Raw genomic sequence first — 144,179 nt, 5'->3', positions numbered from 1 at the left:
TAGAAAGGGGGCCTATGCCCACGAAAGTCATAGATGCGTCGTGGATCCTTTTATCTGTTGTCATGAGTAATATGCGACCCACGTACGCCTGGTGTGAAGAAGATGACGATGCCGGTCGGCAAAAAGAAGTAATGTGTGAATGTGAAAAGATGACAAAAAGTAGGTCACCTGCAGAGAAAGCACGTGAAGCGCGAGGAAAGGGGTAAAGAAGAAAAAGGAGAAGACAGATCAGCAGGCACTGCTGACGCGGGTACTGACCGGTGGAGACACATCGCGAGCTGTGCTCTGTTAACATGATTGGGATTCGTTGGGGACCTGTACTGGGGTGGGGACGTCTGAGAGCTGGCCGGCAACAGCTCCAGCTCATGAGACCCGGCTGTGGTGCAGTGGCATTGGTCCACGGCTTCGGTCCAGCCCTGTGAGGCCGTCAACTGCCACCGTCCAGTGCTACGTGGTCGATCGCCTGGCCACGTCATCGACCAGGCATATTACCGAATACAACGTCGTCCTGTGCCACGCTTGTCACGGAGGTCTTACTGCCACTGCGGGAACAAGCCCCGTCAAGCAACAGCAACGAAAGCGGACGCCTGCGTTTCGGCGGAGTTGCAACAGCCGCGTCTTGTGACAGGTCCGACCACATATCGCCTTGTCGTGACGGTTAGACTGTTTGTTTGTTGCTTTATTAGGAACTCAGAAACTACAGCTTAAGCGTTGGTTTGTTGCGCATAAGTAGCGAGGGTATGGATTGAGCGTAGGTTTGTACAGTTTTTCCCTGTTGTATTCTTTTGTCATTTTCTGTTACTCGTTTTAGTGTTGTAAATGTTTTTCTACCATTACTGAGTTGTGTCCTCTCTGGTTCTCGATCGCCTAAATTCATTACATCGGTATCCATAGATAAAATTACTCAGTATTGCGCATCGGTAGCTGCTCGTAGGGCGGCCTCCCGCGCTGCGCGTAATTCGTTTCGCTATCGTGGTTGCCATATCACCTGAAGATAATGGCGCCAAGATGGCGGACAGACCCTTTTAAACCCTGCTGGGGTGCATCCCGAGACAAACTTGGCTAATTCTCATGTGGTTGGCAGTGAGACACACACATACAAAGACGCGCGCTCGCACCGAGAAAGTAATGGTTATAGGTTATAGTAATGGTTAATGGTTATAAGTAACGAACATATCAGTTAAGGGAAATGAAGAGTAAAAGTTGTCTGCTGTGAGCATTTTGGTAACATATACCTATGCCTTCATGATTACGAATAATATTTTTAGTTTTAATTTTTCGCAGGAAGAGACATGAAAAGAAAGCAAGGGCTGTGTATAAACAATGAGGATGTAGCGAATGGTTCGATGTAGTTTGCTACATCTGCATTCAAAGAGCCGCTCGCCAGGTTCCTTCTGAAGTCTCCGTTCTATACTAGACCTGGCAAAGTCCCGTTTATAGGGAGCGTTTTATCGCAGGAATATTTGTAATTTCTTCACAATTAGAAGAAACACGCAGTACAACACACGACAAATGTCCCGTCCTCATGCTGACAAAGGGCGAGCTTCACTGCCAACAAATGCATAATATCCCTTTACGTGGACCCCCGTCTTCGAGCGACATTTCGTCTATGCCTTCTCTCGTTCAAGCTGTGAGGGACCGTTTTACGTTTGCGCACCGGCATCACTAAATATTCTTTTTATCGCGAGATGTTGTTAAAGGGAGTTTCGCAGACTGTTTCTTTTTTTGCGGTGGTGAAGGCCGGGGTGCGGCGCTACGTAGTGTCAAGCTATGAACGGAACCTGGCTTGGAGTCCGATAACTTGATGTCATTAGCATAATTTGCCAAGTTCAGGCGTTTGTGCCTATCTATCTATCTATCTATCTATCTATCTATCTATCTATCTATCTATCTATCTATCTATCTATCTATCTATCTATCTATCTATCTATCTATCTATCTATCTATCTATCTATCTATCTATCTATCTATCTATCTATCTATCTATCTATCTATCTATCTATCTATCTATCTATCTATCTATCTATCTATCTATCTATCTATCTATCTATCTATCTATCTATCTATCTATCTATCTATCTATCTATCTATCTATCTATCTATCTATCTATCTATCTATCTATCCTCTTACGCGCAACCAGTCGGTCAAGTTGTCTACTAGCATCAACCACTAAGCATGTACTCGTCGTCGAGGCGAAGTGGTCAATCCATAACCGTGATTCCATCTTTTCCATTTTGTTTACGTTATTCGGTAATCATCATGACTTCTTCGCCAGCCCAGCGACCAAAGTTGTCTAATAACGTGAACTACTAGGTATGCGATCGTGGTCAGGATGCCTTGGTGGGTACTGAATCTTCGTGATTGCAAATTTGCCGTGCGAATCTCCTCATTGTATCTTCCTGACACCATCGTCGTCATAGTCATCGCGCATTCATTCTCATGTAGTAATCGTGAGGCCATCGTGGTCGTTAGATCATCACTCCAGCTTCGTCATTCGGCTGTCGTCATGCTGTAGTCATCACGCTTTAATTGTCACAGTTTTCACCATATGTCGTCCTCACGCCATCGTTGTTTTAGGCTCGTTGTGGTCCCATCGTTCACATACCATTGTTGTGTAATCGTCATTGCTGCCTCATCATCACACGGTCATTGTCGAGCATCCGTTGTCACGCCGCCTGGTGATGTATTGTGGTCGTTTCATCGTGGTCATTGTAATTTCGTCATCTGACACCCGTTATGCCATCGTCATCACGCACTCGTCGTTATCCCATTGTCTTCATGACGTCTTCCTCATTCTGTGTCGTCGCTTTACCGTCGTTATCAATACAATATCGTCATCTTATTTTTGTCATACCGCTTTTATGATTTCATCAAGGTCATTCCGCCGTCGTCGCTGCGTTGTCTTCATACAGTCGCCATCATGCTCATAGGGGACCTTGGCAAGGGAGTGTCAGCAAACTGAACCGATACAGGAGAATGCGTAAGTCGCATGTAGCTTAAGCAATGGAAGACCCAAAGTAGCCAGTACACAATTTAAATAAACGGATCTTAGCAATACAATGTGTCGCTGGATTGCTTGAATGTTTATCATGTTACCATCCACAGTAATCTTGAGGTGGGTTCTGCCATGATTTTCTGCTTTGAAACGTAATTATGCTTGACAATTAAATAGAATTCACCGAGTATACCTCACTCGAATCCAGAACAAAATGTTTGCTTGTTTTTAGACCGAAACTTTCTTTACCTCTTCGGTCGGCCTTCCTGCTGCTTCAGCTGCTTCTTGCCGAATATTACTTCGGTAATACTGAAAACAGTGTTATCAGAATGCCATCGTCATCATGCCGCCGTGGTAGTTGCACCACCGTCAATTTTTGTAGTGACTGTAATGACGTCATCACACTGTCGTCATTCGTCATTCTTTTGTCGTCACACCGTCGTCATCATATCACTTATGCAATTTATCTTTGACATCGTGCTGTCGTGATGCTGTCGCGGTCATTAGTTGCCTTATTCGATTTGTCATACCATCGACTTCGTGCCGTCGTCGTCATACAATCGGCATTATTTCAGTGTAACATCACGCTGTGGTAACGCTGTCGTCGCGTTGTTATCCAACGTCGGCATGCCAACGTAATCGATTCTCGTCACGCTAGGCCTTCGTAATGTCATTGCCATCATTGCATGATGGCAATGACATCCACATAAAAGTGTCATAAGAATCCACATAATAGTGTCATAACACCGTTGTGGTCCTTCCACTGTCGTAATTTTGTCGTAGGGAGCGCTATTATCGCGATGCAATCATCTTTCCAGCATTGTCGTAGCAATTTCCGCCTTGTCGTCGTCATCATATTGTCCTAATTTTATTTTCGCGATCATTTATGTCGCCATGTCGCCGTCTTCATACCTACCGTATCATTCCAGCAACCGCAACAATTTGTCGTCGTCGTCATAAAATCGTCGTCCCTTCAACGTCGTCATCCCGTGTTTGTCATACCATTGTCGTCACATTGTCATCGTGCCATTATCAATGCACTGTTTTCATGCATTTTCAGTCAAGCAGTCATTGTCATGACGTTGTGGTATTCCGTATTGTAGTAATTTTGTCGCAGTGATTCACACTGTCATAACGCCGTAGTCGTCATACAAAGTTATCACTCTAGCAACATCATGCAATTGTCGTCGTGTCCTTTTCATTCGGTCACTGCTTCTCGGTTATATTGCGTGGCATGCATTAGCCAATGTTAGATCTCAAGATTGTTTGTAGTGTGTCATTACAATTGCTTGCCGCACTGTTGGAAAGGTAGATTATGATTAGTCTTGAATGCAGGCCCAGAGATAAGATGCACCACACAGTCCGTCACATTCGATTTCAGTTTAGTTTTTGTCTTAAGAAATTGAGCCAGCTGCTTACGACACGTTCACATTCTCAGGTAGCCCGGTCACAGGTACGTTACTTGCAGTGTGGATATCATAAACTGCCCTTAGCGCGTTAATAATTTCTGCCCGCGAAATACATAGTACCTAGTTGGCAAGGAGATGAAGATATCGGACGGCCGCCGCGAACAGCTCAGATTGGGCATTTCTATACAGCCGGCGTCACCGCACATCCCATCATCCTGCCGAAGCGATCGCTTCTATTCCCGCTCATGGCGGCATCAAAATCCGCTACAGCTTGGTTTTTCACATGAAAAAAAAAAATCACCGACGATTACCATACTGCGTTATGCGATATTTGATCGCAGCTCTACACGTGTTTTCATCTCGCAATATATTGGCTGGTGCAGACAATCTCTCTCGTGCGGCACGTTGCGAAGGGAGCGAAGTGTGGGGCGACTGCCTCGCTAATCGGGAGATCGCGAGAGGCAGCGCGTGGGTGGATCGTGGATGCGATTCACAGCAGCCGTCGCAGAAAGACCTCCCGATGGCGTCACCGGTGAACAGACGACGCGGGCTACTCTGCCGCAATCTCGTAGCGAGCTTCGCCGCTTTTGTTCACACGCTACAGCCATACCTTCCTCCTCCGCTTTCCGCCCCCAGCTCTCTTCTCTATTGGCCTCGAGCTCCACCACTGGAAAAGTTGGCGCCAGCGTCGGCCTGACGTGCTATGAGGGATCACGTGGAAATAGCGGCCGCGTGGGCTGCTTCGGGAGCGCTGAAGGGAGCTCAAAACGAGAGTTTAAATTCTCTCGTACGTTGCGGTCCCCATTTAGTGGCGAGATTTTCCCGTTTCGAGTGTTTCCTTTACAATGCTTGAAAGCACTACAATAGGTAGTGGCTGCCTTTGAAGGCGCACAACATGGTAGGCTACTGTTCGGTGCCGCAGTGCCGGACGTACGCAACGGAGCTCGGTGTCAGCCTTATTCACACGTAGCCGCAGGACAAGAAGCTACGTGAAGCTTGCCTCGCGAAACATAAAACCGGCAAACAGTCATCGGCTACAACTCGGGTATGCAGCAAGCACCGACGTGAGGAAGATTTCTGCTACGGCGCCGGGTCTGAAATGTTCGGAAAACGCGCACTGAGACGCTCGCCCGAGTCAGCTGCCCGACTAATGTCCTCACGATTTGGTCTATGAACTTGTCGATGCTATAGATACTGGCAAGTTCACTTGAGTGGAAGGGGAGCAGTAAGAAGCACATTAAAAGAAAGCATGTCATATAGTCATGTTCGTGTTATGAATTAATGCACTGGATTACAAAAAAGAAGCAGTAGGAAATCGCACGCTGAGAACACCGATAAACATACACTGCGACGCCACTTGAGAAATAATATTGAAACGTCCAAGAATTTTGAAGAAAAAAAAAAAGATTGAATCGTCGCGACGGCACATCACAGTCCCCGTAGTCGTCGAAGTCTCCACGATGAAATTATTTTTGAACACCTCTGATAGCGCACACGCAACAATCGTTGCTTGTATACTGTCAAATGCTCATATTCTGCGGCCTAAAGCTCATGGCACGGTGCGAAAACGCGCACACGGTGAAAGCGAAACAGTGCGCGGACAAGCATGCAGACGCGCAGTCGGTCGCTGCGAACCTGTGCGATCGCTGCATTGAGTCTTCATTCTATTACGCTCCATTCAGTTATACAAACACTATAAGAACACATTTCACATAGTTTGCTCTCAGCATTTGCCTACCTTTCACGCAAGAAGCCGGTTCGGGAGACCCCATCGCGGTGACCGCGCGCAGTGGCGTTCACTGTACGCATTCGGTAAAGAGATAGCGTCCGTAAACGATTCCGTGCTTTCAGTTTGCCCAAGATGATTATTTAGACAGTAAAAAAAACTTCCCTCGTTTTGAAAGTACTTACAGAAATGTCCGGGAGAGCTCCCGCGTGGTGTTTTCAGTGAGCGCTGACATCAAAACATATGAGGAGCGCGCCACGTGATCCCTCATACTACGCCAGCGAGGCGCTTCCGATAGATGGCGACTCCGTAACTCCTCGCCGCCAATAGCTGTCTTTCATCGCCCGCTGCGCTCCGCGTTGGTTCTTTGATCCTTCGCTGTGCTGGTTTGCTAGGCTACGCCAAGGCATGCCGAGTGACTCTGACGCTCAACGCAGCAACACGCTCCTGAGAGCTGTGCTCTAATAAATTTGTTACAGTGAATGTGCACATGTTTCACAAAGCAGTGCCAGCACTAAACCCCTGGTGGGGGTTTAGTGCTGGCACTGCTTAACTAAACTGTAAACTAAAGTGCCAGCACTAAACCCCTGTAACCAACAATCCCACGGCACTTCGTCTCTAATGTGAAAATCAAACTTCCACCATCTCAGCGACGCGGCTCAGGCGGCTTGCAAATACTACGTTTCGTTTGCTATTCGCACGGAGGACACCGAGAAAACAAATTAATTTATTCCGACGTTAATTATCTTGCCAGAAAATAAGCGCACTATAGCGAGCTGCGGCCACAACGCAAACGCCGTCGGCTGCCCAGATGGAAAAAATTTCCAGTTTCAGCTGTATTATTGAACCGGAAATCCTTCCCAGCTGGAAAATGTTCCAGTTGGAAATGACTCTTTCCATCCGGCATTGGAACTTCTGATCCAGCTGGAACTTGCTCCTCTTCCAGCTGGAAATTGCTCCTCTTCCAGCAGGAAATTTCTCCTCTTTCCAGCTGGAAAGTGCTCCTATTCCAGCTGGAAAGTGTCCCTGTTCCAGTTAAAGAATGCTCTCAATCTAGCTTCAAAGGGTTCCTGTAATAACTGGAATCGACGCCGTTTCCAGCTGAAAATGAACCAATTTCCACTTGGGAGTCTTAGCCACCGAGCTGGAAATGTCCATCTGGTAGACAGAATTGAATCAAGCCGAGTTCTGCACTGGAAAGAAAGTTTAACAGGATCCACTACGTTTCACACTTCCATACAGTGCTTTTCTTCCAAGGAGAAGGGCGTATAGCTGGTTATTTTGAGCAACCTCTTAGCCATATGCATAGAAGACAAACTCCAGCAGTCAAAAACACAATGTACGTATATTTAAAAATATTTACAGTGGTACTCTAGTACTTGACAGCACTTTCTCAGTGTGGAAGGCGAAGTTTTCTTTTTACATCTTGAATTTTTTCACTGAGGGTTCTTGGCAGAGCACGCTCCGCAGCGCCAATGTCTTGGTTGTGTATCTGACCCCAGTGCCGCAGACAGTCTATAATCAAAATAATGTATCTCAAAAGATGACCACAGTGATCTGCTGGAAAAATGCATACTCTTTAACAAACCTTAAGCAATAAGTACCTACCATAAACAACCTCCACCTTTGCAGGCGTCAGCTGCTTGGATGGCTGCTCGCTGCTGCCACTTTTTGTTGGTGCGAGTCTGCCGCTGACACTTCTTTTTGCCAATAGTTCATTGCCCCAGATAAACTGGGCCGTGTCTCTCACAAGGATGCTTGGCTTTTTACTTCTGAACAGTTTTTCCGCTTGCTCAGGCGTGACGAAAATTCCGCCAGACAAGTGGAACTGGACGAAAGCGAAAAAAAGGTGTTTATTGCTATATATAGCGCCAACTAGTATTACAGCACGAGAGGCAACTGCTGCTTATAGCACATCCACGTGAAGAGCTTGAAGAACAAGTTTTATTTGAATTTGGGTGCTAACGATAAATTTGTGGTATAGGTGAGCAAGGTGCAGCGGTGGCGTAGAGGTAGAACACCCGCCTCGCGTACTAGAGATCCGTGGTTCGAATCCCGGTGCCAGCAATTTTCCACCGGATTAAAAAAAAGTCCGCGTGTTGATAAAATTGCATATACAGGCCTGGAGTGTGGCCTGATCCCGGTGACCAGAACCGGTAACGCACTCCCTCACCAGAGCAGGATAGGCCACCCTGGTGCAGTACTTGGCCACAACCTCCTATATGAACAACACAATCAAACCCCGGCCCTCAGTCCCCAGCAGCTGCGAAGAAACTGACCACGGCGGTGGTCAGACCTGCGACGCTGTAGAGGGTGCTAAGAATCACTGGCTCCGGACAGGCCGCCATTGGAATATGAAGCTGGCAACGTTTAACGCTAGAACGTTATCTAGTGAGGCGAGTCTAGCAGTACTATTGGAGGAATTAGAGGGCAGTAAATGGGATATAATAGGGCTCAGTGAAGTTAGGAGGCCAAAAGAAGCATATTGTCACGTGGTGGTGACGTTGAAGGACACCGTAGCAACACTGTGAACGACAAAACTAAATTTTATTGGGCGAACCTGTGCCCACGAAACAGGCTACACTTATAGCACAACGACAGCGGCGAACACAGTCGGCGATCGTCGAAAATCTGATCAGCGGTTCAAGCGCGTCGGCTTTTATACACAATCGTCGAATGTTCCAGGCTAATCGTTGGGACCCGCGTGCCTTCCATAAAGTTCTACATCATTCGCGTCAGGCGAATAAATCAGATAACACAAGGTTCGGCAACAACAGACTGCGGATAGAAGCATCTATAACTTTCCAGAAACTTCGGATACATGCAAGCGCCTCCCGCGCTGTGCGATAAGATTTGTTAGGCGGTGAAACCTGGTCGCCCGATAAATATAAATACACGTGTCAATATACAGTGCTAAAAAGCGGGCACGTCCTGTGCTACCGGGGCTTAGCAGAGAGAAGGGAACTAGGCGTCGGATTCCTGATTAATAAGAATATAGCTGGTAACATACAGGAATTCTATAGCATTAACGAGAGGGTGGCAGGTCTTGTTGTGAAACTTAATAAGAGGTACAAAGTGAAGATTGTACAGGTCTACGCCCCTACATCCAGTCATGACGACCAGGAAGTCGAAAGCTTCTATGAAGACGTGGAAGCGGCGATGGGTAGAGTGAAAACTAAATACACTATACTAATGGGTGACTTTAATGCCAAGGTAGGCAAAAAGCAGGCTGGAGACAAGGCAGTGGGAGAATATGGCATTGGCACTAGGCATATCAGGGGGGAATTATTAGTAGAGTTTCCGGAACAGGATAATATGAGGATAATGAATACCTTCTTCCGCAAGCGAGATAGCCGAACGTGGACGTGGAAGGGCCCGAACGGCGAGACTAGAAATGAAATAGACTTCATACTCTGCGCTAACCCTGGCATCATACAAGATGTGGACGTGCTCGGCAAGGTGCGCTGCAGTGACCATAGGATGCTAAGAACTCGAATTAGCGTAGACCTGAGAAGGGAACGGAAGAAACTGGTACATAAGAAGCCGATCAATGAGTTAGCGGTAAGAGGGAAAATAGAGGAATTCCAGATCAAGCTTCAGAACAGGTATTCGGCTTTTACTCAAGAAGAGGACCTTAGTGTTGAAGCAATGAACGACAATCTTGTGGACATCATTAAGGAGTGTGCAATGGAAGTCAGTGGTAACTCCGTTAGGCAGGATACCAGTAAACTATCGCAGGAGACGAAAGATCTGATCAAGAAACGCCAATGTATGAAAGCATCTAACCCTACATCTAGAATAGAACTGGCAGAACTTTCGAAGTTAATCAACAAGCGTAAGACAGCTGACATAAGGAAGTATAATATGGATAGAATTGAACATGCTCTCAGGAACGGAGGAAGCCTAAAAACAGTGAAGAAGAAACTACGACTTGGCAAGAATCAGATGTATGCGTTAAGAGACAAAGCCGGCAATATCATTACTAATATGGATGAGATAGTACAAGTGGCTGAGGAGTTCTATAGAGATTTATACAGTACCAGTGCCACGCACGACGATAATGAAAGAGAAAATAGCCTAGAGAAATTCGAAATCCCACAGGTAACGCCAGATGAAGTAAAGAAAGCCTTGGGAGATATGCAAAGGGGGAAGGCAGCTGGGGAGAATCAGGTAACAGCAGATTTATTAAAGCATGGTGGGCAGATGGTTCTAGAGAAACTGGCCGCCCTGTATACGCAATGCCTCATAACTTCGAGCGTACCGGAATCTTGGAAAAACGCTAACATAATCCTAATACATAAGAAAGGGGACGCCAAGAACTTGAAAAATTATAGACCGATCAGCTTACTGTCCGTTGCCTACAAACTATTTACTAAGGTAATCGCAAATAGAATCAGGAACACCTTAGACTTTTGTCAAGCAAAGGACCAGGCAGGATTCTGTAAAGGCTACTCAACAATAGATCATATTCAAACTATCAATCAGGTGATAGAGAAATGTGCGGAATATAACCAACCCTTATATATAGCTTTCATTGATTACGAGAAAGCATTTGATTCTGTCGAAACCTCAGCAGTCATGGAGACATCACGGAATCAGAGTGTAGACGAGCCGTATGTAAAAATACTGAAAAATATCAATAGGGGCTCCACAGCCACCGTAGTCCTCCATAAAGAAAGCAACAAAATCCCAATAAAGAAAGGCGTCAGGCAGGGAGATACGATCTCTCCAATGCTATTCACAGCGTGTTTACAAGAGGTATTCAGAGACCTGGATTGGGAAGAAATGGGGATAAGAGTTAATGGAGAATACCTTAGTAACTTGCGATTCGCTGATGATATTGCCTTGCTTAGTAACTCAAGGGACCAACTGCAATGCATGCTCACTGACCTGGAGAGGCAAAGCAGAAGAGTGGGTTTAAAAATTAATCTGCAGAAAACTAAAGTAATGTTTAACAGTCTCGGAAGAGAACAGCAGTTTACAATAGGCAGCGAGGCACTGGAAGTCGTAAGGGAATACATCTACTTAGGGCAGGTAGTGACTGCGGATTCGGATCATGAGACAGAAATAATCAGAAGAATAAGAATGGGCTGGGATGCGTTTGGCAGGCATTCTCAGATCATGAACAGCAGGTTGCCATTATCCCTCAAGAGAAAAGTGAATAATAGCTCTGTCTTACCAGTACTCACCTACGGGGCAGAAACCTGGAGGCTTACGAAAAGGGTTCTACTCAAATTGAGGACGACGCAACGAGCTATGGAAAGAATAATGATAGGTGTAACATTAAAGGATAAGAAAAGCGCAGATTGGGTGAGGGAACAAACGCGAGTTAATGACATCTTAGTTGAAATCAAGAAAAAGAAATGGGCATGGGCAGGACATGTAATGAGGAGGGAAGAGAACCGATGGTCATTAAGTGTTATGGACTGGATTCCAAGGGAAGGGAAGCGTAGCAGGGGACGGCAGAAAGTTAGGTGGGCGGATGAGATAAGAAATTTGCAGGGACAGCATGGCCACAATTACTACATGACCGGGGTTGTTGGAGAAATATGGGAGAGGCCTTTGCCTTGCAGTGGGCGTAACCAGGCTGATGATGATGATGATGATGATGATAGGTGAGCAACAATCATACTCACACGTCCATCAGATGTGGCCGTATGTCTATAGATGTCGTATCGTCTAAGGCGTCTGGTACAGGCAAATCTGATGCTAAAGCAGCAAATGTGAGACAGACAACAATATGTACAATTAAAATAGGTTCACATGAAAATTTCGTTCAATTAACAATGTTGCAAGTACATTCACCGTCTTCGATAAAAGCAGCCACTCGTTGAGGCTGCTCTGTAGCAGGTGCCACTAGTGGTGCTTCCAGATTTTGTCGTCTCTCACCTGTACAATAAAAAGTTTGAGATACATATGCATTTGGTCACCATAAATGTGCAATGAGTGATATTGCTGGTACACTTAGTACTCTTACGGCCAGTGGCCATTTGAGACTAGCTGTTGGACCAGCGGCAATACAACTGCTGTTGCAGTCTGTGCTGGCTCACCCTTGTGGAATGAAAACTTTGAGTTGTGCGTGCAAATATACACTTCAGTTACTTTGACCTGCGCTGATGTGCCTGTTTGGAAAAAAACTATGTATTCATGGTCTTTAGCTAAACTGTTGTTATCCCATACAAATGTCCATGCTATAATTCCCCATGCAAAGCTTTCTCTTCTCTCTTATCAGAATACCTAACAAAAATAGTTGGCTACACAAACACAGTGTATACAGTAGAGAATGCTTGTTAAATACACCTGCAAACTTGCCACAAGAGTGCAAATAAGTTGTTTTAATAAATGTTGCAGGAATATGGCTTCAGAAGTGACACTTTGATGAGCACTTGATAATACAGGATATTAGGTACCTTACAGCTGACAGTGCTGCATTTATGATTGCTTACCTTCACATCTCTCGCTTCTCTGCATGTGAAGTATTTGTGCAACTAGGAAAACATGAAAAGTGGTCATTGTTAGACAGCATATAATACACTCAACTACAATAAAAATGGAGTAATGCTTACAGTTGTTCAGCTGTGTTCTAATGTTATTTTCCAAAAACTCTATGTGTTTTTTCAATGATGCATTGTGCTCCCGCTCAATGCGGCATTGCATTTTCCAGTATTTTGCATCTTTTCGTGCAGTTATTAGCTCTCTTGAAGAAACCAGTGATTCATCGTCTGTTGAATCGCTGGTTTAATGATACAGTTTTCTTTTGACCTGTGCAAAGAAAAAAAATTATGAGGTGCATACACTTTTTCCATTGAACACTCCCACAACGAAATTGGGGTATGCACCAAGATTGTGGTAGTAGCAGCGTTGCTGGTGCTCCCTATATTGTATTTCGGTTAGCACCAAATTTTCTCAAACTGCAGTAACTTTACACGCATATTGTTTGATCAAAGTGACTAATAATAAAGATATTTGGCAGAGACGTGGGTGCTAAGCTGGGTAGCAGGGGAACCTTCCACGTAGTTCATTGCGATGCCTTTATCATCCACGAAAAGCATTAGCAACACCATTGTATTTTTTCTGTAGGCCATGGTTTTGTGTCTTCACTCTCAAGCTGATCCTAAAATGCACATCAAGTTTCATACATCACGTTTAGTATGCCAAGACGTTTTTGCTATTTGTTGGTGTATTGTTCAACAAAAATGCACTTAAGTGTGCACACTTTAGTGCTGAAATATCCTATTTTAGAAGAACAACTCAAACAGCATGTGCTATGTGAAAAAAAGAAAGTGTGGCTTTCGTGGCCCTCCAGAACTCAAAGATGATGTGGTGCAGTGTACAGCATCAGACTACTGCTTATCATAAATTCTTTTGATCTCTGGTACTGACATATAGCTGGTACTGACATATAGCTTTAAGAATCCCATGGATTGCCAAATGATTTATCGGTGATACGGGAGATAAATTTCAAATCTTCTATCAAAGCAAGAGTACTGAAACAAGTCTTATTATTTGGTCATGCCATGTGGGTTTGTCTCAAGGGGCACAAAGTATTGCTGGCCAAAACGGGAGGTAAGAGAGAACAAGGTTGCCCATATATGAGATCGTTAGATGACATTCTTCAGGCCACAGGGAAACAGCGGTAAGCTTAAAGAAGCCAATAAATATAGTTCTTAATGGCGAAGGTTTGTGCAATGTGCAAATCATTTTCTAGAATAAAAAAGCAGAGAAAGTCTCTTTTTTCTCACCTGTACTTCTTTTTTTCCGTAAAACCATTTTCATGCTGCATAAAATATTACTACGTGCTGCTACCAAGTTGTCCAACGATTTACCCTTTTGGCTTTGACAAATTCATGATATCGCAAGTTGACAGCGACTCGATCGTACCTTACAATTATGGTCACATACCAGGTACCCATTACAAATGTGAAGACACAAGACTGTGGGCACTTAAATAATTAAGTGGGCAAGAGCGTCCAGATACTAGTCATTCCATTTGTTTCCCAAATTTTGCTACAGCAGAGAGAAATAGGCTGCCAAAAGGATATGCAACATTGTGCCACATACTGACTACCGTACTGGTTTATATGCTAGCTTTTATGCATTAGTAATTGCTCCTCAAAGTGTACCTAAAGTCCCCCACCTGTATTTTATACCTTTTTGCATAAGTCAGTACGTAACGAAGTCACTTTCTGCTGATGCCTTAACCTACATTTGCAGCATGTATGCAAAAGCATAAATTTGTGCATCTCAGTCAATACGGGGTTTTAACAATGCAGTGAAAACACAACATAAGCAAAATAAGGTGTGAATCAATTCCCTTGCTCATTGCTATCAGTTTAAAAAAAGACTGCATCCATGACCACTTCTTCCAGCACACCGTGACAAGGTGTTTTCAAGTTAGCATGCCATCAATACAGTAATACCTCGCAGCACAAGAAAGGCACGTCAGAAGTTAACATTGCACAGCTGTGTTGGTCTTTCAGACACTGCACGATACTTGTTTCTCTTCTACATACTTGTGACCCTCGTGACTGTTAGGTGGAGGTGCGAGGTGTGGGAATGGTGCAGCAGCCTCCTTAGCAACGTCAACATTCTTTAGGGCATGTGCCATGTGCTGTCGGAGAACAGCCTCGTACTGCTGCTTTCTTGTTGCAGCCTGATTTGCCTGCTTGGCCTTTTCCTGCTATACTGGATGACAATACTGGAAATTAGTGACACTGTTGAAAACTTAGTAGTCTGGTGTTTACTGTGTATAGACAAAGCAAAATATGCATGTACCTGTCTTATGTTCTTCTTTTTAGCATTCACATCCCCTTCAGACAGGGGCAAGTCCTCCACATCTGACAGCCTGATCGGTGGAATGGGCACTCTCTTGTTTTTTGTTTCTCTTGCATTCTCTTCCCTTGTGGCTGCAAAGAGTATTAAACAACAGATATGTTTCATTGACTGCATCATATTTAGAAAACTATATATCAAGAAACGCTAGTAACCCTTAATATATTTAGCATAGATACATTTCCGCGGACACGTGGCTTTATTGTCAAAAGTAATTATCCGAGTCCCGATCAAGCGAAGGCATATTGAGTGGGCAACAGCCATTTCACCGCCGTCAGACTGTGCCGGTATCGTGCAAAGAAGGATCATATTCAAGCGGTAGTAAGTAGCAAGTATAAGTGCACCATTATTTAACATGCTAGGCAGTTGGTCCGTGCCACTGCAAAGTCAGTGGCACAGGCTTGCCGTTCCGCGATGTGCCCTTGGCATGCTCGCTTTTTTCCCAGGCTTTAGCGGCGCGCGCTCGACCGCCCACTGCTGTCACCAACTTGTATTTTCTGACGGCTTCTTCGAAGCCATAATGTTAATGGTGAAATAATGCCAATTAATGAGGTCAAAGCGCTGGAAAACGTCCCCTTGCACTGCCTGCCAGATGGCAGCTGAACCCGAAACATTGCATTTCAAAGCGTAAAGTGCAGGGGAGTGGACATGTCCACTCCCCTACACTTTACACTTTGAAATGCAATGTTTCGAGCAGCATATTAATTTGCCAAGCCCTTAAATACGTATCTTTAAAACAATATACAAGTATTATAAGTGCGCGCTCAAGTTGTTACAAGTTTATGCGCAGCCAGTATCCTTATTCTAATGCACTCAACCGACAGGCAGTAATTTCCAGAAAAGTCGGTGCAGCTAACTTTTAGCTCCGGTGCTTCTATCTAAATACATGTAAAAGGAGAATTTGTTTTTCTCTACAACCATTGCATCAAATTTGACGAGGTTTGTTGCACTTAAAAGCAAAGCTTAATATCTAGTGAATGTTGGTTTCTAATTTCTTACTGCGGTTGTCAACTATTTAGGATTGTCGAAAATTGAAAAGTTTGAGAAAACGAAACTATGAAGTTTACAACTCTAACTCGGCAATGAAAAACGATATCACAATTCGGTGAACTGCGCTTTTTTTTATTCAGCAGGGCACTCTAACAAAGTATTTACCTGCGAACTTGAGAATCTGTACGACGTATACGCCACTGTTCTCCTCGTTGTCTTCGTCCCGCCAGTATGCGTCGTAAGGCATCGTATTGTCAAAATCCAATTCATTTTCGGGATGGAAGTTCTTGACATCGGTTAACGGTATAACATATTGTTTGTCTGTCTTGTCTTCAACAAATCGCACAAGAGCAAACATCGCGTTTACTGATACGCGCGTGCGAAACGATCCACAACACAAACGCGGCACCACGAAGCCAAACGACACTCGCACCACGCGCTCAGATGCGCGGACTGCGGAGGAACACTAATTGGCCTTCTCACGCTCTGGAGCTCTGCGGAGGGTTTGGAACGCCAACATGTAGATCGCGCATGTGCGTAAATTAAATGGTAGTACATTTTAATAAAGGGTATTTGTTCATACTTCTTAACATGTATTATTCTACATTATTCATTTATAAACAATATATCACTCTTTACCAAAAGAGTTTGTAAATTGCACGATTGCGGAGCATTTGCGGTGCGGGGTATAGTGCTGCAGCACAAAAGGTTGTGGTAGATTTTACTCCATGCGCATGTGGTCCGCGCTCTCGACGCTCTGTTTGTCCGTGGATCAAGAGCCTTATCTCGTTCGCGATTACATAGCTGTACTTCTCTTGGATACCAAATGGCGCCGCGAAAAAGGCGTAAAGTCTATCTCGACCCTGAATCAAGCAGCAGCATGCCGAAGTCAACAAAGTGGCTCCTTCACCATCCACTTGGCGCCGCTCCGCGAACACCAAAAGGTCACAAGTCGCCTATGACATCGACGAGATCGCCAACATCGCCAGCAAACTCTCTCGAGGACCAAATCTGTGATGAGTCTACATACACAGACTCAACCCGAGAGAAGGACAGTGATGAAGACTGCAGTGACTTTAGTGATGGTGAACACCCAACTTCCGATGCATCTTTCTCCCAACCGGTGTCCGTGGACGAAGACTGTTTGCCGGGCGAAAATAGTGCGTGTCCGAGCGGTGATCCGAAAGATATAGATGGTGATGAACTCTGTGAACCATTCATTGAAGGTGGAACAGTCACCCGAGGAGATGCCTATACGCTGCTGTTGGACTTGGCAATTCAATTTGGCCTATCCTGGACTGCAACTGAAGAGATTCAGAAGCTTTTCAACAACCTCTTGGAGAAGAAATGTTTTCCGGAAAGCAAATACCTCTTTAAGAATTTTTGTGGAATTGACATGAAGGATGTGATTTTCAATTTTTACTGCGCAGATTGCAAGCATCTGCTTGCTAAAACAACGGGATGCCTGGAGCAGCGTCAAAAACTAGAAGTCAAATGTACAGTCTGCAACACAAAATATGTAGGCCGTGATCTTGTGCGCACAGGCAGCTTTTTTGTAACTTTGCCAATTGAGAAGCAGCTGATGGCAATTCTTTCTAGCAAGACAGCCAACACTGCGCTAGCAGCAAACCTCAGCCGGCCACAGAGCAGTTGTGGCTTAATGACTGACATCTTGGATGGCCATCAATACCGCACTGCACGTGAAAAGGTTGGGATGGCTACTCATGGTTTAACATTGACTGTGAATAGCGATGGCAGTCCTGTGTTCAAGTCGTCAAAGTACAGCATATGGCCTGTGCAAATAATTTTAAATGAATTACCACCCCGGCTGCGTTGGAGCAATGTAATGGCACCACTCCTGTGGTATGGGCATCAGCATCCAAATATGCCAATGCTGCTGCAGGGATTTGTGCATCAACTGGAGCAGCTAAATGCAGCTGGTATCACGTGGACACTTGCTGGCACACAAGTACGCTCTAAGGTAAATGATCCCAAAAAGAAAATTTTAACACATTTACGACACAACTCTTGAGTATATATTCACATGATATTCCATTGTCCTGCAGGTTTTCTGCATATGTTGCTGTGCAGATGCACCTGCCAGAGCTGCAATGCAACAAATGGTCCAGTTCAACGGTTACTTTGGTTGTAGTTGGTGCTACCATCCAGGAACCAATGTACAAGGCAAGTCCTATGCCACTCTTGGCTCTCTTGCTGTGGTCAGAAAGCTGGACCAGGTGAAATACATGCTACCACTGCAAAAAATGTGCCAGTCTATGTGGCTGAGTATTCGGCACATTTTATCTCTAGTATGGATCAGTGTAGAGGGAAGTGTGATTCAGTTACCGTAAATTAAACTTGCTGTGTGTATACTTTTGCTTGTTTAACAGGTACCATCAAATACTGCTTGGATCAGCTCTACCCTGATCGCACTGACGAAGAAACTTTGGTGGACATGAAGGCGGCTTGTCGTACTGGCACTACTGTACATGGAATCAAAGGCCCATCTCCACTTATTAACTTACCAGGTTTTAGCCCTGCTTGGTCATGGTGCCCAGATTACATGCATTGTGTTCTACTTGGTGTCGCAAGACAGTTGACATAATTGTGGCTCACTGATACAGGAGCAGATAATTACTTTGGCATGCCTTCTACTGTGAGGGTTATAACTGAACGGCTTGGTGAAATAAGAATGCCTGTATGTGTTAGCCGTCAGCCACGACCGCTGCAGGTTAGAAAATATTGGAAGGCCTCAGAATGGCAGTACTGGTTGCTTTATGACAGTGTACCTTGTCTCACTGGTGTGCTTGAGGACAAGTATATGACTCACTGGAGCCTTCTTGTATCAGGTGTATTCATCCTGCTAAAGGATTCTATTTCACGTGCAGATGTAGACCTCAGCACACAACTACTTACAGAGTTTGTTGTTGGTGTTGAATTTTTGTACGGCCGGAGCAACATGACGTACAATGTGCACCAGCTTTTACATTTGTCAAAGTCGGTTGTTTTGTTTGGACCTCTGTGGGCACATTATTGTTTCTCATTTGAAACAAATATGGGCAGGCTCTTGAAGCTAATAACATCTGCCAATGGAGTGGCTTTGCAGATTGCTAGCAGGCTTCCCTTGCGCAGCAGTCTGCTAGCCCTGAAAGCACGTGCAAGCAACTATGCACTTTCGCTGATCAAAGAAAGTGCTGCAAAAGAATGCTTGGAAAACATTACTTCTCTAGGCAAACCTGAGACGGTTCATGATGATTTTTGTGCCCATACAGAACTACAGGGAAAGCAAATAGTTGAATTTCGTAGGATGAAGGTTGGGTGCACTGTAATTGTATCAGAGCGGTACAGCAAACATGTCAGAACAAATACCACTGCTATTTATTTTCCAGATGGCACTTATGCCAGGGTAAAAAGAATATTCTGCTCCAGAGAACCATCGGGAGAACACTTCTTTATTATTTCTGAAGTATACACTGTTGACTCTGTCCTGCCAAGTGAGCACATTAGGAACGCAAAAAAACGAGGTGATGAATGTCTGCTAAAGATGGGTGCACAGATAGGACCATGCATATATTTTTGTTTTAATAACCACGAGTACTTTTGCGATTTAGTTAACTCTTATGAATGGTTTTGATGACCTAATAGCTCACAATAAGAAAATTCCGGCACCAAAGGTTTTAATGTGAAGCATTAGGATTGGCCCCTGGTTTATTCTTGTCCAGCCAGATAGCGTCAAAAATAAAGTGTACAGTGGTAGACTTCGAACTCTGGTTCATCAGTGCTCCAGTAGGTATAAGGCTCTCTTCATCCTTAGAAAGATGTTGCCATATGCAGAATATTGGTCAGGACAGGGTAAAAAATTAAGAAATCCAATTTGATGATCTGCTAGTTAGGCTATAGTAGCATGTGCTGCCAGCATAGTACATAACCTCATGAGTTTATTTTTCGCGATCACTAGCTCTTTGAGATGCCATATGATGTTGAACTAATTTCAGTACCGACCAAGGTGCAACACCCAGCAGCTGCTGTCTAGTGAAACTAGAAAGATTTATGAAAACTTTAGCTAGGAAGCTGTCATGAATCAAATAAAAATTAGTCATCTTCAGTAATGCCTTTTGCTTGCAAGTACTCTTGCTTTCTTTGTGTTTTGTTTTGTACTCCTGATGGTGCTTGGCATCTATTAATTGCAGTCTCCATGATGCATCAACGAAACCACTTGTAAGCAAGTGTTTGAGAGATGAAAAGTTTTCCTTCCTCTGTTTGCCGCGTGCATGTGATGCACTTCCTTATTGTGCTAGTGTATTGTACTTGAGATAGTAATATATCTCTTACTACACGTAGCAGGACATTTTGCATCCAAATCGTGCTGCATAAGACCAGATGCTTACAGGTATCCGTCAGTCTGCTTCTGACAGCCACTTAGCAAGTCAGATGCTTTGCTTTAGCATAGATGCCCACAGAACTTGCGAGACTTACTTAACTGCCTTTTCTGTATGTTGTGGTTGTATGATGTTGCAAGAACTTCAATGTTACTCTTCTGTTATGAAAATATTGAATATCATTCAGGCTTTGTAAAAGCAGGTATGAGCAAATTACCTATGCTGGCTATATGTATACCAGTGTTATACCTTGGTCTTTTAGCTTGATTACAAAGAACAGATGCACTCATTGGTACTACATTGTGATTCAATACGCCACTATGTGTAATAATTTAGGATTGTTTTAATATAAAAGTAATGCTATCCAAGCATTCTCCTGCATTGTCAGCAGTTTAAGCAATTTTTCTGCATTGATGTGTTCGACTCTGAGTCATGTAGTTTTAAAGTGTACGAACTATACACTTAATATTCTTGCATGTCTCATAAGCTCATGATTCAAGACATTTAGCCACATGTTCACTTCATCTGTGCATGCAGCCTGGTATTACGTGACAAATTTTTTTCTGCAGTAACCTTACTTTGAAGCATAACAAAGACAACTACACAATTAAGTAAACAAGACTAAATGAGTGCAACATGCAGGACGAACGCTCATCCTGTCTGGTTTACCTTTGATGTGTAGTTGTCTTCTTCTTACGATTCGAAGTACATTCACGGAACCTTACAACTCACTTAAGTTTTTGTTGTGCTAAACCTTCAATTTACAAACTGCTGACATTATAAAGCTGGATTTTAATCAATGTGTCATTAAATGTACCTAATTTTGCAAGCACTTTCAGGTTGCCTTCAGCACATTACATGACCACGAGATACTTGCGAAAACTAAGCAGCGAATTTGCTTCTAGTCCTTTTGTAGCAGGCAGTGGACATATTTGTTTGAAGCTGTATTTACCTGTTTATATATATATAAACGAACAACGATTGTCTGCACTGTGTCTGCTTAATCGAGAAGGTTGCATGTTTAAAAGTTAGTGACTTTACAGAACCTATGTAAAACATAGTAATGGTCACCGCTATGATACTTGCACTGTCATCAATACTATGCAGCAAAGGGACAGCAGTTTTTCTTATAGTTTATGGCTTCGTAGATTGCTGCACAAAGAAAACTTTGCAAGGGCATGGCATTGTGTTGTTGTGTCGACTTGTGCTCCTACGTGTATACACATTCTCGAGCTATGGCACAGGTTCTAATCTACAAGTAATCAGCGAGTCATTCATGCAGCTGGAAGTGATCCCCTAATGTAAATGTTGAAACTGAAAAATGTTGAATATGGTGCAACCAGTGAAACTAGGACAAAGCGAATGCACTAGCTGTCATTTTTATTATTGGATCATGCACACCTTGGAAATGAACATTGTACAATATACCGAATGGTTGAAATTAAGCATGTTGGCAAATCTTCAAACTTATAAGATGGAGCGCTGATAGACGAGTTCAGAAAAAGAACAACGCATGGTTCCATCCGTATGTTGTCCTTTTTTGTCCTGCCATTTACTGATCCCCATAATTAGTTGCAAAATATGTGTCGCAGCCATTCTGTATGCTTTGAACAGACATACTTCAAGCTGTTCGCTAGTTCCATTTATAAGGTGTCATTTCCCACACATAGTTTTTTCCTGTCAAGTGCAATAAAGATTGTTCATACGACCAATTTTATTATTTTTTTTCAAGAGATTATATTTTAGGTAGTGTTGCACACTAAAAGCATATAATCTAATTTTGTACCTTAATCATTTCTGTTGCCTATAAGCAAACAGAAAAGCAGGACAGTAAATTATGAGCCTGGAACCAAAAACTTGGTCTAAACTGTTTCACTCTCGCAACTCTCGAATTTCCTGTGCAAGGCACAACAAGCCCATCAGAACAAAATAATTGTGTATTAGAAGCAAAAAGAAAACTTTCAGGATTTCAGAAAAAGTGCTAAGCCTTGCCTAGCTTACAAGTTAGTTAATGTGTACTAGGGAATGCAAACAAACTCACTTTTTCAGAATTCACTGTAAACTAAAACCAGGCAGTTGTTTGACTCTTTAATGAAACCAACATCCTTTGAGCTTTTGATGCTGCATGCCTTCTGCTGAATATTGTGCAGCTCTTTGCCATAGTCATTTTAAAAGTAAGAATTCTATTCAGTACAGGACTTTCAAGGGCTTCATTTACCCGTTTGCTCTGTAGTACAGTCATACTCCTGAAAATTATTTTCCACCCACATTCTGTGATTGAGCATTTCCAGCTGGAGACTGAACTATCGTCCAACTGGAAACATTTCTAGCTGTTTCCAGCTTCAGCTGGCAGCCCATCCAGTCTAACGATCATTTTCCAGCTGGACCATGTCCGGCTGGAAACTGGCCCAGCTGGATAATGTGATTACCAGCCGCATTTCCAGCTGAAAAACTTTCATTCCAGCTGGTATTGAAAAAGACAGCTGGAAATGAAGCTGAAAAACCCTTTTCCAGCTGGAAATTGATCTCCCATTTTCGTCTGGGTGTCTTCCGGCTCGTTCTGCAGTATTTGGTTGGAGCGCAAATATAGGAACGTGCACAGGGTGAATTTTAAGGACGCCTAGGTCGTCAAAATTATTATGCAGTCCTCCATTACCGCGTGTCTCATAATTAAATCATGGTTTTAGCGTCCCTCCCCCCAAAGAAATACGCCACACTACGCGTGCAAGCGTGGGCGCCGAACGTGGGTGGAGTCTACGCGAGAGCACTATAGCACCGAAGATATATCTACAGTGCCTACCGTTGTTTCCAAACATGGTGCAGGTCCATATAAAGGATGTGACGAGATTCAATTTAGAGGCGTGCTAACTTGAAATTCTCCATGTTGCCGAAGCAACGGAAAAACACTGATTCGGAAATACCGAATAGTTAAAATTGAATGAATTGGTATTGTGTAAGTTTATTTGGTGGCAGGTGACAAGAACAAATATCACCCTAAGATGATATATATATCTCTAAATGAAAGCGTAATAAAGGGTAAATACGGCTAACAATCAGAAGTAATTTCGTGCTACAAGTAGTGGTCTATTCTTATAAGCTGTTTCTTATTTTGGGTGTGAAATATGCTTTGTGTAATGCAGGATAGCATCAAGAATGAGCCATAGCATCAAGAATAACCGCCGAAATACATTGGTTGTCAAATGATACTTGGTTTGTAATGTGCATTCTTGCGGCTGGAAGCAATTCATGTTGCTATTACGAATAACCACAACTTTTGTGAGCCTATAGCTAACATCGTTTAATATGGAATTTCATTGTGTTACCGAGCTGTACGAAGTGAGTGCATTCTGTAAATTTGTATAGAAAACTGCTCCCCTATGTAATGCCAGTTAGCCTTTATGGCAAGATATTAAAAAAAATCACTCTGGAAGAATTAACCTTTCAATGACTGTCGACATTCATGCTATTAGTGTTCATGCAATGCAGTGACAGCGTATTGCCACCTCCAAATGTACTGCCATGTACTGCAACCAAGCTCATCTGTCCTGCTTCCCTCTTGACACGCTGTGACATCTAGCGGCCCAAATGCGAAGTCCGCGAAAGTTCCTCTTATTTTTGCGTGGCTTTCGAGATGTGCGACAAGCAGTGCGCGCTAACGCTGAGAATAAATCTCGTTCTGCATGCTGTGACTCGTTGCACAGTGCTAAGGAGTTAGTGCATTGTGCTTGAGGAAGCTGCGAAACATGGGTTTGATTCCGCTTAGCACGGGCTTAATTTTATGCCCTTTAGCGGTGGCAAGAGCTTATACAAATAGATTCAATGTTACCGAAGACGACTAAGAATGGTATTCGCACTGTAAACAATATCATCGCAAGTAACTGGTTTATGACTACTGCACAAGAATGAGGCTGAATCACGGAGCAAGGTAACTCAGGAGGAGAAACTTGCCCCTCCTCCGCAGTCAGATAATACACAGCTTTAGCTTAGTGCAATAGCCTGCATGGCGACATAGCAGGATCGAATTGCGCATGCGCAGAACGCCAGACGAGCAATACCGCTTAGAGGGAGGACGCTACTTCCATGATTAAAATGTTACGTGTTTGCGTGGTTTACGTAGTTTGCGTAAAACATGACGGCGGTCCCGGTCGCCCACATACAACGGAATTTGGCGTTGTTTATGTAGAATTCACTCCGTTAGTAGCAAATGACGGTGTAAACGGCTTTCGTTTATCCTCAGGCCGCTTCGACGACAGTGTACTGTGGATAACGTTGAGGAGATTTCAAGATCGCTTCTCGTTTTGAATGCATCCAACATAACGAGAGAAATTATAACTTATCGGCATACCCTTCGAAATGCGGTGTTGACAGATAACTACCTCGTCGGCTTGAGTTACTCAGGTGTGCCATACATGCTTTTAGCTTTAGAATATTTATATGCTATTCTGTAATGCTATTCTATATGCTATTGTATGCTATTCTATATGCTATATTTTTCCCTTCGTCAATACTTCTCTATCTAACTTGTACCGCTATCTATGCCTGTAACAGGTGCGGTCGTATAATCTTCCCTTCTTTTTCTTCACCAATCATCATCATCATCATCATCATCATCATCATCATCACTAGCAGCCTGGTTACGCCCCCTGCAGGGCAAAGGCCTCTCCCATACTTCTCCAACTACCCCGGTAATGTACTAATTGTGGCCATGTCGTCCCTGGAAACTTCTTAATCTAATCCGCCCACCTGACTTTCTGCCGCTCCCTGCTACGCTTCCCTTCCCTTGGAATCCAGTCCGTAACCCTTAATGACCATTGGTTACCTTCTCTCCTCATTACATGTCCTGCCCATGCCCATTCTTTTTCTTGATTTAAACTAAGATGTTATTAAGTCGCGTTTGTTCCCTCCTCTTCACCAATACTCGTTGCCAATACTCCAAGCGTGTCTTACTTGTTTCTACTGCTGACTGCTTGATGCTTTCCTCCACTTTAAATCCGTGCGCCTCTGGAAGATCTACGCTACGTACGAGCCTCACTGAGTAAATAGATACACGTGCCTCACCTAGTCGCGAATATTTGTTCCCGTATGTTTTTGACCACAGGCAACCAGTTCGAGCTTCAAATAACAAGGCACTTCCCTTGGTGTTATCGTACAGATTTCGCTTTCGAATTTTCTAATACATGGTTTACGGTATACTTTCCAGAAAATCAAATGAGAGACAAATCACGCGCATCCAATAAAATTAACTTTTTATGGCAGTAGCCAGTGTACTCAGCCTCACCCAGTCATTCCCCAAGTTTACTTTAAAGCTATTGCACCGCATGTTCTCCTGAGCAGAAATATTTTAGCATCGTGCTGGCAGTTCTCATCGGCTTTAACTTAGCTGCGAAGCGGACGTTCAGCTATGCTTCGCATCAAGAATTAACCCTCACCTGTATTGGGCTTTCAATTAACGTACCAGAGATACGAGAAAAAAAGATCATGATATGTTTGTTTCGTTATTGAAGTTTCAAGCTGACTGAAAAGTTTCATCGAACCTTTATCAAACACATCTCTAACCTGACAACATGGGGCAACAGTAAATTATCTCATGAACTTGAGCTCTGCGATCACTCGCTCCGACATCTTCAGCATAGACAGCTATAAGTTACGCTAATTAAAGGTCAGCACGGACTGAAGGTCAGCCTCTTCTGTGGAGAGCTAAGAAAAAAAAATTAGGCATTTACCATGTTCAATTGCCCTGTTTACATTTTGCGACCGCATTTCCATGGGGGTGAAATGCGAAAACGTTCGTGTACTTGGATTTAGGTGCACGTTAAAGAACCCCAGGTGGCCAAAATTTTCGTAGTCAAACACTACGGCGTACCAATAACCAGAAAGTGGTTTGGGCACGTAAAATCCCATGATTTAGTTCAGTAACATTGCGTGCATATTTTATTCAGGGAACCACGTGCTACCGAAATTACAATTGCAAGCCGTCAAATAAGATCAGAACGAAAAACCGCGCGGGTTGATGAACCTTTCTAGTGGCGGGTAACACTACGCGTACATGAAATAAAGCACATGTTATGGTTATTTTTCTCGTATGCCTTCATCTGTTTAGTGCAGACATACCCCAACGAACGTTACTGTCTCTACGGTTCAATCATCAGCGGACCGCTTGCTTCCCATTTGTCTTTTAGGTCGCGATCACTACTGAAGCAGGCCACGGTGGCCTGTACTTCGCTATTTTCCGAGAATGCGCGTTTGCGCTAGTTTCATTAGGCGAAACACAGATGGCGCTATGCGTCCATCTAGAAGTTAGAGCAAGCGGGCACGCGTAAACCGCGCGAATTGAATGTGGGGGACGCGGTTTTTTTGAGGCGGGTTTTCCGTCGTGGACGATAGGCGGGAGGTAATTTTCCAGATTACTTGGTGCGTATTATAATCGAATGAAGCACGGCCAAAGTCGATTGGTTCGCAGGTACAGCTCAATGAAAGCAGCTGGACATTAGGCTTTGTGCGCAAATGTGCCGTTTCTTCTTGTTTTGTTGGCTACTTACATTTTGATTACTTGAAAACTTGGAAATCAAAGCGCAAAAACTGGCAGCAGAAGCACGTCCGGATAAGCTAACACGAACTTTAGACAAACGCATATGCTACCCATCGTAGTCATAGTAGCTGAGTGATCGCAGTGCGAGAGTTCCCTATCGTTATATTTGAATGGAATTTCGTGGTCCTTGCACTGACATGTCGTCTTTGAAAAAGCACAGCTGATGATGATGATCTATAGCCATCCCCTTTGAAACGGAGCGGCTAGAAAGTAGTCACCTGGGCTACTTGAGTTAATCAGGTATGATATACATGTTTCTCCTTCTAGCATTTCTGCCTACGTCTGTTTAATGTGTCCCTTAGTGAAAACTACTCTAACTTGGACCGCTGCCCATGCCTCTACCGGATACGGTCGCATCAATATCTTCCCTGTTTTTCTTCCAAGAAATGTTCTAAACGTATCTTGCTCATCTCTACTGCTGACCGGTTAGTGCTTCCGTCCACTTTAAATCCAAGGGATTCTGGAATCCCAAGGCTTCTGGTCTAAGTCTTTTCGCGAACATCATGATTCGACTTTATTGCGTTGTGGGCTGCAAACGTAGTGACTGGCAATATGTCAAGCTGTGACATCGTGTCCCTCTGCAAGGTAGCAGATGAGCGGACTTGCTGTAGCGCATCGTACTGCCGCTATCCGATCGGCGCCAGCATTTGTGCGTTTGCGGCTGTCACTTTACACCTGAAGATTACTACCGCAATATCATTTCTCGAGTCCGGTATTCGGGTAAACGCAAGAGCAAGGGGACAGGGCCTGGCCGTTTCACCGTGCCGTTCAATGGGATGAGCAGAAGCGCAAATGCGTGTGGTCTGCACGGTGCAGCCACCTGGTAGCACAGAGCTCAACCCCACACAGTAGCAGTAAGGAAATGTATTCTTTGCTGCTGGTGTAAATTTTTCGCAGGAGTGTAATCATCAACACGTTGTTTTGTAAATGTGTAAAATGTTTTACACTTGGTTACAGCAATATAAGCGCTTTGTTTCGTTTGTTAAGCTCTTCCCCAACAGGTGGCTGGACTGTGCAGACCGATCAGGCCACTCACTTACATCTACGCTAAAGTTCCTTCATAAGCATGAGTTTATGCCTCCAGCCATCCGTCGAAACGCCCAGCTCGCCTGTGGTATACCAGAATACCGGACACGTTCGGCGCTGCGACAGAATGCTCTCAAGGCACGCTGCTTCGATAGCTCTCGATTGGGGTCGACTGCCAAGCAGCTGGCGGAGAGTTTGAAGAGGCTTCGCGCGCTCGCTTCTAGAGAAACGTAAGTCGACGACACGCGGTGCCATCATGACGCACAGCCAGTGAAGGCGGAGCTTAGCCCGATCACTCGGCGAACGAGTTGAGAAGAAAATGCATGACTATGGAGGAAGGTAACTTGTAATCGTCCGTGGCTCTCTTAATATGAGACACTTCACAAAGATTCTGGTGCAAATGATGAACTTTAGCTGTACCCTACACGTCTATAAAATTTGTTCGAGCCGTTTCAGGGGCCCTTTAATGTATATATACTTTTGTACTTTAGCCACCCTTTTATTTTGATCCATGTTTCTCAGGCTTTTTTAAAAACTATTTTTGATCTCCGCTCCTCTTACTTCCAAGACACCCAACCCATGTCACGGGACGCTGCCTTATTTGTGGCTTTAGCGTCGCATCTGCAAGCCAACCGGCGTCCCGTTCTTTCGTTGAACCATTAGGGCCCATTGTACTACAACTAGTACACTTGGCTTTACAACGCTACATCTTGAACAGCTGAATATTTTGTTTTGGCTATTTCCGTTTCTTCTACTCATAGGACGCGCACACACACCATAGCACAGGGCAGAAATTACGGTTTTGTTCTTTTCTAAAATTTCGCGCCAATTTCAGCAATACTGCGGACTCCTGACGAATGTGGACGTGTACTCACTTTTCATTTATTTTCACTCGCCTGCTTTGTATATTTGTGTTGTTATTATTGCGGTGTTTAGTACGTGTGTTTAGTGTGTGTGAAAGCAAACTGTCGAATGTGCGACTTCATTTTTAAGATTGGAACACATATTGAAGGTTAGGTTTACTTGATGAGGTACACAGGATATTTGCAATGACAATTTGGTGCTTTGCTTTCTTTTTCTTTAGTTGTGTTCCAGCATGGATACCGAGTTTTTCTTCGGAAGAGAGACGTTTTGTCGCTTGTGCGCTGCTCTACGTGCAGTTGATAGGGCAGAAAACATAGAACAATGACATCGTGGTGGTGCCGCCGCAATGGACTGAAGATACGGGTGAAGAGGAAGATGAAGGCGACACCACTGGTGCTCTAGCCGTGAATGTCGTCTGCGGCTAGTGTAGGTTAGCAAAGCTTGTAACAATATCCCGCCAAAAAGATTTCTTTGCAATAGCATTATTAAGGAGAGCTTATCCACACTTGCGATGTCAGCCTTGCCGAGTTTTCATCGAGAACGAGGAATGTGGGATTTATTTACAGTAAGTACTTGAAAAAGTTACCGTTAATCAGTCTAGCATGACTGAAAGAGAATGCACCCTGAAAAGCCGACGACGGCTGCTTAAATAAATGCACTCTGTCCTCCGTAGATCCCTAGGTGAGGAAAAGCGGCCCTTCAACCATCGACAAATGGGAGCGTCCAAAGTCGTCGCCGACCCACCTTTGAGGGCAAGGGTTTACACACTCACTTCCGCACAGGTTTAACTGACCACACCGAGGTGAGAGAGTTCTCGCAGACAAGGGTCCTACCCCGAGCAGTCGAATCTTGATCCCAGTGTTGACTCCGCGGACAGTGGCCGCCGCGTCTGTCCATTGACTGACAACTTCTAAGACCCGTGAGATGGTGCCACAAAACTTCTTCCAGGAGTTCCTCCGCTCCAATTAAACCATGAAGGCGATAGCGACTCCACTACTTGGTCCGCCGACTGCGTCTAGACATGCCGGAACCGTTTGGTTGGGGACGCGGCGCATTGTAGGCCTTGCAAAGCGAGTCGTCACAGCATACATGGTGGCGCCGATGGGCTGTTGACTCGACGCATTGTTGTTTTCTCAAAGCAAGTCATCGCAGTGGGCCGGGCAGGTTTGGACGGTCGCTTCCCCTCTAGTTCGCGAGCCCCGCAGGCCGTTCGTAGCAGCTCCTCCATGGCCCGGAAAATCTCCACTGGCCTGAGCTGATAACCGCTCGGCAGGAAGAGAATGGCTGGTGGCAAGGGAGGGATGCGTTGACTTGCAGTGACCAGCTAAACATCTAACAAAGACACAGCAACTTCAAAGCGAACCCCACAACGTGGCGTTGCGCGGAGATGACGTACCTTGGATCTCACTTTAGACCTGCTAGGCTTCTAAGGAGACATAAGTGCCGAAACAAAACATTCTGCATTTCGCTACGCCAATTTGGAAGGAATTTCGCGCTGAAAAATTGGGCTATCATGCAGGGAGCCTTGCTGTACGAGAGAGCATTTTCTTGGCTTAACAAAATTGACAATCACAACCAAAAAATTTAAGGAGGGTTCCTAAACGCTGAATTCAGATCAGCCTGCTCAAATCATCCGTATTATTAAGCAACTTTCCCTTCTTACATCTAACGGAGAAGTTGTACTCTTGTATAGTGAGGTTCTATCGGAGCAAGCGGCCATTTTTGTGTGACATTTGATTGAACCACGTCAGAGGACAGTCATTGGACTCGAAGATGAACCTCGCTCCGTACAAGTAACACAACCTCTGGGCTGCGCAAACAAAACACGTACATTCCTTCTCTGAAGCGCTGTAAGCTTCCTTTCTTACAGCCAGTTCACGGCTGGCATAGAGGATAGGATGTTCCTCCTTATCGTCGCCGACCTGACTAAGTACCACGCCCATATCCGTGTCGCTTGCGTCGCACTGAACTATGAATTCCTTTGTTTAGTCTGTCGCGCGAAGCACAGGACGAGAAACCAATAGCGTTTTCAAACTTTGGAAATCATTCTCTTTGTCCTTATCCTAGTGCACGTTACTCGGCGCTCCCTTTCGGATGGCGTCTGTTAAAAGATTTGCTATATGCGAGTAATTCAGGATGTACCGTTGATAGTACCCCACATGTACCAAAAATGGACGAATGTCTGTTTTCGTCCGCGGCTGAGAAAAATCTCCAATCGTAGCTATTTTCAGCGCGGCTGGCCGTCTCGTGCCCTGACCGACAACATGGCCCAGATAAATAACCTGTGAGCAGACAAACCTACACTTCTCCGTCTTCATCGTTAACCCGGCTTCCCTCAACCGTGAGAAAACCTGTTTGAGGTGCGATACGTGCTGTTCCCAGCTGTCCGAAAAAATTGCTACATCATCAAGATATGGCAAGGCGAAGAACTCCTGCAAGTCCTTTAGGACAACATTTATTAACTTACAGAAGCTAAACGGCCTGTTCTTCAGCCCGAAGCTCATGGCGAGAGGCCGAAAAGTGCTGGTAGGTGAGATAGATGCGGCATAGTGGGGCTGGCACTTTCTGAAAGGGGAACTTGCCAGTATCCCCACACGAGATCTATAGTTGAAATGTATTTAGCGGCGCTAACTCTTTCGATCCGTTTCGCAATATTGGGTATCGGGTACAACTGATCCCTAGTGATTGCATTTAACTTCCTGTAATCAAGACGTGGACCACGGTCCTTATTAGGGGTTTCTACAAGTATTAGCGGTGACGTGTAGTCACTCTCAGCGGGCTCAATAACTCCCAACTCTAGCATGCGCTGTATCTCTGCCCCCATAATTGATCTCTGTCGTGGAGACACCCTATAAAGCTTTGATCTTAGGGGTTCGGTTGATGGCAGCTCTATTTCATGCGTTAGTAGTTCGGTTCTACCCGGCCGATCACCGACTCTGTCGAGATATTCCGCGAACAGCCCTCATAGCTCATCTGGCTGCTCGGGTCTAAGAGCGTGCGAGCTTACCGAGTGTTTTACCACTTCTTCCAGGCTGCTTTACGTACGAAGCCTCGCATTCTTGCCGTAATAGAACTTGGCGTTCTTTTGAGCTACTCCCATACTGTTTTCGACTAGTTCTTGGGCGGCGCTTAGGTGTTCCAGCAGATTTAGCACGTGTTCTACCACTGTTGGACTGTCTCCTCTTTCTTGCCACATCTCTCTTAACATTCTGAGTGGAGAACGGAGAGTCCTCCCATAGACTAGTTCTGCTGGCGAGAACCCTGTAGCCTCATGAGGAACCGTTCGCAAAGCAAGCAAAGTAACGGGAAGGCAATTCTCCCAGTCCTCCTTGTGCTCCTAACCGAGCGCCCCCAAAACTCGCGTAAGCACTGAATGCCACCTCTCTACACTATTTGACGGAGGGTGACAGACGGAACTGCGCATAAACTTTATCAGGCACTGTTGTAAGAATGTGGAAGTCAGTGCGCTGGTGAATACTCACCCTTGATCCACCTGAATTTCGGCTAAAAACCCAACTCGTGAGAGTACGGTCAAAAGCGCGTCTATTACTTCGGTGGAGCTGAGCTCTTTCAGGGGGATTGCTTCTGGAAACATTGTAGGCGGACGCAGCAGGGTAAACAAATACCTGTAACCAGATTTTGTCTTTGGTAGAGGCCCTACCGTGTGTATCACAAGTCGTCTCAAAGGTTCTGGTATTAAGGGCACCATCTTTAGTGGAGCTTTCCATGTTTCTCCTGGTTTACCCGAGCCCTGGCAGGTATCGCATGACCTTACAAAGTTTTCTACGTCTTTGAAACAGCCAGGCCAGTAGTATTCCATAAGCAATTTTTCATTTGATTTCTTTGGGCCTAGGTGGCCAGACCACCCATTTCCGTGACAGAGACTCAAAAAGTCCTCCCTGTACTTAGTAGGTATGACCAACTGGTCTAGAATCCTGCCCTTTCGTTCTCTGTAGTGCCGATTCAACTATCCTCCTCTCTCTTGTATTGTCGCGTTGCGCCTCGCAATGCGTTCTTTACCTGTGTGAAGCAATTCAGCTAAGCTGTCATCACTCTTTTGCTCGGCGGCCAGTGTCTCTCTGTGCACACGTAAGAGCTGATCAAACTTCTGTGAGGCCGGTGATAGTAACGATCCTGCCTCGCTTGCGAGTGCGTCAGCGCGCTCTACCTGCATGCGTGAACTTTGACACCATAGTGATCCGCTGTCATTGAGCTGGTCAGCTGGCATGCCTTCTTCAACCGTTTTATTTGTCCCTCTTGCCTAGCTCGGATTCGGTTATTGAAGTTACCTCTTTTGCTACTTCCGCTGGAGTAGCTTTTGCATTTTCATCCGAAAGCGACGCGATTTTACGAACTTGGCCTCGCGTGAACGCCTGTACTACGCCCTCTCCCAGTTTAAGCCCTTTGTCACGCAGTAGCTGATCCGACCGATTCGAAAAAATGTAAGAGTACTGCAGCGACAAAAATTTGGAAACTGCCGCCTCGGTCACGAGCTCCCCGAACGGTCCACTGATTTTTACTTTCTTTCTTTCTTCTACAACCTATCTGATCCATGCTACTTCTCCAGTGAAGTCATCTACCATCACGTAAGACGGACGGACAATGTCCATAGTGGCGGCACTGTCTCGCAGCACCCGGCACGGTTTGCCATCAACTTACAGGTCGTGAAGATATGGGCTCAAAAGTTCCATATTCTCGCTTTGCCACCACGTAGGAGAAAACTACGCTAGGTGTTCCGCAGTTCACTGCGATATGTCCTAGTTTGTGGCACATATAGCAGCGGATCGGTCTAAAAGATTGGAACTTTTGTTTTCTGCTCTTTTTGTACCGTTTCCTGGTTTGATATCTCCTCGCTCTTTTCTGACGGCTTTTCCTCCGCGTCTACAGGATCCGGTCGTCTAGTCTGTGCACCCTGTTTGGACGGCAATGGTTTCGGCGGTCCATTTCGACCGTCCCAATTTCCGTCCCCGGCGTTTAGCTTCCTACGCGTTGCGCACACTTCGGCTAATTCAGCCGCCCTTTCCACAGTGTTTACGTTTCCTCTGTCTTGCACCCACAGCTTCACAGATTGCGGGATGCTTTTGTAAAACTGCTCTAGACACATGCATTCAACAAGCATGTCTCTGCCTTAGTACGCTTCCGAGCTTTTCAACCACTCGACTAGGTTGGCCTTGAAGCTATATGCAAACTCCGAATATTCCCGTTATCCTTCTTGCTTGTGCTACTAAACCTTTGCCGAAATGCTTCGGCTTAAAGGCGGTACTCCTTCAAAAGACTAGTCTTAACGTTTGCATAATCATATGCATCATTCGCACTGAGTATGAAGATTACATCCGCAGCCTCACGCGGCAACATAGAGAGTAACCGCTGTGGCCATGTACTCGGACCGAAGTTCAACTTCTCGCAAGTCCTTTCAACATTTCCTCGGAACAAGCCTATGTCGTTCCCGACTTCAAATGGCTTTAACAGCCGGTCCGTGCGGTATGATTCTGCCTCACTTCATCATCTCAGAGCCTCTTCACTTCCTTGAGACAACTCCAAACGTTTTCTATCAAGCTCAAGTTGCATTTTTCTCGACTCGCGTTCCTCTCTGCCTGTCCCGTTTCTCTATTTTCCTAAGAATTTCTAGCTCAATTTCAATGTCCTCCTCATTGGCCTTTTCGGAAATCAGCTTCAACAATTCCCATTTTAGCATTTTCTTGTGTGCCTCTAGGCCCGGTTCCTCACCAACAATCAACAATTCGCCTCTCAGCAGTGTCCTTAATTCCATGATTGCTGTTTTACTGCCTTGGTCCTGCGCGTTAAACCCACCTAGGTAAGCACAACCTAGCTAACAATCAACAAACCAGCTGCCCTACTGTTCTGAACTGAACAACCACAAAACGAAGCCTAGAGAGTCGAAGCAGGAACCAAGGAGTCACCGCAGACACATCACCACTCGCAAAGTCCATCTCAGCGCTGTCAGCCAGTTTTAAGGGTTGGGGTCGGGCATGAAATCGATGTAGCTGGCCCATGACGTCGTCCAACTCATCCACGCTGAAGACGTTGTTGAAGGGAGAGACTTGTTTTCATCGAGAACGAGGAATATGAGATTTATTTAAAAATATACATTGAGAACGTTACAGTTCATCAGTCTAGCATGACTGAAAGAGAATGCACACTGAACAGCCGACGAAGGCTGCTTGAATTCCCTCTCGCCTCCCCAGATCCTTAGGTGAGACAAAGCGGCCGTTCAACCATCGACCGATGGGAGCGTCCAAAGTCTTCGTCGCCAACCCTCGTTTGAAGGAGAGGGTTTACGCACTCACTTCCGCACAGGTTTCACTGACCGCACCAAGGTGAGAGGGTTCTCGCAGACAAGGGTCCTACCCCGAGCAGGCGAATCTTGATCCCAGTGCTGACTCCGCAGACAGTGGCCGCCACGTCTGTCCACCGACTGACAACTTCTAAGATCCGTGAGACGGTGCCACAAAACTTCTTCTTCCAAAAGTTCCTCCGCTCCAATTAAACCGTGAATGCGACAGCGACTCTACTACTTGGTGCGCCGACTGCGTCTTGACATCCCGGAGCCGTTCGGTTGGGGACGCGGCGCATTGTAGTCCTTACAAAGCGAGTCGTCACAGCAGACATGGTGGTGCCGATGGGCTGTTGACTCGACACAATGTTGTTTTCTCAACGCAAGTCATCGTAGCGGGCCGGGCAGGTTTCAACGGTCGCTTCTTCTCCAGTTCACCAGCCGCCGCAGGCCATTCGTAACACGCGATATGTGTGTTTGGATGCTCACTCACGGGGGATGGTCAAGGTCACTACAGCGAAAAAATCGGAAACCAGCTGCGATGCCGACTTTGTCACACCTGAGCATCATGGAGATGAGACAAGGGTACGACCACTTTGCGCCTTGAAAGTGAAGCTTGAAAAATTTCATATAACGAGATGGGAGTACAATGACAAGTGCCTTGACCATTGAAACCCCATACGCCCAGTGTACTAGATGTAGTACACCATTGTAACTTGAGAACCAATAAATATACCTTGGCAAACTTTTGAAGAGCTGATATTTGTGTCATTTCATTATTCGCAGACTGACGAAAATCACACCGCCAGTTCTATCGTTTAAAATCGGTTAAAATGTCCTTGAAACAGTTTGGAGAAATTTTTTTGACTCGTAGGGTATAGTTGAAGTAAAACAGGGACACAATTTAAGTGAAGCGTCTCACACTGAGAGAGCTATGGACGATTATAAGTTACTTTCTTCCCTAGCCACATTTTTTCTCATTAACTTTTTTGCCGCGTAATCGAGGCTAAGCTACACATTCACTGGCCCTGCGTCATGACGTGACGTCGTGCCGTCTACAACCGGTTATCTTGGAGCCAGCGTGCGAAGCCTCTCCTACATCTCCGCTAGCCGCCTGACCGTCAATCCCCCGCGAAAGCTATAGAAGGCGCGCGCGCTGCGAGCATTTTCTCGTAGTGCACAGTGGGTCCGCTATTCCGGTAACTGCAGGCTAGCTGGGCGTTTTGACAGGTGGGTTGAGGCGTAAACTAAAGTTTCTCCATAATATGGCCGCTATGACAAAGGGCCTTTACCGTAAATGTCAGTGGCCCGCGTTGCCTGCACGGTGCATCCACATGGTGGCGCAGAGGATAAGCAGCCAAACGCAAAACGAATATTGCTGTTATCGTCTGTAAAACAACCTATACATTTAAAAAGGCAATATGTTAACAATTACGCTCATGCTGAAAATTTAGAGTAGCAGCAATTAAGATAACACTGGGTCACTTGTATATGATGGCTGTCTGGTGGCGCTCTGTGTCACCAAATGGCTGCACCGTGCGGGAGGTTCACGTTCGCACCTCCGCTGATCCAGCAAGACGCCCTGGCCCAGCCCGCTTGTGCTTGCGTGTACCCGAATACCAGATACGCTAAAACCCTCTATTATGACAGCATTACTCCACCGTGAAGAGACGGTCGCAAACGCGCAGATGCTGGCGCCGATCGGATACCTTCAGCCCGATGCCACTCGCGTGTTGCCTTGCAGTTGGACACAGCGTCGCAGCTTGAAATAATGCCGGTCACTCGATTTGCAGACCACGACGGTCTGCATATCGCGAGGACCACAAATGGTCCTCGCGAAAAGGACGCTCGAGACCGGAGCTGTGCGGGCAGATCCGGTCAACACAAAAGACGTTGTAACAGAAGCAGAATGCTCCTGCTGTGCGTCGGAAGTGTTCGAGTGCTCTGATAAATAGTCATTGAGTATGCTCTGTTACTTCTTTTGTAGAAACAAAGTAACGAACATTCCAACTATTAACGACAACATTTGCTCACCATAAAGTTGGAAAAATTATCGATGACACTGCCTGGTCGACGCTACCAGGTACCTGAGTACGTTTGTACAAAATCGTCAAAATCATTTCATGGCCCTTTAAATTACAATCCCGACAATGCACTTCGTTTCAAGCCCAGAATGCCATTTGCGAACGTCAGTGCTGTACCTTGATAGCAGCCCCAGGTGTAAAGAAGTGCGGTGAACCATGCAGAGATAGCGAACGAGGTATAGGCAAGCTGACTCAACGACGTCGTGGCAGAACACGTGGTTTTGTCGCGAAGTGTTCTGTTGCGTCTCGCAACAGCACGGAGGCCAGACGATGGAACCTGGGGCCCCATTACGTAAAACTATTCGAATATGTTTTTATTCCAATCTCTTGACGACAAATTTGCGTCACCCAGGACGTAAGCACCGGGCGGTCACCCGCATGGTTGACTGAGTACACCAATCAAACGCTCTACTCGTTCACAGGAGGTCACTTTTGTTTGCTTGAAAAACAAATATTATTGCCTACACTAAGCGGCTTGTCGTATCTCAATCACCGACAGGAGACGAGGAGAACGCTTAAGTGGAGAGGGATTCAATGTGGCAGGGCCAGTGAACTGAAAATCGAAAACTGGATGAAGAGGGTGGTGCCAGCGTCTGCGATTGGTACGCTTTCCCTTACTTAGCTTGCCGTGGCTGGTCGAAAATCGCGGCGGCATGCAAAGGAAGCTTAAGAATGACGCTAAAACAGATCCTCAGCAAAGAAGAGTTGGCAGAAGGAGGTCGTAAACGTGCCGAAAGTGCTCGAAAACGTTACACGGCCACGCAAGAAGTTTTATTACACGCAAATAAACCCATGCTCTCCGGCAGGTGCGACTAGCCAGCGCCTGAGCGATTGGTGGCAGCCACCTTTTATTCCCTTCGGAACGGGACAGCCTGAGGCTATTCAGAAGAAAATTCAGTTTTGTTCGGCATAATAATGCATCTTTAACGCGTACACGTCACTTTGACGCGGTGAGCTTTCGCGGTTTTGTGACGTCGCGTGACAGGCAGGTGAAGTGGGTGCAGCCCGAAAACGTTTGACCAATAGCCGGGGGCTAATGGCGAAAAGGCGTAAAATCAGAAAGGACTCTTTTTGTTTATTCGGCCAAATCATGCATAATGAGTGTGTACACATCATATCAGATGGGGAGGCATCGCGGTTTTCGGCACGTCGCGTGACAGACAGGTGAAGGGGGGGTGGTCCAAAAAAGTTTTTGACCAATCGTGGAGGGCTCATAGCAGAATTGGAATAGAAAAGTTTGGAATAGTTTTACGTTATAGCACCCCTGATTAACGAAAAGAGGTGATAATACAAAATACTGGCACTCAATCTCAGTACTGCTGCCTCTGTCGGATTAGTTAAAACTGTTATTCTGCTCATCAGTTCCAGTACTCAAGTTACCGAATCTTGAGCAATAATCAAACATGGACGGGCACAGTAGTACACAGAGAAGAATTCTAATAAAACGCTGCCCATAAACAGCTGTGGTGACAGAAGCAGGAGTTTGATTCACGATCAACGGAAAGTTATGAAATTAGGCGTGGAGAGAAAAGACACTTGCGCACTAGGGATTTACGCAGGTGACCTAAATGTGCGAAGGTGGAATAAAATATAGCATTGGGGTGGCCAAGGAGTACTTATCTGGGGAAGTCGGTTTGCAGAGTCACCAAAGGGACAGTGGTGATGGGAGCGAAAAAATATTTTTGCAGGGATCAACCACAGACGAATAAATGTGATGTCTTCGGCAAACTGATAATGCAAATAAACATAGATGAAAGAACGAAGTTGGAGGGAACGTCAGGCAAAACAAAGCCAGAAATGTCGGTCCAACACATTATTTTGTCAAGCCGAGTTTTAGCGTCTTCAACTACTCAGCTCAGCGCACGTTGTTGCGAAAAGACAGCAACTGCAACAGCAACATGAGGTCGCAGCGCTCGCGTTAAAACGAAGACGTTCAATGGATCCGTTACTATAACCAACCTAATGTTGCATGAGCATACGCACCAAAAAAAAAGAAAAAAAAGAAACAGATTAGCTCGGAATGTATCTGTAGAAGTGCGCATAATTTAAAACTCCTGGGAATCAAGAGAACTGGGTCAAGTCCACCGCGTGCCGGGCCACGTGTCCGATCGACTTTTTGTGAAAGCCAAATCGAAAAAGAATGGCTTAACGGAGAGTTGGCTAGCGAAGTGCTCGTTGTGTAATGCAACACTTGTTTTTTCCCGCCACCTCTACGTACAGCAACAAGTGGACAGAGCATGACCGAAGTCGAAGAGGAGACAAGAAGAGTACATCCAGCGTCATTATTTCTTAGAAACAAAGTCTAAGAACAACCTTCCTTATGAAGGAATCGTTTCTCAGCTGTACAATTAACTGAAATGTGGGTGTGAGTTACGACCTAATTTATACAGTTCGTACGTTGAAGGTGTGCTGGCGAAATGGTTCGGATATATTGAGCACGTACGCAATTCGCACAATGAACTTTACCGGCAGAAATGCATGTGTTCTGTAAAAATATACCAATTTCGAATATTCATGAAAGGAGATATATATACGAAGCAGCCTTCTGATTGATTTTTTTGCTGTCCCAATTCTTTAAGGACCTTATGTGCTAGGCATTGTAATACACAACAGCAAGCAAGCGCGTTTGGCTTGCTTTTGCTGTCTGTGCTCGGGCATCTGGTTTTAAGATATGCGGCAGCGAATACACGTTATATTCATAGAATGTGTGTGCAGTTATTGAGTAAGTATTTTCCTTGCACTCTCTCTAATGACGCACACCCTAAAGTAAATACCAGGGCGCCATGAACACGACGCCTGGCACTCATACTGTTTTTATACGAAACAAGTCATCATGCTCCTTCACAATTTATTTTCGCTCTCATTTCACCATCCTAACACAGAAACTTCACTTTCACTTCAAGCCGTACCTTCCATACGGAAGGAAAACTTCGCACTGTAAACGAATCACCAAAATTTTCCGTGTTTCCAGAATATTATTCGGGCAATGCCTTTTATTAGCAATATGCGCAGACAATATTGAACTACTTTCCAGCTGCCCAGGGATTGTTGTAGTCGTACCAATTTCTTACTGGACAGGTGGTCACCCCTGGGCACGAAAGGGGATCCCAGCTTATCCAACCAATGAATTGACCTCTGTTGCGCGCTTGGAGCCATCTGTACAGCGGCCTGAAGTACTCCAGCAGTGGTGCAGCATCGAGGTCTCTCGCCTTCCCTCGTGTTAAGATAGCTAGCACTTCCGGCCAGGGCTTTGAAGACCCCAACTGCATCACATGCCTGCGCAAAGAAATGAAGTGTTAAAGATTTCCTGCAGGTAGCCCAGTAGCAAACAATACCATGCGAAATCACAATAGAAGAACGATTGTCAAATTGCCCTGCTCCCCAATTTCTTTGCTGTACATAAATGGCTACGCGTACGCCCGTTTTCGTGGGTTCAACACCAGAGTGTTGAAAAAGTGGGCTGCTTCGTATGTATAAAGTGAGCGCTGCAAGCAGGCACGTTGTTGCGAAACCTATCCAAAAGTCTAGGCTTGGATTCTAGTCTTCAGCGCTTGTCTGAACACTTTGCCATGGCTTTAAAGATGGTTCAAAGCATCGCTTGCTTTCTTATGTTCCATAGAAAACTGTATATTTCAATTACTGCAATGGAATATACCTTTTCTTAGGATAACATTGCAGCATAAGTCAGTTACTGCTCGCTGTTTCTTATTTCTAAATATTTGTTGCGGAAATACTGAAATTCTATTTCTGGTTGTTAAACGCGATGTTTGTTTCTTTAATATTTTTTACATAATCAGAAAGAATAACAAATTTAGGTTGCTTTTTTATCAAAACACTCTCATAAAAAAAGGAAAACAAGGTATCTGGTTAAATTTATTGTGGTACTCCTTATTTTAAGCGAAAGGAAATGTTAAATTAACAGAAATTGTCAGATTTGCTTTCCAGATGGGCTAAGATATTTTGAAAACTGCCTGATGTAAATCGGAAAGAAACTCGAACCAATATTCTTCTCGTTTGATGGAAAGTTAGGTCCTCCAAAAGCTTACCCGAACAGCTTCCCCGCTTCCTTTGAGTGGTAAAAATCGCACTGGTGGAGCGGACCAACATGATTCGCTTCGTCGCAAAGTGCTTTGTAGAATTGAAATTGCAAGACTGTGCTTACAAAATACCTGCATGAAACGTGCACTGTGAGCTGAGCATCCTTCTCTTTGAGTGATAGAAATAGTGAGCATGACTACCTGATATACGGCACGTCAGCCGAAATGTGGTACTTGGATGGCGGATCAAAGTCATCTGGTGAGCGACGTATTGCGGGACAAATGCCTTGGTAATGCAGCCTAGAACGAAAGCGAGTCCTTTAGAATGCAGTTCTTATGCCTGTTAGGTGATCGTAAAGCAATTGAATGAAATTTGAGGTTAAGCTGCGTGGAACCTTTATTAGAAAAGGAGGGCAACGAAAAAATATTGTATCATATTAACCGACATGTTTGCCGACAAGAGAGCACGTGAGTCGGTTTGCCATGATTGTACGGAGGAAGTGGTAGACTCAGTTACGTAGGAATCTTGGTGATAATTTATCAAGCGATATCCATAATGCGGAAATCGGTATAGCGTGTATCCATCAGGACATACCGATCTAACACCTAGCGGGACAGTTTTATACATTGCTGTGAAGGTTTTATCTAAGCATAAATAAATTTAAAATTATGCATGACATTCCGGCATGACATTTGCATCACAACAAGGTTGGTGCAAGGCTAACGCAACAAGCTCGGTACAGTTCATCGTCCTTTTGAGCAACTAAATTTATTTTTTGCTGCAAGCGTATATCGTGTTGTTACGTCAGGATAGTCATAGGCATCGGCGCTCAACCATTATTTCATCACAGCCGATTCAGACGGGTGTTTTGCATCCAACACAATAAATTGCATATATGTTGCGGTGCAGAAGTGTCTTCAATTACTCCACGTTCCACTGTGCGTGAGCTCTGCAAGTTTTCTGTTGTTCTGCAGTTTATAGGGGTGGCAACTACACGGACGCTCGAGATGCGTTCAGGCCATCGGCGCCGTCGCGGCAGTGGTGCTGACCCGCAACCGACGGTGCATGTGTTGTTCCCACATAAAGGCTAGATGATCTGCGGGACCGTGGAGCGCGTTTGGTTTCAAAAACGACAAAGCAAACTGGACCACCTGTCCGCGCAGCGCTCAGTCCACTTTATGGTGGAACCAGGCCAGCGTTCTGCCTTTCGCGGCTGCCATGAGCGTTGTGGGAATGTCACTCTGTAGGCACACTGATGTTCATGCTGAGGTGCTAGTAAAAAAAGAATGCCTGCGCTCCACACGCAGAACAGCTACAATGTAAGCTGGAGGAGCGGCTCCGTAAAAGTTCCATTTTCGGCACCACGCACTGCGGGGTCTTCCCAGCGAAGTCTCTTTGCGTCGTTTTCAGGAGAATGATCTGAACTGTCCGCCCGTAGTCGATGGCGAGCTGCGGCTTGTCCTGCTCTTTACACAGCGGTCTGCTGAGCCCGATGCTGCCTGGTTGCAGCCGTGTGCGTAGCTCTACGATTCGCTTCTTCAGGTTCGTCCCTTGCGAGGAGTTGTGTGGAACTGTTATATGAAACTGCTACTTGTCGGGGTACCTGGTGGAATATAATGGAACTGCAATGAAAATTTCGTGCGTATCGACAGTACGCGGCGCGGCGCGCATGTCACATCGCGTGTCAAAACGCACCGTAAGATGCTAAGGATCATCATGATGTTTTAATGGCATACCCTATGAATTGGGACGGCGAAAAACAGTCACCTAGCCTGCTTAAATTATTTTGGTATACCATAAATGTTTTGCATTTTTAAAATTCTTATACATCTTCATAATATAATTTTTCTTCCTCAAGACTTCCCTATCTACCTGGTATTACTATGTACGCAACTGTACGTGAGGGCCCTCCTGGTGTAATAGTACGCAACTGCAATGCAAAGGGCACATGTACAGACGCTATGTGGCGCGCATTTCACATTGAAAGGCAAGTGGCACGATGCGATGATAATGATGATGATGATGACCTAATGGCACCGAATATTTGCAGTGTTTGTCTGGGGCTCCTCGTTGGAGCGAACAAGCAGAACCTATTTGTTTAGGCGAGTCTGCGATGACGCGTTATCGTTAGGCCACTTGTATCTGCGCCAAATAGTTAATCGGTTTATGTTCTTCACGGGGAGTGAAGGGAAGGGGGGGGGGGGGGGCGTGCCTTAGGATTCTGTGATTGCCCAACATATTTATTTTGCCTTATTAGACGCATTATATACAGTGACTTTTCTTAGATATGTAGGTTTATTCGAGACTTATCCGCATATTTAAACATCTTTTGCGAGGTTTTGTGCGCACGTGCAGTGAACTTTGTTTTCAGTGACAATTTTTTGCCCTTTATCAAGCTGTGTTATTGCACTTGTATATTCCATAGCTAAGGAACTTGGATGATAGATCAATTGAGCTGCTAACGAAAGAGGTCAACAAAACTTGGGAGAATGGGTGCGTCCCGGACGAGTGGAAAGCGGCCTCGGTTGTGCTTATCCCGAAACCGGGTAAGCCCCTAAACCTTGACAACCTAAGGCCGATATCGCTAACCTCTTGCGTAGGCAAGGTAGCGGAGCATGCGATCCTGCACAGGATATCGGATTACATAGAACGCAACGAACTGTTCCCGCACAACATGGTCGGCTTCAGGCCCGGCCTTTCCACACAGGATGTAATGCTACTCCTTAAGAAGCAAATTTTCGATAACAGCACTAGGGATGTTAGGGGCATCTTAGCCCTTGACCTGACCAAGGCCTTTGACACTGTATCTCATCGATTTGTCCTGCAGGCCACGGCCAGCCTAGGTCTGGGAGCAAGGTTTCAGGCTTTTGTTAGATCATTCCTCATGAACAGCACAGCCACCATCAGGATTGCACAACTCAAGTCAGATGAGTTCGCGCTAGGGGCCAGAGGCACTCCCCAAGGAGCAGTCATCTCCCCCTTACTGTTCAACATAGTCATGAAGGGCTTGTCAGAAAGGCTCAAATCCCTTCCTAATATAAGCCACTCGCTATACGCAGACGACATCACGATTTGGTGCCCCAGAGGATCACTTGCAGAGGTAGAGCACTCGCTACAATCAGCCCTAGACGCAATGGAGTCCTACCTGGAAGACACAGGCCTCCAATTATCACCAAACAAATCTGAACTGTTACTTTACAGGCCAGCCAGGCAAGGTGTTCGGGGGCTCACCCCCCTAAACCAACTTCCCATATCCCTCTTTGCGAGAAACGGGCAGCCCATTCCTCAAGTCGAATATATCCGAATCCTAGGATTACTGATTGACGCGCGTGGATGTAACGCCAGAACGCTCACGCGCATCACGGCGAAAACCGAGAGCATGCTGAGACTAGTTGCTAGAGTATCCGGACGAAAGAAGGGACTAAGTGAAGACAACCTCCTCAGGATCCATCACGCTTTCCTAATGAACCACATCACCTATGTAGCCTCAGCCCTTAACTGGACCAAAACCGAAAAGAATAAGCTGAACATTCTCATGCGCAAGAGCATAAAAAAGGTACTGGGGTTACCTGTAAGCACTTCCTCGTACAGGTTAAACAAACTCGGTATGCACAACGACATTGATGAAGTGATCGAAGCGCAGGTCACCGCTCAGGTAGTCAGGCTCTCGTCAACCAGGGCAGGGAGACGCATCCTAGACGAGGCCGGCATGGCTCCAAGAATACTCAATGAACGGAAAATCACCTTATCCAGGGAGGCACGGTCAACCTTTGTGGTCAGCCCATTCCCTCGGAATATGCACCCGCAATACAATGTAGGGAGACGAAAAGCCCGAGCACGGGCGATTTTACAGAAGGCCAGTGAGAATCAGGATTCGACTGTCTTTGTCGACGCGGCTCAGTACGGCAACTCTAGCACGTTCGCTTTGGCAATCATTGACGGCAAAGGGGAATTACGCTCCGCGGCGTCGGTTAGGTTTGCTTCAAGTGGAGTCGCGGAACAGGTCGCCATAGCCCTGGCCATGACCGACCCCTCGCGCACCAACGTTTTCACCGACTCACGAGCGGCCATCAAAGCTTTCGAATCGGGTAACCTAGCCCACGAGGCTGCCTCCATTCTGGAAAAGAGAACAAACCCTGGCACTCACTTCATCTCTTGGTTTCCCGCCCATATGGGTGCGGACGTTCATCAGAACATACCTAACCTCAACGAGCTTGCCCATGACCGTGCGCGAGATCTAACACGCCGCGGCGGCATGGAGGCCTTATGGGGACAGGATGAAATCCAGCAGAACGATCCGCTCCTTACTTTTCACGAGATAACATCTCACTATCGGCTTAGCAGAAGGGCCTATCCTCTTCCTTACCCGAAGTTGGACAGGTCTCAGACAGTTTTACTTAGAATGCTCCAGACGGGCTCATTCCCTTCGCTGAGCTTTCTCAGCCGTATCTACAGAGACGTCGATTCAAGCTGTCCGGACTGCAATGAGATCTATTGTTCCTTAGCGCACATGCTCTGGCAATGCCCCGCGTTACCTAACGGCCCTCTCTCCAGCGAAGCCGACTGGGAAGAAGCACTCCGGAGCCCATCGCTCCAGACACAACTAGAGGCAATCCAGAGGGCCCGAGAAAGGGCGGAACATCACGGCGTTCCTGCCCCGACTTGGACGCGGCCAGCGGCTTCCGCGGGTCCCCGATAGGGGCCTCCGCTGAAGCTCCTCAGGATCAAATAAAGTTCGTTGTCTGTCTGTTTGTATATTCCATAGTATCTCCTCATTTCTAATGTACGAGGGTGAGTCAAATGAAAGTGAGCAACCCACCCCGCGCAAAAATGGTTCAGTTCATTATCTGCGAGGCATTCGAGTAGCACACAGGCATCTCTCATTTAGAAAAGTGACACGCAGGTGTGAGGATAAATGTTCGTTAATACTCGCATATACTGGGTTGAATACATAATGGACACTCCAAAAGTTGAACAGCCTGGTGTCGCGAGGTTTGTGTCAGCTGAAGGTGTTTCTCAAAACAAAATTAGTCGCTGTATGGCTGCTGTGTACGTTGAACATTGCATTGCAATGGCCACTATGAAGCGTTGGAGCAAACTGTTCAAAGAAGGACGTCAAAATTGCATATACAATCCAAAATCGGGCCAAAGTCATCGTGCAATCACCCCCAACGTAATTGCGAAGGTTAATCAGCTAATTAGACAAGAACGGAGGATAAGCATCGATGAACTGGCGGAGGATGTGAACAAGAGTCATGGTTCGGCTCACACCGTAACTCATGAACATCTCGTCTTTCGGCTCCTGGGTTCGCAATGGATACCCACGATTTTGAACCACCGCTAGGAGACGGACAGCTTCGGCGATGCCTTGACTCATAATCCGTTATGACAATGATGGTGACGGTGACTTCTTGTTTGCAATAGTCACCGGGGACGAATCGTGGTGCCACTATTACGAGCCTGAAACACGACGGCATTGCTTACTGTGGAAGCTTACTCACCGCCCCCAAAGAAAGCATAGGCCGCCATTTGCGCCGGAAAGGTGTTGTTGACATTCTTTTTCGATCTTCAGGGACGATTACTGATCGATTTCGCTAAACCTGGAGAGACTATCAATCGTTTCCGGTATTATGAAACGTCGGATCGGCTGCATGCCACAGTCAAGAACAAACGACGGGGAGAATTGACGACTGGGGTCAGCTTGCTCCACTGCAATGCCCGTTCCTACGTCGTTGATGTGGTTAACCCAACACTGGCAAAGTTCAAGTGGGAAACGCTGCAACAGTGGCATAAAGCCCAGACCTGTCACCTTGCGACTTCAATATAGTTTGGGGCAATCGAAAAAACAGCTCAAGGGAACCAGATTCATGTCAGACGATAACTTAAAGGAGTCAGTTACAGACTTCTTGAAGCAACAACCCAAGGAGCTTTATGGCACAGGAATCAGGTGACTCATTAGTCAGTGTACAAATGTCTCAGTGCTCATGGAAACTACTTTTAAATAAAGTGCCTCATTTGTCATATATTCGCATCGGCTCACTTTCATTTGACTGGCCCTCGTAAATTTTGCAAAACTCCTGCTTTTTATATGTGCTCTCTGTTGCGACTACAATTTCGGTGCAATGACTCACAATACACGTCTGGTGACAGTTCCTCGTGCGTAATGCACTGGAACGTAGGACAGCGTCACTGAGATTTTTCCCTGACCGTTGCATATGTGCAAAAATGTAAGCAAGGTTCTTGAAAGCAAATTTCATTAAAATATTTGTCCTCAACTTCCTAATTTTAGGGCCTTTACATTTCTTATATCAGCGGCACACACTGCTTTAGTGGTTTCGTACTGATATAGTTCTAATGTTCATGTGATATTTTCTTTACTTATTAAGAAGACCAATGACATGGAAGCAATGATATTAGTTATTTCGGGCACAATTATTTGGACATACGAGTATTATATTCTATGAAAAAATACATATTTTACTTGTCTTGACAGTGCGTAGCGTTCAACAATTCGTTCGCAGCATCTTGGGCAATTGCAATGCAGTTATTATTAATGTATTTGATCCCTCGAAAACTTCTATAAGGAGGTGGCCGAGTTGCAACGGTAGTTCAAGGGTACGTTACTGGGCCCCGAGCCCACAGAGGTGTGTCCCATTGAGCTTGGACCCTTTCTGGACTTTCAACAGGATCGTCCCACGTGATGACAGCTTTTGCACACAGACGCCACGAAACCCCGCATCTCGGGCCTATACAGCTTCGATGTAAAAATTCTTGTTTTGCGTGCCAAAACCACCACATGATTATAGGCCCGCTTTAGTGGGAGACTCCTGATTGGTTTTGACCACCTGGGTTTTATGGTCTTGACCACCTGGGGTTTATGGCCGTGGACCCTACGCACGGTACGCGTAAGCGTTCTTCACGCACGCCTTGCACGCACTACTTGCGCATAGTGCGATATGTGGCTCAACCGACTTAACTCGAACTGAATCTTATCAGTTTCAATTCACTTCTAGCCATCTGCAAGAACAGGGGTAACAAACGTGATAAAATATTATCGAGTAATGAGCGAAGGGACTGAAGGCTTGTACACTTACAGTAGTGTCCACCAGGCAGCGTTGTACTGGTGAGGCGCGTAAACGCCCCTAAACACGTTCCACCTCCACATATCATAGGCGTATGCTGATGGTATTAGAGCAATCTTGTCTACAGCAACGCTGAATAAGTAGTTGATGTCAGTTTCTGCGAAGAAGCACAACGAAAATAATATGCGGCAGATCAAACTTTACCTATAGCGTTGGTATTGGCATTCAAAGTTCCGTTCGTAATGAAAGCCATGCACCATACGGCGTTATGCTGTGATATACGAAGCTCTTAATTTATTAGCAATCACTCCATGTATATAATAAAATTATAGTATTGGCTTACCGTAATCCTCCCGCATCTCTTTGAGAAGGCCAACTGCCTTTAAGTGCTTTGGTGTTGACACAGATAAAGAAATTGTGTCTCCAATAGCCTCATGGAAACCTAATTGAAAGAAATTGAATGCGGTATCATAGCATTCGGAGCCACGTTTCTTACTACAAGTGTGGGAATATTCTAAATGTTGAATGCGATTCAAGCAGACTTCGATTAAAGGATTCACTGTAAAACGCATTGAATATTTATTTTTTCATAAATATAACAGGTAAGAACATTCGTAGGGGTCTCGGGGAACTAACAGTTATGCAAGGGGGAAAACGTCAAGAATTAATCCTGCGGCAGTAGATTCGGGCCTGCTGCGCAGAGCTACCAGTCCCTGAATGAACGCACTGTGCAGGTGCCTCCGAGTGAAATAATTGTAACGTCACATTGGTAATCTTGAATTCTAGGCCGCCAACGCATCAGGCGCCGAGTTCACAAAGGTTTTCGTTCTTAAGGACTCCTTGCCCCTGACCGGCCACGTTCGGTATATTTCCAACATCGCGATTGGCTGGCATCTCCTCCCATGAAGAGATCTAGGGTGAAAAACTTGTTTTATGAATGCGTGCTTCTGTGTGAATACTTTGTTGTGTCTTGTTCCAGTTGGTGTAAAGTCATTTATTATTTGTGCAGTTTCCACATGTTTGCATCCCAATTCAGCAATGTGTGGTTCTCATATCTACTTACAAGAACACTGCACCCTACGTGATGCTGCTGCGATGGGGTGTGTTCTTGTTTCTTTACTGTCATTGTCATGCAGCGACGCGTAAGGAGTGCACGTTAGCACCTGAGAGCCCTGTACTTGGCGTGACATCTAGTACTTAATGCTTAATATGCAGGTAAAAAATAGCGTAAACATGCTCTTCGTTGCTGCACCAACTCGACACAATATTTATATTTAGCTCTGTTGAAAAATTGCAAGGTCATGCCTATTTGATTTGATATTCAGGAGTGCTTTTTTCAAATATTCACACTTGGTTCGATTCGAACATCCAATTATTGAAACACATCTAGTTACTCTACGTCTTTAAGGAGGTCGTCGTGATATCGGGGCCCCGAAAATTGAACGTGACCCCTCTTTCCCACCGTGTAGGTATTTCCTTTCGTTCAGCACCAGCCACCACAGAGACCCTTACAAAGCTCATACTATCGTTCCGAGCTGTAACTCCACGTGACATTGCCATGTTATACTTTTGAATGCACTGATACTAGAAAGAATCACCGTTTGAAAAAACGACCGTCATCTTAAAAATATTGGTCATGGAACTGAAAACAAAGCAAAAATTGCATGCCTTTCGCATGCTTACAAAGAAGCCTTGCAATAAGACCAGCTCACGATCTGTGGCTTTTAGTGTTTAAGAAATATCCCCACGATCAAGTGCAATCTTATATACTTAAGCCGTGCTCCGAAAACATGTGGCTTATCACTAATGTGATGGTGCATTAACGTAAAAAAATCGGCAAGGTACCTTGCGAAGGACTTATTCCGTTATTCTTTTGGTAGTTGTGCCTATAGATAGCCTCACCGCTTATTTTGTCTTGTAATACGTGCTCTTAGCTTGACTGCATTTAGGTGAAGTCGCTAGGGCACCTCACTTGGTAGTTTTAAGGAAGCGCTTACTCCAGGACCTAGACCGCTGTCGCTATACAAGTAAGCCCAAAATGCCAAAATACTCCTAGTAAAGAAAAGCTGAACTGATATCAACAAGATTTGCAGAGCCTAAAAGAAGAAACTTCTTCTTACGAATGTAGAAAGCGGAATATTTATGTACGACCTTAAATATTGCACAAATGTTTCCAACAATTGGTGAGTAAGAGAAAAATAAAAACAATAAAGCACAAGGTTTACGAATACATAACTTCGGGACTGGATTGCGCAACACCAGATTACCGCTACGTAACGTACAATGTTTACGAAGATTTTGCAAGTTTTCTATAACAATTTAACGTATAAATTTGATGTGATTCTATAAGGGATAAATGTTGTCTGCTTACGATACCTCAGCCTAACAGTTGTAATATTCTGTTTTACTACTAAGATACACAGCTGTAAGCTCAATGTTTAACTTATTTTTCAAGCTTCAATTTTTAAATAGATAAATGCTTTGATGTCCTAAAATAAATCTATGCTTGCTCTAGTCACTAGGCTCTCTTTCTATTCTGTCTTTTTAATGCCGGAAACCCCTTCAAAGTCGGTACCGTGGACGCCAAGCAAGACCATTTCTCTCTTTCAATGTGTTTGCTGCTGAGGTAAAGTTGCTCATAAACTCCCTATTTTTTATGTTTATCTTCATTTTGAAGGTCTGCACAACAATACGTCTATGCACAGAAACCTGCCTGCGCAGAACAATCGCGTCGACGTAGTCGTGAAGGTTGCTCGGCTACAGGTTAACGTGGCATTACCAAAGTTGGCTCCTTTTCTGAAGACGATGTGCTGATTTGCGTACTTCAAATAATACTCCACGTGACCCATTTCGTGATGCGCCGTCAGGAAGTCATCCATGTTTACTTGAGTACACTGCTTGATCCTAAGGAGGTAATACAAAATAAATGTTGCTTTAACTTATATAGCAAATAACTGGATATTAACAGCAAAAACACGTGGGCTCATATGACGGGCACAGTAAGCCGCGAAAACTCAGGAGATAAAATGGATTGCCACGTTATGACTCACGGGATCTCAAAAAACAAATGCGATGTGCTAAATGACAATTTGTTCGACCTAGAATTTCACTTTTAAATTTAGACGAAACGTTAAGTACGGTACAGCGCGTTGCATCCGGATATCGATTTCATCATTGCATTTTCATAAGCGCGTTGCTTGAAGAATACCACTGCAATGTTCCAACTGAAAAAAAAATTAAGAAAACGCAATTGCTAACACAAATGTTTACCTGTAACGTTCCATAACACCCCTGAACATGTCAACGTAGCATAAGCCACGTATCTGTAAAGAAATGTCATGCAGGACGTTTTACGTGTTGCATCTCCTGAATTCCATTAATAAAATCGGGCCAATTTCGCATTCTGACAACTGCAGCTACATTGTAGAATTTTCTTCAAGGAGACAGAACGCTTGCTTAAATGTTGTACTAGTTGTATTAGCAAACACAGCGTATTTTTTTAACTGAGCGTTCAGAAGACGCATTTCAGTTACGTTAAAAATCTGAATGAGTCAATAATTAGGCAATTTTCTCGCTGCTATTTTTAGCACAGAAATACACAACTATTGACTATCTGAAATGATTGGAGAAGCTATTAGAAAGCACTCGACTCATTATCTTTTACCCGAACGAGTGAAGGAACTGATATTAATGCTAGACATAAAGACAGTCAGCCAAGATGGTAATCACAGATTAAAGAAGTCATGCCTAAAACTCACGCTCCTTATTTTAGCGGAATAATAAATGCCAGCCAAATTCATTCCGGGAGAACAAGCTCAACCGGCATCCGCCCACCAGTGTGGCTCGTTGGCCATGCCGTTCTCTTGCTAGGCATCTTGAAAAGTTTATTTCAAGCAGCGCGAAGCGATACCACAGAGAAAAAAAAATTAACAAGAGGGGGCACTCGGCGAAAACTGGCAACAGGAATCACGTCACGCCTAGTGTTAATTCCATCCGTTAGTAGACGCTAGCATCGGATAAAAACAATGTGAAATGAACTTACGGACATTTTATTCTTTCCCACTAAAACTAAAAAGTCGTGCGCATAAATGAACTTCTACTTTGCGGCTTAACTTTTTTGCGTTACCTACCAACCAGCTAACGGCACGCCAGGCGCAGCAGATGCATGCGTGATGCGCCACGAAGGCCACCGAAGCCAGCGAGGCCGGTTGTGCATATGAAGTTCGTCTGTTCAGCGACCCATCTCTTTTAGAGGTAGCGTGTTGGGCTCCCGGTGTGTCCTTGCATTCCTTCTGCACTCCGGCATGGCACCGCTGCACTATTGGACTACGGCAAGGTGAGAAATTTTGTTTGACAATCTGCGATGCATTTCAAGCAATTTTGGCTTTTACGGCACGGAACCAAGACTTGGGACGCAGTTAGAGAAAAACAGGTCGGCCGTCTTGTTGGAGTTAATTTCCCTTAATGACTCGTACTAAGAGATGTTTGCGACGCTTTCTGTGAGCCCCAGCATCATTGTAACTCATTTCGCTAGATTTTGGGCATACTCGCCGCGCCCGATGTTGTGACGCAGTCAGCGAAAAGCAGCTCGGCTGTGTGTTGCAGTTAGTTTTGCGTGTACTGAATCGTACTGGGACAAGCTGGTGACGCATTCTCTGACGTCCAAGATTATTGTAATTCGTAACTGTTGTTTATATTTTTGAGGCACGCTCGCCGCACCTGGGGTTGTGACACAGCAAAACGCAAGCCGGCCGTGGCAACAGTTAGTTCGGCGTGTACTGAATCTTAGTGAGACAAGTTTGTGACGATTTCTATGGCCGCGTAACATAGACCTTATTTCGATGTTCACGCTTGTCGAAGACGCTGCGAGCGATTGGCAAGAGGGATAACACTAGAGTGTGTTGTTTGCGTCGGCAGAACGCGCAGAAGATGACGCCGAGGAGCTGAAAAACCTAGACCTTGAAAATTCTGTCTTCTGAAAACAGGTTTTGCACCCATGCAGTTCTCTTGAGTACCCGCCGTGGTTGCTCAGTGGCTCTGGTGTCCGACTGCTGAGCACGAGCTCGCGGGCTCGAATCCTGGCCACGGCGGCCGCATTTCAATGGGGGCGAAATGCGAAAACACCCGCGCGCCAGATTTAGGCGCACGTTAAAGAACCCCAGGTGGTCAAAATTTCCGGAGTCCTCCACTACGGCGTGCCTCATAATCAGAAAGTGGTTTTGGTACGTAAAACCCCATGATTAAAAAAAAAAACAGTTCTCTTGAGTGCGAGAAGACGACATTCTGCGAGCGTCTAGCATGGTCTAGCTGAGAGCGAGTGTTGCGGCCGCCCTCTGTGTATATAGCCAAGTATCGCGTCGGCTGAGGCCAAGTTGTTTTGGAAACGCGCAGTAGCCCGCTGATTTGTACTCCTAAAGTGTTCTCTTAATGGGGGAATGCTTAAAAACCAGTTTTCTTCATAATTTATTGTACGGCTTGGAATGAGTCTGGTATCTTTAACGCCATATATGTAAAAGCAAATTGCATTGTTTTGTAATGTCACCAATTTACCACCTTCGCACGTTTTTTTTCTACACGCAGTATTCCTATAAGGTCTAAATGAACGAATAAACAAATGAATAAAACATTAATTGTTAAACTCAGTAGAAAAACATTCTACCCATAGAAAACGAAATGATAAGCTCTTTAGTGGGCGAACCCGAGGATTTGCTGCGATGCTTATCTGCTAGCGCACCGAGAGGCAGGCCTACATTAGAGGAGTGCTCGAGCGGTTATCACTTGGAATATGCCGGCCTGGGATACGCGCCGTTGTGGACCCCTGAGGAACGCACTAATTTTGACATTGTATGACGTCGGTTGTTTGGGATTTCCGACTTCCCCTTGATTTCAAAACGGATAAAAGATATTTCTGTCTCACTCCGAAACAAATAAATGAATAACGTTTCGGTTACGTTATCGTTGTGGTCAACAATATTGTTATTTTTTCGTTTGTTGCTTTCGTTCCCTTCCAACACAGTGGTACTGATGCGTTGTCGCTCTTTTTGAAAACCTGCTGCGTGCAACAAAAAAAAAAGAAAAGAAGGCTTGCGTAATTGACTTCGTGCGTTCATTAGTGATCCCCAGGTGTTGAAAATGATTGATGTAACCGATTACGGCTGAGCGTTGGATCAGTAGACATCGAAGATTCAATGTGGTATACGATCGGGACCTCAGTTCGTCCAACTGGAATTTGTCGGACGAGCATTTTGTTAATCAGAGATTTTTAATCTTCTGAAATTGGTAACGTGAGCTTTTAGCATGTCTGGAGCCAGTGATCGGTTTCCCGTATGGCTGGCTCAAATCATGCATTTGGATGCAATGTTGACACTGCGGGATACATATTTAAATAGTCGTGTTTCCTTATTAACTCTACAGGATATCCGTGTAGTTAAATTCACACACATATGCACTCACGTATATATACGTACCGGGGTGTTTCATTGTATCGTAAACAGAATATTTCAAAATCACCCGTCAGGTGTAGCACAATTCTACTGCTTGAAGTGGATGATTCTCAGAGGTAGACATTATTAAAAAAACTTAAGCTGACAAAATGACTACAATAAAATTTTGCTAATTAACTTTCAAACCAATTATTCTACTTCACTTGTAGTAAATTACGAATTCCAGCATGAGACGTTTAATGTAATAACTACTTTGAGCAAATTCTGAGGGTAAAACGAGTTTCGAGATATGAGTTCTGCAAATTTGTGACGAAATGCACTTGTGTTCCAGTAGCTTTTGAGCCTCAGTGACTAAAAAGGCGCTGTGTTAAATAAGTAAGTGGCACGACAATGAGTTTCTAGTTCAACTTCGATGGCGCTTACCTCAAAACTGGTGCTGGTTTCAACATTCATTTCAAGAGCATGTCCCTTATGAAATCCCTGGCTTCAATTTGTGTAGTGCAATAGGTGAGGTAGGGTAATCAGCTGTCATATAAACTTGGGAAAGTTTGATAACTATTCAATCATGCTTAGTGATTTCCTGTGTCAGTAATGTATACTCTCTTCAGGTATTCCTGCTAAAGAAGTAGATTTGCGCTAAATTGAACGGGTGATATTTAGAGTTAAGTGTACGTTAACATAAAACACGCCCGCACGCCCGCACATACGCGCACGCGCACACGCAGACACACACACACATATATGTGTGTGTTTGTGTGTGTTGCGTACACACATAAATTGTTCTGTATTCTAAAATTGCGAACCGGTGATATGAACTGCCCTATTTTTCTTTTATAAGGTTTTCTCAGATGCAGTTCGTTAGGTCAAACAGGCATACAAACGACAGATGCGTTCAAAAGTAGAGTCAAATAGAAAACATTGTTTCCAGATACACACCTGACGTCATTGTTGATGTAAAAGTCCCAAGCAGAAGGGTGGCAAACAACTTTCCTGTCCAGCGGCTTTTCCAGTAACGATCGCCTCCAAAATGTGCTTGGCATTGCAGGAAGACCCATTGAGGTGAAAAACTCCTCCGCGTACAAAAATATGCCGTGCACAGTCATGTTCTGTAGATGAAGCAACTCATTTGGCATAATTTCGAAACAGGGTTACATAGTTGCACTGAGTAAATTGTGGAAATCTTAACCTCCAGTAACAACAGCCGTGCATTCGTTACACAAAGTAGATTCAGAACGTCTCTACAAATTGCTGCTTTCTATTACTTCTCTCTGTTTTTACAGCGAATCTTCATTTCCGAACCCTGCTCGGTTGTGCCAGACTCTGACTGCTGTCTCTTACCGAGTTGCTCGTGCCTAAAGGAAAATTCAATTATGTGCCTGATGACGGGATCCAGCCTTGGGCATTCCAGCACAGCAAGTCTTATTCTCTAAACATTATGCAACAATTGCATGTATGCTTCCAACGCGCAAATGGCAACTAGTTCGTTCCCATATAATCCCCGTGAGTAGACGGTAATGATGATTTCCATACAATGGCACACACCACAACAGCGGCGGATTGGCTCATTAGGGGGGGGGGGGGGGTGTACATTTAAAATAAGTAAGAAATAGTGCAAGCCAATATCAGAGTTCTCATGCGCGTGCCGGCTTCCCTTACGCAATAGACGTGGAAATGGAATGGTTAAATTTTAGCATTTAAATAATCGCGGCACAAAAGCTTCGCCTTACATAGATTCCGAAATATGCATTAGACCTGCACATTTTTTTTTGCTGTACGAGAAGTAAGCTTGCAGGAACATTTGAGATTTTAAAAGGAAATGAATACTGAAATAACAAAGGAAAAATCAGACATCCACCCTTTCGTAGCCATTGCTACGAAGGGTCACATGCAGGTTCCTCGAAAGAAAAGCCTAGTAGTTGAAGAAAAATCTGTCCTGGTCCTGGACACGAACCCGGGGCCACCGCCTTTTCGGGGTAGCCGTTCTACCATCTGAGCTAACCAGGCGGCTAGCAGGGCGAAGTAGAATTTTCCAACAACTCGAAGCAAAGGCAATAGTTTCACGTAATTGCTCTGCGGAAACCCGCAAGATGGAGGGAAGTAAATAATAAAGGTAAAATCAGCCATCCACCCTTTATTATTTACTTCATTAATTAATTTAATAATTACTATTAATTACCTTGCGGGTTTCCGCAGAACTATTACGTGAAAACGAAAACACATTGCTATTCGATTCCAATGCCATTAGGAAGCTTGCTATTCGACAATACGAAATTGTTGTTCCGTTCAAATGGAATACTTACAGAGAGAAATATGCACGCAAGTGGAAACTGTTCCGATTAATTCTAGTGTGGGAAAACAATGACTGTCGCACAGGATAACCCAGTTTTTTATCGAACACCTGCAGCGTACCATTTCCGCACATTTTTAAAAGTTTTTAAATAAACATTCCTCGTCTTAGGCAGCCTACGAAGTTGTACCAATTTAGGCCAAGAAATGTATTTCCTGACAAGACTCCCCACGCTTATAGTCATTTAAAACAATGTGCGATAGTGAATCATTCCTCTTAAGTTCTTCAAAGGGCACTACATTAGCCTATGTACTGGCGGCCTGGGGGTTTCTTTGTTTTCATAGAGATGTTTATGGTGGCCGGATGCGATCACATTTTCTCTAATTCTTCAATAAAGCTCCTCAGTTCATCTGACAACACATTCTAAAAGCAACATATTTGTCAAATAGCACCAATAATTCTTTTATTGCTTATTGCCTAGTTGGTTTTTGAGAAATAAATGTTGCAGATAACATAATTTCATTTGTTTGGGCTGGTTTACGCGAACAACAAGCGAGCATTGCTAGTACGAAAAATCAAAACACTTATTCATCTAATTGACACAATTTCACTAGTTAGCTTCTAAATATTGACAGTATTACAGATATCAAAGTTCCCTAAAAGATGCCCACGACTTTGGAAGGTTCATCCAGTTTGAATGAATTTTGAGGATGACACCAGTTTTAACATATGTGTCGTAAAACTTGCAGTAAGATTGAAATGTTGTTTCCCTTCAATTTTTAGCAAAATAGCTTTTTATTCATTGAAGCATAAAATTAACTTGAACGCTAATATATTTGAACGCCCACTTCGAGAAGTAACATCCAGAAGCTTCGTCATGCTGACAATTCATTCCGAGTACAGATGCTTCCAAAACTCACCGGTTGGAATTCAGCGATATCAAGGTGGCCTATATGCTACTTAACTCAAATACCATTCAGTAAATGTTTGTCTATTGCCCCGTTAAGCACTTAGATTTAAAGTTCAAGTGCTTCCCTCGTGTTCAAGTAAGCCAGCGCAAAAACTTTAATTCTGCTATCTGTCACAGGGGATGTTTATAAATATTGCATATTTAAAAAACACCCAGCTCATATATTGTATTCAATTCGCATACCTCCATTACTCTTTGCATTACTGGTTGCAGTGTCAGATGCAATGCTAAATGACTTTCATGAAACGAAATCTGCTATGCATTTTGTGCCAGCGGTATTCAAGCGCCGTCCTTCGAAAAATCTGTGCAATATGATATCACGATTTGCTACGGCATTCTATGCCTCACTCCCGAAAGTGGCTGCCCAGTTTACGTGAAAAATAGCGCTACCGTTCAAGTTCCGATTTACGGGTGAATTGATTTCAAATTATCTTGCTCACCATTTGCAACATGGTATCTGTGACATTCATGGCAGGTTTATTTGGATATGGCGTAGTGATTTCCGTTATTCCAGTCCAGTGCTGGGCGTGGATGTGACCTGCGTAAAAAGCGCAAATCTCGCGGCATAAGGGAAGACAGACGCATTTGTTTGATGGTGCATTCGAATTATTATTACCATTATTCTATAAAATCTGTGGTCAACGTATCACATCAGGCAAGGACGCACCATTCATGTAGCAGAATATGCTGTTCTCTCCAATCAGTTGTCGAGGAATAATGGTTGTAGTAATTACTTAGAACATTATCCCTGGCACCGCTATCGCAAACGCTAGAGACCAGCGCAGCTGGGGGAAGTTAAGGCTTCAGAACAATCCATGCCGTCTGCCTCTGTGGGGGGTTTCGGCTCGGACGGCGCGCCATTTGAGGCGCCCGCTTCGACAGAAGCCATTCGTGCGGACACCATATGCGTCGGAGTCGTGTGCCAGGCGCTTCACCGACGCCGTGTACCTAGTGGGTTCTTGAAATCTGCCGAAGCGAGTGCGCGGACTTTTATCGGAGAGCAATGACGGTGCCACCACCTGTGTCCTAGCCGCGCCGCTCGTTCTCTCCCGCTAGGCTCCACCCACCCTCACCATGTCGCTATGTTGCTCGATGCTATTTTATGCGAAGCATATTAACGTAGGTTTCGTGCCTTGCGCGACGCCCGGCGGTGGCCACCATTCACCCTGAAGTGGGGTCACGTGACATGACGTCACGTGATGACGTCACACAGGCTGCAGATGGGGCCTCATATCGCGCCGTCGGTCGCCTCCCGCCGGTGGCCACCATTGACCTTCAAGTGACCTTCAAGTAGGTCACGTGACATGACGTCACGTGATGACGTCACACCAGCTGCAGATGGGGCCTCATATCGCGCCGTCGGTCGCCTCCCGGTGGTGGCCACCATTGACCCTGAAGTGAGATCACATGATGTGATGTCACGTGATGACGTCACACCGGCTGCAGATGGGGCCTCATATCGCGCCGTCGGACGTCGCCCGGCGGAGGCCTCCACGCTTTGGTTCGCGCCGTCGCGCGCGACGCGGCGGCGGCGCCACCATCGCTGCATCACGTGATATGTGACGTCACGCCAGGGATGAAGCGGCGCGCGCCCGCCGTCGCGTCAGTCTCTGTGCCCGCAACCGCGCCAGCGTCTTTGCGCCGGGCGTGTATGCGGTCAAGATGCCTCCAAACGCTAAGGATACGCTAAGGTTAAGCCCAGTGGATGCGTCGCATCCACTGGGCTTAACCTTGATAAGCCTCCAATTTTTTTATACTCTGCTTTCACTTTGTCTCAGCTCTATTTACCCCAGCTCGGCGAAGCTGCGAACGTCAAGGGAAACCCAGGGAGGTTCTAACAGCTCCACTGTAAAATGTGGAGAATGCTTAAACTTTGCCATTAAGAGGGGAACGCGATAGCATTCAGAGACCCCTGACTGCTTTTCATGCTTCCCGGAAGCTGCAGCTTTTGTAACCGTGAATTTTACAGGGAAACGCTGGCGGCGAACGCTATGCACGATGTCAAGCTTTCTGGTAGAAATGCGGCCTCTTGCGTGGGTCTATCTCCTGTTATTGTTTTGCACTTTTAATGCTTGAGTATGAGAAATGCTAACATAAAAAAATATACGCTGTTGGTGCTTTTCTTAATTACATTTGTTAGTGTGCAGCCGTCGTCAAAATTCCGAGCAGTACCTTTGTAAAGAATGAAATACAAGTTGTGCGCAACTTTGGTGTTAGAAGATTGGCTGGTTATGCATGGTTTTGAATTTGGTACGAAATTTTTTTGTAGAAGTGATGTCCGACGATGAACGCCGATGCCGGATTTATTGCGACATGGGGTCCTTAACGCTATCGCGTTAATCTGTAAAAATAACTCGCATTGTCATGTAAATTCTGGTGCCGTTTTTCTGCGGCTTTCCTCTGGCAATCAAATATTCAGCTTCGTCCAAAAGGAAAAGTAAAAAAAAAAGATGTGTGTATAAATATATGGGCCATTGATGTGCTCAATGGGAACAAATTTGTCAACTTGGCGGTGGTGGTGGTATCGACATAGCCGACATTTATCCTCTCTTAAGAAATACTATTCCGGCAGAGCTCGAAAAATTTCGTGGACGCTTAAGTTCGCGTTTAAGTGTGGAATGCGATAGTATTCAAAGATCCTTCACTGCTTCTCACGCATCCCGGCAATTGCCGCTTATGTAACCGTCAGGTTTAGTGGGAAATACTGGCGGCAAACGCTATGCACGATGGCAAGCTTTCTGGTAGAAAACCGGCCTTTTGCCGCGTGTGCCGATCCCGCGGGCAGTGAACAGCCGCGCCAATAAAAATACATAATTTTGAGGTTTGTGTTTTTGTCTCGCACTTTCAGTACTTCAGCGCGAGGTGATTTACCATAAAAGGCATGCGCTGTCGTTGTTTTGTTTCTTAACATTTGTTTGTGGGCTGTATTCTCGAAATTTAAGAGGAATAACTTTGTGAAGAATGTAAGACAAGGTATGGGCTACTTTGGCGATAGAGCGGTGTGACAATATAACGAACATATACTACGTGTCACATAGCAAAGCGTGGCATATACATGCACCTCAATATATACGGGAATGTCCGCTCACGGGGACGCCGGTGCCGGATGCCGACACCAGATTATCTGCGACACTGGACCCTTAGCGCTATCCCATTAATATTGTTACGTGCAGCTGATGCGCGAGCCTATTTACAATAAAGTTTCACGCAGACCAATGGTCGCTAAAATGCGACACTATATCAATCGGGAACACGTCGTCTTCCTTTTCTTCAATGTAGCTACACTATGGTGGCTGTTCCGTATTATCACCCCCGGCAGTAGAAGCACCGTCCCGATGCTTAAGCTACTCATGCGTGGTGAAAGGTGCGCTGTATAGGGCTTAAGCCTCGCTTCGTGAACGATGTCACTTGCAGCTGACGATGTCGCTGAGGTTTCGGCGGGGACGATTTCAAATGTGACATCGATCACTTGTCGCACAACATAGTATGGACCAGTGTAACGCGAGAGCAGCTTTTCGGAAAGGCTCACACGGCACACAGGTGACCAGGGAACCTCTAGAAAACCCGACGAAAAGTGCACGTTGCGATAGTGGCAATCATAGAGCCGTCTCCGATGCTCTATGCCTCTACACGGGTGCGGGCGAGCTGCCACGCGTCGACGGCGAGATCGCATCGCGCGCGTATTCAGTAATAGAACGTGCGGGCGAGGGCAGCGAGGCGTCCAAGGGAAACGCGGGTTCTCGGCCGTACGATAGATAGAACGGTGAATAGCCGGTGGCGTAATGGCACGATGAATTATGCGCGACCGTCACATATGGCAAATTAAGATTACAATCGTGGTGGTCGGCCGCAGCGTAGTTCGAAAGCACGCCGCTGATCGTTCGGTTGAGGCAATCCGCGAGGACGTGATGATCCGTAGGACGTGATGAATCTGCACTTTGTCGAGCAGGAGCGGAGGATGTTTTCGACGACTGCCGAGAGAAAGCAATGGCCATGATCAGTTAGTAATTAGCGCAGAGCACTGTGCAATGTATTGATCTCGTAGAGAAAAAAGTTGGCGGCGTCAGTCGCTGACTTGTGATTAGGGCTCTTGCAATGGCGTAGCGGGCTCTTGTAATATCGCGTAGTGTAATCGGTAGTGACGGCGACCCATTTATTTTCGGAGGGCGAGAGAGGAAATGGTCCAAGAAGTTCAGGACCAACTTGCAAGAAGGGTTCGGGCGGGACGTGGACTGGCTGGAGATATCCAGCTGGAAGCGTGGATCGCATCTGGGGCTGAAAGGTCCCAGAAGTGCCATTTTAACCTCGGACGGAGCGGGTGAGACCTGGCCAAAAGAAGCGACAGCGTACAGGGTCATATGTGCATGAGACGCCCAAGTGCCCTGCCAAGGGAGCGTCATGAAGTTTTACTTTAACGGCCCTTGTGACAGGAAATTTCACAAGATGTGGCCTTAGAGCAGTAAAAAAATTGTGCAAACGTTTAATGAAAAGCGTTCTTCTCCTAGTGCAGCGACTTTTTCGCTAATATGTGGGTGGGCGGACGGGCTGCAAATTTTGTCGTTTAAATGGGCCGAGACTGGTAATTGCACGGCCCATATCGACGTTAACGTCGGCTTATCTCAGTGGTAGGGCAAATTGAAATGTGTCACAGGGACGACTGGATACGCCCGCTGGATATGCCCATTGAAGCCACTAGGTCATTTAATGTTGACAGACAGATGTTTGCGGGTGATGTCATGCCAGTTCACCACGATTTTTTCGCTACACCAGTTAGCGTCATACCGAGAATAGTCAGCAATATGCTCGTAACGGAATGCGTCATGTTTTGGAAGAGAAATGAGGTTAGAGCACAGATCAAACACAATAAAACGCAATAAAACTGAGCACAATTGGAAAGCATCGATGCACGTCGTTCCGCGACGATAAAAATAACACCTCCAAAAATTAGCAGGGGCTTCTTCAAATAGCTTTACTTGCGTGCGAGAATGGAAGTTTTCCTGGTACGGAAAGAGAGATCTTGACTCAGCGCTAATTACTGAGCCGACATTGCATGAAACAGCGCAAATGGAAAATCTCAGATCATTCTACGAAATTGAAGATCATAACACCTTATTAAATGAAAAATTACTTTAACTGAAAGCGTCTTCTGCTTGTAGAGAATTGAAACATACATTTTCTTGGAATAAAAACAGTGATCTCGGCTGAGCGGACATTGCAATCAACTGCTGACAATAAAATTGTGTCTTTTGCGTGCTGCCGCTGCACTTTCGTTCTCACGAGCCAGGAAAGTTAAACAAAATGGTAATTCCTTTCAAAGGGGGAAGAATTGACAGCTATAGTAAGGTTTATTGTTGGCCTTTAATCACTGGAACCTTGTTCTCAATGTACGTAGGTGTAGCATGATACCGCAATTGAGGACGCAACGCAACTCCTGCTCGGCAGGCGAAACAGCGTCCAGGCAGGCACCAGGTCTCTCCCTCACAACGCCGGAGTGATAAAGAATGCCGGCCGTGCTATTGCAGGTGTTGCGCTTTGATGGTGCGCGAGATGACACCGGCGGAACACCGTAGGCGCTAGTCATCGCCCAGTGAAGAAAGCATGGCGATCTTTCGCACTGTGGCAATCGATATAATGCGAAGTGTTTTAAAGAAAGCTGGCTATCTAGCATTCTTTCGGTTTCTCGAAAGCGCTAGCAGTTAAACCAATGTGTTTGTGTATAGCGAGCAATTGTGTGCTACGGCAGCAGCAAGGCGACGAAGATGGTGAGAACGATTTTACGATGGTGGCGGCATGACTTTTACTCCGGCCGTTTGACACGTGTTTGCAGCATGGCGATTGTTGGGTTCTACATAGCTACTGGATGGGTGCAAGTGGTGTAAGCGTCTGTTTTGACATTACTTCTAAGTATTATATATTCATACGTACCTATGTGTAGGTAATGCAGCCTTTACTAAAAAGGTGATAGCCTTAGCAATTCAGCAAACAAACGTTAAAATGTGTTCGACCTGTGCCATCCATAAAGGAGGGGCGATGGCGTAATTGCTTCTGCCAGCGTAATCTGCTAAGATAAAATGACCAGCGAATTAGGGCTGGTCCCGAAGGCAGTGCCGCCTAGCGCAGCATCCCGAATGTGATTTAGCTGTCAAGCGGGATGAATGCACGAAACTCATTTGACGCACGCGCCTACGATCTCAGAAACATTGCCGGATTTTGCATGAGCGAACTAGGCTTGCGATAGCAACATAATAAATAATTAAAATATACTGGAGAAGAACGAGCAGCAGGAACTGCCTGGAGACAGACGATGACAACGAGTGGTTGGAGGCCTTGTGCCTGTGTAGCCTAAGCTCTGTGTCCTCTCGCTGCGGTGCTCTGCTGTCTGAAGGGTTCATCATTAAACTATAACGCCTCTTGACATTTGCTGGACGTGCTGGGCCCTTTACAAACCTGGAACTCCGCAGCCGCACGCACCCTACCGTTTCTGCCATGAATCAAGACGCTGCGTAGACCTATCCTCCCGTGGCATCGCCTGTCGTCTGCTCCGGCGCTCTACGCCAACGAGATTTTCCAGTCTTCAGCGGCAGCGACGGCCATCACGTGGGCGATTGGCTCTCGTCATACGATCGTGTGAGTGCGCATAACAAATTGGATGGCGCAGCTAAACTGACAAACGTCATCTTCTATCTTTCTGGAGTCGCTAATCTATGGTTCCGGATTCCTGAATCTAACCTTTCCACATGGACAGCATTTACCCATTGTTTCAAAGAAGTCTTCGGTAGCCCTGTTGTGCGAAGAACAACACTTGCGCCGTCGCACTCAGCAAGAGGGTGAAAACTTCTCCAGCTACATTGAAGACGTAGTTGACCTTTGCAGGCGCGTGAATCCCGCTATGGCCGTCTCTGAAAAGATCAAGAATGACATGATGGGCATAGAAGAAGGCGCCTTCTAGATGCCCTTGGCGAAAAATCTTCAAATGATTGACGAGGTCATTAACCTGTGCCAGAGCTACGACGAGCTCCGCAAACAGCCAATACGCGCTGAGCTGCAGCACCGGACGACGCGGTTTCGGCTTTAACCGAGAGTTCCAGTGATGCTCCCCCCCCCCTCTTCGTTCCTGGACCTAATCAAGCAATTCGTTCGCGAAGAACTCGCGCGAATAGTAATCGTGGTAATAATAATAATAATAATAATAATAATAATAATAATAATAATAATAATAATAATAATAATAATAATAATAATAATAATAATAATAATAATAATAATTTATTATCAAATATGCAAGTATAAGTACAGAAATCGGGTTCGCCTAAGCCATCACAGTGGCTTGTCACGTGAAACCCGGCAGTCAATAACAAGACTCATCCAGAAACTGACTTTTCTCTCTTTTGCCAGAAAAACAAAACAAAAAGATATTGAAAACTAAGGTAGCGAGTGATAAAGTACAAGGCACAAAAAAGAAGAAGAGGATCACGAAAAAACAACAACAAAGAAAAAGAGAAGCGAAGAAACGACCAGAGCGAAAACATGTTTCAACAATGACAGGAGAAATAAAAATACGACGCCTATAATCATTCTGTGTACAATGCCCTTAAAGTTTTGCGAATGTCGCGTACAGACTTACAGGAAGAAATTTCAGAAGGAAGTGCATTGAATATATCTGGAACATAAAAAGCTCGAGTATATCTGCCAAATCTGGTTCATGTGTGAGGAACTGAAAAAGCAGCTGCACGCCGTAAAGGACGGCAAGGCACAGTGGGGATTTTAAAGGTATCCGACCAGAAGTGTTTCAATACCGCTGTTTGACCAAACAGTGAGCGCATATTCGGCATTTTTAGCATCTCAAAAAGGTTCATCCCTTGTGGTCTGTGTACGTCATAAATAACACTTTTTAACATACACTTTAGCAACCTATTTACACGGTGATGCCAGGTACTAGAACAATGTACAAATGTTGTAATACCATATCTGAGCACACTGTAGGCTAACGAGTGGACCAAAAGTTTCCTAACAGACAAGGGTAAAAACACTTTGATGCGGTACAGTAAACAGACGATTTTAGGAAGTTTGGCACATATGTAAGACAAGTGAGTAGAAAAAAGAAGACTAGAATCAAACCAAATGCCCAAATACTTCACAGAGTCCGAAAATTTTATTGGAGGGCAGGAACAATTAATACATCGAGAGCTGTGCAGATAAAGTGAAGAAGAAAGTGAAACACGTTTCATAGGGCTATGGAAGCAAACCAACTTTGATTTAGAACGATTGATGTCAATTACATTTGCACCAAAATAATCCATTAATTTCCCGACGTCGTTTTGAAGAATTGAGAATGCGTCTGGAAAATTCACATGTGTGGCTAAAATTGCAGTATCGTCTGCATATTGAAATAACTTGCAGACAGATAGCACGTTGCACATGTCCTTAACGTATATATCAAAAAGTAAGGGAGACAGTATGGAACCTTGTGGCACACCGGCCTTCAGAAAAACACGGGAACTGGAAATGTCTGAAATGGAAGCAATCTGGGAGCGATCTGTAAGAAAATTGGGGGGAGGAAGAAGACGACGAGTCTGCTGCTAGCCTGTCTGAGTAGCTCTGCCTACATTTATCGTTATTTTCGTTATTTTCTGCTAGTGTTACTGATCAGAACGGTTCAAGACGTCGGTCGACTCGAAAAGGTACCTTCCGTATCGGAGACTGACGGGTGCTGCGCCACCCGCCGCCTCACAAGGTGCTAGAAGGAACCAAGCTGGCACCGACGAGCACCCCGCCATGACCTCCCAAGGGCTGACACCGGGTCAGAAACGCCAGCTGGTTTGCACAAGCCAGCCTGACAGCAAACGACAAGACACTGGTGAATCTGACGACGAGTCAACTATCATCGAGGGCGACAACGTGGCAAACCCTTCAGACCTGGACATGGCCGAGGGTGGTTTCCGAATTGTGCGCCATCGTAAAGACAGGGCGGAGGGCATTCCAGTGTTAATCACTGCAACATCCGAAAGAGCTGATCTAAGGCAAGTAAACCCTATTGCCCTGTATTCTGAGCTTGAAACGATCCTTGGTGGAGCACCAGTGAAGAGCCACTTCACAGCACAGGGAGCATTGCTATTAGACGTAGAGACAGAAGGACAAGCCAGCGTCCTTCTAGAGACCAAGAATATCGGCGGCATAGACATATCTGCCCGTGTCCCGCACAGTTATATGAAAAACACGTGCATTGTTAGAGGAGTCCCTAAATGGTACTCGGATGAAGAGGTGCTCACCTACCTGAGACCTTAGGGAGTATTCCATGCAAGAAGAATCACCCGTCGGGTCCAAACCTCGTCATCTGAATGGGAGTCAAGGCGCACTAACTCGGCGATTCTCACATTTGCTCCAAATTCTGAACGCCCGGAGAAGATCAACCTTGGTTTTAGCAGACACGAGCTTATCGACTACGTGGAGACACCACCACGCTGTTTTAAGTGCCAGCGCTTCGGACATATCGCTAAGTACTGTCGTGGAGAACAGAGGTGCAAGCGCTGTGGGGGACCTCATGACTTTAAGACTTGTGCAACTAAAGACAACTTTGTGTGTGCAAATTGCGGCGGTGACCATCCTGCTAGCTACGGTCGATGTCCTGCGCGGACAGCTGCTCAGCGGAGAAATAAGTTGTTTGTTCTGGGTCCAAAGAGTGCAAGCGCACCATCGACCACGAAGAAGACGTCCAGAGCGCCACAACTAACTGGTCTGGAAACAGAGTACGCATCTCATTTCCCGCGCCTCACACCGATAAACGAAGTTATTGAGCCAACGCAAACGGTCACAGCGGCTGAGAAACCTGTTCGAAAAGAGTCCGAAAGACGCACCTATGCGGCCGCAGTAAACCGACCTCAAGTACCACTTGGCAACAGTCAGCAGGAGAACTGCCAGCACGTGATACGCGCCTTGTTCACGGCACTACGTTCCCACGTCGCAAAGATGCCTGCTAGTTCAACGAAGGATATGTTGGAAGCAGTGCTGGCTCTTGAGTCAGTAATACTCTGCTCTACTTCCCCGTACCCTCAGTAACATAATGGCAGCTTCTCGCCCACTTGGTCCATTCCGTCGTCCAAAAGTGCCCTTAATAATGCAATGGAACTGCGCCGGCATTCTACAGCGTCTTTCCGAACTCAGCCTTTTCCTTCGAGACATACCTATACCAATTCTAGCCCTCTCGGAGGCCGGTCTCCCAAATGGGAGGACGATCCCAGGGTACATCAGACATGGAAATCCGAGTATACCATCATTTGCAAACGGAAGTGCGATGATATACATCAGGCGAGAAATACCTCACGTCACCTTACCAGTGCAAGACCTTTGTTCTACCTTATTGGAAGTCGCCGCTGTGCAAGTGTGCCTAGGAAAACGAAAACTCAGTGTGGTGTCGGTGTATATAAGCCCGCGCAGGAAGGTCTCCATGGAGGCGTTCATAAAGGACCTTTGAATTCGTTGCCCCTCTCCTATAATAATATGTGGCGACTTTAACGCACATCATTCGCTTTGGGGACATAAGACTGCAGATTACCGAGGCAAGGAACTTGTCGCAGCCATGGATGCTGCTGACTTATGTATCGCGAACGATGGCAAACCAACTTTCTTCAGACCACCAGATTCATGGAGTGCCATAGACCTCGTGATCCATTCTACAGACCTTGTCGTATCGTCAACAACGGCCCCAGACAGGATGGGCAGTCACCACTTTCCGATCTTCACCACCATCACCGGATTTCACACTGCTGGGCGGCAATTCTGTGCTGTGACCCGCTGGGACACATACAGAGAAGCGTTGGATGAATCCCCTGGTGAGCTGTTCGCAGATATGCTGCGGAGCAAAAGAGTGGCTACCTCAATGTTGAAACTGCCAGACCATTTCCCTACTCCCGATTTGAAACTAAAGAACCTCTGCGCAGCGCGTAGGAGAGCGGAACGAAAACTAATGAGAAAAACGGGAAATCTATCTGCGAAAACTGAATACAACAGGATAAACGCTGTCATCCGTCGTCACACAAAAAGATTAAGACGAGTTCAATGGGCTGCTTTCTGTGAGAGTTTATCAGCGTTTACTCCCATGACAAGAATATGGGGAGTAATGAATAGCCTATCTGGAAAGATTCGCCTACACAGGCCATTTGAAGCACTTGCTTTAAAGCAAGGAAAAGATTTGCAAACCCTTGCAGAAGATTTTGCAGACGTATACACATATGGCAGATCAGCAGGAGTATCGAACCCTCTGTTGTCTGAGACATCACATACCATGGATACGCCGTTCACCTTTCGTGAGTTGGATTTGGCGCTTAGCAAATTAAGAAGACGCTGTGCTGTGGGTCCCGATTCGATTAGCAATCAGATGCTGACAAATCTGCCATATGAACGAAAACGAGCCCTTCTGGACATATTTATTCACGTCTGGAGCACAGGAGAGATCCCAGAAGCGTGGAAGACAGCATGGGTGGTTCCAGTGCTCAAGTCCGGAAAGGATCCTGCAAACCTCACCTCATATCGGCCAGTATCGCTCACATCATGCGTATCAAAGTTGATGGAAAGACTAATATCTACGAGGTTAACTTGGTATCTTGAGCAAGGAAATAGACTGCCATCATGTATGACCGGATTTCGTCCGCGGTTGAGTGCCCAGGACAGTGTCTTGGATCTACTAAGCCATATCGAGCACCATCGCGTAGACGGCCTTTCCACACTCGCCATATTTATGGACGTTGCCAAGGCATACGACTGTGTGCTTCACACAGGCATCATCAACGGACTCCGAGCCGTGGGCGTCTCTGGAAATGCTCTTCGATTCGTCCATGAATTTCTCAGTGACCGATGTGTCCAAGTTAAGCTCGGAAGTGTAATGAGTGACAAACGACGAATTTCCCTCGGCGTCCCACAAGGAAGTGTCCTGTTTCCCTTGCTTTTTAACGTTGCCATGGCCAGCCTCCCAGATGCCCTGAAAGTAGGTCGGACGGCAGTTATAATGTCCATCTACGCAGATGACATCTGCATTTGGATCTCGGGGTACCAACACAAACGTTTGGCCCGGATAGCCCAGGCCGCAATCTCCACTATCGATCGCCACTTATCGACGCTTGGCCTGTCTTTATCAGCAGAAAAATCTGCCTTCATGCTTTTCCCGGGAGTGAGACGCAAGTCAACACGTCTGACGCTGAATATCAGAGGGCATTCAATTCTTTGTGCAACTCATGTTCGATTCCTGGGCGTCACCATCGACAACAAGCTACTTTGGCGTGGTGCGGTCGAAAGTGTTGTGGCTGCATCAGTGCAAAGAATCAACGCACTTCGTCGATTGGCAGGTGTACGTTGGGGAAACAATCCTATATCCATGCTTAAACTGAACGCTGCACTGATAACAAGCCGCATTCTCTATCAGCTCCCTCTGATATCACCGTCAGCGACTCAATTCGAGCGCTTGGAGGCAGTGCACAGAAAGGGACTTCGCTTGGCGATGGGAGTTCCAACGGCAGCTTCAAACAAGAAAATCACTAATGAGGCACAGTCTCTCCCACTCCGCCTCTTGGCATCTCAGGCCTTGCTGACGCAGCTATTAAGGCTGGGCGAGTCACGCGCTGGCACGGCGCTTCTCCGACGGCTAAGAGCAAGAACTGGCTCACATTTTCATGCGGCGCTGAACACCTTCCGATTTTTAGGACTGCAATGGCCTAAACTAAGCCGCCTTGACCCGCCATGGTCTTTTCCGGACGTTACCTGCAGCCTTAATGTACCCCACCTACCGACGAAACGCACCATTTCAACTGCCGAAGCCAAGTTTCTTGTGCTGAACCACTTGAGCACTGTGTTTCAAAGCCACCTACAAGTATACACAGACGGTTCGGTGTGCGCACAAACAGATAGCTGTGCAGCGGCATTCTGCATACCATCCCTTGATGTGTCATGGTCTGGCCGACTGGATCGCGTGGTTTCCTCTACAACAGTAGAAAGCGCCGCAATCACCGCGGCTTTGCGGAAACTACGGGCCTTCTCTGCACGTGATGTCGTGGTGCTGACGGATTCGAAGTCAGCATTACAGAGATTACATCGGGGCCTACCTCTAGAGAAATTTACAAGGCAGTCTCTGGCACTGATTGACGACCTAACGAGCAAAGGATTTAGCATTAAGGTTTCAGTGGATTCCATCACACGTAGGAATTGATGGAAACGAGGAAGCTGACGCCCTTGCACGCCTAGCGCTTACATGTGTCCCAACAGTGAAAGCTCCAAAACCTTTTCAAAACTCTAAGGGTGCAATCCGCCTTCACTTTAGAGAGATGCACAAGAACCCACACGAACCCTGTGTGACTCATGGATTTACACGCGAACAAGCGACCCTTTTATACCGCATCAGGACCGACTCCGCGTACACCCCAGCTTGGTTATTCAAGACTGGGCTTCGCGCTTCCCCACTCTGTGCTTTCTGTGGTGACATTGGCGACATCGAACATTTCATTTGGCTATGCCCGCAGTTTGACACAGAAAGAAAAGCGATGGTCGACAAGCTACAAAAAAGCGGTCTCACGCACAGGACCTTTGAGGACGTTGTTTTCCCCGGAGGGCCCGCGGCGTTCAGGAAGAGAGCGCAACGACTGCTGATAGCCTTCCTGCGAGACACGGGGCTCATCGACAGCTGGTGACACACCCCTGATCTCAACTCGAAGGAGGATCAGGCGGAACAATTGCCGGCTATGTATGCCAGGCTAACCCCGCCTGCTTCAACATCACCACCACCACCACCACCACCACCACCTGTAAGAAAATTGCGTAGCATTCGGTAGAAAGGTCCTCGAAAACCTGAATTGTAGAGTTCCTCTAGCATAATCGAATGGCATACCGTGTCAAAGGCTTTTGCCACATCTAAAAAAGTGCGCAACAAACAAGATTTTTTTATAGAGAAGGAAATAAATGGTCACTCAATTCTTCTAATAAAGCCTGAGTGCCTCTTTTTTCAATAAAACCGTATTGACAGTCGGGAAACCCCCTCGCTTTGTTAATAAAGCTGTTCATTACTAAGAAGACATGTTTTTCTAGAACTTTTGCTATACTAGGAAGGATAGAAATGGGGCGATAATTATGCACACACTTAGCTTCACCACCTTTTAGAAGTGGTCGAACTACGGCCGTTTTTAACCGCGTAGGAATACTTCCGCTTGTAATTATCCCATTTAGGATTTCGAGCAAGACATTTTTCAGAAAGCCAAAGTTCCTGTATAGATCAAACATGCGAATTTTATCGATACCTGGTGATTGATGCCTGCCAAAGCTGCCCAATAACGAGTAAAGCTCTTCTTCTGTCAAAGTGGGCAAGAAAGCGGATTCAATTACAGGAGTAGCAGTGTTGCCAGTGTAGCATGATTGCTTAGATACCCCAGAAAACTGAGAAAAAAATTGGTTGAAATTGTCAACGACTGTTGATAAATCTGAATCGAAATGATTCTGAATATCTTTAGCCAAATTTGAAGGTAGTCCTCTCACCTCGTTTATCAGAGACCATGAATAATAATAATAATAATAATAATAATAATAATAATAATAATAATAATAATAATAATAATAATAATATCTTTATTGCCATAACACATGTACAGCATTATAATCAGGCCTGTCTAAGCCTACAAGGGCTTGTGGGACATGGCCTTGCAGAATTGGCAAGGCAATACATTGAGATAGGAGAACAATCACATATCAAAGAAAATATTGACGCTGTTACAAAAAGCGCGCGACAATACATTTGGCTGCGCAAATTTATTGCAGCAGCCCCTACACTTCAAGCTTACATAAAACGAACAAAACATAAAACACAAAATGCAAGAATTCGAATGTTTGAAACAATGTCCTCATAAATGTTGTTTGAGATGAGAAGGCAAAGCAATGTTAATATGTAACATGTTTAGCCTACAGAGCACGTATCATCTTTTTCAGTGATATTTTCGAAGTTGCTGTGAAAATGCCTTCTGGCAGGTTGTTAAACAGATTAGGAACGTACACACATCGCCGGGCCTCACCGTATCTCGTTGCGGAACGAGGCACAGTGAAACGCAAGCCCGAACGGAGCATGCGCACAGGCTTATGCTCAACTTTGAAATCCGAGTTCTAAAAATGACGTAATACCACTGTTTCAACGAACAATGAGCGGAACGAAGGAAAACCTACGGCGGTAAATATGTCTGGAGAAGAAATCAGAGGCGAATTATACGCTACACTCTGGAGCATGTTTTTTAAAAGAGCGTCTACCCGGCTCTCCCAACGCGCAGAAGGCGAAAATTGTGATGCCATACCTTAATATTCCGTATGCAAGAGCGTTCACAATTGTTTTTTTGACTGAAAAAGGAACTATACTTTTACAGTGATAGAGTACCCAGGCAACGCTTCGTAGTTTACTGCATAAATATGCTAAATGCGATTCCCACGACAGGTTTGAGTCAAAAAATACGCCCATGTATTTTATAGACTGCACATATTCCACTGGAGTACAGCTACAATGCGAACATGACTTATTATGCAAAAGGATAGGTTCATCTATCAACGTCATCTTTAAGGGATTTCTGAAGCAAATCAACTTTGTTTTTGAATTGTTGATTACAAGAAAATTTTTAGAAAACCAATATATTACGTTATAGACATCTTTTTGTAACATATTGATTGCTGATTTGTAGCATAAATGCTTTGCTAGCAGAACGGTGTCATCGGCGTATTGAAAAATTGTGCATTTTGAAACAGTGGACGCAAGGTCATTCATGAAAATATTAAACAGCAGCGGGGCTATAATGGACCCTTGAGGGACTCCAGCTTTAATAGGCAAAATAGAGCTAGAGTGATTGCCTAATACTACTGTTTGTGATCTGTTCGATAGATAATTTTTCAGTATGTCATGAAATGGCCCCCGGAAGCCCAAGAAATGTAATTTTTTCAACAATATGCCGTGGTTAACTGTTTCAAAGGCTTTACTAATATCTAGAAATAATGCAATGCTAAACAAATTTTGGTCGAAAGCGGAAAAAATTTCATCTGAGAAGGATTCTAAAAGTAAAGTAGTACCTTTACCAGCGACAAAACCAAACTGATGAGGGGACATTGTCGAGAACTTATTAATGAAGGAAAGCATTATTTCCAAAAGAAACTTTTCTAACACTTGGGACAGTATAGGCAAAATGGATATGGGTCTATAGTTTTCAATTACATCCTTTTTTCCTCCTTTGTGAAGTGGCTTGACTAAAGCAGTTTTGAGTCTTTCGGGGATAGAAGAATCATCGAGAAACCCGTTAAGCATAAAAAGAAGAATGCCCGACAGGGTTTCAAAGTTTCTTTGGAGCATGCGCGCTGAAAGGCCATCAAGACCGGGTGGTTTGTTCTGTCTGAAGCTAAAAATAATCCTACGTAAATCAAGTTCCGACAACTTCGGCAGGAAGGCTGAGGCAGATACAGATTTTTGAATCGTGCAGTCCAGAGCATGCCCTTGACTAGCTCCGTCAGACGAACGAGCAAAATGACGGTTAAATAGATTAGCCGTTGTTGCGGGGTCGTTCGAAAAGGAATCAATGGCAGATCTCGAGTCTGCTTTTCCTCGAAGGTGATTTATTAAAGACCAAGTCTTTGCTGGGTTTTTCAAGGCAAGATTAAATTGACGTAAAAAATACAGCCGTTTTGCCGATCTAATGAGGGCAACTACCCTGTTTCTAGCTGCTGTGTACGCAGTGCGAAGTGTTAGATTTTGGGGGGAACGTTTCGAACGTTTCCACAAGACATCTCTTTCCGCTATAGCATGAATTACGTTAGCATTTATCCAGTTATGATTTTTACGGCGTTTCCTTGTTACAGTTTTTTTTGCCAAATTTTCAAATGTTTGTATTTGTTCACAAAAGCAGTCGTAGACATGTGCAGCCTTTCTATTCATTAATGTAGACCAATCAAATGCCCTGATTAGGTCATCGAGCTTACGCTGGTCTAATATAGAAATCTGAACGCTGCTAGGCGAGTCCTCTGCGCAAGCGCGTGTTGTTGATGGGGTTGACGACACAAACTGGCAAGCCACAAAATAATGATCTGCGAAACGCTGTTTTATGACACATGAATCTAAAGAATAATTTGATGTACGAACCAAAATATGATCTAAGCATGAACTGACTACATGCCCATTTACCAGGTCTTCTCTGGTTGAAATGTTTATCGTATTTTCAATCCCATGGGAAGCTAAAAGGGATAAGTAGTCGGATACCGCACCCTTTGTGTGACAAAGAGCGTTTATGTTGAAGTCTCCAACTAGGCATATTTCATCCACCGGGTTTAATCGTTGTAAGAAGGCTTCCAATTCTATTAAAAAGCGACAGACACTATTTGATGGAGGTCGATAAAACGCGAATACAGATAGCAGGAACCGCCCCTGAGCCACTTTGATAGCAAGACATTCCGCAAAATTGAATGAAACATCGATGTGTGACACGTCATACACGTTTTTGACGAAAATAGCAATCCCTCCTCCTCGCCGATGTGAACGTGTTACAAAGTGCGGTTGATAACCGTGTAGAACAAACGTATCCAGGCCTGTATCTGCGACGTTAATTTCTGTTATAACAAATCCACAAAACTAAGTGTTGAAGTAACAATCATTTTGAATTCGTCCCAGTATTTCCGTAAGCTTCTAATGTTAAGATTGATAATTGTGAAGTCACCTCTCGACTTCTGACTGCAGCTGTCACAGAAAGACTGAAAATCGGGAAACTCTTGGCAGGTACTTGCCATTATGTTAGACAATCTTTTCAACGTCTGCTAGCATGTTGATTCGAATCAGAGCCGAGGATTCATCTTTCTTCGCGAAAATTTTTCCGGCTTTGACCCAAGTGAATTTGTATCCCTTTTCTTTGGCTACTGTCCTTACTCGCCAAAACAATTCTCGATTTTGCTTGGTTAAATTTTCATTGAAAAATAGTTTTGGCAACTTATGAGAGTGATGGAGCTGCCGCAACTTGCCACGAGCCTGGAACCATCTTTCCTTAGCCGTAACAGATGTGAAGCGCACCAGGACTGTGGGAATCGAATCGCGTTTTCCTTGTAAGCGATGAACAGCCACCACATCTGATAGGGTGAAATCCGCCAATTCCAGTTTATCAGCGAGCTGCACCAACGTCTGCTTCAAGTCTTCGTGATCTTCTTGAGGAAGGCCGTGAATTTCCAGATTAGCATTGCGGCTGTATTGCTCGCTGTCATTTTGAACATCGTGCAGACGCTGAAGCTGCTCTGCCTGCATTTGCACTGTAGAAGATAGAGCGGCAATCTCAGATTCGTACTTTGCATTTTGAGTCCTGAATTCGTTTAGCTGAGTGATAACCGAGTCGTACTTATTCGACATAAATACCACCGCGTCCTCCAGATGGTCAACGGACTGAGTTAATTTCGAAAAATCTTCTTTGAGGCCTAGAAGTGTGTCCACTTTTTGAGCCAGGAATGGTAAGCAGAGAAGACTCTCTTTTATGTCCTTGAGCTCAGCCGCCAGTGACCCATTCGGGATCGCGTTATCAACTACATGAGAAATGTCAGACTGTGAAGAGGAACCAGCCCGGCTCTTTGAAGTTCTACAGGTTTTGCAAGTCCAAGCTTCTCTTTTAGACAAACCCATTGTGGTGAACGTATTTTGGGCAATACCAGAGCAAGATTGGCCTAAGTGATAGGAATGGTTACAGCTTGAACACTTCATTAACTTTCCGTCAGTGGGCAGTGGTTTGTGACACAAAATGCAATTTTCATCATCGCCCGACATGCTGATTTCACGGGGTAGCAACAAAATTGCAATCAACAACCAAAAATTGCAGTCGGCGGCGATACAACCAACAAAAAGAAAGTAATAGTGTCCCAACACTCTACCTGTTAAAAACGAGGTATCAGCCTTGGCCGAGGGTATCGCCGCCAACTGCAAGGAATGGTGGGCGTCCGGCCAAAATATATAGGTGCCCTTCTGCCAGAGTTTCCAGGTGAGTACACGATTGTCGCCGAATCCAGAGACTAGCAACCCAGTCCTGGTGTAGAAAATTGATGGGCCGGTCCTGCGACGCTTGACGAGAATCCCGGAATTCAGGAGTAGCAGCGGGGGCGGTTGCTTGAAGAATCGGCAAACCAGTTGCAGTGCAGCCCCAACACGTTCCCGCGGCGCATCTGTAATCTGTTAAAAACGAGGTATCAGCCTTGGCCGAGGGTATCGCCGCCAACTGCAAGGAATGGTGGGCGTCCGGCCAAAATATATAGGTGCCCTTCTGCCAGAGTTTCCAGGTGAGTACACGATTGTCGCTGAATCCAGAGACTAGCAACCCAGTCCTGGTGTAGAAAATTGATGGGCCGGTCCTGCGACGCTTGACGAGAATCCCGGAATTCAGGAGTAGCAGCGGGGGCGGTTGCTTGAAGAATCGGCAAACCAGTTGCAGTGCAGCCCCAACACGTTCCCGCGGCGCATCTGTAATCTGTTAAAAACGAGGTATCAGCCTTGGCCGAGGGTATCGCCGCCAACTGCCTAAATTCTAATTCTGCAATCAGCTCACCGCAATTGGTGAAAAACTTTTTTGGACCTCCCCCACTTCACCTGTCTGTCGCGCGACGTCACGAAAACTGCGATAGCTCCCCTACTGATATGACGTACACACTGATTATGCATAATTTCACCGTACAAAACAAAGTTATTTCTGATTCGATGCCTTTTTACCATTATCCCTCGGCTATTGGTCAATCAGGCACTCGACAGCATATAAACCCGACCCATGACTCCATCCGCTTCAGTGGACTTGGAGGCACCGACCAGACGACTATGCTTATTCCTGCTCTTTTAATTGTGCAGGTCAGTAACTACTCTGTACCCTCTTTACGGGACAATGATGTAACACTGACGGTGCTTCCAAGTCCACACTTCCTTGCTGTACTGATTGTTGAGTGCTATGAAGTATTTAAGCTATTGCTACTAACATCGGGCGATGTCGAGCTTAACCCTGGTCCGACGTCAGACTCAGAATCGGATACTCGTCCTAATAACGACCTTCTGAAACAAATTCTGAAAGAACAATCTAAAACCAACAAAACGTTAAAAGAACTAGTAACTAACTTGAAAAAGGTTGAACGAACAGTTGATAACATGGAAACTAGGCTTGCCGCAATTGAAAACGACATGGAACGACTGAAGTATTGCGAAGAGAAGTTGGCCGAATGTGAAAATAATTATGACACCACTAAAAATCAAATCCAAGATCTGGCATTGAAATTAGACGATTTAGAAAATAGAAGTCGAGGGAACAACTTGATTATTTACGGCGTAACGGAAAAACCTAACGAAGATATAGCTTCACTCGAAAAGATAGTGCGAGAAAACATTTTAAAAGAAACGCTAGGCATTGAAGTGAAAACCCTTGAAAGGACTCATAGGATAGGTACCCGCACAAGTAACCGAGACCACCCGATTATCCTTAGATTGTTTGATTAAGCCGAAAAAACCAAAACCTTATCTTGCTGCTACAAACTCAAAGGCACACCATTAGCTTTTTCCGAAGATTTTTCTAAGAGAGTAAGGGTAATGCGCACGCACTTGTGGCATTCAGCGGTAAATGAAAGGGCAAACGGAGCAAAAGTTAGGCTAACATTCGGCAAACTGAGAATCGATGAAAAAGTGTATACTTGGGACCCAGTGAAGAATAATAGGACTGAATTACCGCAGGAAGCATGTCTCTCAAAACAGTCCCTTCCCACTTCGACTTCGCTGAAATCCTCTAAAAACAAGAAAGTTTCCAAATGATAGCCCAGTACCAAAACTCTACGAATCCTTTCCCTAAATGCCCGAAGTGTGGCAAATAAATTTGATCAATTAGAAAACCTAATCCTGTCTCATCAACCTCACATTTTAGTAATAACAGAAAGGTGGCTTAACCCTGGTGTACGTGATTCTGAAGTTATTCCTCCTTCGTACAAACTGTTCCGTAAGGACAGAGGATCAAGAGGCGGCGGTGTCGCGATAGCAATTAAAGATAATATAAAGTCCTTAGAACTTGATGGTATTCCAGACAATGAAAATTTATGGTGCAAAATAACATATGTAACAAAAACATAACTATTGGGGGCGTTTATCGGCCCCCAAATGCAGCTCCGGACTTCATCGATCAGATTCATGATTACCTCTCAAAACATGCTAATTCTAGATCAAAACTTATTATTGCCGGGGATTTTAACCTTCCCGGAATAGATTGGAACAGCCGCTCGCATGACAGCCGTGATGTCTCAAGTTCAGAATCACTACTAGACTTGGCATTTACATTTTCACTGAGCCAAATGGTAACTGATAAGACCCGTATCACTTCAACACCATCATTTTTACTTGACTTAGTTCTTATAAGTGATACATTAGAAGGATCTTCCGTGTCCATCGAGAATGGCATTTCAGACCACAAAGCGCTTATTCTAACCTGTCCCATCTCAACGACGCGAAAACACAAAAAACCACTACCTTTATACTTTAAGGATTACATACGCGCAAATAATCCTGCTGTACTAGGCTTCCTAGAATTCCCGCTTCATTCATTCAATGAACTAACAAATGTACAAGAACTCTGGACGCGTTTTAGAAATATTGTTAATTATTTCGAAAACACCTTCATTCCTAATAAAAAGAAACGCATTAACCGAGAATACCCGTGGATAACACGTGAAATCATCAAACTAAAAATAAAAATAAAACGACGGCGGAAAAAGGGAATCACGTGCAGGTTAGACGATCTTAGCGGTACATTCAAACAAAAAATATCGGAAGCAAAGACCCGTTTCTTCAACACTACATTACCTTCGTTTATGGCGCATGACCCTCAAATATTCTGGCGATATTTGTCAGGCGAACGAGAAAAAATAACGCAAATCAAAATCTCGGATCATGTTATTCAGGACCCTGAACACATCGCTAAAGAGATGAATAACTTCTTTCAGACAGTTTTTACGAAATATGCTACAAATGCAGCTTTAACACATTACGATGTCAAAATACCAATGCAAGAATTAACTGTAAGTAAAGAAAGTATACGGTCTCTATTGCATAAACTCGATCTTATAAAATCTACCGGCCCGGATCAAATTTCTAACTCATTCTTAAGTCGATACGCAAGTTGGACATGAAAGTATCTATTTAAAATATTCACTCTTTCTCTTCAAACATCAGTGCTACCACACGATTGGCGCAAGGCTGCAATAATTCCAATAGATAAATCGGGCTCGAAATTAGATTTAAATAACTACCGCCCAGTGTCATTAACAAGCTCATGCTGCAAAATAATGGAACACGTAATATTTAAGGCCATAATATCTCACCTAGAAACAAACGAACTCCTATATAAACAACAACATGGTTTCAGAACAAGCCTGTCAACCATAACCCAACTAGCAGAGTTAACTCATGACATAGCTAACGTACTTAATAATGATTGCCAATTAGATGCAGTTTTTTTAGACTTCTCTAAAGCGTTTGACGTAGTTCCGCACCAGGATTTAATCACAAAATTATCGGCTTTCGGTATGAGTAATAAAATACTATCCTGGATCAACAGTTTTCTAACCAATCGTAAACAGAGCGTTTCAATCGATACTAATCTTTCACAACCACTCGATGTCTACTCCGGAGTACCTCGAGGATCAGTTCTGGCACCACTTTTGTTCTTGACGTACATAAACGACATCCAGTTTTGCGTTAAAAACTCAATTCAGATGCGCCTGTTTGCTGATGACTGTGTCGTGTACACAGTCGTACACAACCAAGAAGACCAAATAGAACTTCATAATTGACTTCAAACAATTTACTCTTGGTGCAACACTTGGGGCATGAAACTAAACACGTCAAAAACACATTACATGTCTTACACAAATAAGAAACTCCCGCTTAACTTTTCATATTCGATCGGAAGGTCAACAATCAACAAAAGCAACCAGGTAAAATACCTAGGCATTAAACTCACACCTAACCTAAACTGGGAGCCTCATATTTCGACCATGTGTCAGAAAGCCATAGGCAAACTGACCTTTTTAAAAACGAGACTGCGCGCAGCACCACCACACCTCAAACTAAACGCGTACAAAACACTAACAAGACCATGCCTAGAATACGCTGATCTAATCTGGAGCCCTCATCAAAAATGCCTTATAAATAAAATATAACGCATACAAAAATTAGCAATTAGGTTTGTATATTCGGACTACAAAAGGCAGTCCAGTGTCTCGGGTCTGCTAGCAAGGGCTAACCTAAAACCCCTCTCGCAGAGAAGAGCAATTTCGCGACTAAAATTCATCTATCAATTATACCATGGTCGTTTCCAAATAGCACGCTCTCATTACCTCCAAGATCCTCCAAAACGTTCAACCATACTTAATCACTCCAAAACAATCTATATTCCCCCAAGCCGCGTTAATGTTCACAAGGATTCCCTTTTTCCGTCAGCCATTTCCCAGTGGAACAAGTTAACTAACGATATTGTGTGTTGCAATAACATCGACTCTTTTTTTAAATGCATTCAGTGTATTGACTTGTCATCGTGATTTTTTTTCGTTGCATCTCTGTACCACTCCTGCACGGGCCGTGAAGGGCCTGCAGTACATTCAAATAAAAAAAAAGTTTTCGGGCTGCACCCACTTCCCTGCCTCTCACGCGATGTCACAAAACCACAAAAACTTACACCGTCAAAGTGACGCGTACGCGTTAAAGATGCATTAATATGCCGAACAAAAGTGAACTTTCTTCTGAATAGCGGAAGGCTGCCCCGTTCCGAAAGGAATAAAAGCTGGCTGCCGCCGATCGCTCCGGCACTGGCTACTCGCCCCTGCGGGAGAGCATGGGTTTATTTGCGTGCAATAAAACTCTTTGCGTGGCAGCGTAACGTTTTCGAGAACTTTGGACACGTTTACTCACTTGACAGAACAATTTCGCGACAGTTGACAAAGTCAAGGAGTGTTGCACCAAGGCTCAGAAGGATTTTCCGAAGGCCTTCGGTGACACCTTTGATGCCTGAAAATCTCACTGGAAGCAATGTATCGACGAAGGAGGAGCCTATTATGAAAAAAATATAATGTATTGTGCTTGTCTGACCGACATAATTTTTAATCGACTCATGCGCATTACATGGTGGACATACCCTGTAGATAGACAGAACCCTGAAAGGGCGTGAAGTGAAGCATGAATAATGTTAATCGCATTAATAAATGTAAGAACCATGGCGAGCCACGATGGCCACCGTCACATCGGCCTAATAAGTTCTACCCAGTGGAACACACCGTTCGCAATGTGGCCCGCAGGAATGAATCTTGCGTGGCTCTTTGCGCCACTTCCATCGTTTCGACTGGCAAAAAGAGGAAGGCTCTCCCCGCTTGACAAGATTCTGGAGCATAACAACGCCATGGCACAGCCAGCAAAGCACGTCATCCTCCTTCGTCGCACCATCCACAAGCCCGCAGCCCTACGACCATTTTCCGTCCGCTGTGGTGGTGCACTACGCAGTATGTTACTACCTGCTTCTACAGTTTCACCATGCGGCCCCGGTTCCCGATATTTTGCACAACTCAGTGCCCCTCGTACAGTGAACAGCCAAAGACCTGTCACCGCAAGGGTCTTCTGACGTGAACGAGCTGGTTGAGGCACTACCGGCATCTCTCTGTACAACGACGACAAACAGCGACAGCGGTGGCAGCGCAGACTCTATGTCTGCACCAGCTACCTATGCGACTGCTGCATCAAATATCCATCTGCCAATCCACTTACCTCTCGATAATTGATCGTCATACTGCACCAAGGGTGACAGCGAAAAGTCCCTAGTGCAACACTTTCGTTCACGCTTACCGGAGAGCTACTCTTGAGGCCGTCTAACATGCGCCGTTCTGCGTAGACTCTGCTGCCAGTGACCGGCCTACGGCCATATTAGCGGACACATTTTGCAATATCCTGCCACCATGGATGGCGATTTCAACGTTTATTCAGTGGCCATTACAGGTCCTGGGCGCCACCAGCATCAGTTGGCGCACCAATCGAGCCCATACCACATCTTACTTGTACCTCATCCGCTCCCCGCCGCCGATGACCTCATGGCTTCTTCCCCTGCCTGGAGTGCACGTTCTTCGACGCTCTTCGACACCTTGCGCTCGGCTTCAGGTACACATCTTGGAGGGTTTTTCGTGCACTGCACTGTGGAAATCTATGTCCCAAGCGGGTTGGCTTCGCAGAAAAGGCCAGGCCGCGTGTGCCAGCAGCTTTGCCGAAAAGGCAGAACTTTCTTCAGGTGGACCACGCACGGGAGCGCGAGTGGTGTCCGCGCAACCAGGCGAATCACGTGAGTTCGCGCCCAAATCGCTCGAGTGTGGCTCGAGGCACTTTGGATCTCCAGCAAGCGGTGAATTTTTCCTAGCGGTGCGGAGAAAAGTTACGTATCGAGTGAACTCCTTGGTATTTATATATTTATTATGATCAACCTCACTGTCACTTGTTCAATTAGTTCGTAGGGTTCGTTATTGCTTTTGTTTATTTGTTGTTAGGGAATAAACCAAGAAGGCTGTAACCAAAGTGCGTTTCACCTCAATTTCTCCCAACAAACCAATTGACGCCCGAATTGAAAGTGCAGGGTCCATGTACTGGGAAAATATTGTTCTATCAAGTTCCGCCTTGAGAAAAACTAATCCTTCGTTGTGTTATATTCCAAACGTTTCATATTAATTCAGGCTGTACCATGCACCAATTGTTCTGTCAATATTGTCAGAAATTTTACATTGTTTCGGCAAGTTTCCACACTTGACAAACCGAACTCTTGATTCAGTGGCATTGAGTGTGAAGACTCGAAACTATTTGTATACCGGGCACGTCGTGTTAGCAAAAAAAAAATGTGTTATTTCAACTTCAGACCCCATTTAAAAAAATCTGGATAAAGAACTGGCTTATCGCTAGTGATGAAGTAAAAAAAAATTAAAACATTACCTTGTAGGCACCATTATCTCAATGGTTACGATACTCGAGCCATTCCTAGCCCGAGTTTCTTTCCCGGTTCATTAGATTTGGCCACGTCGCCTAACTTAGTGTGCAGAAAAAGAAAGTACACTTACCAAGAAGGTGGGCAGGAATGGGTCCAAATTCTGATATTCTGTCATTGCCGTACACATTACGCAACTTTGAACGCACGTACGCGTGCAGATGCATGTAGAGTGGCTTTATCTGTGCCCATATTTGCTCCAGTTTCCTCTCAAAATTATCGTCGTCATAGGCACCTAGCCATGAGACACTTGCGTCGTGCTGTCCTGTAGAGGAAAACATTAGGCACACAAGGGCGCACAACTGGTGGTATGAACTTTTAACTTGCTTAGATTAACCAATTTCCTCCTCCCCACCATCCTCACGATTAAGGAAGCAAATTGTAACCTCGTAACCTCGCACACGCCTAAAGAGCATCCATGTGCACTTCGGCATTTCTAGCGTTCCTTTCAACCTGGTAAGTACACTGTGTACCAAAGATTTAGAAGTACGAAACGCAGCCCTTTCTCTTTACAACTCTGAATGGAAATGCAAACAGTTAATTTCAACATCACATGTTTCGCAGCAGCTGTGTCACCTAATAAAATCAAAAATGGCACCCTGTGCTTGACAACGTGCAGCCTCCTTTTTGGAACAATTACTGGTGTAACACGTGGGCATGCGTTTGGGTTGCCGTATTGTGCTGTTTGAAACCGCTGACAAAAAAAAAAAGCGACTCACCGCCGAGTATCGCAGCTTCATTTTCGAGTTGAACGTAACGCAAGAACTTTTCTTTCATGGGCTTTCCTGCAACTTTACGCCACTCGTCCCAGACGTGCAAGAGTTCGCAGTAATTTCTCGACGTTCTCATAATATTTATGATTTCTGAAATGTTATTAAAGCAGAAAGAACACTTCATTTTCCTAGCGTAGCACAGCATTGTAAAGCCAATCGGAGTAATGGACATTTATAATTGGTTGCACTCATTAAAAAAAAACCTGGTGAGCTCACCTGGGTCGAGAGATAAGTGACATTGTTGAGAGGTGTTTTTTAACCATGGGCAAACTTTTGCTGAAGCATGATGCCCCTGCATCTCAGAAATCAGCTTCGTCAACTGAAATTAAAAGAAAACAGATGAGAAAATATTGACACAGGGTGCCTTCAAATCACGCCTGCCATTCACCTCCTGCGCTAGTCCGGTTGTTTGTAGCAGTGAAGCGGGAAACACGGGCTCACAAGACACGTGCGACCAGAGCAATGTGTCATCAGCGCGGTGCAGGAGGAAGAAGTGTGGAACTCTTGCGAAATGATTATGTAAGTCTTAGTGAGATTCCGGCTTAGCTCTTTGCCGGGCACAAGTTCACCCAACTTGAACTAATTAAAGTACCTTCACTCAACTGTGTGTTACAATATGTTGCGGAGGGTCTAATACGCATAATTTACAAGTTCGTGAAAAAACTTAGCTCTATCGGAAGACAGGTATAAGCTACGCTGTATTCTTTCTTTACTTATGTTCACTTTTATAACCTTTTGTGGCTGTGCTGATAGCGAAGTCGAGTTTCTTGCAACATCTGTCTTCATTTTTTCTACCTTGTACAAGCAGTCTATGTTTGTTTAACACCACTGTCGCCAATACTATAATAACTAGTCAATCAATTTTTATTTATTTTAGCTACTATAATTTATGCATTGGTAAACCGTTTTCTGCGCGTACTCGTACTATGAGCCGACTGCCCAGCCTGGTACAAAAACGTATTAATTTTTAGGGAATCATATGTAACTGTGATGTGAAGATATGCAATAATGATTTGTATTATTATTCTCACATAATTTTTTATAATATTTATGGAACTGAAAATATTTTCTACTTTAGCAAGTGACTGCTACAACATACCCATTTTACTATAGACGAGGCGATATAAAGTTTGCCCACGTGGCACCAGCACCGAATGCTCCCCTAGCGGACCGATGGAAGTTTTGAGGGTCGTCGCTGCGCTGGCGCGCGCCCGTGTTCTGTACGGCGGGAGCGCTCGTGCGCGTGGTTTTTGCGATGCCGAGTGCGACCTCATCAGCCAGGAAAGGTGGCACGCAATACTGCTGTATTGTTGATTGCCACAACAGCCTCGAATACACGAAAGGTTGAACGCCGCCCGTGAAATTCTACAGATTTCCGTGGAAGTGGTACGAGAAGGACAGACGACAAGTATGGATAACTGCAGTGCGCCTAGTCAAGTACCATACTTTCGTATTTACGTGCAATATCGCGGCGGCTCGATGAAAACGGAATAGTGATATGCCTGTTTTTAGCGCGCAACCGTTAGTTTAGTCGTGCCGCGTTGTTGAATTGTGCTGACATCCGTCGCTTGTTAGCGGCAAATGCGTGCGTGTTGCGTCGCTGAGCTCGGCGACACGAGCTCGCTTCCCGGCCACGGCGGCCGCTTTTCGATAGGGGCGAAGTGCAAGAACACCGTTGTTACCGTGTGCTTTGATTTTTGTGCACGTTAAAGAACCTCCGCAGGTAATAAGTATTCCTTAGATATGTGAATCCTGAAAACACTCTTTACTGCACTATTTTCTCTCGAGACCAAGCAGAGCTGATTAACCTGTGCAATAAAGGTGGAATCGCAAGATATGTGCCATTGCCCGTAAGTACACAATTTTAGATTTGTTATATCTAGTGCAGACAAGCATAGGGCTAGCCACGGGGGCATTTAATCCCCCTCTCTAAATAGGTTATATATAAACACACGCTCGCGAATATTGGGGTGCCGTAACACCACCTCTCGCTCGCCCTAAATGAGCTGTGCCCCAGCAGATAAGCGTAAAAGGCATAGCTGATGTAACACAGCTGCAAAGAAAATATTCTTGTAATTATTTATTGGGCAAGTGAGTAGGCGATGATGATCTTTTAATCACAGAGCAGCGTCGGAAGAGGCAGGCAACGGATCGCTTTTTAAGCATTGAACTCTCTCAACACATGATATATTAAATGAAACCTCGCACTGACACTGGTTCAACGCAAAAACAAGCATGCTTCGCGAAGCGAAGACATCGATAACGCTTGCCGTTGTTCGCTGACAGCTCCGCGCAAATCAGAACGAACACAAACGTGTAATTTACTAATGCTCCAGCCATGAAATTTAGCAGCAAAATGTGGAAGCACCAAATGAGAGCAGCCGTGGGCGCGCGCTCAGCTACCGAGGAAACTAACGGCAATCGTCACCGTCCCTGCACATCTCTGCAAGTATGCATGACCGCTTTGTGCCTGCATCATATAGAAATAAAAGTGGCTAAACTTCTGAACTTTGTGCATACCTCTAACTCGACGTCGTATACCATCTTGTCGGACACCTGTGACACGCACTTGGTTTTCACTGTCACATCACCGTCCACGATTTGTTCAACGCCGTACACGTGCGGAAGCAGACGCGCCTATTTCGTGAGTTTGCCACCACGAAAAAGATCTGTCGGCGTCGGCAACCTTCTTGAAACCGCATTGCAATCTTTGCATCGCTGTTGCGCAAGCAGGCGATCTGCCGCCGTTGAAAACGGAGCGCCATGAGAACGAGCGGCGAAGAACCGCGCAGGCGGAACGACGTAAACAAAGTGGAGACCGCGCCGCGGCTCCACTGCGCTGCATCACGTTTCCACATTGGGGTCTCTGTCAGAAGGCAGTAGCGCCGCCTGGTCATGGTTTTCTCGTCTATTGTGTATGTCTTGCTGTTTTTCCCGCACGATAGCTTCGAAGTGCCTAACCGCATTGTGGGGTTGGTAATAAATCAGGTGGGTAAGACAGACGGACAAGGCCGACGGGCCGTATTCACAAAGCATTTCGTTCGTAAGTGCTCCTCACCATTAGCCGGCTGCTTTCGCCGGTTCTGTACAGCATCATGATTGGCTGGAATGTTACCTTACGAACAAAACTTGCGTAAAAGCTTTTTTTTGGAATACGGGTCGACAGTAATTCACTATTCGAAAGTTGTGACCTAGAGTAAAAAAATTCTAGTGCAGCAGAACTTGAAGTAGATACGTAGTCAACACAAAACAATAAATTAAAAAAAACAAAATAATAAATCTGGTTGGCTAGTCGATTAGATTCAGTAATTCCCGCTTTTTAAGGGAGCAAGTGTGTCAGTGAACACAAAAAGATTAGTTCTGTAGACACGATTATTGTAACAGGTAAGTCAATACGCATTTTTTTTCTCTTACTGCGAAGAAATATCCTATAAAATAATGCGTCCAAGTCACCTCGTCTTCCTTTTCATGTGAAAGAACGGAAGCACCAAGAGATGACAGTTCGTCAAAAATTCTTCTCGTCATGGGGTCTCTGAATTCGGTCCACCTGAATTGTGCGGCGTGCTCCGATATTTTCTTGTGCAACTTCCTCAAGGCAATAGACTCAGCCACCTAGTTTGAAGGGAGAAAAGAAAAGTGCACAACGCGTAAGTGTAATAATGCAATAATGTTTAATACAAGTTTTAAAACGATGTAATGCAAAATGCCAAGATGGTCTCGGCTTTATTTCATGATGGCGTAGAGGAATAGTGCTGACTGGAACAGTCGAAAGCGCAGACAGGACGACACATGATAGCAGGTGAGTTTCTTTCACCGTTTTCATTTGTGCGTGAGATTATATACGCTATTCACCTAGGCCAGAAGTCTGTGAACGTTTGCGCTTGTGGGCCACGGATTGGCCCCCAGTAGAAATGTTGGGGGCCGTACAATAAATTAATAAACATGAGTGAAATAATTTGGTAAACTTAAGCAAGCGCACGAGGTGTAGACTGAACATTTTATACAAATTAATCGACGTACTTTCTTTAAATGCTCTGTAAGGAAGAAGAATGGCACTGGAAGTCCCATCGCGATTGCGTGTTTTGTAGCCAGATGGAGATCGGCACTCTAGAAAGTGCTGTGACCATCGCATGTCGCACGGCCAGTTCGCCGATGTAGCTGGTGCATCGTTCCTGCTGCTCTGTTCTTGGCTGACGCTTTATGAGCCCAATTAATATGGTGACATTTCGTGGAGGGGCTATCTTGAAACCTCAAACTCGGAAGCAGGACGTTGCCATTCATTGCAGTCATGGTAGAAGAACCATCAACGCTTCCAACGGCCCCAGTGACCGCCGTGTTCTGCTCGGGCGCATTGCGTCAGCGTGACCCTGCCATTTTCAGTGGGATAATAGACCGCTGAAACAGGAGAGGGTGAGCGACGACAAGCGGGATGGTGCGACGAAACTGAAGAACGTCATAACATTTCTGAGTGATTTTGCGAACTTTTGGTACCACAACCACAAACGTGGCCTATCAACTTAAATTCAGTTCAAGACAAACTTCACGGAAGTGTTTGGATGACCGGCAGTCCGCAAGCTACGCGCCCAGCAACGTCTGCTAGAACCAGCGCAGTAGAGCAGCGATGCATTGGCCAGCTACATCGAGGATGTCATGGATCTGCGCTAGCGTGTTCATGCTACGTCTATGGTAAGCGACAAGATCAGGCATAATTTAAAGGGAATTGATGACGATCCCTTTCAGATGCTGTTGGTAAAGGGCTGCCGCACCGTTTCTCAAGCAGTGGCGCTCTGTCACAGCTATCTGGCTTGACGATTGCCGTTGATGACTGTTCGCTGATGGTGCAGATGAAACTGTTTGTTCGCGAAGTGGCCCGCCAACATTCATTGATGCCTCTGGGACAAGAGACGTCCTCCTCTTCGTTGACGTCCACGCTGCAGCATGTAGTCCAGGATGAAGTCTCTCAGTGCATTCCCCTTGCTTTTAACAGCACCCTTGTTGCTTCGTCACTCAGCTATGCGCAGGTCACCACGATGCCCGCAGCAGCGACCCACGCCATGTGTCATGCACGAATGCGGGCGTAACTGTCTCCTTCCCTGTTAGTGACACAGTATCCCTGTATGCAAAAGCTGCCGCTTACACCCACCGCTTCCATCGTTGCTTTAGACCCTGTGCCTTCGGGTCCTTCACCACAGCCTTTTTGCCGCATCAATCGAGTCTAACCTTAATCCAACGTAGCGCGACGAGCTTCCTCGTCGTCTTATTCGGTTCAGCTTTTCATTTGATTGCCACACTACTTTCTTGGGTCGAGCGACAGCTGTATCGCATACCATCGACACGGACTATCACGTGCCTCTGCGGCAGCGGCCTTGCCGGGTTCCGGCAAGTGACAGGCGGGCTTTCATGAACAGGTGACCGGCATGCTCACTCGAGACGTTATTGCGCAGTCAAGCATACCATGGATATCACGAACCATTCTTTTCGAAAGAAGAATGGTTACATCCGATCCGAATAAGGTCACGTGAAAAGATGTGTACCCTTTACCGCACATAGGCTACGCAATTGACTGCCTACAAGGGGCTACATTTCTTTTCCATACAACTTCGTTCTGGGTGCTAGGAAGTGCCGATGGCCGAGGCTGATCGCTGTAAGACCGCATTTGTTGCACCCGACGGCTTGCATAAATTTAATGTCATGTCGTTCGGAGTTTGGAATGTGCCGGTCACAGCAGATGATGAACACTATTTTGCGTGGCCTCAAGTGCCAAACGTGCCTCTGGTATTTCAACGACGTTGTGGTGTGTGCGCCCGACTTTCCGATACATCTTCAACGCTTGAGAGATTCTTTCGTCGCGCTTACGTAAGCTGACCTGAAGCGTAATTTAAAGAAGTGTTTTTTTTTCGGGTCAAGACAATCAAATGTATTTGGCAATGTTGTTTCCAAACATGGCGTACTTCCTGATACAATTAAGCTGTACATTGTTGCCGAATTTCCTAAGCCAACGACACTTAATGCCCCGCGTAGCTTCATTGACCTGTGCTGATATTTTTGCCGCTTTGTGCGAAATTTTGGTAGCATCATTGCACACCTGACACAGCTGCTTGCGTGCGCCAGTGTGACCTTTGCACCCAGTAAAGATAGCGTAAACGCCGCTTTTATCACCTTGCGCGGTCTACTTACATCGCCACCAATTTTACGTAACTCCGATCCAATTGCTCCTACGGAAATTCAAACAGACGCCAGCGGCGTCGGCCTGGGCGCAGTGCTAGCACAACGAAAACCTGGCTTTGGCGAATACGTCATAGCCTACGCCAACCGAACTCTCATGAAAGCTGAAGTGAACTTCGCTGGGACTGAAAACGAATACTTTGCCATTGTGTGGTTTCTTGCTAAATTTCGGCCTTACCTTTACGCTCGACCTTTCGACATCGTCACAGACTATCATGCCCGTTGCTGGTGGTCGTCCCTCAAAGACCCCGCTGGCCGCATCGCGCGATGGGCCCTACGTCTACAGGAATAGAACAGTGTTGTCTACCATTCTGGGCGCAAAAATTCTGACGTGGACGTTTTGTTGGCTGTTTTCGCGAAGCAGTTTGCTCTGGAGAAACTAGATGGCGCTTTGGGCGGCGCGTACAAATGATAGCGCACAAATAAGAAATCATTACCACTTCTGCACTGCTTATGTGTGATAAGTTGTCGGAAATGCAACTGCGTTTTTACTAACGCAGTGTGCTCCATTCATTCTGCAAAATATGAAGCGGTGGAGTGAAGACATGTGCCGCAGCTGACTGCAGCAGTTGTGACTGGCATATTAAGGAACGGAATCAATCTATGTGCCCAAGTTCAGGGATCCCGGCTGTATAAGTACTAGCTCTGTGGCTGACTCCATGCGATGCACGACTTTCATCGAGGATAGAAAATCTCCCTCATCCACCAGCCTTGTAGCGCTAACCTCCAAGGAAAGGACTTTAACTCCGGAACGGCCGCACCGGTGAGTACCGCTCGTTATACAGTGACAAAGGAGTAGCGCTGCTTCTTGGCATACAGTAAGTTTCTCGTACGTTATCTACGCACATTCACCCCAACTGGAACGCAAGCATACCCGCAATGTATCGCCAACGTATCAAGTGTAAGTGTGCGGGTGCACAATGAAATGAATGCTCCGAAGCATGGGCTAATGTTCCAAGCTGAACGTTTCCCAGCGGTCGGCAGAGTAAACGAGCGACTAGGTATAATACATGCTTGCTACAATCTATTACAACCTACAGCACATCTACGTTAGAAGCCTTGTGAACCAGCAAGAACAACTATATCGCAACTGAGCGCAGCCGCCAGCGATTAGGCAGAAAATAAAGAATCTGATAGTGACTCCCCAGAGGAGCATTACTGTGTGACAAACGTGACAAGCTGCTGCTTAAATGTATTTGATGAGTGAATAACGAAGGAATAAGCGCACTGATACTGATTCAATTCATAAGCGGAAAGTTAGGATCGATAGAATAGATTTTTAGTCCCATTTTTATTACAAGCTACGTATACGCTGCTCGCGCCATTTGGAAGAAGCGTAATCAGTCCCGGACGCACTTGATCATCAGCCTATTTTATATCCACTGCAGCACGAAGGCCTCTCGCTGCGATCTCCAATTACCCCTGTTCTGCGCCAAGCGAATCCCACTAGAACCCGGGAATTTCTTAATTTCATCGCCCCACCTAGTCTTCTGCCGTCCTAGGCTGCACTTCCCTTTTCTTGGCACCAATACTGTAACGCTAATGGTCCACCGGTTATATAAACTACGCATTACATGACCTGCCCAGTTCCATTTTTTCTCTTAACGTCAATTATAATATCGGCTATACCCGTTTGTGCTCTGAGCCAAACCGCTACCTTTCTCTCTCTTAACCTTGTGTTTGGTATTCTTCCTTCCATCGCTCTATGCGCGGACCTCAACTCGTTCTCAAGCTTTTTTGTCAGCGTCCAAAATTCTGCCCCATATGTAAGCCCCCCCGTAAAATGCACCAATTGTACACCTTCCTTGACAATGCTAATGGTAAACTTCTAGTTAGGACCTGACAACGTCTGCCGTATGAGATCCAGCCCATTTTTATTATTTTGTTAATTTCATTTTCATGGTCAGGGTTCCCTGTGATAAAGTGACCTAGGTAAACGTACTCCTTCACAGAGTCTAGAGGACGGCTGGCAATCCTGAAGTCTTGTTTTCTTGCCCGCTATATATCATTATCTTTGTCTACTGCATATTAATCTTCAACCCCCCTCTTACACTTTCTCTGTTAAGGTTCTCAGTCATTTGTTGTAACTGATCTCCAGTGTAGCTGAACAGGACAATGTCATCTGCAAACCGGAGGTTGCTTAGATATTTGCCGTTGAGCCTTACTCTTAAGCTTTCCCACTTTAATAGCTTGAATACTTCTTTCAAGCACGCAGTGAATATCATTAGAGAGATTGTGTCTCCATGTCGGACCCCTTGCTTAATAGGTATCCTCCTTTTTTTCTCTTGTTAAATTAAGGTAGCTGTGGAATTTTTGTAGGTATTTTCCAAGATGTTTATGTAAGCGGTCTGTACTCCTTTACCACGTAATGCGTTCATGATTGCTGGTGCCTCTACTTATTCAAATGCATTTTCGTAATATCTGAAACCCATATGGAGTGATTGATTGCGCTTTGCGGATTTCTTGATTACCTGATTATTGACATGGGCGTAATCCATTGTAGAGTATCCTTTCCTGAGGCCAGCCTGTTCTCTTGGTTGACTTAAGTCCAGTGATGCCCTTATTGTATTGGAAGTTATCTTGGTCAATATCTTAAATACTACTGGGAGTAAGTTAATGGGCCTATAATTTTTCAGTTCTTGAGCGTGTCTCTTATTGTTGATTGGTACAATGTTTGTATTCTTGCAGTCCTCTGCGGCTTTTGAAGCCAATAAACAACTCATATAGAGAGCTACTTGTTTTTGAAGCATTACGACTCCTCCATCTTTGATTAAATTGACTGTTATTCCTTCTTCTCCTATCGCTTTTCGCCGTTTCATGTCATGCAAGGCCCTTCTAACATCATCGCTAGTTATAGAAGGACTCTCGGCGAGCTGTTGATTACTGCTTCGAATGGAGGTATTGTGGCTCCTCTGGATGCTGTATAGGTCAGTATGGAATTCTTCCGCTACTTAAACTATACCTTGCTGATTATATTGCCCTGCTTATCCTTAAGTGCATGTAACTTGGTTGGTCCTACGCCAATCTTCCTTTTTACTGCTTTCATGCAGGGTCCATTTTTACCGCTTCATCAGTATTTCTGACGTTCTAATTTGGAATATCTTTTATACTCTCCTTGTTGGTGATTTTTCACAATTCCGCGTTTGAATCTCATCGCTTCAGTTGGACAGTTTTATTCTTTGTTGTTTCTTTATAAAGTCCTTTGTTACTTGGGAGAGCTTACCTACTGGCTGCCTTGATGCCTTATCTGCCACTTCAATTGCTGCCTGTGAAGGCAGCCTAGTTACGGTTTCATTCATTACAACTATGTCAGCTTCATCTTTCTGTTCTCAGGCTGCATATTTGATTGCAAGTAGCAGCCTGAACTGGTCTGCTTTTATCCGTACTGCATCTAGGTTGGCCTCTTTCTACATGACAAATTTTACTCTTTCTCTCTTCAAATTGAGGAGAATTCTAGACCTCATCAGTCTATAATCACTGCACTTAACTCGACCTAACACTTCAGCATCCTTGACTACGCTCGGGTCGGCAGAAAGTATGAAACGTGTTTCATTTCTTGTTTCTCCTTTATGGCTTTTCCACGCTAAGTGTCTGTTGCTACGCTTCCTGCAGAAGGTATTCATTATTCAGAGCTTATTCCCTTGCAACGAATTCTGCCAACATCACTCCTTTAATGTTCCTAGAATTGACGCCGTAGTTGCCGACAGCTTGTTCACCAGCCTACTCTTTTCCAACTATTTGATTGAAGCCTCTCATACTACAGTAAACTGAGCTTTCTTTTTTGTTATCGTTTGTTCATCTTCATAAAACAATTCTATTTTTCATCATCAAGGCTCGATGTTGGAGGTAGTACTAAGGTACTACCTTTAATCTATACTCTTAAGTTTGATTACAACTACTGCTACCATCTTATTAATACTGTAGAATCCGGCAATGTTGCCCGCTATGTGCTTATCGATTAGGAATCCTACCCCGTATTGCTTCTTATCTGGGAGACCTCTATAGCAGAGAACATGGCTGCTAGTCAGTACTGTGTAAGCTTCACCCGTTCTTCTATTCTCACTAAGGCCGATGATATCCCAAACAATGCCTCATAGTTCCTCAAAGAGTCCTGGTGAGCTAGCCTCACTCGACAGAGCTCGGGTGTTAGGGGTTGTCAGGGTCAGTTTTCATTGGCTGCCTGTCCAGGTAAAGAGATTCTTAGCACCCTCTGCCGCGTTACAGGTCTGACTTCTTCCATGATCAGGTACTCCCCTGCTGCTGGTGACAGAGGGCGATTGGTTGATCGAAAGGGTCATTTGGGAGGGAAAGCCGAATATCGCACCCGGGAGGCCAATTTCTGTTCTGGTGAGGGAGTGCGTTTTTTATGCTTTGTGGACCTTGTGCCTCTCTTTTGGAACGCATCTCTCCTGACTCTTTGGTTTTCTGGACTTCTCACTGCACTTGCGGGGTCTACCACCCTATACATCGCGGTGATGGATGTACAGCACCTTGAGGACTCTCACGGTGCCCATTCACTAGCAGACATCAGTTCGAGGAAGCGAGGAAATACATCGAGTGATAGCGAGAACACAAAGCTGTACTCCGCATCAGCTGACGTGTCCTCGGAAGACAGCTTTCAACTTGTCCAGTAACGCTAGGCCAACCGAAAAATTCTGAACACATCTTGGGGGTCCAGCTCGAACACCGTGAACACTGCGCCTCAACGATGGCCTCGGTCCATCCTGTTTGTGCCACAAAACGCTACTGACAACCTACGCGGCCCCAACAGGCAAGCACTCTCCGTATATCTAGAAACCACCCTGCCGAACGAGATCAAGGATGTCAGGATATACACAAGGCGAAACATCCTGGCAATCGATGTGGTGAACCCGAGTGGGCTGAACATACTACAACATGTAACGCAGCTGGGTAACGTCAAGGTCTGCGCCATCGTGCCAGCGAATGGTGCCGCAATAACAGGAGTTATCTATGACATTGACAACGAAATATCTAACGCAGAACGCAACGTCATCGTGCATGTTGGTCGCCTCCGTAGCACACTTTGTGTGAGGATAACGTTTATAGGCTTCCATCCTACGTGAAATTTTGTCACTTTCATCACCAGGTTCGACCATTTATTCCAAGACCAATGCATTGCTTCAATTATCAGAAGACTGGCAACATGAAGGGTGTTTGTTGAAATTGCGCCGTGTGCCCTCGATGCGCCGAACCACACTCAGAAGACTACTGCAGTGCAAACACGTTAAAGTGTCCTGTCAGGGTGAACACTGCACTTCTTGCAAAGACTATCCCCAGGTCAAGAAGGAGATCACTATTCTTAAGCAAATGGTTAGAGAGAACTCTACCCACAAAGAGGCTGCGGTGAAAGTGCGGCGAAGACGACGCCACCGTCGAAGGACTTCACGACGGAGAATATCAATTTTACAAGACAAGTCAACTTGTCAAGCAACACCATCAGCAGAAGCTTCCAGCTCCCCAAACACCGATGTATGAAGATGAAAACTACCAGATCTCTCCCTAGAAAGGAATGACCACTACTTCCGCGTACGCGACCGTTAGAAGAGCCATAGGAAAAGCCGCCACCAGTACCGCAAGATGTATCCGAGGAGTCGCGGAAAACAGATGAGCAAGTGATAGCTCTTATTAGGCATTTCATGAATGCCATTCGCATGCTGCTAAACAATAAACACAGACCGTCTGCCAGAAGTGGTCCGGTGCTAGCAACCCTTAAGTAGATCATGGCTCACCAGCCACTGTCTTTCAGGGATGAGGACCGACAAGCAGCTATTTTTCAGTGGAGTGCGCGGGGACTCAGAGCGCGCACTTCGGATTTCCATCGCTTCCTGTATGCCAATGTGTTTCCCATTATCGTCATTTGCGAGCCAAAGTTATCGAACATGATGTGGCTTTCTCGATATGAATGCTGCATGTCGTCAGCTGCTGGTGAAAACAGTAAGGTTTTAGTGTTTATTCGCCGTGACCTCACTTAAATTCATCAGACTGTGCAACCTAATGACGATAATCAATATATGTGCCTAACAGTAAGGAAGAAGAATTTTGTCTTTACTTTTGGGGCACCCACCTATCTCCGTCAAGTCGAGTTGGTCATAAAAGACTAGGAGACGTCCTTTCCTCAACTCCTGATTCCTGGGTCATTATTGGAGATTTCGACACCCATCAGACAATCTGGGGAAGTTCGAAGATCAACGCGAGAGGCAGAGCTTTGATATATTTCGCCTCCAGTAAAGAACTTTGGTTACTCAATGATGGAAGTCCTACGTTTCTACGCGGCTCCACATACAGTAGCTGTCTTGACTTGGCTTTTGTCTCGCGAAGCCTTGTCAGGCGTGCTGGGTGGTTTGCGGACATAGAGACGCACGGAAGCGACCATATCCCCACGTAAGACAAGATCGGAGGATTATATCCTTACGACGTATGATCCAAAAAGTCCACTGGGCTAAATTTTACTCTGTCATGGGTGAACACTGCGAAGCCAATCAATCTTTTGACTTCGAGGACGCAATCAAGAGCGCGGGGCAAGCTACTGTGCGTACTGACACATGCGCTTCGAAACTGACGATATTTGATGTGGAACTAGAACGACATCGAACAATCTGATGACGTGCTGAACAAATGTGCCGATGCGAGAAGGCAATGGATGATTTACGGACTGCTAGACGCACGCAAAAGAAGATCCAGCGCCAGTTAGAGAAACTCCAATCACAACGTTGGACTGCCTTCTGTGAGTCGTAAAATTAACGCAAGCCTTTATCATAACTATGGGGAACGGCGCAAGGTCTTTAACCCGCCCCAACCATGCAGTGTTTCCCATCCAAGGGTCTAGCCCTCTATCCGGTGAACTCAGGGCTACCGCCATTACACCGCCTTCGAGTAGTTGTCCGCCACCACGTGAACACCACCTGCATCTACCCGTCTCAAACCGCGAACGTAAGGCAGCATTAGCTTTGTGCGGCCGTAATCAGCGCGAGGACCCGATAGAATTTGCTACCGAGCTCTCTGTGACTTGAGTGAGTGAGTGAAAGTTATTTTTCTTGAGCTGTACAATGAATCTTGGCGAGATGGTGCGCTACCCATAAGCTGGAAGACGAGGCACCTAGATCCACTGCTGAAGCCTGGCAAGTCGCCGTTGGAAATCTCATCATGATGCCCTGTCCCTTTCGCAAGTTAGGTGGGCAAACTAATGGAGAGGATGCTCCTAGGACGCCTGGAGTGGTACTTGGAGCACTACAACACCTAGCCGGATGCCATGGGCTTTCGACGTGGTCCATCATCGATCGTTAAGCGGTCGGATGTTTCAATAGATACGCAGCTACTTCTACATACGATCCTTTTTTGTAAGCGCCGAAGAAGGCCACACATTATAGCTCTACATTATAGCTACCACGGTGTCCTTCAGGGCGGTGTACTTAGCCCTGTATTATTTATTCTAACCCTAATCGTTCTCCTTGAGCACGTGCCAAGCACAATCAGGCTGTCAATGTACGCGGATGACATATGCATATGGACGTCTGCAGTAACGCCTACAGTTGCGAGCGAGAATTCAGGGAGCTGCAACCCAAACTGCTATCTACCTCCGTAATCGAGGCCTGAAAATTTCCTCCGAGAAATGCGTACTAGTGCAATTTACGCGCAAACAAATCAAACTGCAGCCTAATGACAAGTGGCGAAAGAATGGGACATGTTCGATTTTACAAGGTTCTAGGTGTCATTATCGACACGGACTTGTCATGGAGCCCTCACGTACCATACGTGAAGAAAGGGTTGACAGCAATCTGCCACCTGCGGAAGTTTTTCACTGGCAAGACTTGAGGAATGTCGACAAATGGTATGCTACAAGTATACAGGGTGTTTTTTCTCGGCTTTCTGCGGTACAGCTTGCCAGCAATAAGAAACACAGACAAAACGAATCTACACACAATACAAAGTGTCCGGGCTCAAGCGCTCCGGATCTGTATAGACCTGCCTCAGAGTGCATCAACAGTGGCGACTATTGCAATCGCTAGAGTACACTTTGTGAAGACCCACACTGAAATTGAAGCGCTGAGGACCCAATAGGGCATCTTGCCAGGACTGCTCGCCACCACCTAGCCTCTCTACCAGCGGACAGGCCACGCACCTCTTTCAGTCAAACGATAGCGGCGCATGGTGAATCATTGCAAGCTTGTTTCACTCCGATGCGAGACCTTCGAGTCCTCTTTGGTGTATCGCTCATCCTAAAACAATCAACGTGACAATACCTGGCATCACGAAAGAAGCTGACCTATCATCACCAGCCCTTAAGCAGCTCACGCTACTATTTTTGTACGAGAACTACCGTGACTCTACGCATATCTACAATGATGGTTCTGTCCTGCCAAACAGATCCGTGGCAGCATTCGTTATACCAGCGAAAGTTACAACAATCAACTTTAAGACGACTCACGCGACAACATCGACGGCAGTAGAGCTCGCAGTACTCTTTACTTCCCTACATTACATGGGTGATGAACCGCCACACAAGTGGACGATATTCTGCGATTCAAAGGTGGCACTGCAGACTCTATTGTCACCTTTACGGCGCGGACCGCGCGAGAAGCTAATATTTCACGTTACAGAGACGCTACGCCATATAAGTGATGCAGGCCATAAAACAACTTTCCAATGGCTTCCAAGTCACTGCCGGATTTTTGGCATTGAACGGGCTGATCAAGCTTGCCCGTTCCGCCCATACAGAAGAGCACCACGTACGAATTCCACTTTATGGAACTGACACAGCGCGGAAGCTCCGCCTGCTGGTTCGGCAGTGCACCACGTCACACTGGAATGAGCCGCATTTAAGAAATTCTCGACTGTACTGCCTGGATCCCACATAAAGTCTTCGAGCACCATCACAGCTTCGCCGTGGAGGCGCCACGCTTCTGCATCGACTGTGGTTGGGAGGCCTTTACCAAAGCTTATATGTTCCGCATAGAGATGACCGACACGGCAACCTGTGACCACTGCGGCCATGATGAATGAATTTACAATATTTTGTGCGCCTGCCCGCAGCACAGTCCGCAGAGGGAATGCCTTCGCCAGGAACTTGACCAGATGGACGATGAACCACTATCGAAAAATAGAATTCTACACTATATAAAGGACTTAATGTCACAGAAGACGACCATGCAAGCGCTATTGCGTTTTTTGTGATCTACCAGCCTTTGTGAACGTCTTTAACTGGAACGCCTTTTTTGTGTGTGTGTTCGTGTGTGCGTATTTCTTGTTCTTTTTAACGCTTTCCTCTTTGTCTTCTTTCTAACCCTTATCTCCCATCCCCAGTGCAGGGCAGCAAGCCGGAGGCTGATATCTGGTTAACCTCCCTGCCTTTCCTCTTCATGTCTCTCTCTCTCTTGTGGGCCTTACTAATTTGGTTGCACCTGGATTAGTGCAGCCCCACACGCTCTCGGCATGTGTTTCCGGTCTCAAACGCCACTCTAAGCCAGGAGATGTAGTGCACTGGAGAAGGTGAACTTCGAAATTACCATCCAGGATTAAAGGAAATCTTTTTTCGTACGAGCTTTCTGACTGTGGCTGGCGAGCAACCAACATAGCTCAGTCAGATAATCCTGTAAGTGTCGAGGCTACCTTATTATGCAGAAATCCATCCAAGATGGCCTTATATGCCTTAATGCTCCTTTGATTTATTCGCCCTTAGGTGGCGGAGTAGAGTGTCATTTCTCAATGAATCTAACATCGTGATTCCGGAATCTCACGCACGTATGAGGCCATGAACGCAACTCTGTATATGATATATTTTTGGCGAACTTGAACAGCACTTAGAACAGTGGGAAAAAAGTGGAAGAAAAAGGACAAATGTTTCAGCCCCAACTGGGAAGCCCCACGTCACCTATGTGTGGATACACCCGTCCGCCTATTGTCGCGGCTTCCTGCCTCTGGTCGTGTTTTCGCGGCCGTTTTCTGGCCATCGTTTGCATGTATACCGAAACTATCGTTCCTGGGAAATACTAAGAGTTAGAAAACCGGCCACCAGAACAATATGGTTCTGAGCCGTGCGTAAAACAGGCGACGTTGACAGCGGCTAAGTGTATTCGACGTTTCTACAGGTTTATACAGCGCGTACACCACAGCTAGTGAGAAGAAACAAACAGTGGAACGGGCCCGTTAGCTTACCGAGAACGCTTCAGCTTCAGGCGCTAGCAAATCAGTAATATTATGCCTACATTAAGTTGCAGTAAGGCCATCTGTGATCAGTCAGAAGATGGTTTGCACACTTTGCTTGCGGAAGCAATTGACGACCCTGTCACCGCCACCCTCGCATACAATCGACGGCAAGAGAAACAAAAACACGCAAGAGCAAATAAGTGCAAATGTCGCAGGAAAAAATGGACTCAAATACCACCGTTCTGGCGTGATGAAAACCTCTGTGTGAATTTTACAAGTGGCGTGGCTACGTGCTTTTTCTTTATTCTTTGCGCGCATACTGCGAAGCATTCTCGTCATTTTTCTCCGTTACTTTCGTTCGGAAATTTTGCATCATATGTTTATACCTATGCAATATATCCTTTTAAGCTGTAGACAAAGCTTAGCGAGTCGGCGACCTAGTCACCGTCAACTATATTCGCCGAAACAGAGGTTTTTGGAGCCGCGTTGGTTTCATATACAGCCATTGTAAACACAGAGGCAACGCAAACAGCTGTGACAGCAATGGACGCGTGATCACGTGATCAAACATGTCAACGTCCATGGGATTGTCGTTAAAAGGGTCGATAACGATTGCCGTTTCCACCGGACATCGAAAGCGTTTCGCACTTGATGTCCTCTCACTGTTACTTTTGCACAACACCGAGTAGGGTTGAGAGCAGGAAAATTATCCCTGGTTAGCCGCTCTTTTTAACATTCTAATGAATCCTGTCTGGCTACCGGTGTCTCGCGCCCTCTGCCATGAACATCATATTTCACAATTCGAGATAAACTTCTTTACCACCGAAATTGTACCATCAAGTCGTTTCTAGTGGTCCCGCGGCAATTCTGTAGCGATATCGGTGGTTTATTTTATGCCGATCCGCAGTTATGGCCATGGCGGTGTGTCGAAGACATACGCACGACTTCGATTTTGATTTTTCTGGCGGGGCATATATAATTTCATCAGTAAATACGTCCGCTCATGCCCTGATTGCCACCGTCGCTAATTCGCTCCCCATCCACCCGCTCCGTTGCAATGACTACTTCCGTGTCGAGCCGGCCCCTTTTAGTTTGCCGGGACTGATTTACATGGTCCTATCCCATGTACAGCTACTGGCAACCGTTGAGTCATAGTCGCGGTTGGTGACCTGACGCGACATTCGTAAACCGCTGCCTTCCCAGCAGACACAGCGCACGACGTCGCTGCCTTGAACATCCATCACCTCATTTTATACGCCACGCGCACCTCATGAAGTCTTCAGTGACCAAGGGGGCACGTTTCTTCATCAATCTGTGAAGTATCTCCTTCATCAAGGCAAGATTACACGTCCCAGCATCACCGCCTATCACCCCCAGACCAATGGCTTGACAGAACGGCTCAACGTACTCTCGGCGACATGCTGTCTATCTATGTCGCCTCTGATCATTCCAATTGGGACCTTGTCCCCCCCTTCGTGACGTACGTCTACAACTCCGCCACGGAAGCCATAACCGGATTCTATTCGTTTTTCCCTCTCTACGGCTGTGAACATTCTCGTACCATCGAAACCATTTTTCCATATCATCCCGATGCTTCAGAGTGTGATCCGGCTTCTATCGTGCGCTTAGCACTGACGAATGTCGGCAGCTCGCCCGCTCCCTCATTACCGTAGACTAATCCCGTCAAAAGCTTCCGACGTGATGACGGCTGACCTACTCCTACCTTCCCACCTGAATCACTTCTATGGCTCTGGGTCATACCGACAGGTCCTGGCTTCTCTTCCATAGTACTACAGAAATTTGATGGTCCTTATCGAAACAGTGCCCAAGCTTCGCCCGTCAACTGCATCGTCGAGCCAGTGACGCTCCCGAGAGACCACCATCGCCAGGGAAGTGAAATATATAATGTAGACGGGCTCAAGCCTTATTATGGGTCCATTGTTTTGGCGTTGCCATAGGTCGCCAGTATGGCTCTTTTCTTCCGCCGGGAGGCACTTGTAAGGAAGAGTGCCATTTAGAAGTCCCGTCGCCGTCACGTGTCTCGAAGGCAAAAGAAAGAATATAATAACACTAGAAAGCGCTGTTGCACTGGTGCGTCGCGCGGCCGCTTCGCCGATCTAGCTGAGCTACCTTTACGGCAGTTGTGTTTCTGGTTCACATTTAACGAGTCCAATAAACCTCGCCTCAACTGTTTTACTTATTTGGGGTTTCTCTCCTTGAATAACAGCCAAAAAACAGCGAAGTAACTACTCCATCTCTACAATTTCGCTTCTACCGCTGATCCTCCACGGTTGCATCGATTTGAAGTAAATATTTACGTTATTCCTTGTTTTTCGTCTGCAGTAGCTCTAGAGACTTGTTTCCCGTAGTTCCTGCAAACGGGTAAGTCTGGCCTAAGGTTGTCGATTGCAAAATGTGACACTGCGCTTCGGCTCTGCTTCTTTTTCTGGCGGCAATGCTTGGGCGGCACGGTGCCAAAAGGAACAGTGGGAATAGCGCACTTCTGAATTACACTGAGGAATGATGGCTGAAAATTCAAAGCCATTCCACCCTGCGAAGCTGGGTCACAAATAGAGCTGTAACAATCATGGTAATACATTTTCGCAATGACTGATAGGTCGTTTTTTAACTAGAAGCGGTCAGAAACACAACTGAAGCCCAACGTTTTGCCCACGAAGTCTCGGCGGAATCCCGCATCCGCACAACGCTATCAGGTTTCTGAGAATGGCACCTCCGTCGTTGCAGTGCATAATTCCCTTCGCGATCTGCTCGGCTTTCAGCTCGAGCCAGCCGCTTACCGGCAGCCTCCTTGGTACACTCTTCACTGGTCGGTGCCGCCCACCACTCTCGCTGACGTCTGCGATCCCGAAATTTGGCCTCGTGAGTAGCTTGTTCTTCAGCAGTACGCACTACACCTGCTCTACCCATACCTGGCCACGCGACATACTAACTGACTATTCGATTCTTTGTGGTGGCGTAGAAATGCAGCAGATGGCTTGTTAGCAATCACCTGTCACACCAAGTGATCGGTGCTAGCTACGGCCATTAGCGCTCTCTCGGCGCAGCCAAACCGAACATCTCGCTAAGTCAGGAGCTGGGCTAGCTTTCAAAAGCACATTACATTCATGCTTCGAGACATATAAAACGGTACCAGTCATCACCAAATAATTCTGGAACCAAAATCTGTCGCACACCGCACAACTAAATCCTAAATGCCTGTCCAGAAAGTCCCTCTGAAATTTCGCATAAGGACCCTTGTGCTCGTCAAATTTATTCCTGCTTCACCGAAATTCTCCTAAAACAAATTTTATGAGGTTTGACTGCCCAGACGACTACACAACTGTGGGGTCTTTATGTCTGCATGACCATGGATAAATATCAGCCGCAGTTTTCATACAGAGAACATGACCTATATTCTTGACCTGTTTCACGACCTATAGGACGCCTGTCATGACATTCATATTATGGTCTGTAATTATGTTATTCCTACACTCTTGCTATTATATCAATTTTGGTACATACAAAGACGTAGGCGGCTGTTTCACAACTTCCATGACGCGCATGTCGTGACATTCACGCCATGACCTGTTGTTTACGTTCTTCATACACTGTTGTCATATTATGCCCGTGGTGCATGCAAGGTTAACGAAATGGCCATAAGAGCACGAAGACGTAGGCTGCTGTTTCATGACCTACATGACACACATGTGGGTATATTCATGCGATTACCTATCTTTTATGTTCACCATGCACCATTGTCATACCATGTCAGTTTCGGTCCATACCAAGTTAACGACACGACCTTGAGGGCACAATGACGTAGGTGCCTAGGTACATATTGTTAAAAAGACAAATGTTCGGTTAGAACTGCTTCAAATAAAAAAAATCAGCTTCAGCTTTCTAGCCTATTGCAAAGCCCTTCCAAACGAAACGCCTCACCGGACAGGTATAGTTTTGAGCGGTATGCACGCTTAAAAAATACGCACCGAAAATGCACCATATACACACAGAATGAACAGCCAGTCTTGAAGAAGACCATCGCAGGGGCTTGCACCTGAGATCGTCTTCATCAGCAGAGATTCTGCCATCGCTACTCGTTGTGTCCTCCCCGGGGTTCACCAAGAGTGGGTCCAGACTCTGCATCACCAATGATGTGATCCACTCTTTTAATCGAGTCTTTTTCGTCTAGAGCATTCTTTTCGTATTCTTCCACTTCTCAGCAATCACTTTCTGCGTCCTCTTCGAAACAGTGGCTCCACGTCTTGCATCTTCAATGTCTTGTTTTACCTGGTCACGAAATTTTTGACGTCGCCCCATGCGAGCTGTATCGGTTACAGTTGGCAGTGATAGGCTGGCAAGCGCACGACGAGGTTGCCTGGTGGTGCAGCAATACAGTCCACTCGGTATCATTCTCCATGCGTGTTAGTGTGCTCGACGAGCTTCATGAGCTCAGCCTTTCCATGTCCTGGCCATACGCAACACGCTTGGAGAAAGCCAGTCCTTTATTTCCTTTTTGAGGCTGCTCGTTGGCGGCACATTTTCGATCTACACAGAGTGATAAGGGGTTGATTCCTCGTTGGCGTTGCATAAATCTCCTCGCATGGGCATGGAAGCGCTGCAAGAGTCGTGAGGCGCCTGTTTCGTTGCGGGGTGTTTTATCATAGTGACGATGGATGGCATTTTTTATCAGTGATACTCTAGGACGGCACATGTTACCGGCAAGCAGAGACCTTAGAAGATCACCTGAGATTATAATAGAGCAGGCGGTGCAGGATATCGAAGGCACCCAAGGGGCAGGGGGGGGGGTGAGGGTATCGAAGCTGGAAGCAGGGCAGACCATGGCTTGGGGCCGACGAGGCAGGAGCGTGCCAGGGCGTGTTCGCATGAAAAAAAATGAGTTTCCGCAAAAGCGGACAGCCGATGTTTTCCTCGCCTGGCACGCTCCGACGTCGGCGAGCCCCAACCAGCGGACCAGCCTCATATCAAGCGTTCGTGTTCCCGTCTTCGCCGACGTACCCAGGCCACACCCTGTCAGAAAACTAGACGATGCAGCACCTCGAAGTGGTGTCGCACTGTCTGAGTTCCTGCGAAATCCTCCACTGGCACTATCAACAAGGCACAACCTCCTAGATGCTCAAAAAGATGACACACCTGTCCCAGCACTCCTTGACACCGGCGCACGCATCTCCATTCTCGTCCCCGTCGACTAAGTAAAGTTGGCACACCTGCCACCACTCGTGTCGTACGCATCGCTGACGACAGCACGATTGGCGTAGCAGGAATATGTACTGCCCACGTAAGCAATGCCGGCCGCCATGATATTGCTCTTTTCACCGAGCTTGTCCACTGCCCCCATGACCTGACACTTGGCCTAGGTTTTCTCTCTGATCATTCTGCGCTCATCAATGGTTCCGCAAGTACTGTCTTCCTTGACCTGCCTCTCCTCTCCGGTACTCCTGCTAATTCTACAAATTTTTTAAAGTGCCACCGCAGGTCCTGATGTACATCGAACTTTCACCGCTGCCGCCAGTTCCAGATAGCTATTACATCGCTACACCATTTACTGCCGTTGTTCTTATGCAGAACGTTACCGTCACTCATACCGTACTAACTGCCACCGACAACCAAACGTGCCTTCCCTTGGTGAATGTCGGCTTCACAGAGCAAGGGCTACCTACGGAAATCTTACTGACTACGATCAGTACTTTACCGCATCGCTGCGTTGAGACTTTTGCAATCGACTACTCATGTGAGCCTTGCAAGTCTGCCAGTTGTTCTAACGAGGAAATGGCATAAATGATTGCCTCGGACCTCTTGCCTGACCATGGTAAAGCTCTCCGTAACTCATTTTGTTTAAAGCATGAAATGTTTTAGGCTCCCGTTTTCAGCGACCATCAAGTCACCTTGAGCCAGCAGCCAGAGCCGTCATCCGGGCACTGAAGTGAGAACCTCCGTGGAAGTTGAAAGAACAAAACGCGATCCCGCCAGCATTTGTACAGGACCAAATTACACACTCTAGTTACTCCTAAACAACTTGCAAAAATATTGCATCCGAGCTCTCCCTAAAGTTTGTTCACAATGTCACTGAAGCTGTAACTTCTTGTACGCTGAAGTTTTGTCATTTCCAATACCGACGTTTCAAAAGGCAGATAAAGGGCACTATACATTTGGTTGTCATCTTTTGGCTCTGAGAACGAGTTGCCTGTGCTCTTTTCAACGCCAGCGGTCCGTGAGGCCGGTGGCGCGTCCGGCATGCCGGCAGCGTCGGTATCGTCTGGCAGCACCCGAGCTGGTAACTTCGGCGCACCGCCGATCGCTCTTTGATTGAGACCACACCTGCAATGATGTTCTATCTTTTACAGGAAACTATTGCTCCCATATGGGCCAATGCACAGTATGGCGTGGAGCGGTATGGTGTGGTGGGGTGTGCCGTTGCGAACATGTACTCCACCCATTATGAGATCGTGACCAGTTTCACCTCCATCTAGTCTGCTTTGCCGGTCGCCATTTCATGCGCACATCTATTCAAAATTACAGGAGAGCCAGTAATTTCTAACGAGATATTTTTGACCTACATGGCCCTCCCTTGCAGCAGAGTTGCCTTGTGAAAAACTGTATAAACACTAGAGATGCTCATCAAATTCATCGACAAGCCTACCGAGCTTAAGTGTTGGTGCGCCCAGTCATCAAGACAGAGGTGGACCAGATGCTAGCAAAAGATATCGTTTAGCCGTAGTGAACTCCCTGGGCGTCGCCTGTCGTGTTAGTGAAAAAAAAGACGGCACTTGGCCTTCCTGCGTTTACTATCTGCACCTCAATCTCATCACAAATAAGGATGTCTATCCACTACCCCATATAGATTACACCTTTGATTGTCTCTATGGTGCCCTGTATGTTCAATCCATCGACCTTCGGTACGGGCATTGAAAAATTGTTGTAGATGATCTCGATCGGGAAAAGAGATTCTTCATAACACCGGGCGGATGACTTTATCAATTTAAAGTCATGCCCTTCGGCCTATGTAAGTCTCGATCTGGTCACCTTTGAGCGCATGATGGATTCTTTGCTTCAAAGGCTTAAATGGTCGACTTGTCTTTGGTACCTGGATGACGTTATAGCGTTCTCACCTACGTTTGACGCACACTTTGAGGGTCTCTCAGCCGTTCTTGGTATTTTTCACAAGGCTGGCGTGCACCTCAACTAAAAAAAGCCATTTTCGCCATCGTCAGATAACTGTACTTGGACATCTGGATCACGAATCTGGAATCCGTGCTGAACCGGGGGAAATTCGCGCAGTCAAAACTTTCCTGTGCCGCACTGAGAAGATGTCCGCAGCTTCGTAGGACTTAGCTCTTACTTTCACCGCATTGTTAAAGATTTTGTCACCATAGCATGGCACCCCACAGACATCCTAAAGAAAGTGTGCCTTTTTGATGGAGCTCCCCATAAGCTGCAGCTTTCTCTCGTCTCACGCCCCTACTCACCTCTCCACCTGTCCTGGGCCACTATGATGTTTCAGCCCCTACAGGAGTGCGCACCGATGCAAGGGTCCACGCAGTCGATGCTGTCTAAGCGCATGTTCCGCGTGGCTATGAGCGGATTCTTGCGTACGAGCCGCCTTTTTTCTCTTTCTCAGTAAAACTACTCCATTACTGAAAAAGAGTGTCTGGCTGTTGTCTGGGCGGTTGCCAAATTCTGTCCCTAGCTATCTGGACATACGTATTGCATTGCCACCGACAGTCACGCTCTCTGTTGGCTTTCGTCCTTGAAAGACCCCATAGAGGTCTGATAGGCTTAGAAGCCTGGACGATGAGCGTTGCGGGTGCAGAAGCATTCCCATTCAGTGGTCTACAAATGTATGTGCCAGAACACCGATGCCAACTGCTTCCGCCTCCGTTCTCTCCATCTCTCAACTTTTGGACATAGACAGTGATCAACGCTGTGACGCCCTTTTGCAGACCCCCATTGAGCGAGTTAAATATGCGCCTACTCACCCAACCATACGATGGTTCGTCCTCGAGAATGGTGTTTTGTACCGCCTTAATTTTGCGTCAACGGTTCTTCCCTTATTTGTCTGGTCCCTCGACACCTTCGCTCAGCCTTTCTCCACAAATTTCATGACGCACCAATTGTATGCCCTCTTGGTGTCATTCGCACCTATGACTGTCTGTCGTCGCTTCTACTGCCCGGCTTTGCTCGTTCTGTAGGGCGATTCGCTGCGGCGTGAGAACCCAGTGAGCATAAAAAAAAACACCAGCCATGCTGCCGGCTATGTTGAACCCTTCGACATCCCAACTGAGCCATTCTTTCGAGCGGGTTCAGATCTTTTCAGCCCTTTTCCCGGGTTCAAGTCCGGCAACAGGTAGAGCCCTGTGGCTATGGATTACGCGACACGCTACGATACAACCCGAGCGCTTCCGACCCGCTTTGCAAGTGACGTCGCGGATTTCCTCTTGTGCGGCATCATTTCAGGGCATGATATCCTGCGACATCTGCTCTTGCACGGTGTACGTATCTTCCTTTCCCAAGACATTGCCGACATTTTGCAGTCTTCCTCTACCAAGCGCACGCTCGCTACGTCGTACAATCCTCGACCTGTCGACCTGGCCTGTCGGAGCGAGTGAACCGGATCATCAACGATAACTTGTCTCAGTAGGTTTCGCCAGACCACCCTGGCTGGGACATCGCACTAACTTACGTCACATTGGCTTACAATTCTTCACGCCATGAAACTGCTGGTTATTCGCCGTTTTACATCTTGTCTGGTCGTGACCTGGCATTGCCGTGGGATGCTTTACTTCCCTCAGCTAAGGCCTCGACGAGCGAGTATGCCCACGGCACTATTGCCCATGCTGACCACGCGAGGCAGCTTGCCAATACTCGTCTGTTGTAATTACAGGAAACTCAATAGAGCGTTTAGAATGAGCGGCACCGCAGCGTGCACTTTTCACCACGTTCCCTTCTGCTACTCAGGTCCCATTTCCGTCGAGTAGGGCTCTCGCAGAAACTCCTTCCTTGCTACAAGGGCCCTTACCACGTCTTACGTCAAGTGAACGATGTCACCTTTGAGATCGTCCCCATCAGCTCTGCTATGTGTTCTGGCCTCGCTTGAACTGATGTCTTTCATAACGCAAAGCCAGAAGCTTGCCATGCACTTCCTGACAGTCGCCTTTGACACAGCGGAACGGTGCTTCTTCCCCCGGGGGTAGCGTTACGATGAGGCGAAGAAGAATACAATGACAGTCCTGCTGACGATAAAAACTTAACACAGCCTGGATGGGTTCTCTTCTGTCCCAGCGAACGTTCATTGTTTGTCAATATATTGCAAATAGTTTTATACGCGTAACATTATTACACTTTAATAGCGCGACTATCACATCTAGAGCCGGGGAAAAAGGCTCACGTGCATGTAGTGCGAGATAAGGGGCGCTATAACGTAAAACTATTCCAAACTTTTCTATTCCAATTCTGCTATCAGCCCTGCACGATTGGTCAAAAACGTTTTTCGAGCACCCGCACTTCACCTGTCTGTCACACGACGTCACGAAAGCCGCGATACCTCCCCATCTGATATGATGTGTACACACTGATTATGCATGATTTGACAGTAAAAAAAAAACAGTTATTTCTGATTCGACCCCTTCTCGCCATTAACCCTCAGCTATTGGTAAAAAGTTTTCGGGCTGCACCCACTTCACCTGCCTGTCACCGGACGTCACAAAACCGCAAGAACTCACCACGTAAAAGTGACGTGTACGCGATAAAGATGCATTAATATGCCGTAAAAAACTGAATTTTCTTCGGAATAGCCGCAGGCTGCCCCGTTCCGAAAGGAGTAGAAGATGGCTGCCGCCGATCGCTCAGACGCTGGCTACTCGCACCTGCCGGAGAGCAGAGGTGTATTTGCGTATAATAAAACTTCTTGCGTGGCCGTGTAACGTTTTTGAGCACTTTCGGCACGTTTACCCCCTCATTCTGCCAACTCTTCTTGCTGAGAGTCCGTTTTAGCGTCATTCTGGAGCTTCCGTTGCATGCCGCCGCGATTTTCAACCAGCCACCACAAGCTAAGTTAGGGAAGGCCGACCAATCGTAGACGCCGGCACCACCTTCTTCATCTAGTTGTCGACTTTCAGTGCAGTGGCTCGGCCCCATCGAATCCCTCTCCACTTGAGCGCTCTCCTCGCCTCTTGTCAGCCAATTAGATACGACAAGCCGCTCAGTGTAGGCAATTTCATTCGTTTTTCAAGCAAACAAAAGTGACCGCCTATGAATGAGGAGAGCATTTGATTGGTCTGTTCACAGAACCCTACGGGCGACCGCCCGGTGCTTGCGTTGGAGGTTACGCAAATTTGACGTCAGGAGATTGGAATAGAAACATATTGGAATAGTTTTACGTTATAGGGCCCAAGAACACGTTAGTACACGCAGCCTGAGCAGCCGCTTGTATCTGCCGCACTTGATATCGATCGGCACCAAGGCTGGTCATCATAAATAAACCGTGACCACGTTGGCGACCTCTTTGCGCCGCCTCCCAAAATTGTTCACAGAGGACGACTGAGCCCATTCAAGCCAGAGTCAACGTAGTGACTCTACCAGGACGAGAGTGACGCGGCCTCATGTGATCTTTGTATGGTGTCCGAGAATTCTACATCGACATTCCGGACCTCTGGTTCCACCTGCTGGACAGCCACTTCTAGATAAGCAAGATGACCTACCGCTATTGCGATACTACCAGGTACAGCAGGAGCTACCAAAGGAACCGCGTGCCAGGCGTTGGCTGCCGCTTCCCGGCCCCGACTCCTACGATGACTTGTTTGTAGCCATCCTTGTTCACTACGCCACCTCGCTTGTTCAGTCTCCTCCAGTTCGCGCTCTGTCACATCAGCACTCGCCATCTGAGCCGTCGCATAATAGCGTGTCTTGTCGCATGTCATCTACGTCCAGCCGGGCCGACCGTTAGCTCGCGCCGTCTCAGAATTAACTTTCAACTTGTTCTGTGAGCCTTCTTCCCATTTCAAAGGCGCCTACGCGATGACATTTCTCATGTGATTTGATGAGACGAATCCACGCACTTTCGGCAAATATACGGCGCACCGTTCTCCTTCCTTGGACGTCCACGCAACCTATCAGCTTCCTTTACGGGGGCGCCTCACTGATCACCGATTTTGAGGTTCTCGCAATGTCTCCGCTAGGCGGGAATTGCACTCTTGCAGACCCGGCGACGCCACAAACGCAGATTTCGCGATGCCTTCAGCGACCGCCCCAACCATGATGCTACCGGGATCCAAAATTTCGCCAATAGCAGCAGGAGGCGAGCCTTCCTATGCGCCGTGCTCGCACCTTCCGCTGATGTCTGGCATAGCGAAGTTTTCCAGGAGCAGCTCTGCAATCGGGTTTCTTCAGCTCGAGAATCACTTCTACGTCAATAACGTGAGTAACACACACTTGCGCTATCTTCACGCAAGTCGCGAGCAGTCAGATGGTCTTCTTTCGGAGTTCCCTCTTCTACCAGGCCAGGCCAGCTACAAGAATCTGCGGCAAGTTGTGATTTCGTACTACAGTATCACTGTGGCTGCCGGTCGCTCTTAACCTACGTTGCTGCTCCTGCCTGATACATTTTCTCTTATTGCGCGAACCTGGTACTACCAACGACGATAGCGTCCGCTTTCCGCAGCGCTTCTGACAAAAGTCTGAGCAAATTACGAACAAACCAGCAGCGGCTGGACTGACCACGCTATCTCGAGACCAATGTCTGGCTTGTCGCCATGATAAGCTGCCCCGCAGAAGCGTACGCGCACCTGAAATGGCGAGGCAACATTGATTCTCAAGAGCAAGAGTTCATAGCGACACTCATGGCAACTTCGGCACGCCATTTCGGAGCGCTATAGAGAACTCTCGCAAGAGGCGTTGTCTTCGGCTGGTTGAAATACGGTGAGCGCCTTGCGTTTGGCTGGTGCATTTCGATCGCTGTCCTCCATCTTCGAGTGCTCTGAGGCACTTCGAGCCCTGTCGTTGGAGTAGTAATCGACAATGAATCCTTTCCCGCAACACCATCACAGCACAGCGTCGCCGCTGTCGCTGGACTCTCGCCACTGTTGGCGAGGGTCCAGCGTAACCTAGGCAACTTTGGCTACTGCATGGTGGCGTCTCGACGAATGTTCGTTCCACCGGTGCGCACGCCGGTTTTTCCGGAGGGCCGGGAGTATGGATAGACATAATTTCTGACGTTGCCAGTAGTCGCGCGGTTATGTATATGTCATTTTTTTCTCCGAGAGCGAGTCACACGTTCGGCACGCGCGCTTGTCCTCTACTTCCAAATTCGTGGAACGCCAGATCTGCCCGACTCTGCCTCGGCGGATGGAGGCGACCAGTCGCAGATACCATCACAGTCCTCCGCCGCTGCTACTGCCGCATGCCGTTCGGCACCGTCTTCGGCGTGGTTCCCCTCAGCCACCCGAACGATAGGTATGCACCAAGTACCGACAAAGACACTTCAACTCTGCGTGCGTAGTTGTAACGCGCTGGGTGCGCAGACGTCAACAACGCAAGATTACACCCTCTGCGCAGAATGCATACTGCCCCGTGTCCAGACTTGGTATGCCGGCGGCACCGTCTGCACTTAGGCGCGCAGCCTACCAGCGCATATTCGTGCTTCCACTGCAGAAACCTAGACGAAGCCATCTGTCTTGTAGTGATATACATCTAACCTGTGACAGAGGCGACTGTCTCCTTTTCACTCCTACTTACACTTTTTCGTGCAACACACATCCCGTGCGACACTCTCAGCCATGACAACCAGAAAGCTATTTGTGCCCTTCGCCGCAACACAGGTTGTACCTAGACTTCTCAACAGACCCTACGAATTGCCGTTCATATAATGGGATTGGAGCCTCTTTTTGTTTTGCTAACGCACGACTCTGTAAAAATTTTAATCGTGCTACGTGCTAGGAGGGAAGCCCTGTATTGGTGCTACTATCGCTTCCACAGCCGTTGGAGAAGAAGATGGCTCACCTGCTTGCAGCACGAGATGAGAAGACCCTAGCGCGTTCGGTGTCAGTGGTGGCGTGTATCTGCAGTTCCTGGGGATTTATCGGCGCCATGGCTGGCTGGCCTAAGTAAACCATGTGCGCGGTGGCCAGCTCTTTGCGCCACCTCCTACAACCTTAAAAACAGAAACTAACAACAGAAGTGCGTAACCACGACGTATTTACAAGAGCAGCCTTCGCCTGCCTTTGCGCCATATCTAATAATCGCCTATTGTATCGCAAGAATATTACACTATGGATTAACCCATTGACCCGGGTTTGTCTGACAGTTGATTGCAAACCTGGTTCTCCCAGCGTAGCAGGTCAATGTTCTGCATATAAGACTACTGACTTCCTAGTAACCCATGTAGCCGGGAAAACGTTTAGGAATTAAGGTCGGTCTACAGACACCGGTAAGTACGTGAATAATTCTAAAGATGCTAATTCCTTTAATTAGCCTATTGCCGGAATCTTCTTCAGATAAGCTAGGTGGCAACGTAAATTATTGGAATTCGAAACTAGCTTCGAAACAGCTTTCGTTTCTGAATGTTCAACTCGTGCCGAAATGCGTTCTCGGCTCATCTGGGAAATCAGACGGTAATGATCACCTTTGTCGAAAAATGAGCTTGAGTACTTCCATTCAACAAACAGTTTCATGATATAGTTACGACCACGGTCAGTAAGCAGCTGTCGCGGGGCGCCATGCACTAAGATAATGTCACGCAAGAGAAAGTCGGCGACGTCAGTGGCGCAACTGGTAGGTAGAGCCCGCGTGATAGCGTATCGGGTGGCGTAATCAGTTGCGACGGCTACCCATTTGTTCTCAGAGGATGACGTGGGAAAGGGACCGAGGAGGTCTAATCCAACACGAAAAAACGGTTCCACAGGGACGGTGATCGGTTGGAGATGACCGGAAGGTAGCACCTGAGGTGTTTTCCGACGCTGGCAGGGATCACAGGCAGCAACATAGCGTCGGACGGAGCGAGCAAGACCAGGCCAATAGAAGCGGCGGCGGACGCGGTCGTACGTGCGGGTTACGCCAAGATGTCCTGCAGTGGGTGCGTCATGCATCTGAAAGAGCACAGTTTGTCGTAGATGTTTTGGTACGACAAGAAGAAGATCAGGGCCATCAGGGAGGAAGCTCCTTCGGTACAGAATGCCGCCCTGGAGGACATATCGGCGAACGGATGCGTGGGTAGGTGTAGAGCGCAGACGCTCGATGAGTACTCGCAGCGATAGGTCTCGGTACTGCTCATCGGCGATGTTAGCGAAGGCAGACACAGAGAAAATGCCGTCGGTGGTACTACTGTTGGCGTCGTCAGGCTTGTCTACCGGGTAGCGAGACAGGCAGTCAGCGTCCTTGTGTAGTCGGCCAGATTTGTAGGTGACAGAGAACGAATATTCTTGGAGGCGTAAGGCCCAGCGACCAAGTCTTCCTGAAGGGTCTTTCAAGGAGCATAACCAACAAAGCGCGTGATCGTCTGTGATAACGGAAAAGGGGCGGCCATATAAGTATGGGCGGAACTTCGCAACCGCCCAAACTAGGGCCAGACACTCACGCTCAGTGATGGAATAGTTGCGCTCCGCGGGCGAGAGGAGCCTGCTGGCGTAAGCGATAACACGGTCGTGGCCACGCTGGCGTTGTGCCAGTACTGCGCCAATTCCGTGACCGCTGGCATCAGTACGGACTTCGGTAGGCGCAGAAGGATCGAAATGGGCCAGAACGGGAGGCGTTGTGAGAAGATCGATGAGAAGCGAGAATGCAGAGGCCTCGTTATCGCCCCACTGGAAAGGGGCGTCTTTTTTCAAAAGCTCGGTTAGTGGTCGTGCTATGGCCGCGAAATTTTTGACGAAACGGCGGAAGTACGAGCAAAGGCCGATGAAGCTGCGCACATCCTTGACACACTTCGGAACAGGGAAGTGCGTAACAGCATGGATCTTGCCAGGGTCCGGTTGCACTCCGTTCGCGTCAACGAGATGTCTAAGGACGGTAATCTGGCGACGGCCGAATTGGCACTTCGATGCGTTGAGTTGCAGACCGGCTCGCCGAAAAACGTCCAGGACTGCTGAGAGGCGCTCGAGGTGCGTAGCGAATGTTGGGGAGAATACTATAACGTCGTCCAAGTAGCACAGGCACGTGGACCATTTGAAACCGTGAAGAAAGGAGTCCATCATGCGTTCAAAAGTGGCAGGAGCGTTACACAGGCCGAACGGCATCACCTTGAATTGATAAAGACCGTCGGGTGTTATAAAGGCAGTCTTCTCGCGGTCGAGATCGTCCACGGCAATCTGCCAATAGCCGGAGCGAAGGTCAATAGAGGAGAAATAGCGAGCACCGTGGAGGCAGTCAAGGGCGTCATCAATCCGAGGTAGGGGATACACGTCCTTTTTGGTAACCCTGTTAAGGTGCCGATAATCCACGCAAAAGCGCCATGAGCCATCCTTCTTTTTTACCAGCACAACCGGTGACGCCCATGGACTACATGACGGTTCAATAATGTTCATGGCAAGCATTTTGCGAACTTCGGTGTGAATCACTTGACGCTCAGCCGGTGATACTTGATACGGGCGGCGATGAATAGGAGGAGCATCGCCGGTATTAATGCGATGTTTAACAGCTGTTGTTTGGGCCAAAGGACGATCGTTAAAGTCAAAAATATCTTGGTAGGAAATCAGAACGCGGTAGAGCGCACGAGCGTGCTCGGAGGGCATGTCGGGTGCAATCATTTTCTGTAAGTTGGCGATGGTACAAGTTGCCGACTGCGATGGTAGAGGAGGATCGGTTGAATTGTCGTCATCTGAAATCGATGCTACAGAGTGATCCTCGAATGAGCAAAGTTGGGCCAGAGACATCCCGCGTGGCAGCACTTGTGTCGTCAAGGCAAAATTGACCACTGGCAGGCAGACGCAATTCGCCGTAATAGATAAAATAGTATGAGGTAGTGTGATCCCGTGTGTAAGGAGGACGTCTTGCATAGGAGCCGCGATGTAGTGACCGTCGGGCACTGGTGGGGATGACACGAAGTCAACGTAAGTCAGTGCCGAAGGTGGCAAGCGAACGAAGTCGACGGAACTGAGGCGAGGAAGGTGTTCTTCAGCGGGATCCAGAACAGGCAGGTCGAGGCGGAGAGTACTGGCGGAGCAATCGATGAGAGCAGAATGTGCGGAGAGGAAGTCGAGGCCGAGGATGATGTCGTGAGGACAGTGAGCGATGACTGTGAATAGCACGGTAGTGGAGCGATCGGCGAAGGAGACGCGGGCGGCACACATACCAATTACGGGGGCTGTTCCGCCATCGGCGACACGGACAACAGGCGTCGTGGCGGGCGTGATTATTTTCCTCAGCCGGTTACGAAGATCCGCGCTCATTACCGACAAATGCGCCCCAGTGCCTATGAGAGCTGATACAGGGACACCGTCGACTTGCACGTCAAGAAGGTTCAGATGAGTGGGCAACGTCAGGAGAGGATTTGGCGGCGTAGGGAGCAATGCAGCGTCACCTCGAGGCGCTGCATCGTCTAGTTCTCCGGCTGGGAGCGGCGGCCGAAGGGAGTCGGCGAATAGGAACGACGGGGCTGGGGAGAGCGAGATTGGCGTCGTTGGGGCGAAGGCGAACGAGAATAGGGGCGGTTCGGCGCAGGAGAATCGGTGGCGGCATTATCTGAGCGGGCAGCATAGGGACGAGAAAGGCCACCTGGGGGGCGAGAGTAGGCAGTATATGTAGACTGGTTCAGGGAACTCCAGCGACTGCGGCAGTGCCGAGAAATGTGCCCAATTCGATGGCAGTGAAAACAAATCGGCTTGTCGTCTGCAGTGCGCCATTCAGAGGGGTTGCGGAAACGTGGTGGGTAAGAAGGTGCGGGACGGGGTGGAATCGAAGATGCCGGGTGGGGATCAGGGCGATGGGCCGAGCAGATGGTGTGGATACCCATGTTGGCGAACTCCTGGCGGACAACTGCCTGGATCAGGGAAACAGTGACTGCGGGTGCATTGGAGGGGCTGGAGTCGAACGCAGCCGGATAGGCGGCCTCGATCTCACGCCGGACAATCCTGGTAACATCGCCAGTGTTGTTGGGACGAGGAGCGTCGGCACAGGAAGATGTCGCTGGGGTGTTGGGCAGACGGGCAAACTGTTGGTCGATACGTCGGCTTTTAGCGAATTCCAGGCGGCGGCACTCTTTTATAACGGCATCCACCGTCGCGACGTTGTTAAATACGAGCAAGTTGAAGGCGTCATCGGCAATGCCTTTGAGGATGTGGGAGACCTTGTCGGACTCAGGCATGTGTGCGTCAACTTTGCGGCATAGAGCCAAGACGTCCTGAATGTACGTGACGTAGGGCTCCGTTGACGTCTGCACACGACCGGAAAGCGCCTTCTGCGCGGCAAGTTGGTGACCGTAGGGGTTGCCGAACAAGTCTCGAAGCTTTTCCTTAAGCGAATCCCAACTGGTCAGCTCATCTTCGTGCGTCCGATACCAAACTCGAGGTGTGCCACCGAGGTAAAAGACGACGTTGGCGAGCATGATAAGTGGGTCCCACCGGTTATTGCGGCTGACGTGTTCGTAAAGGCTGATCCAGTCCTCGACGTCTTCCCCATCTTTTGCCGAGAATACGCCAGGATCACGGGGAGCGGAGAGGGTGATGTAGGTCGTCGAAGGGGCAGCAGGTGTCGGAGCCGGCGGAGTCGGGTTGGCGTCGCCGGAGGCCATGAAGGTAGGCTCGACGTACCGTCCACTGCGAAGCTCCGTGACGAGGTACAGGGAACGTCCACCTCCACCAAATATGTTACGTAGGAAGACACCGACGAAAAGCTATTTACAAGTATATTTACAAGGCAATACGCCGCAGTTGACCAAGAGGCAACAGCCCGCGCTAGCTTCCAATCGTCGTCTTCGTCTTCTTCCTGCGCGGCTCTTTGTCATTGGGAATACTACCCCGTAGCAATATAGAACAAAATACACGTGTGAGTGGAGGCGGGTACGTTTCACATATTCAGGCATTCTCACGCCAGGTATTTCACGCCAGAAGATTGCACATGTATGTATGGGCATTATATTAGCACTGTTACGCATTCGGAAAAATTAGTGCTCTAACTCAAAATTTGTGTAGTCGATGGTTGTAGCAAAACACTTGTAACCCTGCTTGAGGCTTGTAACGTTTCGTCACGTTTGCCCACACTGACTATAGTAAAGGAGCGGGATGTGCAAGCGTGTCCTATTTTACGGCAACTGACGGTACTTGACTTGACACAGTAGCATTATAAACATGGCCATAGAATGCGTTTGATTAGATACGGGAAAATGACTTACTTTTCTGTGCTTGTTGTACTCCGTGATGTTGGTTACGTAGTTCCACTCTGCTAGCCCCGCCCTATTCATCGCGCTTGTGAGTATGGAGTTCACATAGCCAGCGAACATCCTGCCCCTGGCTTCTTCAAAGATGATGTTCGGAGCCCCCCACAGGTGGCCTTGAGCTACGGGTATGGCACCGAGAGTGAAGTGGAGCCACAGGAGAAACCACCAAGGCGGTGCCATGTTTGCCTCAAGGGTACCTGCGGTGTCTGGCGTGTGCAAGTATAACATGTAAAGCAATTTCATCTTGCTGAAAAAGGGTTCTAAGTGACATCGCCGTTTTCTACCTCTTGACAACACTTTGTTAACCCGGATGGCTAACAGTCATATATGACGGATTTGTATTGTAAATAGTGCATTTCGGTATTAGCTGAGAGCAACATATAAAAACAATGAAGTGCCTGAAACACTGCGCTGAGGAGGGCCTACTCACCACATGGCAAACTTTTGAGGGGGTAAAAGAAAAGAATCATATCAGTAGGATTATAACAGTAGGGCTCTGCAATTTGAATTAATAGGAAACGTAACGAGGGCTGCAAGTAAATTAATGATTTCGTCGGCAACATTGCTTTATTTCCATCCGCTTGCCCTGAGCAGACTACAGTATTGTGATTTATTTCTTAATGTAACTTTTGGCATACTGTGGAGGAAGATTCTTCCTTTTGGCATACTGTGGAGGAAGATTCTTCCTGCGCTGGCCTTAGGGCCAGCGCAGGAATCCTAAGTTTGCTGACGTTCCCTATTACGATGTACCTGCATTCTCTTAATGATAAGTTTTATATTATGACTAAAAATACGAAAAGAAATTGACGTGACCGGCAACCGGATGCTCCTTTGTCAACGGTTTTTACGGCCCGTAGTTGATTACAGGCAGTTTTTAAAAGAAATGGATTTTGAACATGCTAGAATAAACAAACCTGAGCATTTTTGTAAGACACACATTGATGACAAATAACTGAGAACATTGGAAGCTATCGCCAAATGTCTGATTTCGTTAGGAATTTTGGGCAGCCGCTTTGGCTGAAGGCAATGAAAAGCAGACGCTTTTGCTGCTGATAATACATTTTGTAATATAGAATAATATCAATATCAGAGAAATAATGCAGTCATGGTGCTATGGCTCAATTTCAATAAAAATGGGATAAGTATTCTGCCTTAGTTGACACATTTCAGAGGTCATTCCCTGTGTTTTGTACATTAGGAGGTAATCGTCATTTATGATTAACTCGCTCTTCCAAGCAACTTATTGTTTTCTTTTTCCATGTTTGTTTCTCTCACTCAAATATTTTGTTAGCACTTTTATATTTTCTGTCTTGCTTACGACTTTTAAGTGCACCATTACCAAGGCTCCGTAGCTGTTCCTGTGGTTTAAAATAAAGATGTGTTTCAATGGATGAATAGTTATTATTGAGAATTGGAAAGGATTTAAGATGTGCTTATCCAACAAGAATGTTCTCTATGCTTCCGGAAGAGATATTGAACATGTTGTCGAAATGCTACTTGGAAATCGTACAGAAATCATTGAACATTTCCGTATTGGCACCTACCTGTTTATTGTATTTCACATTGCTTGTGCAGTGCTATGTTTTTTAAAGCCATGTGCTATTGATTATTAAAAAAAATTGCTCTATCTTCTTGCGTTTCCTTCTAGCGCCCTAGTTGCCAAAACGTCCTAATCAGCTTGGACAGGCATGACTTATGTATCTTCCCTGAAGTGGACAACACGTTTATTATATTATTACAATAAATTATCAACTATGTCATTGCTACATAGTGATTAATAATAATATTTGGGGTTTTACGTGCCAAAACCACTTTCTGAGGCACGCCGTAGTGGAGGAATCCGGAAATTTTGACCACCTGGGGTTCTTTAACGTGCACCTATATATAAGCACACGGGTGTTTTCGCATTTCGCCCCCATCGAAATGCGGCCGCCGTGGCCGGGATTCGATCCCACGACCTCGTGCTCAGCAGCCCAACACCATAGCCACTGAGCAACCACTGCGGGTTTACATAGTGATTATACACTAAATTATACACTAAAGTTGAGATTCAAGCCTCTTAATTAAGTCAACAAAATTGGAGTCTCGTGCATACCCATTTTACGTACACATGCACCCATGCACAATCATAGCTGAATTTGTCGAACAGAAAAGTGTGCGCGTGCAATAATTAATAACGGCCAATCATGTCAACTTTTTATAGACAAATGAGAGAAAGACAATTGTATATTTCGTTAATGATCAGTAACACTTAGTATGTAATGCACGATTAACATTAATATATTACTGATTTTTTTCATAGAACCTAAGCAGCTGACTAGTCTGTTATATGAAAGGTAATGTTGATGAAATTACACAATTTAAAGCTTGCGAACCTTTGGTGCTAGAAATACGTAGGATATTAGAGGTATGCAGTGCTAAAGTACGGAATATTGTTACAAGGTACTAGTCTGTTATATGAAAGGTAATGTTGATGCAATTACACAATTTAAAGCTTGCGAACCTTAGGTGCTAGAAATACGTAGCATATTAGAGGTATGCAGTGCTAAAGTACGGAATATTGTTACAAGGTGGCCAAAAAAAAGCGTTTTCTTTTTCTATTCTTCGTTTTAAATTTAACTGACGTGACTGAGCATGCGGTATTTCTAAGTAGAAATGTACTGCACGATAAACTTTGTCAACAAGTAAGGCGAAGCTAATTGAAAGCGTCCAATTACAGCACCTCATCATAAGAAAAAATTGTCATCCACGCAACTATAGCACGAAGCTACAAGGAAAAAGTTATACTCGTTTAAACACCACACATTCACCATTTAAGAAAAATTAGCCTTCGTACAGCGGCCAAACTCGGGAACAACGCCTTTTCGGAGCAGCCTTTCCCCAATTAGAGATTACGCGGAGGCTAGCAGGTGGCAATGCCACGCTGAGTTGATCGACAACCTTAAACAGTTCCGCGAAAACCTCCAAAGTGGGGCGACGTTCATGAAAGAGAAAAAAAAAAATGTCATCTGCTCAACTCTTGGATGAATTACTTTTTTTTCCTTTTCATGAACCTTCCTACTTGTTGTGGGCTTCCACCAAACTTATTTGCTTTAATTACAGATGGCCCTTACGCATCCTGCAAAACTAAAGCTCTGTATATTCTTAAAGAGTTCTATCTCCATACTACGCAGTATATTATTTGAGAATATATTGAAGAAAAAAGACATGGTATATCCGCTTCAGAGCAGATAACTCTGTTTAGTGTAAATTTACTGTCAAGATCGCTCTGGCATTTTAAACAAAATAAAAAGCATCCAGATAAAGAAATGTTGGAAATCTTCAGGTCTTAAGTGGGGGCCCGAAATTTACGGATTCCGGACAACATGTTAGAAAATTCTACGGAGGCACCTGAACAAATAACTTGAAGCATTACATGTATAGCATAATTTGTAACTACATATCCGGTCATTTCAAAAGTATTATGGTGAGAAACATTGTGGACAGAAAGAAATCAAGGAGACCCCCTACGTAACTACGCACTGGCTGCGAGAGCAAACACACAGCTGCCTCAAAAAGAGTTACGGACGACTATTTGCGCGGCACCTTTCTATAAGTGCAGCACCGTTAGGTGGCTAATAGGTCTAAAAATCCCACGATCACCGGGCGTTAGGGCACCAAAATTCAAATGCATGCGCCTATAAACCTCCAATTTCTCTATATCAATAAATGAGCTCGAGTGCGCGTTGAACGGCCAGCCTTGTAATCATTGTTACCGCAAAAATGTCTGCGTGTGAGTTTCCCGGTTTTTCTCATGTTTTCTGAGCAGCGTACACGTGTCTTATGATGTTTTGGGGAGTGTAAGTACGCCTGCGAGAACGCGAAATAAATCTGTTGTTGCAAGTTGGCGCTGTGTGTTTGTCTAATACGCATTTGCGTGTCCCTCTCATGGACTCATCGTGCACTTGTCCGAACACCCTTCTTGCTTGATGTCAGCTATCGGCCAATAACAGTCGTCTAAGGGAATGAGGAAATAAGGCGCCAGATGACGAAATAAAGTGTGCAGAAAAGATTGAGGACCGGGCCCTCTGTTGAGAAGAGAGCGCCTGAGAAAAAGGTGACGTCGCGCTCCACTTGTGGATTTCGCTGAGATGTTCATAGCAGCATATGCGATCTTCTGAACGTGTTTTTTCGCCAAGCCCGAGGGATAGCTCAGGGCACTTTTAAATTGGTTTGACATTAGAAATGAAAGCAAATGTTTTCCCCCGAAATTTATGGTCGAAAATGCAGCTATGGCACTGTTGTAATATCACTGTGCTATTTCGTGCGAAGAAGCCGTGCTCTCTATTTGAGAACAGACTCGTGCCACCCATAAAGACAGAGGGTACGTACTGAACATAACGATCTACGATTTGTATCAAGATGGGCGACCATTTGCAATAATGTATTTCAACAATCAAATAGACGCACAATACCCGCAAACTGCAAGGATTAGTTCAAGGAAAGATAATGTAATGCAGAGTGCAAATGAGGCCGTCAGTGATACAGTCAGCCCAGTGCCTCAGTTCGGGTAACAATATTGTGCCACAATGCCAGGCATTGGTTTGTTCAACAGTGACAAGGGTTATTAGAAGCTGTTTCATTATTATGAAACAATGGTGAGTGGTACTCAGCGGAGACTTAGTGAGCACGTGTTAGGCTTCATGACACACGTACTTACATAGGGTCTCGAAAAATGATTTCATTAAAAAAAGCGCAAGATCCAAATATAGCACATAAGCTGCTCGGTCACCAGGCCTCTGCCGACCGAGCCGCGCCTGTTTTATGACGGAAGATTGCATGGTGTTCTCAAATATTTTGTTTATTTGAAGAGCTTGGCTAACGCTAGCTGGGACACATACTACAGTGGACATGCTAGAAAAAAAAATGCTCAAATCACACGTCGTGGTAAATCAATCGATGTGCGCGAACTTTTGTGAGGCGGCAGCAGAGAATGGCGCATTACGACAACAGACGTGCTGCAGCTTTCAGTGACGAGCGGGTGACTCAGCCAGAATTGTGCACCTCTCGGAGGAAGGCAAACTTTGATTCAGGATTACGCAGAATGACAAGAAAAGCCTCCTAGAAACGCGCTACAATGCCGAAGTAGGATGAAATACACATGGCCAATTTCGGCGACAAACGCATTCCGTAACTTCTATCTTCATCATTAATTAGAAGTTGCACGCGCATAGCAGTGCATTATTGCTATGAGACGCGCCCATGGCGCAAAGCGCCTCGGAGCACTGGCTTGCACATCGGTTGTCCGTAAAGCTGTTCCCCTAAACCTCTTCTTCAAGGCATGCTAAGAATCCATCCCTATCGCAATTACCATGTATCCTATGCTATTACGTGTCTTTAGCCATGCGCATGTGGTCTAATGCCTTGCGTATTGGGCTTTTGTGCCGGGGGAACCGGGTCAAAACGGACCATCAGAAAGGTAATCCTGATGAGAAAGCATCAAATGGACCCACTGAGTGAAAAAGCCTGCGTCTGTCGTCTGTAGCAGTGAAAATGTACCTCCCATTGGCTTCGACGCCATGTCACCAGCGCGCCTCGACGAAGTAGAGCAGTCTAAAGGGTACACCTGTTCTTACTTTGGCGTGCCAGGTGTTTCGTGAGGAGAGAGGGCATCGCCACGACACCACGTCACCCTCACTCTCGCTCTCCGAAGCCGGCGCGTGGTTCGTTGTCCGTATTCCTCTTTCTCTCACTCCCACTGGGTTTGGCTGGTGGGCGCACCTGCAAGCCTCGGTGGCCGCTGCTGCTTCTTCGGTTTCTCGTCGTGGAGGCCGTCGGTGGAATTGCGGCGTTGGCACCGCAGGCTGCGGCTGCTTGCTGGCTCGGACAGCACGCACCGCTATGGTACATTATTCGCAGCACAAAACTCGAAAGACCGCTCAGCAGCGTTCAATTACACACTAATGCTTTAATGTTCACAACTCATAGTAAGTTCGCTGCCCACGTAATCACTGAAGATTAAATCATCGCATGCAGAAATTGTGGCAAATGCTACGTTCTTGATTTGTGTGTAACATTTTTTTCTAAGAATAACATTCTTCCATGGTAGCTTTGCAAAAAAAAAAATGCGATTTCATCGCTTCAGAATGATTACTCCTGAAAATGCGAAAGTGGACGCCTGTACTACGAAGATTGTATTCGGTTATCCTGGATTTCAGAGGAAGGTGCGACTAACATTTGTATTTATTTCATCTACTATCAATCTTCCATTTGTTCAATGCATGGTGCTGTGCAGATCCGTAATTCATAGTTCTTTGACAACTTGAATATCAATGGCTGCGGGGCTTCGAATTGATAAAAAAGAAACACCAGATTTGGCATTCCGCATCATTATCAACAGACTGCACAGCAGTTATATTTCGCGTTTGGTTTGGCTTCTACATTTTGAAAATGACTTTAACCACTATAATTACGTTGTATTCTGTCATGGTACAGCCAATGATATTGAGAATAGAATAACCATCTTGCTTTTATTCGAAGTCACTTGAGGATTTACTAGCGCCTGAACTACAACTACAATTCAGGCTATGTGGTGACATTCGTTCACGTTACTGGTACGGATATCGTGTAAACGACTGATAAGGCTGCTTATAGCTAGCAGAATGCAAAATACTTGGTCTTTCTTAAGGCGATAAAATGTCAATGCAGTTGCAATTGGTAACCTGTCTATGGTACAGCGCCTTAAAAAAGAGATTGTTGTAATCACCTTTCAAAATTTTCAGTATACAGAAAGCTTCAACATGCCGTAAAACGAGTTTTGATCAGAAAGGAACCATATATTGCACTCGAGATTGCAGTGAACCAGCGGGTAACAAATGGGCAGACAAAGCAAGCAAGGACAAATTGCGGTCGACGAGATCAAGGGCGCACTTATTGAAATAAGCGAATGAATCAAAATAATGAAGTGAAGCTTCGAAGCCTTGTTTTCGTAAACAGCTACTTTCAGTGTTTGTTCGCCATTTATTTCAGTTGTGATCGCTTTCACCGTTGCTAGTAATCCTCATGCACCACTGAGCCCTCTCTGTTGCCAGTATCAACCTCTAGGTGCGGCGTTTGGTAATAAAGGTAAGTATTTTATAAAAGCCACCCGTTCTCGCGTATCGGTCTAGCGCTGCATCAAATAATTTAACAATAGGCCGATGATGAATGTGCAATAAGCTCATTTAGCGATTTACCAATTACGTTATTTTTCATGCATTAATCCTCAACTTGAGAGCCTTTTGCAGCCATCGAAGTGTAAGTTTGCGCAGTACACTTGTATTTCACTAGGTGCAGTATTCAAAGTAAACATGATATATATTTACTGTGTTATCAAAGCAAGCATCATTCAATGACACAACAGTACTTAATTGTTACAGGAATCATTTATTTAGGCATAATTTGTGTGCACAATTTCAGATTGCCGCTATTGGACCTTTTTTAATCATTTGAGCTAAAGTCACTGGAAAAAGGCATGCCTTACTTACCTTGCAGAAAGTATTTCCTTTAGGCGCACCGTTTCGTGGCCCCAAAGCACTCGATATCTTTTCCTTTTTCGTTGCGAACATGTAGCAACGTGTATATTAGAATACTCTCCGACCAGCAGGAGAGCTTCCCAACCCAGAGGGACCATTGTTCAAAGCAACGCTTGCGTTGTATCCAACCTAACGATTGTTAGAACCAAACAATGAGAACCCGAATTTACGTCTTTTGCTCACCGCCGGAAACTGCGAGTGTCTTCGCATGTACTCGAGCATAACTTTGCAATGGAAGTTCGTAGGTCTTATGATAACTTGGAACAATAACTCACTCCCTCACTAGTAACATGCGTTTGGTATAAGAACATTTCCTCTCTAAATTTGGCTGGATGCTTTCAGGTGAAAGTAATGAAGCACAGGTTTATGAGAAACGAGTAATGTGTAGTTCTACACGTAGTAATTTTTTTAAACTCGGAACAATGAACTTTACAAAGAATCCATGTAACCAAAATGTAATGCTGCTAGGAAAGATTGTCGTGTTTCCTCGTACTAATTTCTTGTGCGCCAATGTGACCACAAAATTGAGGGTAAAATCGGTTCAATAATTTCTTTGGCAGAATAGTGTCACGTAGTAGTGACGGTGACAAAAAAAAGCACAACAGAAAAACTGTCAATAGCTTAACTTCTTATGGGGCGAACTTGTGCCCACAAAAGCAAGTTTCACCCAAAACGCAACGATAGCGGCGCACACAGTCTGCGATCGTCTAAAATCTGATCTGCGAGGCCAGCGCGTTGGCTTTTACAGATGAATCATCGAAGGTTCCTGGAACAATCGCTGGTGCCCGTGTGTCCATGTGTATCCATGTGTGTCTTGCAGAAAGAGCTGCACAATTCGCGTCGCGCATACAATAAGATTGCAGAAGGCTCGATGTCGACGCACAACGGATAGAACCATCGATAACATTTGAAAAACTTCCGATACACGCAGGCGCATCCTCTGCTGAGCGATAACAATTTTTAGGTGGCGAAGCGCGGTCACCCGCTAAAGATAAACAAGTGGATGAATATGGTACAACTAGCATTGTTAGGATACCTAACCCCCTTTGCAGTAATTATTTTCTCTGTTTATTTATACATATTGTAGCCCTCTTATACAGCTATAGCAGAAGTGGGACCGGATAAAAGTAAGGTAGCAAAAGCTCGGCAAGTTAAAGCAAAATAAATGTTACTGGAAACAGTTACCCTAGACAAGCGAACAAGCAGAGGATAAAAGAAAGAACCATGTAAGCGAAGCTTTACGTGGTGTTTGTTTCAAGTTACAATATTTTGTTGTGATGTGGATTGCTAATGTTTAATTTCATTGGCGTTTAGTGTAATACGATAGTTGAGAGTAGCTGCTAAACCTTACCTTGCGTGCACCAATGCTGTTTGTCTGCGTTGTACACAGAACACAAAACGAGATGGGCTTGCCTAAGGCATTGTCGCACTGCATTTTTCATACCCTCGGGGAAATTTACCGTTGTAATTGCCTAATATGGCCCATCGCATCATGAAAGAAGTGTTAAGCTTTATTTCACTTATGGTGCTACAACTGGCTTTAACCGCAAACAGACCATAAGGCACACTGTACTGCGCGGACTGCGGATAAATTTTGACCCCCTGGGGTTCTTAAATCTGCACCTAAATATAAGTACACGATTGTGTTTGTATTACGAGTGCATGGAAATGCCGCTGCCACAGAGGGGATGGAACCCGGGAGCTCAAGCAATGCAACAGCCTCAAGGCATTCGTGGTGGTGCATTTTGTTGATTTGAAGGGTGGCCGATATTTTAGCGTCGCGTAGATGCTAGGGTGTTTTAGTGAGGCTTTGCGCCTACACGCCCTGCGTCAGGTTTGTTTGCGCGGTGTTCATTTTTCAGAAATTGCAGAAACTTACGGTAACGCACTGGGAACATAAATTTGTCCAACTTGTCCTTTACCGCTGTTGCATACTACGAGCAGCAGTAGCGTTTCCTTGCCCTCTTACGTCACCTTTTCCCTGCCCGGCCTCCTCATATGTGTGTGAGGTGTGAGGGAGGAGTGTCACTCGTTTCGTGAATGCATCAGTTATACCCATTTTCTTCCTCCTCTCCCTACTTCGTTTCTACCATTCTCTATACCACCCCCCTGTACCGTTGAACAATAAAAGAAATGTAAACGCTGCAGTTTCTGCAATACTTTAGCGGGGAGTCACTGATAAATAAAACTATGGGGAGGGTATTGTTGCGGTCGCCCAGGAATTTTAAGAGGACGTAGTGGTGACTTTCGATGGCAAGGTCCAGATGAGTTTTTCGTGTCCCCTTTCCCATCTGTCACGGTCCTGTAATACATATGTACGCTCCAAGAGAGCGACAATAGTAGCAGCAGCAGTCGAAAACTCGAATGAAAAGGCAAAAAAACTTTCGCGATAAAGATTGGGTTATGCAAACTGCCTATTGGAAAATCACCTCCTTAGGAGGCTAAAATGTCAAACATAAAATTAATTATGGCGTTTTACGTGCCAAACCATGATTTCAGTATATGAGGAGGACGCCGTAGTGGGGGTCTCCAGAATAATTCAGAGCACTATGGGTTCTTTAAGGTGCACCTAAATCTAAGTGCATGGATGTTTTCGCACTTCGCCCCATCGAAATGCATCCGCCATGGTCAAGATCTGATGCCGCGACCTCGTGCTTAGCAACCAAACACCATAGCCACTAGCGTTATTATTCATTTTACATGCATTTCATCATGGGCAGGAAGACGCAATGAATTGAGCAAGACAAATATGACCATAAGAAATAGACATATATGAAATAGTGATTTCATATATGCCTCGCTCACAAGCATTAAGGCGGAGTTTAAATATCCTTTAGGTGACATATCATTGATATTCATGGAAAACGGCAAATGGCGTAATACGCATTCCTCTATGAAGCCGGACGTAACAGTAGTAGAAGATGAATCAGCACACGCAAAGGAAGCAATTTGTGAATGACAAAGAATAAAACTTATGATCCGGGAAACAAGAAGGCCGTAACTTCGCATGACGCTCAATTTGACAAGAAATATGGAAACAGGCACAGAATCAGAAGCTTTGGAAGAGTCGATAAAGAAAGCATATGCTTGATTAGATATGTATAGAACAGAACAAATATGGAGTACAACATCGACTAGAAGCATTTCAGGGGTTTATCCACAAGGAAAAGCATGCTGAATAGATGCAGGTCGTTGTTCGACTCAAGGAGTCGTATGATGTGTTTATGAATAACATGTTCCGACATTTTAATTCAGTATGGGGTTATACGTATTGTGAGCGTGACGCATGGTTGACTCTTCTTCATCTCTACACATTAGCACCACTTGTACAAATTCCTCAGCTGGCTGTAGTAAACGGTTCCTTGTAAGTGGTGGAGGTGCTGGGTATTGGTCTGCAATAAGAGAAAAGCTGTTTATTGCCAAACATATCAACGTTAGAACCCTTTTTCCCGGAGCTTTGTACTTGCCAAGAGCTTCGAAATTTCAGCAAGAGCGTAAGGTACGCCGACGTCCAGATTGAACAGCACAAAAACAAGAAAAAGCTATGAATAGCATCAACTGGTGTAGAGTTTCTTGTGATGAGATTCAAGATTACCCACAAGGCACCTTCAGAACAGATCTCGATGTCCACGATCCGCCTAAGCAGAGCATCATTTAAAAACTATGGAACATTGTTGTTATCATCCGTGAAGACGGAGTTAAACGAAAGTAAGCACGTTAGAAATTACAATGGGCTCAATATTAAAAAAATTGGAGGCCACTTAGTCTTCGCTTTTAAGCCGCATTCTACTCTTAAACTGTAGCTCACACTTCCTCGCAACTGCTGCTTACGCAACAGTATTGTTTAGCGAAGGCTATGTACGAAGTTGAGCTTTCTGGCAGAAACGTGCCTGTTCCATTGGCCGGAATGCCGTGGAGATGAGCGCCTCCTGGAGGTTTTGCAAACAACTGGGCACGCTGCTCCGTAGCCGGTCCATGAATGGTAGTTCAGTGGACAGTACTCGTGAAGCCCCGCAGTGGAAGAAGAGGCTGGACCAGAGCCATCAGGCATATAGGCTCGACGATGGTAGCCGCGACATCAACGCTGTCACCTGATAAATAAATGGCACTTCTTTGTGGGCCTTCTGTTCCTGCTTGTTGGTGACCCGGTCTTGATACCACATCATAGCTTTATACGTCTACGAAGTCTGCGCCATGGAACCGGCCGCTGAACAACGACGTCTCGAAGAAAACGGAACGTCTTCCGTCGCCACACTGAAACATGCCGATTTCTGGCCTTTAGACTGTGAGCTCTGGTTCGCCCACATCGAGGCGCAGTTTCGCTGCCACCGAGTCACTTCTCAGGCGGCCAAGTAGGACAACGCTGTGAGTGCGCTTTACTCGACCACTGCAGCTTTGGTTCACGATATTTCGCTAGCTCCTTCGCCCGAGATGATCAGTACGAGAGCCTTAAGTGGGAATTACTACGGTGCACCACCGAATCAGAGTGGCGAAAGGTTCAACAACTTCTTGCATCGGAGGAGCTTGTTGACAGAAAACCGACTGAGCTGTTTCGCCGCAGTACACAACTCCTGGGAATCAGTCCATCATCAGCATACTCGAAAATCCAGTGAGAGCTCTTCTTCCAGCTCCTACCGAACCAGGTATGCACAATTTATTGCACCTGACCTACTACGACATCTGTCAAAGACTTAGCGACGATGGCAAACTAGATTATAGATATTTTCCATCCTGTGATATCCGCTGTTGACTGTTGTAATGCACCCGCAGCGACAAGACCCCTATTACAGCAGCACTTTGATGAACCTGACAGTTCAAGCACGCACCTTGCTGTGAAAGTAGAGGAACTAACTAACCAGTTGGCTACCTTACGCTTTAGTGCGAATCACCATCAGTAGCCGCATCGCTCGCATGAACAAGATGTGTCACGCCCTCCGTCTCCATCTATTTGTTGGTATCGCGCAAGATACGGCATTCGCGCACGTCAGTGCCTTCCGCCTTGCAATTTTCCAGAGAACGGTCGGGGCAGTCACTGAATAGGGCCAGTGCAACTGACCCTACATAAAGCCATCTCTTCTACATCACTGACCATGTCACTAGATTTGCCTGTTATGTAGACACTGGTGCGGACATTTGTTTCATTCCTCCTAGTTTTCAAGATCGCAGAAGACATCAGCATTACACGTTTTCTCTCAATGACTTCAACGGTTCCAGCATTAAAACGTATGGCAAGACATCAGTGGAGGCGGGTACGTTTCATATATTCAGGCATTCTCACGCCAGCGATTTCACGCCAGAAGTTTGCGCGTGTATGTATGTGCATTATCTTAGCACTGATAAGGATTCGGAAAAGTTAGTACTCTAACTCAAAATTTGTGTAGTCGATGGTTGTAGCAAAACACTTCTTACCCTTCTTGAGGCTTGTAAGGTTTCGTCACGTTTGCGCACACTGACTATAGTAAAGGTGCGGGATGTGCAAGCGTGTCCTATTTTACGGCAACTGACAGTACTCGACTTGGCCATGGCCATAGAATGCGTTTTATTAGATATGGGAAAATGACTTACTTTTTTGTGCTTGTTGTACTCCGTGATGTTGGTTACGTAGTTCCACTCTGCTAGCCCCGCCCTATTCATCGCGCTTGTGAGTATGGAGTTCACATAGCCAGCGAACATCCTGCCCCTGGCTTCTTCAAAGATGATGTTCGGAGCCCCCCACAGGTGGCCGTGAGCTACGGGCATGGCATCGAGAGTGAAGTGGAGCCACAGGAGAAAGCACCAAGACGGTGCCATGTCCGCCTCAAGGGTACCTGCGGTGTCTGGCGTGTGCAAGTATAACATGTAAAGCAATTTCATCTTGCTGCAAAAGGGTTCTATGTGACTTCGCCGTTTTCTACCTCTTGACAACACTTGGTAATCCGGATGGCTAACAGTCATATATGACGGATTTGTATTGTAAATAGTGCATTTCGGTATTAGCTGAGAGCAACATATAAGAACAATGAAGTGCCTGAAACACTGCGCTGAGGAGGGCCTACTCACCACATGGCAAAATATTGAGGGGGTAAAAGAAAAGAATCATATCAGTAGGATTATAACAGTAGGGCTCTGCAATTTGAATTAATAGGAAACGTAACGAGGGCTGCAAGTAAATTAATCATTTCGTCGGCAACATTGCTTTAGTTACATCCGCTTGCACTGAGCAGACTACAGTATTGTGATTTATTTCTTAATGTAACTTTTGGCATATTTTGGAGGAAGATTCTTCCTTAGGACTGCCAGGGCCAGCACAGGAATCCTAAGTTTGCTGACGTTCCCTATTACGATGTACCTGCATTCACTCAATGATAATTTTCATATTATGATTAAAAATATGAAAATAAATTGACGTGACCGGCAACCGTATGCTCCCTTGTCAACGGTTTTTACGGCCCGTAGTGGAATACAGGCAGTTTTTAAAAGAAAAGGATTTTGAACATGCTAGAATATACAAACCTGAGCATTGTTGTAAGACACACGTCGATGACAAATACCTGAGAACATTGGAAGCTATCGCCAAATGTCTGATTTCGTTAGGAATTTTCGGCACCCGCTTTGGCTGAAGGCATTGAAAAGCAGGCGCTTTTGCTGCTGATAATAGATTTTGTAATATAGAATAATATCAATATCAAAGAAATAATGCAGTCATGGTGTTATGGCTCAATTTCAATAAAAATGTGATAAGTATTCTGCCTTAGTTGACCCATTTCAGAGGTCATTCCCTGTGTTTTGTACATTAGGAGGTAATCATCATTTATGTATAACTCCCTCTTGCAAGCACCTTATAGTTTTCTTTTTCCATGTTTGTTTCTCTCACTGAAATATATTTTTAGCACTTTTATATTTTCTGTCTCGCTTACGACTTTTAAGTGCACCATTACAAAGGCTCCGTAGCTGTTCCTGTGGATTAAAATAGAGATGTGTTTCAATGGATGAATAGGTATTATTGAGAATTTGAAAGCATTTAAGATGTGCTTATCCAACAAGAATGTTCTTTATGCTTCCGGAAGAGATATTGAACATGTTGCCGAAACGCAACTTTGAAATCGCACAGAAATCATTGAACATTTCCGTATTGGCACCTTTCTGTTTATTGTATTTCACATTGCTTGTGCAGTGCAACGTTTTTTAAAATCATGTGCTATTGATTATTAAAAAAAGATTGCACTATCTTCTTGCGTTTCTTTCTAGCGCCCTAGTCGCCAAAATGTCCTAATCAGCTTTGACAGGCGTGACTTATGTATCTTCCCTGAAGTGGACAACATGTTTATTATAATATTACAATAAATGATCAACTATGTCATTGTTACATAGTGACGCTGTCCGCATTGCAGAAAAAATTATACACTAAAGTTGAGAATCAAGCCTCTTAATTAAGTCAACAAAATTGGAGTCTCGTGCATACCCATTTTACGTACACAGGCACCCATGCACAATCATAGTTGAATTTGTCGTCCAGAAAAGTGTGCGCGTACAATAATTAATAACGGCCAATCATCTCAACTTTTTATAGGCAAGTCAGAGAAAGACAACTGTATATTTCGTTAATGATCAGTAACACTTAGTATGTAATGCACGAATCTTATCAATATATTGCTGATTTTTTTTCGTAGAACCTAAGCAGCTGACTCGTCTGTTATATGAAAGGTAATGTTGATGAAATTGCACAATTTAAAGCTTGCGAACTTTAGGTGCTAGAAATACGTAGCATATTGCTACGGAATAACATTACCAATGACGAAGAGGCGAGCAGTAAGAAGACGACGACGACGATTGGAGGTTAGCGCGGGCTGTTGCCTCTTGGCCAAGTGCGGCGTAATACGTTGTAAATATACTTGTATATAGCTTTTCATCTGCGTCTTCTTACGTAACATATCTGGTGGAGGTGGACGTTCCCTGTACCTCGTCACGGAGCTTCGCAGTGGACGGTACGTCGAGCCTTCCTTCATGGCTCCCGGCGACGACAACCCGACCCCGCCGGCTCCGACACCAGCTGCCACTTCGACGACCTACATCACCCTCTCCGCTCCCCGTGATCCTGGCGTATTATCGGCAAAAGATGGGGAAGACGTCGAGGACTGGATCAGCCTGTACGAACATGTCAGCCGCAATAACCGGTGGGACCCTACTATCATGCTCGCCAACGTAGTCTTTTACCTCGGTGGCACACCTCGAGTTTGGTTTCAGACGCACGAAGATGAGCCCACCAGTTGGGATTCGCTCAACCAAAAGCTCCGAGACTTGTTCGGCAACCCCTACGGTCACAAACTTGCCGCGCAGAAGGCGCTTTCCGGCCGTGTGCAGACGTCCACAGAGCCCTATACCACATACATTCAGGACGTCTTGGTTCTGTGCCGCAAAGTTGATGCACACATGACTGAGTCAGACAAGGTATCCCACGTCCTCAAGGGCATTGCCGATGACGCCTTCAACTTGCTCGTATTCAACAACGTCGCGACGGTGGATGCTATTATAAAAGAGAGCCGTCGCCTGGAACTCGCTAAAAGCCGACGTATCGACCAGCAGTTTGCCCGTTTACCCAACAGCCCAGCAACATCTTCCTGTGCCGATGCTCCTCGTCCCAACACCACTGGCGATATTACCAAGATCGTTCGGCGTGAGATCGAGGCCGCCTATCCAGCTGCCTTCGACTCCAGCCCCACCAACGCACCTGCAGTCACGGTTTCCCTGATCCAGGCAGTTGTCCGCCAGGAGTTCAAAAACATGGGCCTTCACACCATCTGCTTGGCCCATCGCCCTGATACCCATCCGGCTTCTTCCATTCCGCCTCATCCCGCATCTTCTTACCCACCACGCTTCCGCTACCCATCTGAATGGCGCACTGCTGACGACAAGCCCATCGGGCACATTTCTCGGCACTGTCGAAGTCGCTGGACTTCCCCGACCCGGTCTGCTTATACTGCCTACTCTCGCCCCTCAGGTGGCCCTTCTCGTCCCTATGCCGCACGCTCCGATAATGCCGCCACTGACTCTCCTGCGCCGAACCACCCCTATTCTCGTTAACCTTCGCCCCAACGACGACATTCTCGCTCTCCCCAACCCCGTCGCTCCTTTTCGCCGACTCCCTTCGGACACCGCTCCCAGCCGGAAAACTAGATGATGCAGCGCCTCGAGGTGACACTGCATCGCTCCCTACGCCGTCAAATCCTCTACTGACGTTGCCCACTCATCTGAACCTTCTTGACGTGCAAGTCGACGGTGTTCCTGTATCTGCTCTTATAGACACTGGAGAGCATTTGTCGGTAATCAGCGCTGACTTTCGCACCCACCTGAAAAAAATATACACGCCCGCCATGACGCATGCTGTCCGTGTCGCCGATGGCGGAACTGCCCCCGTAATTGGTATGTGTGCCACCCGTGTGTCCTTCACCGATCGCTCCGCAATTGTGCTATTCACAGTCATCGCCCACCGTCCCCACGACATCATCCTCGGCTTAGACTTCCTCTCCGCACATTCTGCTCTCATCGATTGCTCCGCCAGTACTCTGCGCCTTGACCTGCCTGTTCTGGATCCCGCTGAACCACACCCCAGTTGCCTCAGCTCCGCCGACTTCGTTCGCTTGCCACCTTCGGCACTCACTTACGTTGACCTAGTGTCATCCCCACCAGTGCCCGACGGTCACTATATCGCGGCTCCTATGCAAGACGTCCTCCTTACACACGGGATCACGGTACCTCATACCGTTTTATCTATTAAGGCGAATTGCGTCTGCCTGCCAGTGGTCAATTTTGGCTTGACGACACAAGTGCTGCCACGCGGGATGTCTCTGGCCCAGCTTTGTTCAATCGAGGATCACTAGATAGCATCTATTGAGGTAGACGACAATTCAGCCGATCCTCCTCTACCATCGCAGTCGACAGCTTGTACCATCGCCGACTTACAGAAAATGATTGCACCCGACATGCCGTCCCAGCACGCTCGTGATCTCTACCGCGTTCTGTTTTCCTACAACGATATTTTTGACTTTAACGATCGTCCTTTGGCCCAAACTACAGCTGTTAAACATCGCATTAATACTGGCGATGCCCCTCCTATTCATCGCCGCCCGTATCGAGTGTTACCGGCTGAGCGTCAAGTTATTAACGCAGAAGTTCGCAAAATGCTTGCCAAGAACATCATAGAACCGTCATGTAGTCCATGGGCGTCACCTGTTGTACTGGTAAAAAAGAAGGATGGGTCATGGCGCTTTTGGGTGGATTATCGGCACCTTAACAGGGTTACGAAAAAGGACGTGTATCCCCTACCTCGGATCGATGACGCCCTTGACTGCCTCCATGGTGCTTGCTACTTCTCCTCTATTGACCTCCGCTCCGGCTACTGGCGGATTGCCGTGGACGATCTCGCCCGCGAGAAGACTGCCTTTGTAACTCCGTACGGTCTTTATCAATTCAAAGTGATGCCGTTCAGTCTATGTAACGCTCCTGCCACTTCTGAACACATGATGGACTCCCTTCTTCATGGTTTCAAACGGGTTACATGCGTGTGCTACTTGGACGACGTTATAGTATTCTCCCCAACGCTCGCTACGCACCTCGAGCGCCTCTCGGCAGTCCTGGACGTTTTTCGTCGTGCCGGTATGCAACTGAACGCATCGAAGTGCCAATTCGGCCGTCGCCAGATTACCGTCCTTGGGCATCCCTTTGACGCGAACGGAGTGCAACCGGACCCAGGCAAGATCCACGCTGTTACGCACTTCCCTGTTCCGAAGTGTGTCAAGGATGTGCGCAGCTTCGTCGGCCTTTGTTCCTACTTCCGTCGTTTCGTGAAACATTTCGCGGCCATAGCACGACCACTAACCGAGCTTTGAAAAAAGACGTCCCTTTCCAGTGGGGCGATAATGAGGCCTCTGATTCTCGCATCTAATCGACGTTCTCTCAACGCCTCCCATTCTGGCCCATTTCGATCCTTCTGCGCCTACCGAAGTCCGTACTGATGCCAGCGGTCACGGAATTGGCGCAGTACTGGCACAACGCCAGCGTGGCCATGACCGTGTTGTCGCTTACGCCAGCAGGCTCCTCTCGCCCGCGGAGCGGAGCCATTCCATCACTGAGCGTGAGTGTCTGGCCCTAGTTTGGGCGGTTGCGAAGTTCCGCCCATACTTATATGGCCGACCCTTTTCCGTTGTCACAGACTATCACGCGCTTTGGTGGTTGTGTTCACTGAAAGATCCTACGGAAGACTTGGTCGCTGGTCCTTACGCCTCCAAGAATATTCATATACTGTTATCTACAAATCTGGCCGACTACACAAGGACGCTGATTGCCTGTCTCGTTACCCGGTAGACGAGCCTGACGACGCCGACAGTAGTACCGCCAACGGTATTTTCTATGTGTCTGCCTTCGCTAACATCGCCGATGAGCTGTACCGAGACTTATCGCTGCGAGCACTTATCGAGCGTCTGCGCTCTACACCTACCGACGCATCCGTTTGCCGATATGTTCTCCAGGGCGGCATTCTTTACCGAAGGAACTTTCTCCCTGACTGCTCTGATCTTCTTCTTGTCGTGCCAAAACAGCTACGACAGACTGTGCTCTTTGCGATGCATCACGCACCCACTGCAGGACATCTTGGGGTAAGCCGCACGTACGGCCGCGTCCACCACCGCTTCTATTGGCCTGGTCTCGCTGGCTCCGTCCGACGCTATGTGGCTGCCTGTGATACCTGCCAGCGTCGGAAAACACCTCAGATGGTACCTGCCAGTCATCTCCAGCCGATCACCGTCCCTGTGGAACCGTTCTTTCGTGTTAGATTAGTCCTCCTCGGTCCCTTTCCCACGTCGTCCTCTGGGAACGAATGGGTAGCCGTGGCAACTGATTACGCCACCCGATACGCTATCACGCGGGCTCTCCCTACTAGTTGCGCCACTGACGTCGCGGACTTTCTCTTGCGTGACATTATCTTACTTCATGGCGCCCCGCCACAGCTGCTCACTGACCGTGGTCGTAACTTTCTATCGAAAGTTATCGCCGACATTGTACGTTCCTGCTCCACTCAACACAAGCTGACTACCTCATACCATCCTCAAACCAATGGCCTGACAGAGCGGTTAAACCGTACTCTTACCGATATGCTGTCCAAGTACGTTTCCAAGGACCACCACGACTGGGACATTGCCCTTCCTTACGTAACGTTTGCGTACAATTCTCCCCGGCATGACACAGCCGGATTTTCTGCCTTTTATCTACTCTACGGTCGCGAACCGACCTTGCCCCTTGACACGGCACTCCCTGCTGCTTCGATCTCAACAAGCGAGTATGCGCGCGACGCCATCGCCCTCGCCGACCATGCACGCCAGCTTGCCCGTGCTCGACTGACGGTCTCGCAAACCACTAAGCGGCGTCAGTACAACGCCCGCCACCATGACGTACAGTTTTCGCCTGGTGCGCTCGTGCTCCTGTGGTCGCCCTCTCGTCACGTAGGACTTTCAGAGAAGCTCCTTTCGCGATACACAGGGCCGTACCACGTGCTGCGCCAGGTGACGCCTGTGACTTACGAAATTGCTCCTGTGGGTTCAACCTCGTCCTCTCCTCTGGCATCTAGTAATATCGTGCATGTCAGTAAGCTCAAGGCCTACTATACTGCTTCCGAGTCCGATCTTTAGTCGCTCCGGGACGGCGCTTTTGCCGCCGGGGGTAGTGCTACGGAATAATATTACCAATGACGAAGAGGCGAGCAGTAAGAAGACGACGACGACGATTGGAGGCTAGCGCGGGATGCTGCCTCTTGGCCAAGTGCGGCGTAATACGTTGTAAATATACTTGTACATAGCTTTTCATCTGCGTCTTCTTACGTAACAATATTAGAGGTATGCACTGCTAAAGTACGGAATATTGTTACAAGGTGGCCAAAAAAAAGCGTTTTCCTTTTTTATTCTTTGTTTTAGATTTAACTTTCTCGTGAGTGAGCATGCGGTATTTCTAAGTAGAAATGTACCGCATGGTAAACTTTGTCAACAAGTAAGATGAAGCTAATCGAAAGCGTACAATTGCAACACCTTATGATAAGAAAAAAAATGTCATCTACCCAACCATAGCACGAAGCTACAAGGAAAGATTCATACTCGTTTAAACGCCACACATTCGCCATTTAAGAAAAATTAGCCTTCGTACAGCGACCAAACTCGGGAACAACGCCTTTTCGGAGTAGCCTCTCCCCAATCAGAGATTACGGGAAGGCTAGCAGGGGGCAATGCCACGCTGAGTTCATTGACAACCTTAAACAGCCCATAAGGCAAGCCAGTTCCGCGAAAGCCTCCAAAGTGGGGCGACGTTCATGAAAGACAAAAGAAATGTCATCTGTTCAACTCTTGGATGAATTACTTTTTTTTTCCTTTTTATGAACCTTCCTACTTGTTGTGGGCCTCCGTCAAACTTATTTGCTTTAATTGCAGACGGCCCTTACGCATCCTGCAAAACTAAAGCTCTTTATATTCTTAAAGAGTTCTATCTCCATACTACGCAGCATATTATTTGAGAATATAATGAAAAAAAAAAGACACGGTATGTCCGCTTCAGAGCAGATAACTCTCTTTATTGTAAATTTACTGTCAAGATCGCTCTGGCATTTTAAACAAAATAAAAAGCATCCAGATACAGAAATGTTGAAAATCTTCAGGTCTGAAGTGGGGTCTTGAAATTTACGGAACCGGACAACATGTTTGAAAATTCTATGGAGGCACCTGACCAAATAACTTGAAGTATTACATGTATAGCAAAATTTTTAACTACATATCCGGTCATTTCAAAAGTATCATGATGGGAAACATTGTGGACGGAAAGAAATCAAGGAGACCCCCTACGTAACTACGCACTGGCTGCGAGAGCAAACACACAGCTGCCCAAAGAAGTGTTACGGACGACTAGTTGCGCGGCACCGTTCTATAAAAGCGGCACCGTTAGGTGGCTAATAGGTCGAAAAATCCCACGATCACCGGGCGTAATGGCACCAAAATTCAAATGCATGCGCCTATAAACCTTAAATTTCTATATCGATAAATGAGCTCGAGTGCGCGTTGAACGGGCAGCTTGTAATCATAGTTGCCGCAAAAATGTCTGCGTATGAGTTTCCCGATTTTTCTCATATTTTCTGAGCAGTGTACACGTGTCCTATGATGTTTTGGAGAGTCTAAGTATGCCTGCGAGAACGCGAAACAAATCGGTTTTTGCAAGTTGGCGCTGTGTGTTTGTCTAATACGCATTTGCGTGTCCCTCTCATGGACTCATCGTGCACTTGTCCGAACACCCTTCTTGCTTGATGTCAGCTATCCGCCAATAACAGTCGTCTAAGGGAATGAGGAAACAAGGCGCCAGGTGACGAAATAAAGTGTGCAGAAAAGATTGAGGACCGGGCCCTCTGTTGAGAAGAGAGCGCCTGAGAAAAAGGTGACGTCGCGCTCCACTTGTGGATTTCGCTGAGATGTTCATAGCAGCATATGCGATCTTCTGAACGTGTTTTTTCGCCAAGCCCGAGGGATAGCTCAGGGCACTTTTAAATTGGTTTGAGATTAGAAATGAAAGCAAATGTTTTCCCCCGAAATTTATGGTCGAAAATGCAGCTATGTCACTGTTGTAATATCACTGTGCTATTTCGTGCGAAGAAGCCGTGCTCTGGTACGGATATCGTGTAAACGACTGATAAGGCTGCTTATAGCTAGCAGAATGCAGAATACTTGGTCTTTCTTAAGGTGATAAAATGTCAATGCAGTTGCAATTGGTAACCTGTCTATGGTACAGCGCCTTAAAAAAGAGATTGTTGTAATCACCTTTCAAAATTTTCAGTATACAGAAAGCTTCAACATGCCGTAAAAGGAGTTTTGATCAGAAAGGAACCATATATTGCACTCGAGATTGCAGTGAACCAGCGGGTAACAAATGGGCAGACAAAGCAAGCAAGGACAAATTGCGGTCGACGAGATCAAGGGCGCACTTATTGAAATAAGCGAATGAATCAAAATAATGAAGTGAAGCTTCGAAGCCTTGTTTTCGTAAACAGCTACTTTCAGTGTTTGTTCGCCATTTATTTCAGTTGTGATCGCTTTCACCGTTGATATTAATCCTCATGCACCACTGAGCCCTCTCTGCTGCCAGTATCAACCTCTAGGTGCGGCGTTTGGTAATAAAGGTAAGTATTTCATAAAAGCCACCCGTTCTCGCGTATCGGTCTAGCGCTGCATCAAAGAATATAACAATAGGCCGATGATGAATGTGCAATAAGCTCATTTAGCGATTTACCAATTACGTTATTTTTCATGCATTAATCCTCAACTTCAGAGTCTTTTGCAGCCGTCGAAGTGTAAATTTGCGCAGTACACTTGTATTTCACTAGGTGCAGTATTCAAAGTAAACATGAAATAAACTTACTCTGCTATCAAAGCAAGCATCATTCAATGACACAACAGTACTTCATTGTTACAGGAATCATTTATTTAGGCATAATTTGTGTGCACAATTTCAGATTGCCGCTATTGGACCTTTTTTAATCATTTGAGCTAGAGTCACTGGAAAAAGGCATGCCTTACTTACCTTGCAGAAAGTATTTCCTTTAGGCGCACCGTTTCGTGGCCCCAAAGCACTCGATATCTTTACCTTTTTCGTTGCGAACATGTAGCAACGTGTATATTAGAATACTCTCCGACCAGCAGGAGAGCTTCCCAACCCAGAGGGACCATTGTTCAAAGCAACGCATGCGTTGTATCCAACCTAACGATTGTTAGGACCAAACAATGAGAACCTGAATTTACGTCTTTTGCTCACCGCGGGAAACTGCGAGTGTCTTCGCATGTACTCGAGCATAACTTTGCAATGGAAGCTCGTAGGTCTTATGATAACTTGGAACAATAACTCACTCCCTCACTAGTAACATGCGTTTGGTATAAGAACATTTCCTCTCTAAATTTGGCTGGATTCTTTCAGGTGAAAGTAATGAAGCACAGGTTTATGAGAAACGAGTAATGTGTAGTTCTACACGTAGTAATTTTTTTAAACTCGGAACAATGAACTTTACAAAGAATTCATGTTACGAAAATGTAATGCTGCTACGAAAGATTGTCGTGTTTCCTCGTACAAATTTTTTGTGCGCCAATGTGACCACAAAATTGAGGGTAAAATCGGTTCAATAATTTCTTTGGCAGAATATTGTCACGTAGTAGTGACGGTGAAAAAAAAGCACAACAGAAAAACTGTCAATAGCTTAACTTCTTATGGGGCGAACTTGTGCCCACAAAAGCAAATTTCACCCAAAGCGCAACGATAGCGGCGCACACAGTCTGCGATCGTCTAAACTCTGATCTGCGAGGCCAGCGCGTTGGCTTTTACAGATGAATCATCGAAGGTTCCTGGAACAATCGCTGGTGCCCGCGTGTCCATGTGTATCCATGTGTGTCTTGCAGAAAGAGCTGCACAATTCGCGTCGCGCATACAATAAGATTGCACAAGGCTCGATGTCGACGCACAACGGATAGAACCATCGATAACATTTGAAAAACTTCCGATACATGCAGGCGCATCCTCTGCTGAGCGATAACAATTTTCAGGTGGCGAAGCGCGGTCACCCGCTAAAGATAAACAAGCGGATGAATATGGTACAACTAGCATTGTTAGGATACCTAACCCCCTTTGCAGTAATTAATTTCTCTGTTTATTTATACATATTGTAGCCCTCTTATACAGCTATAGCAGAAGTGGGACAGGATAAAAGTAAGGTAGCAAAAGCTCGGAAAGTTAAAGCAAAATAAATGTTATTGGAAACAGTTACCCTAGACAAGCGAACAAGCAGAGGATAAAAGAAAGAACCATGTAAGCGAAGCTTTACGTGGTGTTTGTTTCAAGTTACAATATTTTGTTGTGATGTGGATTGCTAATGTTTAATTTCATTGGCGTTTAGTGTAATACGATAGTTGAGAGTAGCTGCTAAACCTTACCTTGCGTGCACCAATGATGTTTGTCTGCGTTGTACACAGAACACACAACGAGAT

The 144,179-nt window shown here is 46.1% G+C and overlaps 1 protein-coding gene across 2 annotated transcripts; it reads right to left on the bottom strand.

Moving 5' to 3' along the window:
- Positions 1–40,163: 40,163 nt before the first annotated feature.
- On the bottom strand, positions 40,164–132,955 carry LOC135912822 (angiotensin-converting enzyme-like). 2 transcript variants are annotated; one of them, XM_065445364.1, is made up of 14 exons: positions 127,102–127,180; positions 119,552–119,802; positions 88,282–88,440; positions 85,045–85,147; positions 84,775–84,918; positions 84,129–84,320; positions 58,451–58,548; positions 55,690–55,859; positions 51,090–51,214; positions 48,654–48,752; positions 48,323–48,467; positions 41,429–41,527; positions 41,237–41,359; positions 40,164–40,466 (listed from the first exon to the last, which is right to left on the bottom strand). In XM_065445364.1, exons 2-14 carry the CDS (start codon positions 119,774–119,776, stop codon positions 40,214–40,216), a joined length of 1,935 nt encoding a protein of 644 aa, XP_065301436.1. In that variant the 5' UTR covers positions 119,777–119,802; positions 127,102–127,180; the 3' UTR covers positions 40,164–40,213. The 2 variants fall into 2 exon arrangements, with proteins under 2 accessions (XP_065301436.1, XP_065301435.1); XM_065445363.1 differs by lacking the exons at positions 119,552–119,802; positions 127,102–127,180 and adding an exon at positions 132,715–132,955.
- Positions 132,956–144,179: the final 11,224 nt, after the last annotated feature.

Source organism: Dermacentor albipictus, chromosome 8, assembly GCF_038994185.2.
Source record: "Dermacentor albipictus isolate Rhodes 1998 colony chromosome 8, USDA_Dalb.pri_finalv2, whole genome shotgun sequence".
Lineage (NCBI taxonomy): Eukaryota > Metazoa > Arthropoda > Arachnida > Ixodida > Ixodidae > Dermacentor > Dermacentor albipictus.
The sequence above is the reverse complement of the archived record's forward strand: the minus strand, read 5'-3'. Positions and strand labels throughout refer to the sequence as shown.

Bases quoted from the DNA above. Each gene is read 5' to 3' on its own strand.
- LOC135912822 (XM_065445363.1), bottom strand. From the start codon at position 132,939: ATGGCACCGTCTTGGTGCTTTCTCCTGTGGCTCCACTTCACTCTCGAT. The intron at 84,919-85,044 runs GTGAGCTCACCA...ATAACATTTCAG, and splicing joins TCACTTATCTCTCGACCCAG to AAATCATAAATATTATGAGA. The intron at 55,860-58,450 runs GTGAGCAAGATA...CTTCATCTACAG, and splicing joins CAGATACCATGTTGCAAATG to AACATGACTGTGCACGGCAT.